The sequence below is a fragment of the Talpa occidentalis genome, unplaced genomic scaffold (genome assembly GCF_014898055.3).
Source record: "Talpa occidentalis isolate TD23 unplaced genomic scaffold, MPIMG_talOcc4v2.1 talOcc4.6, whole genome shotgun sequence".
In the NCBI taxonomy this organism is placed as follows: Eukaryota; Metazoa; Chordata; class Mammalia; order Eulipotyphla; family Talpidae; genus Talpa; species Talpa occidentalis.
In genome coordinates this window covers 112,213,106-112,355,896 of record NW_023604972.1, presented here as the reverse complement: position 1 = coordinate 112,355,896, position 142,791 = coordinate 112,213,106, and the positions used below count along the sequence as shown (strand labels likewise).

General features: G+C 41.5%; 7 protein-coding genes, 1 long non-coding RNA gene, 2 other non-coding genes and 1 pseudogene across 15 annotated transcripts; 9 read left to right on the top strand and 2 right to left on the bottom strand.

Annotated features, from left to right (window-relative positions):
* Positions 1–13,975: 13,975 nt before the first annotated feature.
* LOC119260751 (granzyme A-like) lies at positions 13,976–23,363 on the top strand. Of its 2 annotated transcripts, XM_037529796.2 has the most exons (6): positions 13,976–14,052; positions 16,701–16,848; positions 18,716–18,857; positions 20,334–20,606; positions 21,701–21,878; positions 23,090–23,363. In XM_037529796.2, the coding sequence occupies exons 1-5, from the start codon at positions 13,998–14,000 to the stop codon at positions 21,851–21,853; spliced, it is 771 nt and encodes a 256-aa protein (XP_037385693.1). In that variant the 5' UTR covers positions 13,976–13,997; the 3' UTR covers positions 21,854–21,878; positions 23,090–23,363. The 2 variants fall into 2 exon arrangements, with proteins under 2 accessions (XP_037385693.1, XP_037385692.1); XM_037529795.2 differs by lacking the exon at positions 23,090–23,363 and having other exon boundaries at positions 21,701–22,687.
* A 2,541-nt stretch (positions 23,364–25,904) lies between these two features.
* Positions 25,905–33,681, top strand: LOC119261062 (granzyme A-like). The gene is made up of 5 exons (XM_037530285.2): positions 25,905–25,984; positions 27,725–27,866; positions 29,258–29,399; positions 29,595–29,864; positions 32,450–33,681. The coding sequence occupies exons 1-5, from the start codon at positions 25,915–25,917 to the stop codon at positions 32,609–32,611; spliced, it is 786 nt and encodes a 261-aa protein (XP_037386182.1). The 5' UTR covers positions 25,905–25,914; the 3' UTR covers positions 32,612–33,681.
* A 5,967-nt stretch (positions 33,682–39,648) lies between these two features.
* Positions 39,649–41,432, bottom strand: LOC119261061 (60 kDa heat shock protein, mitochondrial-like; annotated as a pseudogene).
* Positions 41,433–45,241: 3,809 nt separating this feature from the next.
* On the top strand, positions 45,242–55,289 carry LOC119260442 (granzyme A-like). The gene is made up of 4 exons (XM_037529364.1): positions 45,242–45,327; positions 47,141–47,282; positions 47,476–47,730; positions 55,176–55,289. Exons 1-4 carry the CDS (start codon positions 45,242–45,244, stop codon positions 55,287–55,289), a joined length of 597 nt encoding a protein of 198 aa, XP_037385261.1.
* Positions 55,290–59,358: 4,069 nt separating this feature from the next.
* Positions 59,359–72,242, top strand: LOC119260713 (granzyme A-like). Its single transcript, XM_037529746.2, is given in 7 exon segments — positions 59,359–59,447; positions 60,741–60,865; positions 65,946–66,087; positions 68,309–68,450; positions 69,237–69,354; positions 69,357–69,514; positions 72,022–72,242. Coding segments are annotated over 6 exon segments (795 nt in total). The 5' UTR covers positions 59,359–59,447; positions 60,741–60,792; the 3' UTR covers positions 72,184–72,242.
* Positions 72,243–76,052: 3,810 nt separating this feature from the next.
* Positions 76,053–76,164, top strand: LOC119261477 (U6 spliceosomal RNA). Its single transcript, XR_005129022.1, has one exon. It is a non-coding gene; the product is annotated as a U6 spliceosomal RNA (small nuclear RNA).
* Positions 76,165–80,517: 4,353 nt separating this feature from the next.
* Positions 80,518–92,462, top strand: LOC119260590 (granzyme A-like). Of its 2 annotated transcripts, none has more exons than XM_037529559.2 (5): positions 80,518–80,605; positions 86,153–86,294; positions 88,526–88,664; positions 89,449–89,727; positions 92,242–92,462. In XM_037529559.2, exons 1-5 carry the CDS (start codon positions 80,533–80,535, stop codon positions 92,401–92,403), a joined length of 795 nt encoding a protein of 264 aa, XP_037385456.2. In that variant the 5' UTR covers positions 80,518–80,532; the 3' UTR covers positions 92,404–92,462. The 2 variants fall into 2 exon arrangements, with proteins under 2 accessions (XP_037385456.2, XP_054544182.1); XM_054688207.1 differs by lacking the exon at positions 80,518–80,605 and adding an exon at positions 85,442–85,454.
* Positions 92,463–94,307: 1,845 nt separating this feature from the next.
* On the bottom strand, positions 94,308–132,105 carry CDC20B (cell division cycle 20B). Its single transcript, XM_037529780.2, has 12 exons — positions 132,007–132,105; positions 131,676–131,735; positions 116,087–116,312; positions 113,495–113,613; positions 111,242–111,335; positions 107,257–107,373; positions 105,037–105,233; positions 104,690–104,784; positions 103,404–103,629; positions 100,738–100,863; positions 100,131–100,248; positions 94,308–94,542 (listed from the first exon to the last, which is right to left on the bottom strand). Exons 1-12 carry the CDS (start codon positions 132,067–132,069, stop codon positions 94,442–94,444), a joined length of 1,542 nt encoding a protein of 513 aa, XP_037385677.1. The 5' UTR covers positions 132,070–132,105; the 3' UTR covers positions 94,308–94,441.
* Positions 98,670–98,781, top strand: LOC119261475 (U6 spliceosomal RNA). Its single transcript, XR_005129020.1, has one exon. It is a non-coding gene; the product is annotated as a U6 spliceosomal RNA (small nuclear RNA).
* GPX8 (glutathione peroxidase 8 (putative)) lies at positions 123,958–129,782 on the top strand. Of its 4 annotated transcripts, none has more exons than XM_037529782.2 (3): positions 123,958–124,300; positions 124,859–125,120; positions 128,065–129,781. In XM_037529782.2, the coding sequence occupies exons 1-3, from the start codon at positions 124,097–124,099 to the stop codon at positions 128,226–128,228; spliced, it is 630 nt and encodes a 209-aa protein (XP_037385679.1). In that variant the 5' UTR covers positions 123,958–124,096; the 3' UTR covers positions 128,229–129,781. The 4 variants fall into 4 exon arrangements, with proteins under 4 accessions (XP_037385679.1, XP_037385680.1, XP_037385682.1 ...); XM_037529783.2 differs by having other exon boundaries at positions 123,960–124,147; XM_037529785.2 differs by having other exon boundaries at positions 123,961–124,147; positions 124,917–125,120; positions 128,065–129,782.
* Positions 132,106–135,815: 3,710 nt separating the features above from the next.
* LOC129144704 (uncharacterized) lies at positions 135,816–142,250 on the top strand. The gene is made up of 3 exons (XR_008549145.1): positions 135,816–135,893; positions 136,889–136,970; positions 141,575–142,250. It is a non-coding gene; the product is annotated as an uncharacterized LOC129144704 (long non-coding RNA).
* Positions 142,251–142,791: the final 541 nt, after the last annotated feature.

The following is a 142,791-nucleotide window of genomic DNA, read 5'->3' as shown; positions in this document are numbered from 1 at the left end:
TGCCACCCACTGCTCCCCTCAGCTGTGTACTTCGGTCCTTCTGCCTGCTCTGCTCCCTGCTCTGGCTCTGGTGAATTCTCTCACCCTCCCGCGCTTCTGACTGTACCCAGTGCATGTATAAACAAAACAAACAAACAACAAATAAATAAATAAATAACATGCCTCTAAAAAAAAAAAAAGAAAACCCAATTTTCAATAACAAAAAGCATAATTATCCATACTCTTTTTGACAAAATACATAATGACCTCATAATGACAATATGAACACTTTACAAAACATAATTACTGAAAATTGTTTAAGGGTTTTTCATTGTTTGGAGAAGTTTCGCTTGTTTCACAGGGATTATTTCCTTTAACTTACATTCCTTAAGGATTTAGAGACAAACACTCCGGTGTTTACAGTGACCTAAAATGGCACAGTTTCGAGAGGGAAAGGCTGGGGGACTTTGGCTAGAGTACAATTTTCTGTCTTTCTAGGCTGCTTCTTTCCCATCCCTCTGATTTTTAGAGAGCAGGCTTTTGTTTGGTTGTTTGTTTGGTTTTTGTCTGTGCACATTGGTGTTTCCAGGATGCCAATTCCCTCAGCTGTGAGCGAGGGAAAGATGAGACAGAAAGAAAACCTGAAGAAACTCACCACTGAGTTCCTTGGATCCCAGTGCTAGCCAGTTCTTGCTTGGTTCTTGCCAATTTTCTTCTTATATTTCTTCAATATATAATTTTGCTTCTACCTGTTCTAATGTTGGTGTGTCAGATAACATTTTATCACTATGACTCATCATTTTATCCTCATTTATGTGTTCATTCAAATGAATTTATTGAGTTCCTGCCACATTTCCAATATTGAATCAGACTCTGAAGGTACAAAGATCTCACGTTCACAGTCTGTGATACAGATTGTAATAGAGAGTCATACAAAGTATTATAGGAAACCAGTAAGAAAGCAATTCATTGGAATGGGGTGGAGGTAAGGGTAGAGTAGACATAGGGAAGGCTCACAGAGGAAGAGACTGTTGAGCCCCATTATAGAATGAGCAGGAGTTTTCCAGTTGGATAGAATACCATTAAGACGAAATGAACAGGATGAACAAAGGGACAGAGACATGAAAGAGGAGGGAACAGAAGGTAGCTCTGTGTGGGAGGAGTGTGACATAGGAGGAAAAAGTGAGGAGACAAAAGAGAAAAGCAGATGTGAGACAGGTCATGGAAGGCCTGTGTCACCAAGTTTTCCTCAAGTAAAGCTCATGCAGGCTATGGTACATGGATGGCAAAACTATGTACCCCTTCGAATATGGCAGAATGACGTCTCCTCCCATACTTGGTTACTACAAATTACTCTCTTTATCCAGCCAAAGCACATTTCATTTAACAGTTTGTCAATTCCAGGTTCCCCAGGCAGTGCCATAATCATATCCCAAAGAGAAAGGGCTGCTCGGTTCTTTCAACCAATTAGTGGTGCATTTGTGACTGCCAGAAATTTCCCAGAAACAGTTCCCAGGAAGTTTATTTATGTCATTGCTGCCCTGAAAATGATAGAACAAAAGAGGAAGAAGTAAGAAAATTAAGATATTAAGTCTGAAAGGAAGACCTTTAACTATGGCTCTAAACTTAATCTTATCCCAACTGAGAGGCCCACATACAAGGAAGTGGGCTTGAGATTGATGGGCTTTGGCCAGAACAACATGTTCATCTCACAGGCCACAGAAGCATCAACTATAATCAAGGAGAAGATTTGGCCCTCCAATGCCTATCAACATTGCTTTTGGGGACTCTTCTAGACTGGCTGTTCCCTATTGTGGCCTGTTGATGACTGTTTTATCCTGAGGCACCACAAACTCCACTCCTGTTAGATAAAGTTTATTTCCCCTGTTTTCAGGGGGGAAACAAAAGCAAAGGAAAACAGAACCTATAGAATGTTTTCATAATGCTTCAGGCTATACTTCTAACTCTTGATGATAGATATAATATTTATTGCTGAGCATCCAATTTCATAATTTAAAGACTCCAGAAAAGGAAAGTATATTGTATTTATCCATATTTTTTCTTGTCATGATATTCCAAGATCCTTTCTTTTATCAGTTCCTTTCTGTTTAGACAGCTTCCTTGAGCTATTCTTTTAATATGAGTCAACTGACAACAAACTCACTTAGCTTTCCTTCATCTGAAAATGTCTTGATTTTCCCTTCATTCCTAAAAGATTTTTTTCCCTGCATATAGTATTCTGGGTTGTTATGGGTTTTTTCTGTCAGTACTCCAAAAATGTTGTGCCATTTCTTTCTGTCTGCCATGACTCCGGGTGGAAAAATCATCTGTCATTTGTGTTGTTTTTCCCCTAAAGGTAAAGATATCACTTCTTTTTCATTGCTTTCAAGAATTTTACTTTATCATTCGTTTTAGAGGTTTAGCTATAATTTATCTTCCTGTGGATTTCTGTGGATTTATCTGTTCCCCTCAGTCCTGGATTCCAAGAAGGAAAATGGGCCACGAGAAGCCTGGAATGACGTGTGACTCTCACTCACACACATTCACATTTTGTTTAGTAAGAGCAGTTCTGGTTTTCATTCGTTTATCTTTTATTTTTTGTTGTTATCTTTTAATTATGATTATAAATTAATTGTCTTATCTATATAACTACAAAAATTTATTTGAAAAAACTTTTCCAAAAGCAACATGCTTAGAAGTCACAGTGCCTACTAGGTCCTCGTTGTCCTTTGCTGTCATGCAACCTTGCAGATAGAATCAATAGATCTGGTCTGTAAACAAAAATGTCCTAGCCCAGTGTACATTGTCCCCACCCACACTTGTCAATGTCAAATTCCAGATCATGTTCCTCTCCTCAAACTCTTCCCCTTAGCTTTAGAGAACAATGGAATCTTCCCATTCAATATACCTTTTAGTATTCTCCCCAAACCTAAATCTCTAATAACAAAGAAAAACAGATCATAGTTTGGGGCTCAGTTTTACAACCTAAATCACTGCAGGGTTTTTCCTGAACTCTGCCTTTTGTGCCAACTCTATTTGCATAATACAGAGATCCTAATTTTTATAATACAGTACAGACTCATATTTTTCAATAACCACATCTCTCCTCTCCTCTCGCTCTCGCTCTCTCTCTCTCTCTCTTTCTCTCTCTCTCTCTCTCTGTCTCTCTCTCCCTTCTCTAACCGAACTGCCTTTAACCTTTTTTTATTTTTATTTTTTGAGATAACATCGGTTTACAATACCATTTGTATGTTAGGGGTATATGATCTCCCCCTTCAGGTGTTATTACTACACCACACCACCACCAAAGCACCCACAGTCCACCACCATAGAACATTGTGCTCCCTCACTTTTATTTTAGTTTTCCACAGAAAAGGGTAGAGGAATAGACTTTCCCCTTAAAAACTATTTGAAAACACTGATCCAGCCACATGTTACATGTACAATTAGACTATGTGCTCCAAGAAGGCAAGAGCTCTGGATTATTCCACCACCCCCGATACCTGAAGCACTATGCCATCAACTTAATAATGAACTGTCCTGGTGGCATCAGTGACAATAACCTGGATCCTAGTCCAGCTGTAATATGAACCAGTTGGGCAAGTTCCTTCTCTGAGTTTTAGTTTCCAAACAAAAGGATGGATCTAGGAGACTCTAGAATAGAGCTGGCCAATAGAAATTCCTGAGGGAATGATCGTGTCCTCTGTCTGTGCTACCCAATATGAGAGCCACCACCCATACACGGCTAGTGATCTCGGTATAGCTGCTGCGAACTAGGAACTGGATTTTCCATTTTAATTAACTTAAATGTGAATGGCTACATATGGTTAATGGTTATTATATTGGGTAGCAGAGTTCTAGAACAAAATCTCTTAGAACCCTCCAGCTCTGACTAACATTCTAGACTCCTAAATAACACTGTCTCCCACTCTGCCAGGGAGCTGAGATGGGGGGGTGGGAGTCAAGAGAGATCTGAATTCAATGAACTAAAAAGCTGTCTTCCTCAAAATGAACACTAGGGGTCTCCATACACCGAGACATCACTGCCGTAATTGCCTCAGAAGCTCCAGCAATTAAAGCAGACCTTGACTTAACTAGTGTAAAGCTACTCAGCTGTTAGGCCGAAAAATTAAGTCCCTCCTTGGGAAACTCCCCTGAAATTGGGCAACTTGGCACTTTCCCCAAGGGGCAGAAAGTCCTGCTATTCACAAACCGAGACATCTGCACAGCCAGTCACCATGAATGATTCTCCCTGATCCCTTCCACACTTTCTCAGAGATTCTCGCACTTTGCCCAGGACAAAATCACAAAGAAAATATGTATCAGTAAACAATTTCCCAAAACAATGTTCTGCAAATTAATTTTGTAAGGCATCCCCCTAGCCTCTGAGACAGTTGAGGTATTTCATGTCTGACTAGCTTCCTACATAAGAGGCAGGGCCATAGTTGCAAAGTAAAATAAACAGATTAGAGCAGGAGCAATCTCTGGGGCGCTGAGAAGAGTTCTAGAATCCAGATTTTCCTGTGCTTCCCACCCACTGTAAAAACAAGCTGACATGAGTATACCAGCTCCCTCATTTTAGTGAGATCATTTCAGACTTCACTGTGGCACAGACATCACCATCACACAGACCCCACTATTGTGCAGACACCCTCGCAAAGACCGCATGCTGCCTCGTGTTTGAGCACATGGACTGAGGAGTCAGCCTGCATCTGCATTCCAAGCGCATAACTCACTATGTCAAATTACTTAACCTGCCTAATCCTCAATTTCCCCCATGCATAAAGAAAAGAGCTGAGAAAACTGCAAGATATAATCACAGTGGCCAGCTTCTCCATGTACATTTGCTATTATTTGAAAAGAAGGTTCTTTTCTGTTCCTCAGCTATTGTGATAACTGCTGTACCATCTTTACTTCTAAAAATTGGTGCCAGTCTGGAGATATTCCTATTTAGCATCTTAGTAAAACTACTTCATGGTTTTGAGCTTAAAGTTTTTCATTTTAAATAATGACATCTTAATTAAGACTTTGCTTTTATAATTGGTCAGCTTACAACACACACATGCAGGTACATGCAGGTACAGGGCTCTTTCAGCCCACACCATCCCCCTGAACCTCACTCTACAAACCATTCAGTGCCCAAGGCACCCTGGGACTCCACCACATCCTTTGTCAGATACCAGTTAAAAAGATAGAGATCTCATTCTCCATTTACCCTCAAATACCTTCTTGAGAGGTATTCTTCTAATCTAATAAAGTAGTATGGTGGACAAAGCAAAAATTATAACCCAAAATGCCTTGTGCTCACAGGAGTGCCCCAACAACTATTCGCCACAACATAAGATGTGGTTTTCAGCCTCTGAACATTAACTCTAGTAAGATGTGGTGGGTCTAATTCAAGTAACTAGGGAGTCACCACTCCCTGCCCAACAGCTTTGCTTTCAAGTGGTTCAGTACATGGCCACAAAACTGTGTCTGCAATGCTTTCTATGAATGCTAAAAAGACTCAAACATAGATACGCATTTCTTTAAATTTACCCGGACCAGAAAAATCAGCTATCTCCGTGATTATGAGGCTCAAAGAGGTACAAACATAAATAAACAAACAAACAAATAAATAAATAAATAAATGAAATGGCTCGAAGAGGTACAAATAAACACAGAATAGACATTTAAAGTACACTAAAATGGGGCCTCCCCGGTGGCGCAGCGGTTGAGCACTGGGTTGCGAGGCTGCCTGCGGCCTCTGCAGCGTTGGTTCGATCCCCGGCTGCTCCCCAGTCACCAGCGGAGGGTCCCACATGGCGCGCAGACCTCTCCTGCTGCCCACTGCTCCCCTCAGCAGTGTACCTAGGTCCTTCTGCCTGCTCTGCTCCCCGCTCTGGCTCTGGTGAATTCTCTCACCCTCCCGTGCTTCTGACTGTGCCCAGTGCTTGTATAAATAAATAAAAATAAATCATAAAAAAATAAAATAAAGTACACTAAAATGGAGTTCTAAAAAATTTCACATTTTAACTCATTGTCATTAGTCGAATCCCTTTGATGAACTAGTTAAGTTCAGCCTCTCCCTATGAATGTCAAGAATACATGACGAGGTCGCTCTTTCGTCAAGGATACAATTAATAAGATACAGGAAAGCCATCAAGGAATCTATCTTTTAATATCCCAAAGTGGAGGGATTAATATATGGACTTCTGCATACCTATTGCCCAGCCCCAGTCATCAGTTTTTGCCAATTTAAGGACATTTGAAAGGTAGATTTATAAATGTCTTATGTAAAACAGGCACCTGGTTTGGGGGGCAACTATATCGTAAGCAGAAACCATTGGTCTGCTGCCGGAGTGTTATAAGGATCAACTCTCTTATCGAAATCCCCAAGTTGAAAATCCTCAAGTGCTAATGGTTGCACAATACTACGGATGTAATTAATGCCACTGAATTGTACACTTAAAATGGTTAAAATGACAAATTTATGTTATATCTATTTTACACCAATTTTTCAAAGTTATATATCAAAACACATTGAATTGTACATTTTTAGTAGGTGAATTGTGGTGTATGTAAATTACATCTCAATAATATGCTTTCTCAAAAATAGAAAGGAAAAAATGAGGAGGCCTCTCTGAGCAAGCAGATGCAATAGTGAGACTGTGAGAGATCAAGTGGGGTGACCTGAGGGGAAAAGTCTCCGGTTGGGGCATAGCAGCTTCACTACCTAGAAAACTCACCACAGAGAAACTTTGGCCGGACCACATCCAACTGACCAAATTACGGGCAGAAAATCTGGGTGGGATGCTCATAAGTCTCATCTCCTGACAAAGGTCACTCTAAGTCCAAAGGTCAGAAAACCAAAGAAGTTACCATTACCCCTCCCTCCTGCCCCTCTTCTGGGAACTCCTGTTACCACAAGTGTCTCTTTTCACCAGGAGGCAGCAGAGGGGCTGCTCCACCCCTCACCAGAGTACAGGAAAAGCACAGGAGCCCAAGACCTCCTCCACTCTGTCATGTCTGCTGTCTCCTGGCCCTCTCACTTTGTGAAAATACTTATAGGGTAAGTAAAGTATCAGGCTTTTCTGCCCTCCCGCCATTAGGATTGATGATGGATCCTTGCAGTCCTGAATGCATGCCTGATGGCGGGCACCTGAAGTAGGGTATGGGCATACGTAGGTGGATATGTTACAGGGCAGGGAGAGGGGCACCCCAGGCCTTGCAAACCTGCCTGCTCTAAAAGGTTCTGCCATCTGCCGCATCAACACAAAAACATATGAGACTTTAATGAAAAGGAACTTTAATACAATTAATAAACAATATAGGAAAGGCAAAGAATACAGTTTCTAAATCAAGCTCCCAAAGTTACCCATCCCCTCATTGGTAAAAGTCCACCGAAGTGGGATTGGCCCACAGCAAGGCCCCAAAGCCTGCCACAAGTCTAAAGCATCTTCCAGTGGAGACCCACAGAGAAACGTCAGAAACAACCAGACAAGTCTGGGAGGAAAAGAGCAAAATCAAAATCAAGACAAAAAGCACCATTGTTGATGTGATGAAAAAGGAACTCTCCTACATTGCTGGTGGGAGTGCAAACTGGTCCAACCACTATGGAAAGCTGTCTGGAGGTTCCTCAGTCTACTAAAAATGGAGCTACCATATGACCCAGCAATTCCACTCCTGGGATCTACCCAAAGGACACCTGTACACCTATGTTTATTGCAGCACTATTTACAATAGGTAAAACCTGGAAACAACCAAATGTCCAAAAATAAATGACTGGATCAAGAAGATGTGGTATAATAGGAAAGAAAATATCAAAATCAACAAGCAACTATGAACCAGAGACACTCTATGGGGGTGGGGGGCAGGGAAAGGAGGGATTGGGTTCAAAATAAGGGGGTTGCAATTGTATGGGGAATATAAAAATAAAATTTTTTTAAAAAGGAAAAAAAAAAGATGTGATATATATACCCAATGGAATATTATTCAGCAATCAAAAAAGATAAACCCATGCCATTCGCAGCAACATGGATGGAGCTAGAAGGAAATATGCTCAGTGAAATAAGCCAGAAAGAAAAAGAAAAATATCAGATGGTTTCACTTATAACAGGAATATAATAATAACAGCACAAAACACAACAAAGCAAAAACAGACAATTATAAATCAGAGACGTCCTGCAGGGGAGGAGGAGGGACGGGGATCAGAGGGAGGGAGGGAGGAGCACAGGGGACTGTGGTGATGGTGCACGGGTGCCTTGGGGAAGGAAATTCTATAGGGACTACACCTGAGGGGGTGGGGGGAAGCAAGCATTGTTTAAAAAAAATTAAAAATAAAAAAACATCATTGTTATCCTCTCCACGAGTCTCACCCTCATCTGTGTCACCCAGTCCACGACCAAAAGGCAAGCACAGTTTCTTCACGTGTCTCTCGGCTCCATGTGCCTCCTCAGGTCTCCTTCTGGCTCTCCCTCCTGCTTCCTCCTTCGCCAGTCTCCTCTGCAGCTTCTCTCCCTGCTCAACTCCACCCTCCTTTTGGGTTGGGTGGGGCAGGAAACCTGGAACCTCTTTCTTTCCTGGGGACCACCCTGTTACAGATACACCTGGGCTGAGAGACTGGGCTTATAAGGGTGGCATCACGGGGACGCCAGCAGAGCAGAAACCAGAGCAGAGTGAAAGGAGCAGAGAAGCAAAGGCCATGATAGAACGTACAAGAGCCCAGAGAGAGTGAAGATTTTCTGGGGGCTGGGAGGCCTGCCAGCCTTCCAGCCCCCCCAGCACCCCTGCCTGCTGTGTACCTGGTAAATTCGATAAAAGCCTGAAAAACCCACTAAGAGCTTCAGGACTCCTCTGTCCCCCATCGGCTCGAATCATAGAAAACCTGCCCCATGTCATCCTGCCCCTACAATACCTTATCACTAAATAAACTAATTTGTAATCCCTTTGATCTGACTCTCCTTTTCCTTCTATTCCCAGATAATTCCAACCCAGATTATAATTTCCTCACTGGTGACCTATCTCTGGCCTCACTCCCACCTCCATCACAGTAAGCATTCAGCATCACCCTCCTCAAAACATTAGTTTCTGCCAACCTCTTCCCCTGAAGTGCCCCCTCCTCAATAAGCATTCACTCAAGGTGAAAAATTAAGTCTCACTATGCAACCATTGTGCCAAGAGAATTTTCCAATCCCCATCTTGCAACAGCTTTTAATCCTCTCATATGCAGACATTCCAGAGCAGCTACCGCCTCCCCGCTGGTGCCAGAGTGGCTTCTTCCTAAGGAGGACAGAATTCTGGGTCTCACTTGTTTACACCCCTTCACAGCCTCCCCATTGTCTCCTTCAGTGTCTTCTTACCTTATTTGTCATGGCCTCAAAAGATCTCCATTTTGTTCCTATTGTAACAGGGTGGTCCCCAGGAAAGAAGGAGGTTCCAGGTTTCCTGCCCCACCCAAAAGGAGGGTGGAGGTGAGCAGGTAGATAAGGGGCTGCAGAGGAGACTGAGAAGGAAGGAAGCAGGTGGAGAGCCAGAAGGAGACCTGGAGGAGGCACATGGAGCCAAGAGACACGTGAAGAAACTACACTTGCCTTCTGGTTGTGGACTGTGTGAAACAGATGTGGGTGAGACTCGTGGGGAGAATAACAATGGTGCTTTTTGTCTTGATTTTGATTTTGCTCTTTTCCTCCCAGACTTATCTGGTTGTTTCTGACACTTCTCTGTGGATCCCCACTGGAAGATGCTTTAGAGTTGTGGCAGGCTTTGGGGCCTTGCTCTGGGCCAATCCCACTTCGGTGGACTTTTACCCACGAGGGGACAAGTAACTTTGGGTGCTTGATTTAGAAATATATTAAACAAATATATATTCTTTACCTTTCCTGTATTGTTTATTAATTGTATTAAAGTTCCTTTTCATTAAAGTGTCATATGTTTTTGTGTTGATGTGCACATGGCAGAACCTATTTAGAGCAGGCAGGTTTGCAGGGTCTGGAGGGCCCCTCTTCCTTCCCTGTAACACTATCTCTACCCCCCTCTTTCATGCTTCCCACTTAGGTTCCTGAAACATGGAGCTAATTATAATTCCCTAAATAATCCAGGTCATGAGGGCTAGGATTTATCATTCACCTAGCACAATATCCAGCCTGTACAAAGCACTTAAGTGCTGGATGAATATTTATATTGACATCATAGTCTGTCTCAATTCCATGTGTTAAGAAAATGATTCCACATCAGCTTCAAATGTCTAGAAAGCAGCAATTTATCCTATTGTATTGATGAGACATCTATTTCATGCCTATTACAGTTTATGAAACAAGCAGCCCTTCATTAAATACTAAGTGGGTGGATGGATGGGTGGGTAGGTGGGTGGATGTAACTGATAGATGATAAGAGAAGATAAATGACATTAGGAAATGTCTCCCTCTGATGATGAGGTTCTTTGAGTGCAGAGAACATGTCCTAATTCATCTTTGTATTTTTGGTGTTCAGAGCATAGTCAAATGTAGAGTGTTCAACAAAAATGTGAAGAATAAATAAATGTCAATCACATGGATTATATAAATAGTATTTCCTTGTGAACTTTGGTTCAACATTTATTTTTCTAATTTAAAAAATGTTATTGACTTACAATGCAATACATTTGTATTGGAATTTGGGGGGTACACTTCACCCCTCTGTGTGTTTAAGTTTCAACTCACCCACCGCCAAAGTTCTAGTGCCATTTCCACTACCAAGTTGACTTGGCTTAATGTTTAGATACACAGGGCCTCCCCGGTGGTGCAGCGGTTGAGCGCTGGGCTGCAAAGCTGCCTGCAGCCTCTGCAGCACCAGTTCGATCCCCAGTTGCCAGCGAGGGTCCCCCATGGTACACAGACCTCTCCTGCCACCTGCTGCTCCCCTTAGCAGTGTATTTCGTCAGTCTGCCTGTTCTGCTCCCCGCTCTGGCTCTGGTGATTTCTCTCACCCTCCCACGCTTCTGACTGTACTCAGTGCTTGTATAAATAAATAAATAAATCTTTTTAAAAAAGTGTTTAGATACACAGTTTAGATAAATATCTTATGTGAAAGCCAACTAGAAAGATAAATCATGTCTCAGATATAAGGAATGTATATAAAGGTCTAACTACAAAAAGTGTCAATTTTAACAAGAATTTTCAGTAACACAAAATCTAAGCCACAAGTTCAGGTGGGTGTCCTTTGCAGCTTTTTCACCATTACTATCAAATCCTGGGGCTAAGTATCAGATCAATTGGAACTTCAGCTGCAGGTGGTAAGTCTCCCTCAAAGTGGCCATAAAGTTGCCCTGCTGGCACAGCCTGTCCTAAGTTGGCAATTAGTTGCCCTAACCAATTCTTTATTTTCCCAAGGCTCATAAAGCCATTGGCAGAAGCTTGCTTATCCCATAATCTATAAAATCGCCACTGCCTGCACACTGCCACGCTATTCACTGCAGTCGCTGCTGCACACCTCCCTTTCTTCTCCCACATGTGCCTCACCTCAATTGACAGTGGATAAAATCCATAGGAATGTGATGTCCCTGGGTGCTGTTCCTTTATGATATCTGCCTCTGGTATCATATTCAAATTACCTTTGTCCTTTCCTATGCCTTCATTGCATGACGATCCTGTATCTTCATTGAGAGCTTTATAGTTGAATGGTGTGAGTTAAGGATCTAACTTCAGTTTTTCCTCAGGGATTACCCAGAGGTCTCAACAAGGAATGCAGCAAATGTCTAGTCTTTCTCCACTAGTGTAGGGTAAGGAAAAACGTCAGGCTTTTCTGCCCTCCTGCCATCAGGATAGATGATGGATCCTTGAGGTCCTGAATGAATGCCTGATGGTGGGCACCTGGAGTAGGGTGTGGGCAGAGGTAGATGGGATTCACCTGGGCTAAGACTGTGCTTTTTAAGGGTGGCATCACGGGGACGCCAGCAGCAGCAGAAGCCGAAAGAGAAGCCAAGAGAGAAGCAGAAGCAGAAGCAGAAGCAGAAGCAGAAGCAGAAGCAGAAGCAGAAGCAGAGAACACCAGAGAGCCCAGATAGAGTGAGGATTTGCTGGGGGTTGGGAGGACTGCCAGCCTCCCAGACCCCCAGCACCCCTGCCTGCCATATGCCTGGTGAACTCCAATAAAAGACCTTCAAAAACCCATTAAGGACTCTGATTCCTCCTTTACCCAGTCTGCTGGATCAGAAAACTGCACTGGTCCAGTCCTGCCCCTTTAAAATTGGCGTAAGTCAGCAAGATGATCCATGTAGACAGGCATTGGAGCCCTCCGAAGACCTGGAGGGAATAAGGAGTAACAGACTGTGTTTGACTGTGACGATGCTGGAGGTGCCATGGTGGCACAGAAGGTGGACACCGTCCGGGAGCTGCTGGACGAGACCTCAGCTGGAGGAGGAGATATCCGAGAGGACCAGCCAGTGACCCCTGAGGCAGCAGAATCATCAGCGAAAAGAGGACCATGATTCGGAGCTCGCCAGTGCTGATGCAGGGAGAGGCCTGATGGACTTGGACTAATGGAGTTGGACTGACAATCCCGCCAGAAGGCGGAGGAACTTGCAGGTTAATATGTTTTTGGAACCCTGGGGGTGGAACAGTTTCGTTTGTAAACCCCAGGAGATGGGAATCTGGGGGTGGCCAGTAGGCCTTGGTGGCCAAAAGCAGCCTGTGTATGCCCAGCAGTCAGGCAGAGGAGAAAAGCCAACTGAGAAGGCAAAAGCTGGTGCTGATGCTAAGTTTGGGAAGCCTTGAGCGGCTGTTAAGCAGCCTGTGAGTCTCGTAAAATCACCTGTGGGGGATGTCCTGCTGGTTGTCGAGAGAGGGTGAGGAGCTGAGGAACCCGTCCTTGGGGGACGGGTGGGGAACGTGTCTTGGGGTGGGGCCCAAGCCGCATGTAGAGTTTGGATCCCCGACCCATGTGCTTGTGCAGTGGGTTGGCCTGAGTGCAGGGGTCTGCGAGTCGCATGGGTGGCCACGAAGGCCGAGTGTTGGAGCGACTGCAGACAGAAACCCTGAGGGTTGGCGGTTACCCCCAACAGAATAGAATCGCCAGTCCCAGAGCTAGAGCATCCTGGGGGTGGATGCTGTGTGTGGCTTGTAGCCGAGACTACAGCTAGAGAAGGCCAGGAAGCCTGACAGCTCCTGGTGTGATACAGTAGATGCCGTGAGTGATTCCCCTCCCTCGTATGAGCAGTGCCTTCGGCAGCAGATTTGGTGGCTCATCTGCTGGTACCAATAATAGTCTTTTGCACTAGGTTAGGGCCCTGCCTGGACTTATTTGTGTCCTGTTGTATTTTGTTATATTGTGATGTATTTGCTTTTGTGGGCCACGGCTGCATTGTTTATGTTTGCTAAATTATATATATGTAGATTATATGGCAGAAAACCCTGAGGGGGTGGGCTGTAGGGTAAGGAAAAATGTCAGGCTTTTCTGCCCTCCTGCCATCAGGATAGATGATGGATCCTTGAGGTCCTGAATGCATGCCTGATGGCGGGCACCTGGAGTAGGGTGTGGGCAGAGGTAGATGGGATTCACCTGGGCTAAGACTGTGCTTTTAAGGGCGGCGTCATGAGGATGCCAGTAGAAGCCAAGAACGAACAGAAGTCGAAGAGAAGCCAAGAAGCCGAGAAAGAAGTAGCAGAAGCTGAGAGAGAAGCAGAGAACGCCGGAGAGTCCAGATAGAGTGAAGACTTGCTGGGGGCTGGGAGGCCTGCCAGCCTCCCGGCCCCCCAGCACCCCTGCCTGCCATATGCCTGGTGAACCCCAATAAAAGACCTGCAAAAAGCCACTGAGGCCTCTGACTTCTCCTTTACCCGGTCTGCTGGATCAGAAAACCTGCACTGTGGTCTATTCCTGACCCTACACAAGTAACCAGACTGTAGTTAAAATACAGCTGTGTCTTCTAGCAATAAAACCAAAACCTTTAGCAGCTCAGTAAAGAAAGGAAAAAAAAAGAAAAACCCACATCCTTTGTGTTTTATTATATATTTCTAATGCCAGTTATGAAAATAACTGTTCTTGCGTGGGGGAGAGGAACCATGAACATTCTTTTTCCTTTCTCGTTCCCTACTGCGTTTCTCCTGTTTGCTGGAGGTAAGGCATAGTTCTATACGTTTGTTTTGCTCATGAGAAAATGGGATATTCTAAAATGGTGTAATTTATGTTTGATATTAAATAAAGAAGGAAAAAGAAAACATAACTTAATTTCCAATAATTTAAAATGTTATCATTTGTCTTTGCTTTCCAAAGGGCATATTGGCTTTTGACGATGAAAACATACCTTATATGTCTATGGCAATACTATGAAAGTGTCGATCTTAAAAAGAATTTTTAGTAATGGTGATTCTCATAAATTCAGGCAAGATTTACAGAGCAAAACCATCACGTGAAAAACTGACAAGGCAATTAAATACAATTGAATAGTGATAACTCTCAAATATTAGAACTTTTGGTTTCAGAATGTGTTTGTATCTATTTCTGGTGGTAGGGGTGATGAAGAAAGCAATAACATCAGTGTAGTAATCCAAGGGAGATATATATAAACATATGTCAACATTTAATAAAACATAAGCATAGCAATATTTTAAGTGTTATACATATATTAACTCATTGTTATCAGCCTCATTTTACATATGAGAAAACTAACACAGATTTAAGTAAACTTATAAAGTCATCAGCTAGTGAATAGTCGGGCTAGGATTTGAACCCAGAGTTTATATTCTTAACATAAACAACAAGATATTATGATTTCTGGTCTCTCAAAGATAACTTCATAGCTATGATTCTTTTTTTTTTTTTTTCAACTTTATTTTTTTATTTTTTTTTACTGTTTTAACCACTTTTTTTTTTAATAATAAATTTTATTTTTATATTCCCCATACATTTGCAACCCCCCCATTCTGACCCCAATCCCTCCCCTCCTGCCCCCCACTCCCGAAAAACTGTCTCTGGTTCATAGTTTTTTGTTGATTTTGATTTTCACTTTCTTATAGTTATTCATTTTCCTGGTCCCTTATTTAAGTTCTCTAGATTCCTGCTATGAGTGATAGCTATGATTCTTAAACCGAAAACTATGCGTTCCTCCAAGGCCATGGATGGGCATCAAGAAGTTTGTGAATCTCCAAAAAGTATATGCAAATATATATGTACATATGTATCTATATTTTATCAGATCATCAAATGACCCTATATTTAAAAAATTAAAAAGGTAGAAAACCAGTACTTTGGAAAAATAGAGCTTCACAATGGAAAGGATGTGGTTTTTAAATGATGTGAAATTGGGGTAGAACACTCTTTTGTCACTTATTAGTTGTGTGAACTTGGACAGGGTCATTGCACTGTCTAAAGTTCTAACTTGCACTGTAATGAATATCACTTTCTGGAACTAATCATAGATATTTTTGTTCTGCTTATTACTATAGTTTTACTATATTTTAACATAACTTAGTAAACTATCATTCAAATAATAATCTCCCCATGGAATTGTGAGACTTTTTTTTAAAAAAGATTTATTTATTCATTTATACAAGCACTGGGTACAGTCAGAAGCGCGGGAGGGTGAGAGAATTCACCAGAGCCAGAGCGGAGAACAGAATAAGCAGACCGTCGAAGTACACTGCTGAGGGGAGCAGCGGGTGGCAGGAGAGGTCCCTTGCCCGGCAGCCGGGGATCAAACCGGTGCTGCAGAGGCTGGGAGTGACAGACAAGAGAAGGGATTTCTCCCCATTCTGCTCTTAGGTGTGATATTGGATAAATCTTTAATCTTTGTGTTTCTTGAGAGACTATTCCTTGACAATTTCTACCTCAGAATACCTTGGATAGAACCAACTGTACCAAGGAAAGAAATTATTTCAGGTATTAATGCAAAGGTACCTTTATTTACACAGGAACATATATATAAACTAAAAAGGAATTTTTCATCTAGAAAATCTAAGTAGGCTCTCACTATACTGGCCTCTGACTCATAGGGTGGAGAATAGTCCTCATGCAAACTGAAGAACAGAAAGTTTGGGTACCAGAATCAAATCATGAGTCTCCTGCTGAGACATTGCAGCCCTGGCCATGCCCTCTAGACTGCTCACACAGTGCCTCTGGCCATCTAGTCACGTCTCTGGTGGAATGACTAGATTGTCAAGTGCCTTCTGCTAGTCATGCCTGCCCAAGTAGGTAAAAATAGATAACTCACTGCTTTTCCAGACTTGGCCCAGGCCTCATAAATCCCAGAACTGCTCTGAGAACAACCTGCATTAGAATCACATGGGGTGTTTATTTGGAATGCAGGTTCCCAGGTTCCCCTCCAGGATTCTGAACCAGAGTTTCTGCAGGTTCACCCAGAGAAATGGCACATTAAGTTCTGTGACTGATTATTAGGACACTAAAATTATATGTCACTGACATCATTTTTGCCCTACCAATTTCAAAGGGAGAAATTAATTTAGACATGACAGGCAGGGAAAAATAACAAAAGTCTAATATAATAGAAATATCTATTTACAGTAGAACTTGCCCTGACAGTGAGTACTCAATTCATCATGAAGAAACGCTATCACATGAGTGAGTGTTGCAGGGAACATAGACAAGAGAGCTGCAGGTCAACAGCACCAACCGGGGCACCATCTGGGTTGCTTTGATCTGCTCTTCCCTGCAGACTGAGTGTCTACATACTCGTGCTAAATCTGCTCAGCTTTCTCAGCGTGAAATGTGACTAGATAAAATTTGATTTCACTCTGGATCACTCTTAGTTTTTCCAGATTCCTGCGAGGGAATTATTGGAGGAAATGCAGTACAGCCTCATACCAGACCCTACATGGCTCTCATCAAAGGGCTGAAAATCTGTGCAGGGACTTTGATCGATGAGCACTGGGTGCTGACAGCTGCCCACTGTGACATGTAAGTAATTCTGAGCTCCCCTGATTCTCAAGGTGGTTTGACTCAGAGAGGGGGGTGAAAATGACTCTGAAGTCCAAAAGCAAATTAAGGAGACAAAATGAGCAAGCACAGTCAATGTCATGTTCTGTTACAATATTTCCTCTATAAGCAAAGGCCAGATCCTATAGAATAAGATTGACATGCATAGCCGTTTTCTCGTGTGTTTTAAAAGGCTTTCACTCTAAATTGGGATATTATTAAAATTTTTAAAAATGGGAAAGGTGAAAAATAGCAGTCATAATCTCATTAACCTCAGAGCAACCACTGTTAATATTTTGCTATATTCTGTTGCAAAAATTTTAAGTATATTTTACATAGTCAAACAAAGTGGCTACTAGGATTACAAGCAAATTACTAGCTACTATAGAAGTAGTGTTATCCTACATTATTACATATTACATTGAACCACAAGAAATTATTGGTATTTGATTGTCAGACTTCAAAAAATAGCTATTTCCTATGGTCCAAACTAATATTTTCCTAACTGTGGTTTGACTGTTATACGTCCATAATATTTATCATGTGAATATGATGCTATTTTCTCAGTCAATACCTCTCATTGGGAACCATTACCTGTTATTTCCCTCTTCCTTTTCCCCTAATTGAAAGAAAAAAAAAAAAAGATTTAAAAACTATCTTCTCACAGAGAAGATTCAAATAATAGTGTTGTATAAACTGAGAACTTGTCAAGTAGAAACTTCAGCATAATGAATACTGGAAATAAAGCTAGCCATTAGCACGCTTGATTAATAGGCCCACTTGGTGCTAACTCTAGCCAGCAAATTAAAAGAAGCTGAGACCACTTCTCCCAGATTAGCTATCAAGTTCACAGACTAGATGTGGGGTCAACCCTACTTTGTTTGCTTCTGTATGAGTGTGAGTGTGTATGTGTGTGTGCGTGTGTGCGTATACATGCTCACACGTTTAGATTCTGTTTTAAAATTCAAGATTCAGGAGCTAGACGGAATTATGCTCAGTGAAATAAGACAGAAGGAAAAAGAAAAATATCGAATGGTTTCACCTACATATAGGGGAACCAAATAAGACGTCAGTGTAAAAAAATAATAACAGTACAAAACACAACAAAGCAAAAACAGACAATAATAAACCAGAGACATCCTGCAGGGGAGGAGCAGGGAGAGGGATCAGAGGGAAGGAGGAAGGAGAACAGGGGACTGAGGTGATGGTGCCCAGGTGCCTTGGTGTAGAAAACTCTATGGATACTACACCTGAGGGGGTAGGGGGAAGCAAATATTGTTTAAAAATTAACAATGACATAAAAAATTTTTAAAAATTTAAAAAAAATAAAATTTAAGATTCGTTTTTTTCATCCTACCTAATTAAAAATCTGTCTCATCCATCTTTGTCATCTTTGAAGATTTAAGCAAGCCACACTATTTCGTTGCAGCACAGTAAACCTGCTAATTTTGCTGTATTATTGGTGTTGGGTGTTGAATTCCGTAAACCCAAAGCAGGTGGAGAAACTGGCAGCTCTTCTTTTAGCAGCAGCAGCCCTCTCTGGTCAGCCCCCAAACATACCTCCCTGGGCCTTTGCAATCCAGTGTTCCTGCATGGGCCTGCCTTCCTGTTGCTTCTTTTTTCTAAAGATGGGATAAAGTTGAAGCTGTTTTGGAAAAACACATATTGGGAGTTTTACATTAAAGTCATTAAAATAAAAATAAAAAAAACATAAATATTCCCTGCCTTGCTGTTCTTGTTTATAAATAGGAAGCCATTTGAAAGAACTAATCTGAATTAAATAAGTTAAGTTCCTCGCTAATTCATCCATTTTCTTGCATAAACTATATGTCATCCTTGTTTTTTCCAGGAAGGGAGAACCCCAAGTTATTCTTGGGTCCCACTCTACAACCCATAAAGAGAAATATGACCAAGTATTTTCCATTAAAAAGGCCATCCCCTTTCCATGTTATGATCCACAGTCATTTCAAGGGGATATTCAACTCCTTCAGGTAAATGTGTTTCTTTCAATATTTATTTTGAAATAGTAAAATTTTGAAATTTTTTCAGATTGACCTGAAAGTAGTTTTACATCCTGGATCTCATAGCCAAAGTTGGCAAATGCCAGGGCATGGGAAAAGAAGAAGAGCTGGGACCCAGCACTATTGCCACAGATGTTTCCCCTCTTGGAATTCAGTTCAACAGATATTGACAAAAGCACATGTCAATCCAAAGTGGTGATAGGAGTTTGCTTAGAACTGGTGTTGTCAAGAAGTGGGATAATTCTATAACTGAGCATTTTTAATGACTCTTAGTTATTGAGGAGGTGGGAAGACTGGAGAGAAGCTAAAACTGTGATCGACAAAGAAGCAGCAGTCACTCATCTTAGCTAATAGGGGGTGTTTGGTCATTTTTGTGATGTGCACGATGACCCTGCTTGTGACTCAACTCAAACATGTCTGCAGAGCGGCCTGGGTTTTGCTCACATCCTTAGGATCACCTTGTCTGATACTGATGATCTGTGAGAGTGTTTATTTCCAACAGGAAAACTTTTGGCCCAGCTGCGTGTGCCAGGCTGGTTTTCTTTTCCTCAGAAGAAAAATAATGATCAGGTCCTCTTGAAAGACACTCGCCGTTTAGTGGGAGGAGACAAATGAATCAATTGCTCTGATCTGAGTCACTCCTCAGTGACAGATAACTGAGAAAGGGGGTCTGAGGAAGCATGTGGAGGGTCAAGGAGGTCAAGTATAGTCATCAACAGGGAATAATGGGGTGTTTTGGAAAACGTATTTGAAAGAAGTGAGAGAAAAATAAAGAGTTATCATGAGATTTGATATAAAAGGGCACCAGCCAGAGGACCATGGGCAGGCATTGCAGACCATGGCAAGAAGGTAGAACTTTATGAGAAAGTGTTTCAAGCAGAACAGTGACATGAGCAGGCTTGTTCTTAGAATGATTAAGGCAGCAGGACTGGAAGGAAGAGTGTGAACAGGATGTTCACACTAGAGCAAAGGGAGACTGATGAGGAACCTCCCCAGCAAGAGTTAAAAAAAAAATCTCAGGAGGGTCTCCCTGGTGGCACAAGGGGTTAAGCACCTCACTATGAAGCAATCTGCGAGTTCGATCCCCGGCCAGCCAGGGAGCAACCCACACAGCGCAGCAGACCTCTCCTGTCTCGCCCACTGTTCTCAGCAGTGTGTTTCAGTCAGTCTGCCTGTTTTGTTCCCCGCTCTGTCTCTGGTGAATCCTCTCACCCCCTGTATCTCTGGCCTGTGCCCCAGCTCTTGTATGCATGGATGGATAAGTCTTTAAAAAAAAAAAAAAAAGATGTGCTGGGACTTTTTAAAAATCAATTACTTGTTAATTAGGTTTGGAACATGACGTCAGCCATGTCCTTTGTAAAAACAAGCTAAATCAGCAAGAATATAATCCATTTCTGGGTGTTGCTACTGCTCTTTTGGCATAAAACTGTATGATCTCTTTTCTAGCTGTCAGGTAAAGCGAAATTGAACAAGGCTATACAAATACTTCGGCTACCAAAAAAAGGAGATGATGTCAAATCCTACACCAAGTGTCATGTAGCAGGATGGGGAAGCACCAAGAGCAAATCATGCGGATTTTCAAATACCTTGAGAGAAGTCAATCTCACTGTAATAGACCGGGGAACATGCAATAATGAACAGCACTACAATTTTAAGCCAGTTATTGACAACAGCATGATCTGTGCTGGTGGAAAAAATGGTGAAGATGATTCATGTGAGGTAAGTAAATTAAATATTTTAACCATTTGTTGGCAATAAGAAATACAGTTAAATAGAATGCACAGGAAGAACAAGGTGGACAACCTCTATTACTTCTCATGTCCAGAGCCTGCTATTTATACTGGTATGGTGCATGCACCTTTTTCTCAGGTGAAACCTTCTGTTCAAGAAACAGTCCCTTATTACTAGTGGTAATTTACAAGATACCATTTCACTGCCAAACCTCTCAAAAGTAACCATGACAGCTGGCATTTATCAGGGACCAGGAATAATATCAAGTTCTATATACTATGCTATTTACCCCTCAAGTAGCCCCATGAGATAGATATTATGAATTATCAACTCTATTTTATAGATGAGGAAAGTAAGGCATAGAAAGTTGCTCAAATTCTCCAAGTAAAATAAGCTGCATATCAGTGGGATGGACCTGGACTTGGACAGACCCCATCTGACTCCCAAACCCTGCACTGTTCTGACTCCTAATGTGCCAAGAACAGACTTGAGCAGCTTTGACTCTATTTGGAACTCATGATGCCTATGGGGTCACAAAGTCAGAATATTAAATGTGGGCTGATAAAGTCTAAAAATTGTTTGCTATTTTACAAGTGCTCCTTGGTCTGGGACAACTTCGTGTCCCTCCTCAGAGCAGGGAGTAGTTGAGATCCACCTCAAAACTTCTAGTAATCCTACATTCAGTATCTTCCCATAACATCTATTGACCTAGAATTGGGGAAACAGGTAGACTGAAGGAAACAATTATTGTTCACAGGTGAAGCCTCCTTTGTTACTCTTTCTTTGCTTTGCTGGGGAAAATGAGTTGCATATCTTCTCCAGAATTGCCTTTTTTTGAAAGGAAAATGATTGAAATTTAATCTATGTTAACTGATTCTGAGGCTGGACAATAAAAGAGATACTATCTAAAACCTATATAATGTTATAAAGCTATGTTACTTCAATAAAAAATATTAAGATATTAAATTAGCCTTTAAGTAAGAAGAGTGTGTGAGTGAATGAGTGAATGAACGAATAAGATGATGATGAATAAATATCTTTGGCAAGCATGCATATTTAAAACATAAAACCTTCTATTTCAGGGAGATTCTGGAAGTCCTCTGATATGTAACAACATTTTCAAAGGTGTCACTTCCTTTGGGGAGTGTGGAAACCGCAGGAAGCCTGGCATCTACACTCTCCTTACAAAAAGATACCTCAAGTGGATCAAGGAAACCATTGCAGGAGTCGTGTGATACCACTTCAAAGCAGCAAACTGAGGTAACCACCTGAAATGTCAAGCAAGGGAGGTTTTAATTTGACCTATCAGAAGAAGCCCCTCAGTCTAACCTTGTGTATAAGACAGCCTTTCTGAAACAAAATCAGCAAAGAAAGAAACAACTTCCTGCTAAGACTACATCCTGCGCATTCTGTCTGCCTGCAAGAGATGTCCCTTGAGAAAAAGTTCTGCTGTTCAGGAACTCTTGGCTTTATTCAGAATTTGTGCACTGACAATTTTGAGTTTGCCCTTAAAAAGAAGTCAATCCCAGGAAAATTTAGAATATCCTCTGCTCTTCAAAAGGAAGCTCAAATTATCTATAAGCCTTGAAACTTAGAGCCTGATATTCCATTCAATGTGGGAGTAAGGAGAGATATGGGGGCAGGGGAGGGAGCAGGAGTTCACTTCTTACTATGTACTGCTATTTTTATGTTTTGTAAAAATATTTGATTGTAAGACAAGAAAGAAGATTCAGTGTGTGTTTAAGAAATTTGGAGAGTTTAGAATTTAAGATTAGGGATAGCTCAGAGAGAAATTGTTAATGATGCAAGTTATGTATTCCAATCAGAGCTGTGTTTTGGTGTTTGTTGCCGTAATGTTCTTGCTAAAATCTGCACTTCCTGTCTCTTCTAACTGAAGCTGAAGGAAGTATCAAGTAAAAGCATCGCTTTTTTATCTAACAAAAACATCTGTCTAGTAGATTGAGGTTTCATGTACCAATAGCCCTCATTCCAGGCAGTATCTTGGTATGTATTTTGCCTTCCCTAATCAAAAGATACATGTCAGATACAAAGTTTAATTCTTTGTTATTCTTAATAAATTGTGATGTATAATGGAAGGGAAAGTGACTTTTTTTTACCCCCTACCATTTATATCTTATCTTTTTGTTGTGCTAGTTCTCCAAAGAGCTGATTTATAATGAACACATTCTCTAATAACCTGACTTACTTATCCAATTTAATTCCTCAAACATTTCTTGAAGACCCACGATGTCCAGGCATTATGTCTGGCACAAGTGTCATCACTGATCATGAGTGATAATCACAAATGATCACTACCTTCAAAAGTACTTAGAGTCTAGTGGAAGACAAGTAGAGATCTATAAATAAAAGGACATATACTTCAGGTTCTGAAGAATAGATGACAAAGCAGTACTGTCTCCTGTATTAAGAAGGTAACAGGAAGAAAGATAAATAATATTTTTCACCTTCAGCTGCTGTCACATGTAGCTTCCAGAGTCTTCCTCCTGAGGGGCCTCCCTGATGGCACGAGTGATTAAGACGCAACCTATGAAGCTATCTGCAGCCTCTGCCGCACAAGTTCGATCCCCGGCCAGGAAGCAGCCCACATGTCACAGCAGACCTCTCCTGACTTTCCCACTGCTCCCTTGATCAGTGTACTTCAGTCAATCTGCCTGTTCTGTTCCCCACTCTGTCTCTGGTGAATCCTCTCACTGCCCCCCCCCACACCTCTGGCTTGTACCCCAGTTCTTGTATGCATAAATATTCTTTTAAAAAAAAAAGAGTCTTCTTCCTGATATCTGTCCTGCATTTAGACAAACCTATACAAACTCTGAATCCTTGATGGAATTCTACACACCACATAACAACATGATGGAAAAATCTTTGGTCTACAGGTCAGAGCCCAGTTCCATCACTGGAGTTTAAGGCTTTGATCAGGGAATTAGTCTGTGTCTCCATTTTCACATCTATAAACTAGAAATGGTAACACAAAAGGTGTAAAGTAGATGCCCTAGAATTTGAAGGTCAGAGTTGTCCATCATCAGAGTTCACACCCCCCTAGGATGCCTGTGGTAAAAAACAAACAACTATAAGTGTTGATGATGATGTGAAGAAACTGGAGTTAAGGTCGGTTCCTCTGGCAAGACACCAATAAGTTAGCAAGGAGCATATCACTGAAAATAATATGACTTCAGCATGGAATTACATATTCCTGTCCAACCACGGAAACTTCTTCCTTTAAGTTGAAGTGCCTTGAGAAGAAAGTGGATGTTTCCTGCACAAATTAAAAAAAAAAGCCACTTATTCTGTCAGAAAATAGTGTAATAAATCTGATTTCCATTTTGGACATTAGTATTCTCTGAATTTGGATACATGTTAGGTCTCCAGATTTTCAGCAAGGAGCACACTGCTACATCAGGTCTCAGGAGTCCCTCTGACCTGCTCAAAGACATGCTCTAGCAAATTTTGCAATCCCATCATGTCTTCAATGTCTTCCATCCCCATAAACATATAAACATGGTTTATCCTGCCCCCTCTTAAAAAAGAAAATAAGACTTCCTGTTTAGGCATTTCCCCAGGTCTTTTCTTTATTTTACATCACAGCTCCTCAGGTGAGAAGTCTATGCTGCAATTTTTCCCCTTATATTCTCTTTTAACTCCAATATGGCTCTTTCCCCATACTCTACAGAATAGCAATTTTCAGAAAATAAATAAATATGTACTAGCAATGATTTAGACATAGGAACTTGTAATTACTTTGTTGATGGGAATGAAAAGTGAAAAGGCCACTTTGGAAAGCAATTTAGAAGTTCATCAAAATGGTAATCACAGAGTTTCCATAGAGTTTCCAGTAACCACATTTCTAGCTAAATGTCCAAGAAAAATGAAAACATGTCCACACACAAAAAATGAACATTAATGTTAACAGTGGCATTGCTCACAATATATAAAATGTAGAAACAGTCCCGGTGTCTGTTAAATGATGAAAGGCTAAATAAAAACTTGGTGTATGCATATGATGAAATATTAAATAGCAACAAAAAGGGATAAAATACTGATAAGCTCTAATATGAAACAACCTCAAAAACATTAGCTAATTGAAAGAAGTCAGTCATAACAGATTATATATTGTATACTTCCATTTATATGAAATGTACAGAATAGACAAATCTCTGGAAACAGAAAATAGATTAGTAGTTGTCTAAAACAGGAAAACAGGGGAAAGAGGTCAATGGAGAGTGACTGCTAATGGGTACAAGGCTTCTTTGGAAATGATAACAATGAATTAATGATGATGATGATGCCCAATTTTATAGATATACTAAAAACCTAAAGCTCAACTTTTAATTTTTTAAAGCTTTATTTATGCATACAAGAGCTGGGGTACAGGCCAGAGGTATGGGGGATAAGAGGATTCACCGGAGACAGAGTGGTGAGCAGGACAGGCAGACTGACTGAAATACACTTCTGAGGCGAGCAGTGGGGGAGACAGGAGAGATCTGCTGCACCATGTGGGTAGCTCCCTGGCTCGCCGGGGGATCAAACTCAAGCTGCAGAAGCTGCGGGTTTCTTCATAGTACAGTGCTCAACCCCTTGTGCCACCAGTGAGTCTCCTAAAGCTCAACTTTTAAATTAGAAAAAAAGGGGGGCCTCATCAGTGGCGCAGCGGGTTGAGCGCAGCACTATGAAGCTGTCCACAGCCTCTGCAGTGCAGGTTCGATCTCCGGCCATCCAGGGAGATTCCCTCATGACGCAGCAGACCTCTACTGGCGCGCCCACTGCTCCCCTCAGCAGTGTTTTTCATCAGTCTGCCTGTTCTGCTCTCCTCTCTGTCTCTGGTAAATTCTCTCTCCCTCCCATGCCTCTGGCCTGTACCCCAGTGCTTGTATAAATAAATGCATAAATAAATTTTTTTATGAAATAAATTTTTTATTTATGTATTTATTTATACAAGCACTGGCTACAGTCAGAAGCACGGGAGGGTGAGAGAATTCACCAAAACCAAAGCGGGGAACAGAACAGGCAGACTGACTAAATACACTGCTGAGGGGAGCAGCGGGCATGGCAGGAGAGGTCTGTGCACCATGTGGGACCCTCGCAGGTGGCTAGGGATGAACCGGCACTGCAGAGACTGCAGGCACCTTCGGAGTCCAACACTCAACCACCAAGGGAGGCCCATAAATACATAAATGAAGCTTTAAAAAAAAAGAAAACCACATCCTTTGTACACTCAGTATATAGACTCAGTCAAGAACTGAAAACAGGTTTCCTCCTTGATGTGGGGACACCTGCCACGATGAGAAACTCCTGCACAGTTCTGGCATTCTCTCTCTGGGCTGCCATTTTTCTCCTGCTAATTCCAGAAGGTAAGAAATGATGCTCGTCATTTCTCTTATAACCATGGAGCAAACAGCAGACTTTCAATGGCCTTTTAGCAATGTTAGCTAAGTGTGTTAAGATGAGATTTCTTCCCCCAAGTCTTTCTTGGATTACATATATATACATATATATATACCTTTATTTCAAAGGAAAAACATCCTTCTTTTTCCTTTATCATATCTTTATAAAAGATAACAGAACCACCAGTGAATATGTTGTCAATCGGTAGGTTAAAAACTGCCAGAAAGGAAAAACAAACAAATAAACAAACAGTTATTAAGATAGGAGAACAAATAGTGTCTTTCAAGAAAGGAAGAGTGGTGCCTCAGTGCTACTTGCTACAGCAACACTTGATGCTTTAACCCAACACTTTTGCTTATCAGAATAATCTGGAGGACTTTTTAAAAAAATACTGCCATCCCACATCCTGTCCTGGAAATTTCAATTTTTTTGTTTCTGGATGGAAACCAAGAATTGTTAGTTTTTAATGTCTAAACCTTGACCCCTGACCCCTCTAAGAGTGGTTGATTGGAGGAATTATGGACTTTTTTCTCTGAGGCTGGTATATGTATATAGTCATTCACAGAACACTTTGCAAAAAAATATTCTATTGAGTATCATTTCTGTAGCCCAGATCATGTAAAGCTGCACCTTTAGAGTCTATCTTATATATATACTTCTTCCCAGGAAAAAAATATGATGTGTGTAACATTCTCTTAATTTACCTAATTTTTCACCCTTTTATTTCTAGAGTTTAGAATTCCCTCCTCTCAATCTCCCAGTGAAAATTAGAACCTCTATGGCCACTCTCCTCCCCTTCCACTCACCTTCAGCAGTTTATGAAAGGCTTCTGTATCATTTATACCATCTTATAAATTTGTGAATTGGCTTTAATAACGGTAGCAGGACTGAGCCCTATTTAAGGTACCCTGAGTCTCAGCCAATGTACAGGAAAAATATTTCAGGAGGATCCAAGAACATCTGGTGCAGGAAAGGTAGAAACTGAGAGCATATCCAAAAGCTCAAGATCCTCTCAGCCAGCATGGATGGTGTGCCAGCGTTAGATCTCATTACTCTCTAACTGTGAATCTATACTCTTGGTCTAGCATAGAAAATATGACTCCTCATAGTGAGTCAAATGGCTCCTTCTTCCCCTACCTCATCAGAGAAGACTTTTTATTAAACTAGGGTACTGGGCCTGGAGAAAAACCAAAGAATTCATGGGTAGGATTACAGCTAAAAGGAGTAATAACAGTTTTTAAACTGTGTTTTTATTGTAGAAGGACCTGGGGTGAAAACAGCAGCTCAGGCATCTAAAAGTGCCTCTGCTTTCCCAGATGATTAGACTACTAGAAATGGGTGGGAAGATACCCTAGAGTGTCATCATCACAAGCATCCCCTGTAGCAATTGTTGCTGGTGTAGAGCAATGCACAGCTCTCTGCTCTTTGCAAGACTTGAAGCTTGTCATTGGTTTCCAGCCTGATAATCCCTGGAACTGCCAATTCACAGCATCTGTGAGTGGAAGAGCAGAGCCTTCTCAGACAATGCAACAGGAGTGGGATTTACATTCAGATAGCTAAACATCTTGGTGGAGAGGAGGGATCAGAAGTGTCCTGATCAATGCTTCCTTTCTAATCTGGAAAAGTATGTCTGGCCTTAGAAACATGGCTTTAATGGAGCTCTATGGGGCAGGCACTGAGAGGATTTGCCTTTTTCTTTTTAACAGATTTCTGTGAAAAAATCATTGGAGGACATGATGTGCAACCTCATTCAAGACCCTACATGGTTCTACTTCAAACAAAAAATAGTCTTTGTGCTGGGGCTTTGATTAAAGAGGACTGGGTATTGACTGCGGCTCACTGTGTCCTGTAAGTGTTTGAATTTGAAAACATTTTTGAGACATTCTATTTTGGGGGAATAGTAACAAAAAGTAGATCCCTGTAAAGTCACAGGAAGCTCATGTATCTTCACATCACTGAAGTCTTTGGAAACCTGCTATATACCAGCAGGGTAATCACAGGCTTGGCCCCAGTAAATCAGACCAATCAGACCACAATGAGCCTCCACCAGTTCTTCCTGTGTCTTCCAGAGCCACCTGATTCAGGTGCTGAAAGGTTTTGTTTCTGGTCCTGACTCTTGACTGGGAAGAAGTGGCCACAGAGGCAGAAAACTTTCCTTGTCCCTCAGGTGCCTGTGCACAACTGTCAGGGAGCAAAACTTGATTCATATGCCTTTCCATTTCCCTGAGTAAACACCTCTCACACCTTCAGGCCTGTCTTAACCCCAATCAACCACTATCTTCAACTCCTCCCAAGCCTGGTCTTTCCTCTACTCCCTAAATCAAGCCTCCAAACCTGGACTGTTACCATGACAGCCACTATCACACTGGCTATGTAAACTCACACATTACTATATAAACTTAGAGTTAAATGAAACTACCAATTTAGTTGCTAGTCACACTTGTCACACTAGATATACGTGTCTAGTGACTTCCAGATAAGACAATATGGATTTTTGGAACATTTCATCATGAAAATGTGCTCTGCTACAGGCACTGTTCTACCATCTAAAGTGAAACTAACATCCACTGGTGTAATGGAAAATAGTGGTGTGAATAGCTGGTTTGTGTGGTTTATACGAGATTGTGAATGATGAAGTCTTAATCAATTATACATCAGAGAGTATTTGCATTTTATTAAACAAAATAAATATTTAGCATGTAATAAAAAAAAGGAAAGCACCCTGGACCCCTTCTTCAAGTCACCATGCCCCCAATATCCACACACTCAAGGCCATGCAAATTTTGGGAATCTATTTCTAAAAGTTTTTCTATTTAAGTTAAGCTGGCTATTCTCTTACAAAGATCCCTTCAGTACTTTACAATATCAAGTGCCTTTTGCTTTTGTCTCTAGCCCATTGAAATCTTTGTTTTGCTGTAATCTATAACCTGATTCTCTATCAGAGGTAATGGAAGCTTAGGTATACACCACCGTAATCCTAACAGACTTGCTTAGGTATCTTGGAATTCTCTTATTTATTTTTCAATGTACCCAGTTCAGCTTGTTACAAATAAGCAGGTGATGATGATGACCATGAAGATGATGATGATGATAAATTCATAAACATATCACTTTTTATTCTCTAAAGGACTTGCATAGTAGCCATATTTACATATGGGACAGTAAAACTAATCTGTACATAACATGCTCAGCTCCTGTTTATAACAGTAAATACAGTTAATAGTGTTGTGACTTTTCAGGAACAAGAAGTCCCAGATCATTCTTGGGGTTCATTCAAGAACCAAGAGTAAGACAGAAACACAGACAATGTCCCTTAAGAAAGAGTTTCCCTATCCATGCTATGATCCAGAAACATATGAGAATGATCTTCAACTTGTACAGGTACGTACCTTTGTCTGTCTTCTTCAAATTCAGAGAAGCTAGTACAATCTGACACTGAAATCTTTCCTCAGTTGCCCCTGTCATAAAGACTGTAGTTATGTAGGGAGACACTGAGGGTTGAACTAAAATTTAAGCAAATATGTGAATATTTTAATTCTCTCATTCAGTTAACTTTTCATTCTTATCTTCCAACAGCTGAGCAAAAAGGCAACAATTAATAAAAACGTGGCTATCCTTTCTTTACCTAGAAAGGAGGAGGATGTGAAACCAAATAGCACGTGTCGAGTTGCAGGCTGGGGGAAGGTTGGTAACAAAGGGTCTTCATCAGACACTCTGAAAGAAGTCAATGTCACCGTCATTGACAGAAAAACCTGCAATGGAAAAAAATACTATAATTATAATCCTGTGATTGGACTGAATATGATTTGTGCTGGAAACATCAAGGGTGGAAAGGACTCATGTGACGTAAGTACAATAAGATCTCATGTTTTAGCTGTTGGATTAAGTCATGCAGACATAAAAAATGTAATATCACACTTTGTCATGGCATGTCTTCCATAGAGTTCTAATGCTTTGTGGAAAGAGTTTGATAAAAGCCCAGTGAAATAAATTCATAGTCTCAGCTCAAGTAAGTTCATAAAAAAATAACAAGTTTGCTTCTAGTGCTATGGCTTGTTTTATATCAAAGACTACTTAGAAGTAATTTTTCTCATTTTCCCATATTGATATATGGAAATCAAAACTTACAGATATGTAGCACTTAAAAGGGCTGACGTCAGGGTCCCCTAGAGTCTTCAGTAACCTTTCCCATCTCAGCACCTCGCAACTATCCTTCTGCCATGTGACGGGGCAATTGCTTGTCATTCCCAGGTACTGGATTAGACCCCATCACTTTGTAGAGCCACATTCAATCCCAGGAGACAACTTCCAAGCATGGCCCATGCCAGAGAAGGTGCACACCCTCACACCCGAGCCCTCTGAGAAGGGAGGGCCGGACCCTACTTAAGATGAGAGTAGAAGAAACACTCCCCATGTCTAAGCTCTGAGTATTGGCTTTGATCCCTCCTCAAAAACTCCTCAGAGCCTCCTCTGAAAAGATATGCAGTGTGCACAGATTCAGGCTCACCAGAGATTTAGGGACCAGAGGCCTCTGCCCTCCGCAGGAGCTTGCCTATGAACTTTGGTGAATTTTAATGACTCTTTTCAGTAGGAAGGACAGACAAATCCAGGACAAGATGGCATTTGTCTTTGTACTGCTCTAGTTTTTTCTCTTTTGCCCTCCCTCACCCTTCCCTCCCCTCATCCACTACTCTGAGTGATGGGGTTCAGATGATGGGTTCAGTGAATGAGGTTCCTGGGTTACCCCTGAGAAAAGTTTCAGCAGAATTTCCCACTCGGCAGCACACAGCAAGTTTTACTAAGGACAAAGACATAGACACAAACAGGCAAAGGCCGCATTTTTTTTTTTGGGGGGGGGGTGGAAGCTGCATTTTAAAAAGATAAGTTTATCAGGAAAAAAGAGAAAGGAGGAGAGAGGGAAAGAGGTGCCTGCATAGACACAAGTGGGTGGAGAGCTGCATTTGAAAGAGGAAGGTTTGTTAAAGAGATGGCTGTGTAGGCACAGGCAGGCAGTCTTAGGACAAGACCTGCATTTTGCCAAGGCAGGAGATGTTCTTACATAGTGTTCTTTGGGAGGGGAGAGGTGGGAGGCAGGGAGAATTTGTTCCTTTGTGGAATTTCATCTATCACTTCTAATGTCTGGTTGGGTTAATCTGAAATAACTGTTGTTCCTTTGTATGACTAACAAGACTCCATATCCACACCTCTGGTCTGTGCCTTTAGATTTCCATAGCCAGTTTAGAGACTCTTTAATCATCTCTACCCCCACCTCTAGTTTTGTTCCTTGTGAAGCTTCCATCACACATTTTCTACTCTGAGCTCCCATCGTGAGCATCCAAGGACCCCGACACTCAGGCCTTTGCAGCCCACACACAGCATCCCGAGGCCTGCACAGCATGCCAAGATGTCTGTCCTCTCCCCACCAGCCTCCCTTGCCATCCAAACCTAGCTGTCCTGCCCATTCTCTCAACGCCCAAGACTCCTCTGAATTGGCTCTTGATGAAATTAGACCTAAGGACTGATTCTGAGAGTGTCAGGCACTGTATTAGACAAGGGAAAGAAATACACCTGTCTGAGTGGACCAGGGTTCTCACATGGCTCTTGAGATCATACACATATAAGGCCAACTTTTGCCTGCAAAGGGAGCGTCCCACAGCCCTCACATCACCAGGAAGGGGGTAAATGGGCAGATTTACACTGCACAGCTCTGCACACAGGCCTCAGCGGCCCTCCATCCAGCTCCACCCGCCTTCCCCAAAGCAGGGGCACTGAGGGACCAAGCCAGACTCGAGTTCTCACATACAGTTAGAGATGCAATTCTAGAGTTCTTTGACAGAATACGCGGTCACACATGAGGTGGCACGGTCTGGTAGAAAAAGGCAGCAACTTACAGATAACTGAAGCTTATCTGCTCTGGAGTCAGCTCTGATGTGTAATCACTGATTTCTGGGTGTTTCCACCCAGCATGAGCTGGGAGGGGTGCTGTGCGTTGGAGATGGTGAAAGCAGTTTGCATTGGTCTTGGGTCTTTGGGCAGATAATTATATGCTGGAAATGCTTGAAAATATGGTTTTTACTCTTTGCCTTTTGCCCTATCTGCATCTGACCATTTTACCCTTTGAGTTCTAAGTAGTCTGAAAAATGACAAACAGGCAGGTTTTCTTTCTAAAATAGAGGATCAACCTCAAAATCAGTTTATAAGGTAAACAGTACATATTTTATTTCCATTTTCACTGGTTTGATAATGCATAAAGGAAGCTAATATTTAAATATCCCCAAGCATTTTAGTTTTTTAAGCAGTGATTTTCAATTAGTCAAGTTGTCTATTAAGTTTCAACTAAGTTTTAACTTCACATTTAATGAAATTTCTGCCATCCTGCTAATGGTCATGTTCCATGCTAATTCCCCATCACCCCTCTTGTGTTTCCCCAGGGAGACTCTGGCAGTCCTTTGATATGTAACAATAGTCTCACAGGCATCACTTCCTTTGGCCGCAAAGGGAAATGTGGAGATCCTCGCTTCCCTGGCATCTATACTCGTCTCGCAAAGAAGCACATCAACTGGATAAAAAAGACTATGAACGGAGCAGTTTAGAATTGTATTTCATTTCATTTACTGTTACTTTTTGATCTTATATATGAAATCAATTTGCGTGACTGTGCCTGTTTCTTTACTCTCACTGTAATGGGGGCAGGTCTCCACCAGCAACATGGGGCAGAGTCATACAGTCACCTGGAGGATAATGCAAGGGAGCGATTAGGGGAACAATGTCATGGTGTCATTCAGGAGTTATGTAACTAACAGTGTTACTTATCTCGAGGAATCCCAGCAGGAAAGATCAGGTGTCTAGTAACAAACACAGTAAGAACTCAGCATTTCTGCAAGAACCACAAACCACCAGTCTAGAGCATGCAATTTAAAGAAAATGAGTTGACCCTTCCAAAGCCATTGTTCTACATCAACACCTGCTATTCATACTTAACATGCAAGACCCTGAGTCTGTGTGAAATACAGGGACAGGAAATCCTTGCAGCAATTTCTAAAGGCAAGAGAAAAGTAGACATTAAAATTTAAGGGCCTATAAAGGATGCACGTGATGAGACAAGAAAATGATGCCCCAGAAAGTCAACCTCCCTTCTCAGCCATTCTCATTTAAACCCTGGATTATCTGTGGATGGCGTGGGCAGAGGTCGCTGTAGTCACTGATGCTGAGAGTGGCGCTTGTGGACCCTGCAGTATGTTCCACACTACTCAAGACTGCACTTAATGGTGCCTCGAAGTCTTGGGTCAGTAGGATATGATCCTAATGAAAAGTGTTGACACCACTTGGGAGACTTGCCCTTCACTTTGTTGGACTTGAAATTCTGCCTTTAGGGATCTTTGCTGTCTTGTAGCCATTCGTTACATGGATTCTTATCTGAACTTGCCTCTACAGTGACTCCATCAAGTCAAAATTAAACCAGGTATCCACAGCCACTGCAGCATGAGTTCGATCCCTGGCCAGGCCAGGTAGTAACCCACATGGCACAGTAGACCTCTCCTGACTCACCTGCTGCTCCCCTCATCAGTGTACTTTGGTCAATCTGCCTGTTCTGTTCCCCACTGTCTCTGGTGAATCCTCTCACCCCCCCTCCACCTCTGGCTTGTACCCCAGCTCTTGTATACATAAGTAAATAAATCTTTAAAAAAAATAAAAATAATAATAATAAAAAAAAACCCTGGATTATCTGCCTGTTTTCCTGGTTCTCCTTGTCGCTGAGCCTGGGCAGCCAACAAGGTTAGAGTGGCTTCTATGCCATACTAGGAAGTGGGTGTTGAATTGTGGCCTGAAAGCTTATTTTGAAAAAAGTCCTGTGAGGAAGAGGGGTGATTTTACCTTACCTTATACGTTCTTCTAGAATGACAAATAATTAATTTTAAGATCAGACAGATAGGGCCTCCCCGGTGGCGCAGGGGTTGAGCGCTGGGCTGCGAAGCTACCCGCAACCTCTGCAGCACCGGTTCAATCCCTGGCCACCGGTGAGAGTCCCACATGGCGTGCAGACCTCTCCTGCCATGCCTGCTGCTCCCCTCAGCAGTGTACTTCGGTCCTTCTGCCTGTTCTGTTCCCTGCTCTGGCTCTGGTGAATTCTCTCACCCTCCCGCGGTTCTGACTGTACCCAATGCTTGTATAAATAAATAAATAAATCTTAAAAAAAAAAAAAGATCAGACAGACAAAAGAAAAAAAATTAATTTAATAATAATATGTGTACCTCCTGAATTCTCAGAAAAACCCCACAGAACTTAAAGTTCCTGCTTAACTCAGAATTTCTAAATGTATCTGCCCACATGACCTGTGTTTATACAGCATCTGTTCTCTAAACTCTTTTGGGAATTTTTTTTTTAAGATTGATTTATTTATTTATGAATACAAGAACTGGGGCACCAGCCAGAGGTGCAGGTGGTGAGAGGACTCACCAGAGACAGAGTGGGGAACAGAACAGGCAGACTGACTGAAATACACTGCTGAGGAGAGCAGTGGGCGAGACAGGAGAGGTCTGTTGTGCTGTGTGGGTTGCTCCCTGGCCTGCCAGGGATCGAACTCGTACTGCAGAGTCTGCAGATTGCTTCATAGTGAGGTGCTTAACCCCTTGTGCCCAGAGAGGCCCTTGGGAAATATAGAGAAAAGAAACTACTGGATTAAAGGCAAAAACTGGTTCCTGAGAACTCAAAAGTAACTGCAATTCTAACCTTGTTGGTAGAGGAAAATGACTATTACCTTTCCTGTGGTAAGCTGGAGAACAGAACATGGATCCAAGCAGATTTTAGAAGTTCAAAAATGGAAATTGGAAAAGAATCTGGTGTCAATATTCACAGCCTAATAAGCAATAATTCTTATCACTTGTGCTCAAATACTAACTTAGAGGCATTTAGAGAACTTCAAATTTTCATCATCCATTATTGGTACACATGAATTTCATCTAACAGATCACTAAAATTAATAGCACATAATTTTTATGGGGACATTCTCAGACTTAGGATATCCATGTGGAAGAGTCTACCATCATTTTGAACCAAAACAGTCACCAATTACAGTATATTGAGAAAGGATGGTCAATGACTTACTTATGATACCTAAAAATACTCACCAATATTCTTTAGCTAACACTGTAAGAACTCTTTGACTGGTAAGAGAAACCACATTTGTATGACTGCATATTAAATGCACCCTATCTTCTTTCTTATAAAAACTCCTGTCCTGATTGACACATATCAGCACAGCATTATGAAGACACAGTGGCATTACAGGGGTCTAAGCTCCCTACAACTCATTTCTCTCACTGATGACAAACTATAGATTTTGAACAAAGTATAAAAAAAAACACATGTGAACTCTGGAAAATAAGCAAAATCTGATAAAATAAGCATGGGAATCAAAACTTGAAGAATCACTGAATGTAACTAAAACTAGTTGTGGTGATACTTCACAATGTATATATTATAGTTACATTGAACTCCTGAAGCCAATATAATGTGATATCAATTATACCTCAATAAAATTTTTCTTTATAAAATACTTGGAGAAACAAGCAGCTGAGTTTTGCTCTGAGGGTAGAACCTTGTCTTGGAGTAGCACTGTTACAGAGCAACCCCAATATGAAACGGGTTGCGTGACTGTGGGCCCTCACCCACACACTTAAAAGGGACTTATTAATGCTAAATTGTAGGTACAAACAACAGGTTAATATAAGGTTTATTTACAAAGGAAGGGGAAATGAAGAAATGAATAACACAGGGAGATAAATTCGTAAATGCATCCTGCCCATTCCGCTAATCTGGAACCCCAATGACCTGACAAGAGCTGGTGTAAAGCCAGGCCCAAGGGACCACAAAGGCCAATCCCAGCTCACATGGCTGGTTATATACCCACAGAAAAAGCATGACTGCTCAACTCTGCCCCCAGGTCCTCACAACCCTCCCTTTGGTGATCATGGGATTTTTAGTTCTCAGTGGCCAATCAAGTGGGGGTGGAGTCCACAAAGCCTGTATGGAGTTTGCTCAGGACATCCTTTCCCCCTAACAGCACCAGCAATGAAAGTCTTATAGATCCGAAAGATGTCCTGAAGAAGGCATCTTCCTGGTTAGAGGAACCAGGAAAAGGTGGCCGAGGTGGTCAAAGTTCAAGAGTAAAGAAAGCCAGAGAAAGCTATCATCTGTTGTGAGTGTATGAACCCTCACACATCTCAGCCTGATTCCTAAATCATGTAAGCAGGGTATGAAATCAGCTTAGCAAAGACTGCGAATTGAACTGAGATTTGAAACAGCAATATAATTCCAACCTAGACTATGGTCCAAATATATCATTAATTGACTAATATCCTACCTCTATTAACATCACTGAAATGTTCTGTCTTCTCTCTAACCCTTATAAGTCCCACCCTTACAGAGCTGTCTGAACAGCTCTATGAAGTCTCTCTGGACAATTCCAAAGCTAATTGAGCTCCTTATTGTCCTATAGTTCCTTAGAGCCCAGAATTTATTATTGAAATTATATATTGGCAAAATGGTGGTTCCATGTGGGAGAGTACTGTCTTCCCTACTAGATTATAGACAAATAGCAAGATGACCTGATGTGATAGTTTTAGTGATTCGATTTACAGATGTTTCGATTCTGCCTACGAACATGCCATCATTTTGTACACATAATTCTTACACAGTAAAACAAAATGTATATTCCTCACATCCCACCAGCAACAGTACCTAACACGAAAAGTGCACACAAGAAAAACAACTATAGTAACCACTTGGGTGGTTCACCATTTGAAGAGAAAACACAAGACATATTGGTTTTCCCAGAATCAAATTTCAAGTTGAGTACAGAAAGCGTTTTGTCATTCAGTTTTCGATTCACAATCTAAACAATAACTTAGTCATTTTGAAGCCCAATAAGACGAATCTTCACATCTGGTTGGAGTATGGAGTAGCTTATATCACTGCACCTTTTAAGATGGAAGGATTCATCTCTGCCTCATCTTTACAACCTATAAGAAATAAACAGCTCTTGGGTCTCCCTGGTGGCGCAAGGGGTTAAGCACTGCACTATGAAGCAATCCACAGCCTCTGCAGTGCAGGTTCGATCCCCGGCCAGCCAGGGAGAAACCCACATGCCTGTTCTGTTTCCCACTCTGTCTCTGGTGAATCCTCTCACCCCCTGAATCTCTGGCCTGAACCCCCTCTCTTGTATGCAAAAATAAATAAATAAATCTTTAAAAAAAAATGAACAGCTCTATAGATCGCTATGATCCTGAAAACATAATTTCTACTTGTAGGCATTAAGAGAACATGGAGTGTGGGCCTCCCGTGGTGGTGCAGCGGTTGAGCGCTGGGCTGAGGGGCTGCCCGCATCCTCTGCAGCACCAGCTCGTTCCCCAGCCGCCGGTGAGGGTCCCACAAAAAAAAAAAAAAAAAGAGAACATGAAGTGAAAAGGGAAGCAGTCATTGGGATAAAACTGAAATATAAGTTGCAGAAGGAAGGAAGGGAAAAATGAAGATGTAAGTATAAAACAAATATATTTTTATATTTATAAAAATACAAATGGCATTTTCCAATAAAAAGCAATTCAGTGTCAGGCCAAAATGTAGATGACAAATTGTGGGAGCTCATGGCAATGCTGCTATATCATGTTTTGAATATTTATGATCATTTGAGATTTTCAAATTAAAGTAATTTGTGCATAACAATATACCTATCAATTCAGCAATTAAGATAAATTTAACCCCTATTTAATCTTTGTCAATAAATATTTGTTGATTCATTGATTCTGTTTCTCTCACTCTTTCTACACCAGAGACACAGAGGCACTTTTTCCTTGTCTTACCCATGACTATCTCAGGTCAAGGTTATAGATTGAGCTTGGCTTTAATTCTCATCAAAAGACCCCAATAAGTCTAAACCACAAGCCGCTGTCTTTTCATCTCTCTAACCACTCTGCTTCTAATCAACTGAAAATGACATGATCAACAGGAAGGGAGCCCACCCAAAGGACTAGTGTGGTCTCTGTGACCAGATGGCTCTAAAAAGAGCACGCTAGGGCCTCCCGGGTGGCGCAGCGGGTTGATCGCTGCACTGTGAAGCTGTCCGCACCCTCTGCAGCGCGGGTTCGATCCCTGGCCAGCCAGGGAGAAATCCACATGGCGAGACAGACCTCTCCTGTCTTGCCCACTGCTCCCCTCAGCAGTGTCTTCCGTCTGATTGCCTGTTCTGCTCCCTGCTCTCTCTGGTGAATTCTCTCACCCTCCCCTGACTCTGACCTGTACCCCAGTTCTTGTATAAATACATAAATCTTTAAAAAAAAAAAAAAAAAACAAAAACCTCCATCTTTAAAAAAAAAAAAGCACGCTAGCATCACAGTCTACAGCAAGTAGTCAGGTTGTCACTCAGGGCCTCAGTGTTGGCAGTGAAAACCTGCAGTTGTGGCAGAACTGAAAAGTAACTAAAAATACTCCAGCGCTGCTAATAAAGAAACAGTAATAGTATTTAAAAAATCAATACCTAAAGAATAAAAAAAAGATCCAGGAAATAATGAGTCATTATTACAAGGTAACAGGATCCAAGATTAATATATGAAAGTCAATTGCTTTCTTATATATACAGCAATAAATAACTGGAATAGAAAACTAAAAGCACAACACCATTTACATTAGTACTTGCCAAAATTAAATACTTAGATGTAAATCTAGCAAAATATGTACAAGAGGTATATGGAGAAAACTGCAAAACTCGAATCAAAGAAAACCTAAAGAGACAGAGGTCCAGGTGTCAGTATTATTAAGCTTCCATTCTGCCAACTTGACTGATAGTCAATCAATTGCAGTTAAAATTCCAGCAAGTTATTTTGTTTTGTTTTGTTTTTCTCAAAATACATTTATTTTTTATGTGGAAAACTTCATCTTTTTCTGCCATCTTTTTCCTATTATAAACTAAGACTCACTAATGCTACTGTTGCTGCTGGTAGAATATTTTAAAATTCAGTCAATGAGACTTGTTACTGCTGAGACATTTTCCTCAAATACCTACATACATTGAAAAATATGCACAATATTTGGGACCAAGATTATTTAAATAAATAACCTTTGTACCTGTATAAAATACAATGAGCCATACAGGGGCAAGGGTTGATAAGTTTGTGCAAAATGTTTATCATATATTGGGGTTTTGTTTTTTTTTTAACTTTAAACAAATTTTTATTACACAAAGTTTGTCACATAATTGGATATTTCTCTACTTTGTACACAATTATTTTTCTCTCCACAGAAAGGCTGCATCTTAACTTCTCATCTGGTGATGGCAAGCACTAAAATCCTGATTTTAACAGAATAGTAGTAAAAATGCCTCGGTGACTTAAGTTTAAAGCAGTACATTGGTACATGGCTCTTGCACTCAGTCATCAGGAATGTACAAATGTCTTTTTATTCAAAAATACAAAATAAATTATCTGTAGGCATGGACAATGACAGCAGTAAACCATTATGTTTTCAACTGAAACCAGTAACTGATGATTATAGTGATTTTCTTAAACATCAGCCAGCCTTTTCTTCAGTCATTTCCTTCAACTGACTTCTCTGAAGTTATAGATGAGGAACTCTGCTTTGAGCTTCCTCTCACAGTTCATCAATAATGGTAAATCACTATTCTAGGAATTAGAACATGCCACCTCCCATACCTACTCCCATTCCTACTCCCATTCCACCCATTCCACCCAGTGCAGGGTCCTTCTCTTCTTTAGGAATTTCTGTAACTACAACTTCTGCTGTAGTTAACAGAGAGGCTACTCCAGCAGCATCCAATAAGGCTGTTCTTACAACCTTGGTTGGATCAGTGACTCCTTTTTCCACAATATTCACAAAATCTCCCACCGTAGCATCATAACCAACTTCTGAGGAACTCTGCAAAATTTTCTCAACTATCAATGATCCTTCAACACCTGCATTCTTAGCAATAGTCATTGCAGGAATTTTGAGTGTTCTTTTAATAATCTCTATACCAATTTTCTGATCTTCATTAGCTGGAGTTAATGAGTCCAAGGGTGGAATGCACCGAAGCAGAGCACAACCTCCTCCCAGAACAATGCCTTCTTCAACAGCAGCTCATGTAGCACTGAGGGCATCGGTTACTCTGTCTTTCTTTTCATTCACTTCAACATCACTTGTCCCACCAACCTTCAGCACAGCTACTCCATCTGAGAGTTTTGCTAGACGTTCATTTAGTTTTTCTTTTTCATATTCACTAGTTATGACATCTAACTGCTCAATGATTTCTTGAATACGTTTTTCAATTTGAGCCTTGTCACCTTTTCCTTTCAAGAGCATGGCATCATCTTTGGTCACAATGACCTCTCCAACTTTTCCTAAGTCATGAGGTTGAACATCTTCAAGATTTAAAGTTAATCCCTCTTCTCCAAATACTGCACCACCAGTAGCAATAGCCATATCTTTCAGCTGATTCTTTCTATTGTCACCGAAACCTGGAGCTTTGACTGCTACAACTTGAAGACCAACTTTTAGCCCATTCAAAACAAGTGTACTCAGAGCTTCTCCATCGACATCTTCTGCAATTATGACCAAAGGCTTACGGTGAGCACTGGCAATTTCAAGAGCAGGTACAATGGACTGGACGCTAGAAATTTTCTTTTCACTCAATAGAACATAGGCATCTTGGAATTCACATTTCTGACCTTTTGATGTATTAATAAAGTATGGAGAAATATAACCTCAATCAAACTTCATATCTTCAATAATTTCTAATTCATCACTCAGTGTTTTTCCATCCTTTACTGTGATGACCCCCTTTCTTCCAACCTTTTTCATTGCATCAGAAATGATGTTTCCAATTTCTTTGTCTCCATTTGCAGAAATCGTAGCAACCTGAGAAATTTCTTCAGGGGTTGTCACTGGTTTTGACTGCTTCTTAAGTTCAGCAATTACAGCATCAAGAGCCAGCATCACACCTCTCCTTATTTCCACTGGATTAGCACCTTTGCTAATCTTCTCGAAGCCTTCCTTGGCAATAGAGCGGGCCAGTACAGTGGCAGTAGTAGTACCATCCCCGGCCTCTTCATTTGTGTTATTGGCAGCATCTTGAACAAGTTTGGCGCCAATATTTTTATATTTATCTTTTAAGTCAATGGACTTTGCAACAGTCACACCATCTTTTGTTACTTTGGGACTTCCCCAACTTTGTTCAATAATCACTGTTCTTCCCTTTGGCCCCATAGTAACCGCCACAGCATCAACTAAAAGGTCTACACCTTGAAGCATTAAGGCTCGGGCATCTGCACCAAATTTTACATCTTTGGCATAAGCCCGAGTGAGATGAGGAGCCAGGGTCCTGGACACCGGCTTAATCTGGCGAAGGACTGAGAGTAATCGAAGCATTTCTGCAGTGCAGCGGCAGGGCGTGCGGGCCACGACTCGGACCGTCGGTGGCGAGTGAGGGTATTGGGTTTTTTTTTTTTTAGCCAGAATATCAAAGTATAGGAAAGTACAATACAAGAAAAACAGCTTTAGAATTTTTTTTCTTTAATGAAGTAACATTGGTTTACAACATTGCATATTATTTAAGGGGACAGGTTCACTTCTCCTCAGATGTATGTTACCACACCACACCCACCACCAAGGCACCCAGAGTTCTCCACCATAATCCATTGTGCCCCCTCCACTAATACCTCCCCTTCCTGCCCGCCCCATCCAGTAGCCTCAATTCTACATCCTGTTTCAAGGGTTTGGTTTGGTTTTGTCTGACCCTTTGTTTTGTCTCTCTGTAATTCACATATGAGTGAAACCATCCAGTATTTATCTTCATTTTTCTGGCTTATTTCATTTAGCATGATCTCCTCCAGTTCCATCCATATTCTTACAAATGGCAAGATTTGATTTTTTTTTTTATCATCAAGCTGAGCATTTTAGAGGTTCTTCTCATGTACTGTGTTCTGTTGGCCACAGGTCTCCCCAGCCCCAACCACCTACTAGAGTTACTGTCCTCTCCTCAGCATCCCAGCCAGGGAGAGCACACCCGCTGGGATGAGCAGTAGTCACTGTTCTCACATGCTTATGTTTTGTTTCCCAAAGCTCAACTTTGAAATTAGAAAGAGGAAAAAAATATATAAGGAAACCACATCCTTTGTACACTCTGTATATAGAGTCAGTCAAGAATTGAAAACAGGTTTCTTCCTTGATGTGGGGACACCTGCCACGATGAGGAACTCCTGCACTGTTCCAGCATTCTTTCTCTGGGCTGCCATTTTTCTCCTGTTAATTCCTGAAGGTAAGACTGATGCTCGTCATTTCTGTTATAACCATTGGGCAAACAGAGCAGACTTTCAATAACCTTTTGGCAATGTTAGCTAAGTGTGCTAAGATGAGATTTCTTTTTTTTTTAAGATTTATTTATTTATGCTTACAAGAACTGGGGTACAAGCCAGAGGTGGGGGTGGGGGATGAGAGGATTCACCAGAGATAGAGTGGGGAATAGAACAGGCAGACTGACTGAAATACACTGCTGAGGGGAGTAGCAGGTGAGACAGGAGAGGTCTGCTGCACCATGTGGGTTGCTCCCTGGCTGGCTGGGATTCAAACTCATGCTACAGTGGCTGCGGACTGCCCCATCTGTTATGTCCTAACCCTTGCACCACCAGAGAGGCTGCTGAGATTTCTTCCCCCAAGTCTTTCTTGGATTTAATATATATACATAGCGCATATATATATATATATATATGTATACTATAATTCTTGGATTTTATATATATATATATCTTTATTTCAGAAGGAAAGACATCCTTCTTTGTTCTTTATCATATCTTCACAAATGATAACAGAACCACCAGTGCATATGCTGTCAAGCTATAGGTTAAAAACTGCCAGAAAGGAAAAACAAGCAAACATAAAGCTCTCAAGGTAGGAGAACAAACAGTACCTTTCAAGGAAGGAATAGTGGTGCCTCAGCCCTATTTGCTGCAAAAAGGCATAGATAGTTTTAACAACAAATTTGACCCAGACACCCAAAACAAATCAGGGATGATTCAAATCTTTATCAGTATTTCTCCAGGCTAGTGTATCCTTGGAAATACACTAGGGCATTTGGAATGCCACACGTCAATTCTCTGAAAGTGCTGTGGTATTTTATATTAAACCTACTCCTTGGTGTCCTAAGCAGTGACCAGCTTGTCTGGTTCTGTGAAGCACATGCATCAGTACTAAAGGCTGCAAAACACCTGTCATTGTCACCAGAAGGCAAATGGCCCTGGGGAGCTCTATATTTCCTTTAAAACCTTCTAGGAAGTAAAGACTACTCTGAGGCTGCACAAAAGTGTAGAGCAGTCAAGGGCTTTCCCCAGGGTCGGGAGATGGGAGTGGAGGACAAGGGCTCATACAACAACCTGTCTTCATTGGAATTCCCAGCGAAGAATTGCCTAGTTTATCTCACACTTAAAATGAGAACATTTTTAAATAACTTAAAGTTAAAATAATATAAGTTTTCAGGACATTCAGCACAAAAGGGTGGACATATTAGAAGCATGACATGTTCAGTCACTGTCAGTCTCCACCTGCGTAAAGACAGAGGATTCTAAAATCCAGTCATATTTCTTTTTCAAAAGAAAAACTAAAGCTTCACTTTGTTTTCTGTGTCAGACTGGGCAATGTGGATCCAGAAAGGGAAAAGTCACAACAGAGCAACATTGTTGCTTTCACCCAACCCTTCTGCATATCAGAAGACGCTAGGATTTTTGAAAAATACTGCCATCCCACACCCTGTCCTGGAAATTCTAATTTATCTTGATTCTGGATGGAAACCAAGAATTGTTAGTTTTTAATGACTACACCTTGACCCCTGGCCCTCCTAAGAGTGGTTGACTGTAAGAAATATGGACTTATTTTCTGAAGTTAGTATATGTATGAATTCACCTAATACAAGACTTTCCAAAAGAGAGTTTATAATTCTATTGAGTTTGTAATTTTTGTATCCCAGACTATGTAAAGATGCACCTTTGGAATCTGTCTTATAACTCAACCCAGGAGAATATGTGATGTGGGTGAAGTTCTCTTGGTTTATATAAATAAATCTTACCCCTCTATTTCTTAAGATAGATCCAAGTTTCTTCTGGAAATTAGAGTCCCTGTGGCCACTCTCATCCCCTTCCCCTCACCTGAGTAAGTCTTATAAAAGACTTCTGTATCATTTACACCTCCTTGTGAATTTGTGAATTGCTTTAAACAGAATAACAATACATGTGCCCTAGTTAAGGGAGCATGAGTCTCAGTCAATGCACAGGAGAAATATTTTAGGAGGATCCAAGAACATCTGGTGCAGGAAAGGTGGAAGCTGAGAGCATATCCAAAAGGCACAAGATCCTCTCAGCCAATGTGGAGGGTGTGGCCGGTGGTAGGAATCATTACTCTCTTACAATGAGTCAATACTCCTGGTCTATCATCAAGGAAATTTGAGTCAAGCAACATTTTCTCCTTATAGCATCATCCATCCTCTTGCCCCTACTTCATCGAAAAAGGCCTTCGGTTAAACCAAGAGACTGGATCTGGAGAAGCCTGGTGAACCTCAGGTGAAATTCTCCAACGTAGGCTACTACTCTCTTAAAATAAGAATGAAAAGAGTGAAAATTTTCAATGACAGAATTATAATAATGACCACAGATAAAAGATGCTAATACCAGTTGTAAACTGTGTTTTTATACGAGGTTGGGGGAAAGAGCAGTTCTCAGGCATCTGACAGTGCCTCTGCTTTCCCAGATTAACACTCAACCGAAAATGGGTGAGTGGATGCCCAAGGGTGTCATCATCTCAAGCATCTTCTGTAGCAGTTGTTGCTGATGTAGAGCAATGCACAGCTTTCTGCTCTTTGCAAGCCTTAGGTTCTGAGGTCAGTGTTTTCCAGTCTGATAATCCCTGGATGCCAATACATGGCTTCGCTGAGCAGAAGAGGAATGCCTTCTGAGAAGTCAGGTAGGAATGGGACTTACATTCAAGATATATGAGCATCTTGGTGGAGAGGAGAGAGAAGTGTCCTCATCAATGCTTTCCCTCCAATCTGGAAAAGCCAGTCTGGTCTTAGAAACATGGCTTTAATGGAGCTCTTTGGGGTAGGCACTGATAGATTTGTCTTTTTCTTTTTAACAGATTTCTGTGAAAAAGTCATTGGAGGACATGATGTGAAACCTTATTCAAGACCCTACATGGTTCTATTTAAAACGGAAAATAAGCTTTGTGCTGGGGCTTTGATTAAAGAGGACTGGGTATTGACTGCAGCTCACTGTGCCCTGTAAGTGCTTGGGTTTTAAAAACATTTTTAGAGACATTCTAGTTTTGGGGAATGTAACAAAAAGTATAGGTCCCTGTAAAGTCACGGGAGGCTCATGTATCTTCACATCACTGAAGTCTTTGGGAACCTGCCGTACACCAGCAGGGTAAACACAGGCTTGGCCCCAGTGAATCAGACCAATGAGGACCCACAAGGAGCCTCCCCCAGTTCTTTCTAGGGCCCTCTGGTCCAGGTGCTGCAAGGTTTTGTTTCTGGTCCTGACTCTTGCCTGGGAAGAATTGGCCACAGAGGCAGAAAACCTTCCTTGTCCCTCAGGTGCCTGTGCACAACTGTCAGGGAGCAAAACTTGATTCAAATGCCTTTCTGTTTCTTGAATGAACACCTCTCACCATCCCCCTGTACTACTACTTTCGAACTCCTTCCAAACCTGGTCTTTTCTCCACTCCCAAAACAAAGCCTCCAATCCTGGACTGTTCAACATGACAACCACTATCACACTGGCTATGTAAACATACACATTATCTATAAATTTAAATTAAAGTTAAATGAAATTACAGATTTAGTTTCTCAGTCACATTAGTCACATCTCAAGTCCTCAGTAGCCATATTGGCTGGTGGCTTTGTAGGGTAAGTAAAGTATCAGGCCTTTCCACCCTCCCACCATTAGGAGTAATGATGGATTCCTGCGGTCCTGATTGCATGCCTGATGGCGGGCACCTGGAGTAGGGTGTGGGCATGCGTAGGTGGGTACACCTGGGCTGAGGCTGGGGTTATAAGGGCGGCGTCAGCGGGACGCCAAGAGAGCAAATGGAGCAGGGAAGCTAAGGCCGGGAGAGAATGCTGGAGAGCCCAGGAAGAGTGAAGATTCGCCAGGGGCTAGGAGGCCTGCCAGCCTCCCAGCCTACCTCCTGGCCACCCAGCACTCCTGCCGGCCTTGTACCTGGTAAACTCAATAAAACCCTGAAAAAGCCACCAGAGGCTCCAGGACTCTCCTTCACCCATCTGCTAGGATCATAGAGATCCTGCTCTGGCCCTTCCTGCCACTACAGGCTTCCACATAAGAGTGTGCAGATTTTTTGGAGCACTTCATCATGAAATTGTGCTCTGCTGAAATCGCTGTTTTAATGCCATAAGTGAACCAATTTCAGCTAGTGAAATGGAAGAATAGCAGTATCATTGTCAGGTTGATATAGTTTATACTAGATTGTGAATAACTGCCTTAATCATTTTTACATCATAGAGTATTCTGGTTTTATTAGCCAAAATGAACCTTAAGTGTAGAGTTAAATAAAAGAAGCATCATGCCCCTGCTTTAGCACACCAGCCCTCAATAAACACACTCACACTCAATGTCATGCAAATTTGACAACCTATTTCTAAGTATTTTCCTGTGTAAGTTAAGCTTGTTTTCTTACAAAGATCCTTTCAGTGCTTTACAGTCATTGAGTGCCTTTTGCTTCTGTTTCTCGCCTACTGAGATCTTTGCTTTCCTGTAATCTGTAATTCTCTATCACAGCTAAAGGAAGGTTAGTGGTACAGCAGTAAAACCCCAAGAGATATCCCAAGACATGTCTTAGTTGTCATGGAATTCTCTTCTTATTTGTTTTTCAATGAACCTAGTTTAGCTTGTCACAAATAAGCAGGTGATGATAAAGATGACAATGATGAAAAGTTCATAAACATTTTAGGTTTTGTTTTCTAAGGTATTTCCATAAGAACTGTACTTACAAGAGGGACTCAGACTATCAATATATAAAGTGCTTAGCTCTTGCTTATAGGAGTAAATCCAGTTAATAATGTTGTCTGTTTTCAGGAACAATAGGTCCCAGGTCATTCTTGGGACTGACACAAAAACCAAGGATGAGCTAACAGAACAGAAAATATTCTGTAAGAAACATATTCCCTATCCACGCTATGTACGGGAAACACATGAGAATGATCTTCAACTTGTACAGGTACATAGCTTAGACTGTCTACTTCAAATTCGTAGAACCTCGTGGAATTTGACATGGAAATCTTTCCTCAGTGGCCCCTATCATACAGACTATAGTTATGTAGGGGGACACTAGGGGTTGAACTAGAATTTAAGCAAAAATGACTATTTTAATTCTCTCATTCAGTTAACTCTTTATTCTTATCTTCTAAAAGCTGAACAAAAAATCATCAATTAATAAAAAAGTGACTGCCTATGGAGTGGGCAATGTTGTGACCCCAAACACCATCTGTCGAGTCACAGAGTGGGGAAAGGTTAACAATAAGACACCAAAAATCCTAAAAGAAGTCAAGGTCAAAATCATGGACAGAAAAACCTGCAATGATAAATATCAATATAATTATGAAACTGAAATTGGACAGAATATGATTTGTGCCAGAAATCTCAAAGGTGGAAAGGACCCATGTGATGTAAGTAAAATAAGATACCATGTTCTAGCTGTTGGATTAAGACATGAAGACATAGAAAATGTAATATCAGGCTTTACCTTGTCGTGGCGTGTCTTCCATAGAGTTCTGGTGCTTTATGGGAGAAGTTTGATAAAAGCCCAGACAAATAATTAATAGTCTGAGTTCAAGTGAGTTCATAAAAAATAGCAAGTTGACATTTAATGCTTATGTCTTCTTTATTTTATATCAAAGACTACTTAGAAGTAATTTTTTCTCATTTTCTCACATTATTCTATAGAAATCAAAACTTGCAAATATGTAGCACTTAGAAGGCTGAAGTCAGGGTTCTCACATGGCTCTTGATTTCACACATGTGTAAGACTAACTTTTTCCTGCAAAGGGAGCTTCCCACAGCCTTCACATCACCAGGAAGGGGTAAGTGGGCAGATTTACACTGCACAGCTCTGCACACAGGCCTCAGCGGCCCTCCATCCAGCTCCACCCGCCTTCCCCAAGGCCGGGACACTGAGGGACCAAGCCAGACTCGAGTTCTCACATACAGTTAGAGATGCGATTCTAGAGTTCCCTGACAGAATACACGATTACACAAGAGGTGGCACGTTCTGGGAGAAAAAAGCCAACTTACGAATAACTGAAGCCTCTGTGCTGTGGAGTCAGCTCTGATGTGTAATCACTGATTTCTGGGCATTTCCATCCAGCATCAGTCGCTCAAAGAGACTTAGGGAGTAGGTTCTAGGTATTGGAGATGGTGAAGGCAAAGTTTACTGGGTGTTGGTGCTGGGGGTTTTGGAAGATAACTACCTGCTGGGGTTGCTTGAAAATACGGTTTTTACTCTTTGCCTTTTGCCCCATCTACATTTGGCCATTTTACCCCTTGAGTTACTAAGCATTTTGAGAAATGACAAACAGGTGGGTCATCTTTCTAAAATGGAGGATCAATATCAAAATCAGTGGCTAGTGTAAACAATAAATGCTTTATTTCTCTTTTCACTAGTTTATGAATGAATCAAGTTTATTCCCAAACAATAAGCTGTAATTTTCAATTGGTCAAGGTGTCTATTAAGTTTCAACTAAGTTTTAACTTCACATTTAATGAAATTTCTGCCATCCTGCTAATGGTCATGCTCCATGCTAATTCCCCATCACCCCTCTTGTGTTTCCCCAGGGAGACTCTGGCAGTCCTTTGATATGCAAGGGTGAGCTCAGAGGCATATTTTCCTTTCACCATGGGAAATGTGGAGATCGTCACTTCCCTGGCATCTATACTCTTCTCTCACAGAAGCACATCAACTGGATAAAAAGGACTATGAAAAGACCAATTTAGATCATTCTATTTCATTTCATTTACTGTCACTTTTTGATCTTATATATAAAGTCAGTTCCTATCACCGTGCCTGTCTCTTTGCTCTAACTGTAGTGGGCAGGTCTCACCTGCAATTTGGGGTAGGGTCATGCAGTCACCTGGAGGATAATGCAAGGGTGTGATTATGGGACCAATGTCATGGGAGTCATTCAGGAGATATGTGACTTGCAAATGTTGCTTACCTATGAATCCCAGCAGGAGTGACACTAGGTAAGTCTGTCTAGTAACAAACACAGTAAGAACTCAGCATTTCTGCAAGAAACAAAAACAGCCATTCTGAGCATTTGGGTTAAAGGTAAGGAGGTTGTCCTTCTGAGGCCACTGTTCTATCAATACATCAACACCTGCTATTCATATTTACATGCAAGAACCTAAGTCTATGTGAGAAACAGGCATAGGAAATGCCTTGCAGCATTTTCTAAAGGCAAGTGAAGAGTAGGCATTAAAATGAAAGGCGAGGGGCCTCCCTGGTGGCGCAAGGGTTAAGCACTTCACTATGAAGCAATCCGCAGCCTCTGCAGCATGAGTTTGATCCCCAGCCGGCCAGGGAGCAACCCACATGGCACAGCAGACCTCTCCTGACTTGCCTGCTGCCCCCCTCAGCAGTGTACTTCAGTCAGTCTGCCTGTTCTGTTCCCCACTCTGTCTCTGGTGAATCCTCTCACCCCCCTCCACATCTCTGGCCTGTACCCCAGCTCTTGTATGCATAAATAAATAAATCTTTAAAAAAAATTAAGATGATATAAAGGATGCACGTGGCCAAATAGGAAAATTATGCAGCAGAATGTCAGCCTCTTTTCTCAGTTGTTTCTGTTTAAGCCTGGATTATCTGAATGATTTCTTAGCTCTCCTTGTCCCTGAGCAGGTCCCACTTTCCTGGTTAAAAAAGAAGCAGTTAGATTAAACCAGTAGTTTTCAAAATGATGCAGAATCAGCATGATTTGGGAAATTAGAAATGCAAATTATCAGCACACCTTCAGCCCTACTGAATCAGAAATTCCTGGAGTGAGGCCAGCTACCTCTTCTAAGGACCCCTCCAGGTGACTCTGATGCTTCTCCAGTTTGAGAATCTCTAAACTGCAGGTCAAGACCAAACTGCAAACTACAAGACCTCTGTGGGTCTCTGAACTGGGAATGTATCCAGAAAGTTTAGCGTATTCCAAATTATTGATATTGATAGTAATAAATACTTGATTTCAGCTGAATGTATCTCTAGTAGGTATGACTTTCTACAGATAAATTATTTGCTTAAACTTAAGTTTTACATTTTATCTGAACAAGTTAGTGAATCTTGACCTCACACTCCAGTACTGCACACACTGTAGGCACATAGACATCTAGGCCATGTGACCCCTGGACCATGAACATCCCCAGAAAATCTGTGTACCTCTGTGGGTAAGATCATAGCTGACACTAAGTAATGCCCTGCTTTACTTTTGTTTGTGGTTTGTTTTTTTTTTAATTTTGAAGGGGTAGGTTTATTAGGAAAAAGCCGTGCCTGATTAGACATAGGCAAGCAGTCTGGAAGAAGACCTGCCTTTAGTTTGGTTTTGGTTTGCTTTTAAATGTTATAGTTCTGTTCACTCAGCCCCTATAGTCAACTGGTGACACAAATAATTGGCTCCAATAAGATGCTTCTTACCCGCTAAGGATACAGTGATTCCGGCTCAGAGCCCTGTAAAGGCAGGAACGGACACGGGGCAGGTTTTCTGATCCCATGCAGACCGGGTAAAGGAGGAGTCAGAGTCCTCAGTAGTTTTGCAGGTTTTTTATTTGGGGGTCACCAGGCATATGGCAGGCAGGGTGCTGGCTGGGGGGCTGGGAGGCTGGCAGGCCTCCCAGCCCCCAGCAAGTCTTCACTCTATCTGGGCTCTCTAGCGTTCTTCTGCTGCTTCTCGGCTTCTCTTTCGGCCTCGGCTTCGGCTTCTACTGCTGCTACTGGTGCTGCTGCTGGCGTTCCTGTGACGCCGCCCTTAAAAGCACAGTCTTAACTCAGCTGAATCCCATCTACCTCTGCCCACACCCTATTCCAGGTGCCCGCCATCAGGCATGCATTCAGGACAAGGATCCATCATTTATCTGATGGCGGAAGGGCAGAAAAGCCTGATATTTTCTTTACCCTACAGTCCACCCCCTCAGGGTTTTCTGCCATACAGTCTATACATATATATACAATTTTCTAAGCAAACAACAATGCAGCCATGGCCCACAAAAGCAAATACATCACAACAAAATACAACAGAATACAAAAGCCCAGGCAGGGCCCCAACCTAGTGCAAAAGACAATTATTGGACCAGCAGATAACCACCAAATCTGCTGCCGAAGGCACTGCTCATACGAGGGAGGGGAATCACTCACGCATCTACTATATCACACCAGGAGCCGTCAGGCTTCCTGGCCTTCTCTGGCTGTAGTCTCGGCTACAAGGCACACACAGCATCCACCCCCAGGATGCACTAGCTCTGGGATTGGCAATTTTATTCTGTTGGGGGTAATCGCCAACCCTCAGGGTTTCTGTCTGCAGTCGCTCCAACACTCGGCCTTCATAGCCACCCATGCGACTCGCAGACCCCTGCACTCAGGCCAACCCACTGCACAAGCACATGGTTGGGGATCAAAACTTACATGTGGCTTGGGCTCCACCCCAAGCCACGTTCCCCACCCGTCCCCCAAGGACAGGTTCCTCAGCTCCTCACCCTCACTCAGGAATGAGCAGGGCATCACCCACAGGTGATTTTACGAGACTCACAGGGCTTCAGCATACCCAGGCTGCTTAACAGCCGCTTAGGGCTTCTCAACTTAGCATCAGTACCAGCTTTTGCCTTCTTAGTTGGCTCTTCTCCTCCACCTGGCTGCTGGGCATGCACAGGCTGCTTTTGGCCATCAAGCCCACTTGCCACCCCCAGATTCTCAAAAAAAAAAAATAACCTGCCAAGGTCCTCCGCCTTCTGGCGGGATTGTCAGTCCAAGTCCATCAGTCCATCAGTTCAAGTCCATTGGCCTCTCCCTGCGTCAGCAATGGCCTGCTGCCTCAGGGGTCATTGGCTGGTCCTTTCCGGTGTTGGTGGCTGGTCCTTTCCGGTGTCGTTGGCTGGTCCTTTTGGGCGTCTCCTTCACGCCAGGTCTCGTCCTGTAGCTCGTGGGTGTTGTCCACCTTCTGTGCCGCCATGGCGCCTCCAGCATCATCACAGGCAAACAGTCTGTTCTCCTTAGTCCCTCCAGGTCTTCGGAGGGCTACAATACCCGTCTGCATGGATCTTGCCGACTTACGCCAATTGTAAAGGCAGAACGGACACGGGGCAGGTTTCTGATCCCATGCAGACGGGTAAGGAGGAGTCAGAGTCCTCAGTAGTTTTGCAGGTTTTTATTTGGGGTTCACCAGGCATATGGCAGGCAGGGGTGCTGGCTGGGGGGCTGGGAGGCTGGCAGGCCTCCCAGCCCCCAGCAAGTCTTCACTCTATCTGGGCTCTCTAGCGTTCTTCTGCTGCTTCTCGGCTTCTCTTTCGGCTTCGGCTTCGGCTTCTACTGCTGCTACTGTGCTGCTGCTGGCGTTCCTGTGACGCCGCCCTTAAAAGCACAGTCTTAACTCAGCTGAATCCCATCTACCTCTGCCCACACCCTATTCCAGGTGCCCGCCATCAGGCATGCATTCAGGACAAGGATCCATCATTTATCCTGATGGCGGAAGGGCAGAAAAGCCTGATATTTTCTTTACCCTACAAGCCCCAACTATGGACAAGTGAACCAGCATATATCTCAGCCACTTTTTAGTGACCACATCACTACCAGTGAACAGGCAGAGATACTTAGCAAAGACATTTTCACAGCTACATGTTTTCTCCAAGGTCTAATAGTCAATTAATGGTGCTACACTCAGTCCTTTCTACGAAGTAAAAACTCAGCACCTTTCACCCTAGTTAGCAGTTCTCAATTCTGTTTATATATTAGGATCAACTAGAGCACATGCTGTGGGTTCTTGCATTCTGATTTAACGGCAGGAGTAGAGCCTTGAGGAGATGGGGTTTATGTTGAAGGTCACCAGATGAATTCAATGTATAGCAAAAGGTTTAGAATCACTATCACACTCCTAATTCCTTCTGAGATGTGGGAATTCCAAACCCAAAAATGCATCTACAGGCACCACAAATAAAATTTGGGTGCCTGGATACTTCCTAGAGTCAGGAATTCCATTTATTTCTAAAAGCCTCTTCCTCTGCCCATTTCAAATGAGCAGAGGTATGAGATGCGCATGAGGTCTGAGAATGTTGGTGAGAAGAAATCATGACACAAATTTCATAGAATCCAGCATCACTGCAGAGATGAGATGGCAGTGAGAGTCAACTTCCTCCAGAGGCATGAAACACATAAGCAAGATTGTTTGCATTGCTAATAAACAGTAATCATAATAATGATATGTGAAAAATTAGATTAATGAACATTTGGTTAATCCCTAATGCAGAGAGCCTATCAGGAAAAAGTTCACTCCTTTTAAGTAACTCTGATCATGCGCTGAGGTGAGGAAGGAGAACTGACAAATTACCTTGAGAAAAAAGACTAAAAAAGAAAGAAATATGACAGAAAGAAAATGTGGAAAAACTAAGAAGAAATTCCTAAATCATCATTAAATGCCATTCAGAAAAGAACCAGATTGGAATGTTGCCCTACCAAATAGCTACAAGTATACTTCACTTCATATAGAGTCTCTATATTAGCATGCTGCTAAAAGTCAGTTTTAGTTATCTAGCAATTATACAGAGCACATCATTAGATATTTTAAAAAGCTATCCAGTAGTTGCACTTCTCCCTGGTGCCAACAGCCAAACATATTCTCTCTTTAATCCAGGATACAGAAGATACATAGTTACAAGTGAGACTGAAGTCTGTATTTTTCAATCCTATTGTGGTTTTCTCCATTCCAGATGTGTACAGAATATGCAAGGGTTAAAGCAATAAGATTTTTAAAATTCCAATCTAGAATATTCAGATCTGTAAGAAAAGTGTTTCAAATTAGGGTGATTATATAATCAAATAAAATGTTTTCAGATAAACAGTTTATTGGTAAAGGAAAATGATTAATGCCTTTCCTGCAGTAAATTGGAAAACAAAATCATCAATCCAAGCAAATCATTAGAAGTTCAAAAATAGAAACTGGAATAAAATCTGATGTCGACATTCACAGTCTAATAAGCAGTAACACTTATCATTTGTGCTCAAATACTTATTTAGAAGCATTTAGAGAACTTCAAAATCTCATCATCCATTATTAGTATACATGGGTTTCAGATAAAAGATCACTAAAATTAAAAACACATAACTCTTTTTATTTATTTTTTTTATTTTCTTACATTGTTCATTTTTATACAATATTTGATTTCTCCCCTCAGGTGCAGTCCCCATAATTCTCCCACCAACATAGCACCTGGGTCCATCACCACAGTCCTGTGTAAAAGCACATCATCCTTATGGAAACATGCTCAGACTTAGGATATCCACATGGGAGAGTCTACCATCATCTCTAACCTGAATACTACCCATTACAGTATATCTAGAAATGGTGGTCAATGACTTGCTTATGATACCTAAATGTTCTCACTAGTATTCTCTAGCTCACACCATAAGAACTCTTTGACTGCTAAGCAAAGCTGTATTTGCATAACCACATATTAAATGCACACTATCTTATACCTTTAAGAAACTCCAGTCCTGATTGACACCTGTCATACAACATCATTAGGAACACCTGTTCTATTACAGGGGACTAAGGCTACTCAAACTCATTTCTCTCACTGATGACAATTACAGATTCTGAACAAAATATCAAAAACAAACACTTGAGAACTCTGCAAAATAAGCAAAAACAGATAAACTAAGTATGGCAACCAAAATTTGGAGAAACATTGAATGGTAACTAGACCTAATTGTGGTGATCATTTCACAGTGTGTACAGGTATCAAATCATTATGTTCTACCCCTAAATCCAAATTAATGTGATATTTCAATTGCACATTTATAACAAGTTTTATTTATAAAACACTTGGAGAAATAGCTAGTTGAGAGATAAGTTTTCCTCTTTTTTCTCAGATGACTTTACCATCTGAGGGTGAAATCCAGCCATGGAGTGGCAACAGCAGTAGAAACTCTGATAGATCTGAAATATATCCTGAAGAAGGCATCATCCTGTGGGCAAATACCTAGGAGTGGAATTGCTGGATCATATGGAAGCTCTATCTTTAGTAGGTTGAGGAATCTCCACCCAGCTTCCATAGTGGTTGGACCAGTTTGCACTCCCACCAGCAGTGCAGGAGAGTTCCATTCTCTCCACATCTTCGCCAACATTTGTTGTTGCTAGTTTTTTTAATATGTGCCATTCTCACTGGTGTGACCCAAGGACACAGAAACATTAATTCCAAAGAGCACCTGCACCCCTATGTTTATAGCAGCACAATTTACGATAGCTAAGCTTTGGGAAACCCAAATGCCCAAATTGGGACTGGATCAAGAAGATGTGGTACATATAACAATGGAATATTACTCAGCATTCAAAAAAGATAAACACAATCAATTTGCAGCAACATGGGAGCTGGAGCTCATTGCTCAGCGAAATAAGCCAGAAAGAAAAAGAAAAATACCGGATGGTCTCACTCATAGCAGGAATCTAGAAAACCTAGATAAGGGACCAAGAAAAAGAATAACTATAAGAAAGAAAAAATCAAAATCAACAAACAACTGTGAACCAGAGACACACTTTGGCGGGGGGGAGGGCGGGGGAAGGAGGGGTCAAAATCAGGGGGTTGTCATTGTATGGGGAATATAAAAATAAAAAAATTAATTTAAAAAAATAAATAAATAAATAAAATGCTGATATAAGTCCCCCCAAAAAATAAATTAAAATAAAATAAAAAAGAAGGCATCATCCTGGTTAAAGGAACCAGGAAAAGGTAGCTGCAGTGGCAAAAGACCAAGAGTGAAGAGAACCAGATATGCATCTTGTATTGTGAGTGTATGAACCACACTCACCTCAGCTTGACTCCGAAATCATGTAAGTAGGATGTAAACGCAAATCAGCTTAGCAAAGGCTTTGTGAAATGAACTGAGATTTGAAAAAACAACACAAGTTTTAACCTACACGATGGCCCAAATACATCATTAATTAACCAATATGCTGCCTTCGTCCATGCTATTAACATTACTGAAATGTTCTCTATACTGCGCTCCAACCCTTACAAGTCCCACCCATCTTGAAGACCACATTCAAGACTCAATAATTCTATGAAGCCTTTCTAGAAAATTCCAAACACCATTGAGCTCCCCCAAAACTATAGCTCCTTCGACCCCACGCTAACTATTGAAATTCTACATTGGCAAAATATTGGTTCCATTTGATAGATAGAATAGTACTATCTTCCAAACTAGATTATAAGCTAGACACATAACAAGATGACCTGATATGATTGAGCAATTGGATTTAACCGTGCATAATATCCGAATAAGAACAGGCCAACTATTTGTACAGTTCATTTTTATAAAGTAAGACAAAATGCCTTTTTCTCACATCCCCCCAGCAACAAGAAGACCCTAACATGAGAACTACCCATGAGAAAACCAACTACAGTAACCATATTTGGGTGGTTCACCATTTGAACAGAAAGAACAAGACTCATTGATTTTTCCAGAGTCAAATTTCAAGCTTATGGCTGAGACAAAAAGAATTTTGCACTCAATTTTGAAATTCATGATCTAAGCAATAAGTTGCATTTCAAAGACCTCCACCTCTGGTTGGAGGATAAAGTAGTTTGTATCACTGAATCTTTTAAGACGGCAGCACTCATTCTGCCTCATCTCTACAGCCTATGTGAAATGAAATTATAAAAATATAATTTATTCTTGCAGGCATTAAGAGAAAATGGAGTGAAAAAGGAAACAGTCATTGGGATAAAACTAAATTAGAAGTTTAGGGGAGGAAAGGGAAAAAAGAAGATAGGTATTAAACAAATATATTTTTATATTTATAAAAATACAATTGCAATTTTCTAATAAAAAGCAATTCAGGGGCCTCCCCCGTGGCACAGTGGTTGAGCACTGGGTTGCGAAGCTGCCCGCAGCCTCTGCAGCGCCGGTTCGATCCCTGGCTGCTCCCCGGCCACCGAAGGCGGGTCCCACATGGTGCGCAGACCTCTCCTGCCGCCCGCTGCTCCCCTCAGCAGTGTACTTCGGTCCTTCTGCCTGCTCTGCTCCCCGCTCTGGCTCTGGTGAATTCTCTCACCCTCCCGCGCTTCTGACTGTACCCAGTGCTTGTATAAATAAATAAATAAATCTTTAAAAAAAAAAAAAAAAAAAAAAGCAATTCAGTGTCAGGCCGAAATGTAGATGACAAATTGTGGAAGCTCATGGCGATGCTGCTATATCATGTTTTGAATATTTATGATCATTTGAGATTTTCAAATTAAAGTAATTTGTGCATAACAATATACCTATCAATTCAGCAATTAAGATAAATTTAACCCCTATTTAATCTTTGTCAATAAATATTTGTTAATTCACTGATTCTGGCTCTCTCACTCTTTCTATACAAGAGCACACAGAGGCAATTTTTGCTTGTCTTACCCCTGACTGGCTCAGGTCAAGGTTATAGCTTGAGCTTGGCTTTAATTCTCATCAAAAGACCCCAATTAGTCTAAACCACAAGCCACTGTCTTTTCATCTCTCCAACCACTCTGCTTCTAATCAACTGAGAATGACATTCTCAACAGGAAGGGAGTCCACCCAAGGACTTGTGTGGTCTCTGTGACCAGATGGCTTCTGACGAAAGTACACTATCATCACACAGTGCTACAGCACGTAGTCAGGTTGTCACTCAGAGCCTCAGTGTTAGCAGTGAAAACCTGCAGTTGTGCCAGAACTGCAAAGTTACTAGATATACTCAGGCACTGCTAATAAAGAAACAGCAATAATTAAAATAATACCTGAAGAATCAAGAAATAAGAGTCATTATAACAAGGTTACAGGATCCAAGAGTAATATATGAAAGTCAATTGCTTTCTTATATATACCAGCAGTTAGCAACTGGAATTGAAAACTAAAAGCCCAATACCATTTACATTTGTACTTACCAAAATCAAATACTTAGATGCAAATATAATAAAACATGTACAAGAAGTATGTAGATAACATTACAAAACTCAAATAAAAGAAAACCTAAAGAGATGGAGATTCAGGTGTCAATATTATTAAGCTGCCATTCTTGCCAACTTGATTGATAGATTCAATCAATTGCAGTTAAAATTCCAGCAAGTTATTTTGTTTTTCAAAACACATTTATTTTTTTTAATTTTTTTATTTATATATTTTTTATATCATTGGTTATTTTTAAACAATGTTTGCTTCCCCACTCCAGGTGTCGTCCCCATAGAATTTCCTTCACCAATGCACTGTGCACCATCACCTCAGTCCCCTGTGCTCCTCCCTCCCTCCCTCTGATCCCTCTTCTTCCTCCTCCCCTGCAGGATGTCTCTGATTTATAATTGTCTGTGTTTTTTTTGTTGTGTTTTGTACAGTTATTATTTTTTTCCCCTGATGTCTTGTTTGGTTCCCTATATTCCTCCTATAAGTGAAACCATCCGATATTTTTCTTTTTCCTTCTGGCTTATTTCACTGAGCATAATTCCTACTAGCTCCATCCATGTTGCTGCAGGTGGCATGAGTTTGTCTTTTTTGATTGCTGAATAATATTCTATTGTGTATATACACCACATCTACTTGATCCAGTCATCTATTTTTGGGCATTTGGGTTGTTTCCAGGTTTTACCTATTATAAATAGTACTGCAATAAACATATGGGTAAAGGAATTTTTTTGAATCAATGTTTTTGTGTCTTTGGGTAGATTCCTAGGAGTGGAATTGCTGGGTTATATGGTAGCTCCATTTTTAGTAGACTGAGGAACCTCCAGACAGCTCTCCATAGTAGTTGGACCAGTTTGCACTCCCGCCAGCAATGTAAGAGAGTTCCTTTTTTACCATATCCTTGCCAACATTTGCTATTGCTAGTTTTTTTGATAAAAACATTTATTTTTTTATGTGGAAAATGGACAGTCATCTTTTCCTGCCAGTTCACATATAAACTAAAGATTCACTAATGCTACTGTTGCTGCTGGTGTAACAGGGTGGTCCCCAGGAAAGGGGGAGGTTCCCTGCCCCTCCAAGGGAGGGTGGAGCTGAGCAGGAAGAGGAGAAGCTGCAGAAGAGACTGAGGAAGGAAGCAGGATGGAGCCAGGAGACCTGGAGGAGGCGCATGGAGCCTAGAGACACGCAAAGAAACTGCGCTTGTCTTTTGGTCGTGGACTAGGTGACACAGATGTGGGTGAGACCCGTGGGGAGGTGACAATGGCAGCTTTTATCTTGATGTTGATTTTGCTCTTTTCCTTCCGGGCTTGTCCGGTTGTTTCTGACCCTTTTCTGTGGGTCCCCACTGGAAGATGCTTTAGACTTGTGGTAGACTGGGCCTTGTTCTGGGCCGATCCCATATGGATGGACTTTTACCCACGAGGGGATGGGTAACTTTGGGTGCTTCATTTAGAAACTAGACTCTTTGCCTTACCTGTATTGTTTCCTAGTTTAATTAAAGTTCCTTCCCATTAAAGTCTCCTATGTTTTGTGTTGATGCGGCGGATGGCAGAACCCATGTAGAATAGGCAGTTTTGCGGGGTTTGGGCTGCCCCTCTCCCTGTCCTATAACACTGGTAGAATATTTTAAAATTCAGTCAGTGAGACTTACTACTGCTGAGACATTTCCTCAAATATCTACCTACATCAAAAAATATGCACAAGATTTGGGACCAAGCTTATTTAAATAAGTCATCTTTGTACCTGTATAAAATGCAATGAGCCATACAAGGGGGAGGGCTGATAAATTTGTCATATTTGTTATATTTTATTTGGTTTTTTAGCCAGAATATCACAGTATAGGAAAATACAATATAAGAAACACGTTTTTAGAATTTTTTTTCTTTAATGAAGTAACATTGGTTTACAACACTCCATATCATTTAAGGGGACAGGTTCACTTCTCCTCAGATGTATGTTACCACACCACACACGCCACCAAGGCACCCAGAGTTCTCCACCATAGTCCATTGTGCCCCCTCCAGTAATACCTCCCCGTCCTGCCCACCCCATCCAGTAGCCTCAATTCTACATCCTGTTTCAAGGGTTTGGTTTGGTTTTGTCTGACCCTTTGTTTTGTCTCTCTATAATTCACATATGAGTGAAACCATCCAGTATTTATCTTCGTTTTTCTGGCTTATTTCTGGCTTATTTTCTGGCTTATTTCATTTAGTATAATCCCTCCAGTTCCATCCATACTGTCACAACTGGCAAGGTTTGATTTTTTTATCATCAAGCTGAGCATTTTAGAGTTTCTTCTCATGTACTATGTTCTGTTGGCCACAGGTCTCCCCACCCCCAACCACCTGCTAGAGTTACTGTCCTCTCCTCAGCATCCCAGCCAGGGAGAGCACACCCACTGGGAATGAGCAGTAGTCACTGTTCTCAAGTGCTTGTGCTTTGTTTCCCAAAGTTCAACTTTGAAATTAGAAAGAGGAAAAAAAATATATAAGGAAACCACATCCTTTGTACACTCTGTATATATAGAGTCAGTGACGAACTGAAAACAGGTTTCCTCCTTGATGTGGGGACCCCTGCCATGATGAGGAACTCCTGCACTGTTCCAGCATTCTCTCTCTGGGCTGCCATTTTTCTCCTGTTAATTCCAGAAGGTAAGACTAATGCTCGTCATTTCTGTTATAAACCATTGAGCAAACAGCAAACTTTCATGACCTTTTGTCAATGTTAGCTAAATGTTCTAAGAGGAGAGTTTTTACCCTGGTCTTTCTTGGATTATATGTATATATTTTAGAAGAGAATATATATATAATTATATATATATATATATATAATTTTAGAAGGGAAAACATCCTTATTCCTTTTTTTATCGTATCTTTACAAAAGATAACAGAACCACCAGTGCATATGCTGTCAAGCTATAGGTTAAAAACTGCCAGAAAGGAAAAACAAGCAAACATAAAGCTCTCAAGGTAGGAGAACAAACAGTACCTTTCAAGGAAGGAATAGTGGTGCCTCACCCCTATTTGCTGCAAAAAGGCATAGATAGTTTTAAAGACAAAACAAATTTGACCCAGGCACCCAAAACAAATCAGGGATGATTCAAATCTTTATAAGTGTTTCTCCCGGCTAGTGTGTCCTTGGAAATACACTAGGGCATTTGGAATGTCCCACGTCAATTCTCTGGAAGTGCTGTGGTATTTTATATTAAGCCTATTCCTTGGTGTCCTAAGCAGTGACCGGCATGTCTGGTTCTGTGATATACATGCGTCAGTATGAAAGGCTGCAAAACACCTGTCATTGTCACTAGAAGGAAAATGAGGATTTTTAAAAACCTTCTAAGAAGTGAGGACTACTCTGAGGGTGGACTGACAAGTGTGGAGCAGTCAAGGGCTTTCCTCAAGGATCCGGAGGTGGGAGGGACAGACAAGTGCTGATATCACAGATTCTTAGATAGGAATTGCCTCATTTATCTCAACCTAAAAAGGAGAATATTTTTAAGTAACTTTAACATTAAAAAAATATATGGTTTCAGGACATTCAGTGAAGAAAGGGTGGGCGTATTAGAAGTATGACATAGTGATACTGGAATTGTCAGGCCTAGTCTCCCAGCCAGGAACGGATCCCAGGCTGCAGGGCAGCGCTGAGTCCCAGCCGCTAGACCCCCACGGGTTGGTGTCTCACGAAGCCGCAGCAGGAACTTCGCAGACGCTCAGGCAAGCAAGCGAGAAGAGGCAGTTTGTTTAGAAAAATGAAAAAGTTTATTGAGGAGAAAAAGAACAGAAATAAAGTGGGACTCCCAGGCCAGGGAACCAGGCCTGGGAGGGGCAAGGAAGCCAAAGTGGAATTGTGTTTCAGGGAATATATACCTTTTTTCCCTCATTATTCTAAAGCTCCACCAGTCTCTTTGTGATTGGTTAGTTCTCGGCTGTCTCACTTAATTTGTTACTGAGTGGGGATCTTCACATTCCTTATCTAACAGCCCTTTCCTTTCCCATTTGTTGCATCTTTAAATTTATGGCCCAGTCTTCTGGATGGGCATCCCTGCATTGAAGTTAAACAGCTGCCCTTCTAATGTGACCATAAATTAAACCACTCTCCATTTCTCCAATCTCCGCCTCCCTTTACCACCTGAAGGAAACCAGGACCAGCATTAACAATGTTGTCCTTGGTCCTGGCATGTTTGTTTTTCCTAATGGAATTGGTTATATTTCTTTGGTTGTCCTTATCTCTGAAGCCTCCCTAAATTCTTCAGAGGTCCCCTCCTGCACTGTCCCTAAAACTGCCTAATAACCCTAGCTTGCCCTGTCTCAATAGTACGACTATTATTGTCATGGTAAATCCTCCAAAAGGTAAAAACAGAGGATTCTAAAGTCCAATCAGATTTCTTCTTCAAAGGAAACAACAAAAGCAACTTGTCCTGCTTCACTTGGTTTTCTGTGGTCATGCAGAGCAAAATGGACCCAGAAAGTGTATAGACACAACAGGGCAACATTTGTTGCTTTGACCCAAGCCTGCTGCACATCAGAATAATCTGGAGGATTTTTTTTAAATACTAGCCCCTGTCCTGGAAATCCAATTTATTTTCATACTGCATGGAAACCAAGAGTTGTTAGTTTTAATATCTAAACCTTGATCCCTGGCCCATTTAAGAGTGGTTGATTGTGGGAAATATAGCTGGTGAATACATATATACATGTATGTATTCACCAAACACAGGACTTTGCATAAAGGAGTATTCTATTGAATTTATAGTTTCTGCAGCCCAGAACATCTAAAATGCACCTTTAGAATCTATCTCACAGAATTCACCTCAAGAGAAAATGTGAGGCGGGTGAAGTTCTCTTGGTTTATCTGTTCTCACCCCTCTATTTCTGAGCCTAGAATTCTAATTTCTTTCTGGAAATTAGAGCCGCTGTAGCCACTCTCACACTCAGCAAGTTTTATTTGACTTCTGCATCATTTACATCTTATTATGAATTTGTGAGTTGGCTCTAATAATGGAGTAGCAGGACTGTGCCCTATTTAATGGACCGGGAGTCTCAGTCAATATACAGGCAGATACAATACACAATATACATGTTTTAGGAGAATCCCAGAACATCTGGTACAGGAAAGGTTGAAGCTGAGAGCATATCCAAAAGGCACACATTCCTTTCAGCCAGCGTGGATGCTGTGCCCTGTTTAGGGCTTATGACCCTCTAAAAATGAATCAATACTTCTGGTCTATCATCACGATCTAACATCTAATTTCAGTCAGGCAACTGTAGGGTAAGGTAACAGTATCAGGCTTTTCTGCACTCCCCCCATTAGGATAGATGAGGGAACTCTTTGGTCCTGAATGCATGCCTGATGGTGGGCACCTGAAGTGGGTACACCTGAGAGACTGAGTTTATAAGGGCGGCATCACGGGGATGCCAGCAGAAGCCAAGAAGAATGGAATCAGGAAAGCAGAGAAGCAGACAGAACACAAGTGAAGGCCAGAAAGCCCAGACAGAGTGAAGACTCGCTGGGGGCTGGGAGGCCTGCCATCCTCCTGGCCCCCCAGCACCCCTGCCTGCCATGTGCCTGGTAAATCTAAATAAAAAGCCTGCAAAAGCCACTGAAGGCTCCAGGACTCTCTCCTCTTTTACCCGGTCCACATGGGATCATAGAAGGTCCTGCTGCGTGTCATTCCTTCCCCTACAGTGACATTCTCTCCTTATAGCATCATTCTGCCTCCCTCCCATTACCTCATCAGAAAGGCCCTAAATCCAGTCATCAAGAGGTGGCTGGATCTGGAGAACGGAGGTGAACCTCAGGTGGAGTTCTCCCAATATAGCATGCTACTCTCTAATGCCAAAGTTCTCATGAGTAGGGTCACAGTAAAAGGTGCTAAGAACAGTTTGTAAACTGTGTTTTTATAAGAGCTTGAGGGAAAACGCCAGCTCTCGGACATCTAAAGCCTCTGCTTCCCCAGATTAATACTCAACCAGAAATGGGTGGAAGGGACTCAAGGGTGTCACTGCTGTGGTTTGAGTTAGTGCGGGGTCCTTCGGTTCACTCTGGGTAGCTTTCACCAGAGCTTCCCTTTCACTGTCCCGCGGTGAGTTTTCCGGCGAGTTTCTCCACGAGACAGAGACGGTAGTTATATTTAAAAGGCAGGTTTATTAGGGAAAGGGACTGAAAAGTAAAGTACTTGCTTAGACACAAGCAGGTAAAGTACTTGCTTAGACACAAGCTGGCAGGAAGAGCCGCCCCTCTGTGGGGGTAGTGTTAGGTTTTATGGGCTTCTTTTGGTAGGGAGGGGTTCATCTTTGTGAGTCTTCAGATGGTTGCTAATTTTGGGTAACTATGTAGAATTTGAAAGGGATGGGAGATTCTGCAATGGGCTCAATCTCCATATCTTCACCTTTGGGGGTATGTTGGGCTCAATCTCCATATCTTTACCCCTGGGCATGTGCTCTAGACACTCCCTACAGCAGTCCACCTAAGGATTATAGTCTGCACCTATGGATACTAGGGTCCTCTGGGCCTAAGGATAACAGTTTCTGCAACTTTGTCAATGGTTATGCTAATCTCTTCTACCCCCACCTACTTGTGTGAGCCAGGTTTCTGATCCTGTGGGCCTTTTTTTATTTTTTCTTAAAGATTTATTTATTTATTTATTTATACAAGCACTGAGTACAGTCAGAAGTGCAGGAGGGTGAGAGAATTCACCGGAGCGAGAGCAGGGAACAGAACAGGCAGACTGACAAAGTACACTGCTGAGGGGAGCAGCGGGCGTGGCAGGAGAGGACTGTGCGCCATGTGGGATCCTCTTCGGCAGCCAGGGATCCAACTGGCGCTGCAGAGGCTGCGGGCAGCTTCGAAGCCCAGTGCTCAACTGCTGCACCACCAGGGGAGGCCCTGGTGCCTCCTTTTTTTAGTTTTTTTTTTCTATTCCTGTCCTCCATCATCATCATCACCAGGATCTCCTGTAGCAGTTGTTGCTGGTGTAGAGCAAGGCACAGCTCTTTGTCCTTTGCAAGTCTTGGGGTCTGAGGTCAGTTGTTGTGATGTTGTAGGGTAAGGAAAAATGCCAGGCTTTCTGCCTCCCCGCCATCAGGATAGATGATGGGTCCTTGCGGTCCTGAATGCATGCCTGATGGCGGGCACCTGGAGTAGGGTGTGGGCATAGGTAGATGGGATTCACCTGGGCTAAGACTGTGCTTTTAAGGGCGGCATCACGGGGACGCTAGTAGAAGTTGAAAGAGAAGCCAAGAACGAATGGAAGCAGAGAGAGAAGCAAGAGAAGCAGAAGCCAAGAGAAGGCCGGAGAGCCCAGAGTGAAGACCTGCTGGGGGCTGGGAGGCCTGCCAGCCTCCGGGCCCCCCAGCACCCCTGCCTGCCATGTACCTGGTAATCCCAATAAAAAGCCTGCAAAACCACTGAGGACTCTGACTCCTCCTTTACCCGGTCTGCTGGATCATAGAAAACCTGCACTGTGGTCCATTCCTTTCCCTACAGATGTATTTCCAGACTGCTCATATACGGCTTCTGTGAGCAGAAGGGGGTGCCTTCTCACACAGCCAAGTAAGAGTAGGATTTGTACTCAGATATCTGAGCAGCTACTTGGCAGGGAGGACAGGAGAGAAGTTTTCTAATCAATCCTTCCCTTCCAACCTGGAAAAGCAAGTCTGGCCTTAGAAACATGGCTTTAACGGAGCTCTTTGGGGCAGGCACTGATAGAATTTGCCGTATTCTTTTTAACAGATTTCTGTGAAAAAATCATTGGAGGACATGATGTGAAATCTCATTCAAGACCCTACATGGTTCTGCTTAAAGGAGAGAAAAGCTTTTGTGCTGGGGCTTTGGTCGGAAAAAGCTGGGTATTGACTGCTGCTCACTGTAATGAGTAAGTGTTTGAGTTTTAAAAAGAATTTGAGACATTCTGAATTGGGTGAATACTAATAAAAAGTGTAAATCCTTGTAAAGTGTCAGGAGGTTTATGTGTATCTTCACAACACTGAACTCTTTAGGAGCTTGCTTCATTCACCCCAGCAGGCTTGGCCCCAATGAATAGACTGATGAGGACCCACAATGAGCCCCCACCTGTTCCTCCTCTAGGTCTCCTTTAGAACCACCTGGTCTAGGTGCTGCAAGGCTTTGCTTCTTGTCCTGACTCTTAATTGAGTAGAATTAGCAGGGAAGTGTAAATTTTCTATGTCCCCTCAGGCAATTGAGCACAACAGTCACATAGAGAAAACTTGATTCAAATGCTTTGCTGTTTCCCTGAGTAAACACCTCTCACATCTTTAGCCTTCTCTTAACCCCTGTCAACCACTGCCTTCAAATTCCTTCCAAGTATGGTCTTTTCCCATTACCTAAATCAAGTTTCCTGGACTGTTCAATAGGGTAGTCACTATTGTTGCATTGCCAACACCACATTGACAAAAGGGAGTCAAGGAGCAAGCTGCACAGTGCAGGATGCTGTAGAAAGCAAGATCCTGACTTTTTATTGATAGGCTAATCATAAAGCATCAATTATGCTGGGTAGGAGAACAAAGAGAAGGAGGGGGTGAAAACTGAGAACGTGTTTATCTTATCCAGGGTTTCAGGGGGCTGTGAGTCTGCTGACCATGTATTGATAATCCATATTGTGTTGGAAATCATACTCCAGGTTCCCATCCATGGCTCCAGTCTTATTAACAAGGCGTTCCATTTATCGGTCTCCAGGATAGAAGGCCAAACATCAGTCAATAGACCCTACGGCATTCCCAGTTGTACTTCATTATGCATATCCTTGGTCCAAAGGGTGAAAGGCTTTCTGCTCTTGATGTTTTGAAAGGCATCTTATAGAGTCTGGTATACTACATTCCTTTGGGTCAGATAAATAAATGACCAGGCCGTTCTCACCTTTTATTGGAGGGCATAATTACTGGGTACTAAAATGATGGCTGAGCAGGCTGTTTAAATCTAGCAGGCCCACAAATATGTAAACTTACATGTTTCTATGTAAATTTACATTAATTAAAGTTAAATAAAATTGCAAATTTACTTCCTCGGTCACATTAGTCACATTTCAAATCCTCAGTAGCCATATGTGGCTAGTGGATACCACACAGGACAGTGTAGGTTTTTTGGGACATTTCATCATGAAAGTGTGCTCTGCTGAAAACACTGTTCCACTGTCTTAAGTGAAACTAATATCAGCTGGTATATGGAAAAGTATCCATGTGAATGATAACAGCCTTCATTAGTTCATCAGAGAGTATGTTGATTTTGTTAAGCAAAATGAACCTTTCAGCATGGAGTTAAAAAAAACAAAGCATCCTGGGCCCCTTCTTCAGGCCACCACTCCCCCAATATACATACATTCTATGTCATGCAAATTGGGTGCCACCCCTCCACTCAGTAATCTATTTCTCAAAGTTTTCCTATCTAAGATAAACATGTTATTCTCTTACAGAGTTCCCTTCTTTGCTTTTTTTTTTCTTAAGTTTTATTTATTTATGCATACAAGAGCTGTGGTACAGGTCAGAGATGCAGGGAGTGAGAGGATTCACCAGAGACAGAGTGGGGAACAGAACAGGCAGACTGACTGAAATACACTGCTGAGGGGAGCAGCAGGTGAGACAGGAGAGGTCTGCTGCACCACATGGGTTTCTCCCTGGCCAGCCAGGAATTGAACTTGTGCTGCAGAGCCTGCAGATTGCTTCATAGTGTGGTGCTTAACCCTTGCACCACCAGGAGGCCCCCTTCTTTGCTTTACTCTAAACTATCAAGTACCTTTTGCTTCTATCTCTAGTCTATTGAGAACTTTTCCTGTGCTCTGGACTTGATTCTCTTATCAGTGCTAAAACTCCATCAGAGATCTCAAGGCTTGGCTTAGCTTCTTGGAGAGTTCCCTTAACATTTGTTTTTCAGTGAGCCTGGTTTAGCTTGTAAAAATAAGCAGGTGATGAAGATGACAGCAAGTATGATATGGTGAAAATTCATAAGCATCTTACTTTTTATTCTCTAACGTACTTTATAGCTGGTATATTTACATATGGGACAACGGAGATCAATATATAACATGTTCAGCTCCTGATTAAAAGAGTAAATACAATTAATAGTGTTGTGACTGTTTTCAGGATGAAATACGATGTCATTCTTGGGGCTCACTCAATAAGCAATACAGAAAAAGAAAATCAACAGATAATACAAATTAAAAAAATGTTTCCCTATTCATGTTATGATGAAATAACATTTGAGAATGATCTTCAACTTGTACAAGTATGTACCTTTGACTGTCTTCTCTTTTTTTGGTTTGTTTTGTTTTTTAAAGATGTATTTAGTTATACATACAAGAACTGGGGTACAGGCCAGATGCAGGGGGTGAAAGGATTCACCAGAGACAGAGTGGGGAGTAGAACAGGCAGACTGATGAAACACACTGCTGAGGGGAGCAGTGGGCGAGCAAGAGAGGTCTGCTGCACATTGTTTGTTGCTCCCTGGCTAGCTGGGGATCGAACTTGTGCTTCAGAGGCTGCGGATTGCTTCATAGTGTGGTGCTTAACCCTTGCACCACCAGGGAGGCCCTGACTGTCTTCTTTAAAGTCATAGAACCCCCCACAATCTGACATGGGAACTTTTCCTCGGTTGTGATATTGTTATGACAGGAGTTTGTCAGGTAACCAGACAGCACTCAGAGAGGGAGAGGGAAGTTATTTACTCCAGAGGGCTTTACACCGGCAGGCCCAGAGATCTCTCCAAAGTCTGAGCTCCGAACAATTAGGTAACAGAGTATTTATTGCCTAAAGCAAGGGATACTGTCAGCTGGGATACATGAATCAGGCGTGTGGCCTTGAGAGTGTTTATCAGTTGTTCCCTGAAACTTTCAGTCTACAGCCTGTGTCCCAACTTCAGCTCATCAACAGGTCAGCCTGACATTTTCCACTTCAGTATCATACAGACCACAGCTACAAAGGGAAACCCTGAGGGTTGGACTAGCATTTAAGCAAATATGTGAATATTTTAATTATCTCGTTCTGTTAACTCTTTCTTCTAATCATCCAACAGTTGAGGAAAAGCGCAACAATTAATGAAAACGTTACTACCCTTCCATTACCCAGTTTAACTAAAAATGGGAATGATGTGAAACCAAACACCCAGTGCCAAGTTGCAGGCTGGGGGAGGTTGGTAACGAAGGGTCTTCATCAGACACTCTGAAAGAAGTCAATGTCACCATCATTGACAGAAAAATCTGCAGTGATAAATGTCACTATAATAATGATCCTGTGATTGGACGGAATATGATTTGTGCTGGAAACAGCGAGGGTGGAAAGGACTCATGTGAGGTAAGTACAATAAGATCTCATGTTTTAGCTGCTGGAGTAAGTCATGCAGACAGAGAAAATGTAATATCATGCTTTACCTTGTGGCGTGTCTTCTGTAGACTTCTAGTGCTTCTATAGAGTTCTAGTGGAAAATGTTTGATAAAACCCAAGTCAAATAAATTCATATTCTCAACTCAGGTGAGTTCATGAAAAAAAACAAGTTTACCTCTAGTGCTAGGTCTTCTATGTTTTATATCAAAAACTACTTAGAAGTGACTTTTTCTTCTTTTCTCATATTAATATATGGAGATCAAAACTTGCAAATATGTAGCACTCAGAAGGGTTGAAGTCAGGGTTCCATTAGACCCTTTGGTACCCTTTTCTTAACTCAGCACCTCCCAATAATCCCTCTGCCATGTGACAGGGCAATTGCTTTTCATTCCTAGGTACTGGGCTAGACCCCATCACTTTGTAGAGCCAAACTCAATGCCAGGAGACAACTTCCAAGCATGGCCCATGCCAGAGAACGTGCACGCCTTCACACCCCAGTCCCCCGAGAAAGGAGGGCAGGACCCTACTTAAGATGAGAGTAGAAGAAACACTCCCATCTCTAAGCTCAGTACTGACTTTGCTCCATTGTCAAAAACTCCTTAGAGTGTCCTCTGAAAAGGATTTGCAGTGTGCACAGCATTGGGGTCACCAGAGAGTGGAAGAGCCAGAGGCCTCTGACATCCCCAGGAGCTTATCTATAAGCTTCAGCAGAATTTTAATGACTTTTTTCTTAGGAAGGACAGACAAATCCCAGGAAAAGATGGCATTTGTCTTCCGTACCCTTCCATTTTCTCTCCTTTGCCCTCCCTCATCTGTTTTTGCCCTTCAAACACCACTCTGAGTGAGGGACTCAAAGGATGGGGTTCCCTGAGTGAGGCCCTTGGTTTATCACGGAGAAAAATTTTTATTGAATTTCCCATTCAGCAAACACAGCAAGTTTTAATAAAGAAAAAGACATAAACAAAAACAGTCAAAGGCTGCATTTTTAAAGGATAGGTCCATTAGGGAAAAGAGAAGGGGGTGGAAGAAAGGCCCTGCATAGACACAGGAGGGCAGTCATAGGACAAGACCTGCATTTTGCCAGGTCTGGGGTAGTTTTATATAGTGTTCCTTGAGGTTTCGGGAAGTGGTAGAAAAGGGGGTAGAGTCATTCCTTTGTGGAATTTCACCTATCATGTCTAAGTCCTGGTTGGGTTCATCTGTAAGGACTGGTGTTTCTTTGTATATGAACAAGACTGCATATCCACACCTCTGGTCTGTGCCTTCAGATTTCCATAGCCAGTTTAGAGACTCTTTAATCATCTGAACCCCCACCTCTAGTTTTGTTCCTTGTGAAGCTTCCATCACACATTTTCTACTCTGAGCTCCCATCGTGAGCACCCAAGGACCCCGACACTCGGGCCTTTTGCCCACACACGCAGCATCCCGAGGCCTCCACAGCATGCCAAGATGTCTGTCCGCTCCCCCCAGCCTCCCTTGCCATCCAAACCTAGCTGTCCTGCCCATTCTCAATGCCCCAGACACCTCTGAATTGGCTCTTGATGAAATTAGATCTAAGGACTGATTCTGAGAGTGTCAGGCACTGCATTAGACAGGGGAAAGAAATACACTGTTCAAGTGGACCCAGGGTTCTCACATGGCTCTTGATTTCACACACGTGTAAGACTAACTTTTGCCTGCAAAGGGAGCTTCCCACAGCCCTCACATCACCAGGAAGGGGGAAAATGGGTAGATTTACACTGCACAGCTCTGCACACAGGCCTCAGAGGCCCTCCATCCAGCTCCACCCGCCTTCCCCAAAGCTGGGGCACTGAGGGACAAAGCCAGACTTGAGTTCTCACATACAGTTAGAGATGCGATTCTAGAGTTCCCTGACAGAATATGCGGTCACACAAGAGGAGGCACGTTCTGGGAGAAAAAAGCCAACTTATGAATAACTGAAGCCTCTAGTGTGTGGAGTCAGCTCTGATGTGTAATCACTGATTTCTGAGCCTTTCCATCCAGCATCAGCTGCTCAAAGAGACTTAGGGAGTAGGTTCTAGGTATTGGAGATGGTGAAGGCAAAGTTTACGCTGGTACTGGGGGTTTTGGAAGATAACTACCTGCTGGGGATACTTGAAATTATGGTTTTTACTCTTTGCCTTTTGCCCCATCTATATTTGGCCATTTTGCCCCTTGAGTTACTAAGCATTTTAAGAAATGACAAACAGGTGGGTCATCTTTCTAAAATGGAGGATCAATATCAAAATCAGTGGCTAGTGTAAACAATAAATATTTTATTTCTCTTTTCACTAGTTTATAAATGAATCAAGTTTATTCCCAAACATTTCTGTTTTTTTAAGCTGTAATTTTCAATTGGTCAAGGTGTCTATTAAGTTTCAACTAAGTTTTAACTTCACATTTAATGAAATTTCTGCCATCCTGCTAATGGTCATGTTCCATGCTAATTCCCCATCACCCCTCTTGTGTTTCCCCAGGGAGACTCTGGCAGTCCTTTGATATGCAAGGGTGAGCTCAGAGGCATCACTTCCCATGGCGCCAAAGGGAAATGTGGAGATCCTCGCTTCCCTGGCATCTATACTCTTCTCTCACAGAAGCACATCGACTGGATAAACACGACTATGGAAAGATCAGTTTAGATCATTCTGTTTCATTTCATTTACTGTCACTTTTTGATCTTATATATAAAGTCACTTCCTATGACCATGCCTGTCTCTTTGCACTCACTATAGTAGGCAGGTACCACCTACAATATGGGGCAGAATAATACAGTCACCTGGAGGATAATGCAAGGAAGCAATTAAGGGACTGATGTCATGGGTTATGTGACTTACAATGTTACGAATCCACAAATTCCAGAAGGAGTGACACTAAGGTCAGGTCTGTCTAGTAACAAACACAGTTAGAACTCATCATTTCTGTGGGAAACACAAACAGCCAGTCTGGAGCATGCGGGTTAAAGAAAATGAGGTGACACTTCCAAAGCCATTGTTCCACATCAACACCTGCTATTCATACTTACATGCAAGACCCTGAGTCTATGTGAGAAATAGGAACAGGAAATGCCTTGAGCATTTTCTAAAGGCAAGTAAGTGAATAGTAGGTATTAAAATTTAAGGGGCTATAAACGATGCACATGGCCAGACAAGAAAATGATGCACCAGAAAGTCAGCCTCTTATCTCAGTTGTTCCTATTTAAGCCCTGGATTATCTGGATGATTTCTTGGTTCTCCTTGTTGCTGAGCCTGGGCAGGTCCAACACGGTTACAGTGGCTGCCATCCCATACTAAGAAGTGGGTATTGAATAGTGGCTGAAACTTGTTTTGAAAAAAGTCCTGTGAAGAAGTGGGGTGATTCTGATAGAGTTCAGATGATGGGATTCAGTGCATAGGATTCTTGGATCCTTTTGAGAAAGATTTCAGCAGATGTCCCCATTCATCAGCACATGGCAAGTTTATTGAGGTATGGTGAACAAGGAAGGAGAGACGTCTGCACAGACACTCCGGGGCAGTTGTGAAGAACAAGAGCTGCATTTTACCAGGGCAAGGGAAAAACATTATTTTATAATGTTCTTTGATAAAATTATTGTGGAAATTATGGCCTGGGGTCAGGTTGGGTTGGTCTTCTAAGATTGATAATCATCTCTGCCCCCACCTCTGGCTGATAATCTTTCTGATCCCACCTTTGATTCCTGGAAACTTCCATAGCCAGGTTTAGTCTGAGATTTATTAATCATCCTTACCCTCACCTCTGGTGTCTGGGGAAGTGGCAGATTGTGTCCCCTACAACACAGACCAGGGGTACCCTGGGACAGGCAAACTTGCAGGCTCTAAAAGGGTCCTGCCATCCGTGTACACAAATACAATGGAGACTCTTAGCTTAAAAATATTTTAATATGGTTAGTGTGCACAGAAAGAGAAGAAGAAACAGTATTCCAAGTAAACACCCAAAATTACCCATCCCCTCATAGGCAAATGACCAGCCATTTAGGGGTGGTCCAAAGTGAGATACTGAGGACTGAAAGGTCGAGCAAGTCTTAGGCAAGTCTTGGTGGGGGATCATAGGAAAGGGACAGAAGGGGCCAGGCAAGTCTGGGAGGAGAGAAGCAAAAAAGCAAAGTACAAATCAAGATAAAGGCTGCCACTGCCAGCCTCCCCATGTGTCTGTCACCCACGTGTCTCTTCCAAGTGTCTCTTCCATGTCTCTCCCCCTGTGTCTCCTCCCAGTTCCCCAAGTCCGTGGTGCAAGTCCAAAGTGAATGTGTTTTTACTGTATTGAAAGCATATTAGAGCCAAAGTTGAAAGAGAGGAAAGGATCTCAAATATGCAGAGGCCAATAGAAATATGGGGCGAGAGCTTGGGAGAAAAGTTAAGAAATCTCTGCTACAGATAGTACATGACTATAGCAGGGAAAACACAGCTCTAGCAAGAAAGAGTGGAGTGGGAAGGAGGAGGAGGAAGAGCAAAGAGGAGGTGGGGAGTGTCAAAGACAGCCTCTGGGAAATACAATGAGAGCAGAGCAAACAAAATCACCTAAGGAAGAACAGGCTCTCAAGTCAGGAAAAGCACTTCATCTCATTAGATACTCAACAACCCCATGAAAAAGACAAGGTCAGTGCGGTGACTCTCACTGAGCAAGGAGGAAGCTGGAGCTCAGAGGGACAGAGGCTAGCAGCAGTTCCAAATATAGGCTGTGCCATCCGCGGCAGCAGAACACACTCGGGTCTTATCTGGACTCAAAGCCAAGTGCAGCACTCTGCCTCTGTGGCCTGGAGGAAGAAGGAGAAACAGTTCATGATGCCCGTTATGAAGGCCATGGTTGAGGAGGAGCAAACTAAAGTGCGATCAGAAATCACATCCCAGGATTAGGGATTTTGGGGAAACCTGCCACCTTCAGAGCTGGTGCCCCTACTGTGCCTCTGCTGAGGTAACAGCAGTCAGGGCTGACTCGGAAAGATCCTGAATGGCTGAGGTTTTGTTTCAATGTCTCCTTTCTAGACTATTTCTCTTGGCTGCCAACAAATTACCACAAACTCTGTGAGTTGGAACAATGAAAATATCTTCTCTCTCACTTCAGGAGACCAGAAGTCCCAAATCAAGGAGCGCCAGCTACAGCTCCCTATGGAGATTCGTTCCTTGTCTCATCTAGACAGCCACTGGCAGTCTTGACTTGCGGCCACATTACCCCTGTCTCGGCCTCTGTGGTCACAGCACCTCTTTTTCTTTGTGTCTGTTCTCTTCTGTGTGTCTCTTATAAGAGTTTGTGACCCACCTGGATAATCCAGGATAATCTCATTTCAAGTTCCTTAATTAATCAGCAAAGTCCCTTTTTCCAAATAAGGTCACATTCACAGGATCCAGGGGATTGACATGGATCACTTTAGGAAAACTTTCCTAGCCCATGACATGCCATGTAGTCCATACTATTATTATTCTATCTTCCCTAATTTATCCAGGAATTGCCATTTTTCTGTTCCTACCACTCACCCCATTCTTCATATTAGCCCCCAAAAGACATCCCCTTTGGACCTAGGTTTCAAGAAACAAATCAAATAAATAGATGTATCTTAGCAGGACACACCCACAAAGCATACATGAATTCTTACTTTTGGAATTCTAGAGGCAACACTCCTTTCTTTTATACAACTAATCACTTTCCAAAGAACATTCTGTGAAACAGTTGTTCTATATGAGATGAATGGGTGTGAAAAATAAAGTGTTTAATGTTCTCATTAATTTGGGAGCTCCAGGTTAAGAAAATTAAGCAGGATTCCTTATGTCAGAGTTATTTCTAGACTGCTATGTGCATTATAAATATGTGGGATAAGAAGCTATAATAGGTAGCATTTCTGAAACCAGTTTGACCAGAGTCCTTCTGACCTAAGTATCTCAAGCAATTACAAGTTTTTGGTGGGACAAAGTGACAATTGTAAATTATCTTTCTGCTGCAGTCAGAAAACTGGAATTTTACCCAGAGAATCATTACTGTAAAACTTAGAAAAGATGTGACTATGATCTAGAATAATTTTTTCAAACTTTTGCCACTACCCAGTATCAAATACAAGAGCTACCTGTATTTTATTGTAGCAACACCATACACAGGCACATATGTGTGTTGATGACCATAACAAAGCTTCACAAAATAGTACTAAAGTTCTCGTTTATTCCATTCTATTTCGTTTTTTAAGGCTGATCTTGATTCATTACATCCAGGACCAAATGGGTCAAACCCCGTTTTTAAAGATTTATTTATTTATACAAGAACTGGGGTACAGCCAGAGGTGCAGGAGAGTGAGAGAATTCACCAGAGATAGAATGGGGAGCAGAAACAGGCAGCCTGACCGAAGACACTGCTGAGGGGAGCAGCAGGCGAGGCAGGAGAGGTGGGCTGTGCCATGTGGGTTTCCCCCTGGCTGGCCAGGAATTGAACCTGCGCTGCAGAGACTGTGGACAGCTTCACAGTGCGGTGCTCAACACGCTGTGCCACCAGGGAGGCCCTGGAGTCATAATTTTATGAAGAACAGGGTTTTAAGACTTGATGTGATTGGAACGATACAGAGAAGATTAGCACGGCCCCTGTGCAAGAATGACATGCAAATTCGTGAAGCGTTCCATATTTTTTAGCTAAGCTTTGGAAACAACCCAAATGCCCAAAAATAGATGACTGGATCAAGACGATGTGGTACATATACACAATGGAATATTACTCAGCATTCAAAAAAGATAAACACATGCAATTTGCAGCAACATGGATGGGCTGGAAGGGATCATGCTCAGCGAAATAAGCCAGAAAGAAAAAGAAAAATACCGGATGGTCTCACTCATAGCAGGAATCTAGAAAACTTAAATAAGGGACCAGGAAAAAGAATAACTGTAAGAAAGAAAAAAATCAAAATCAACAAACAACTGTGAACCAGAGACACACTTTGGGTGGGGGGCGGGGCGGGGAAAGGAGGGATTGGGGCCAAAATCAGGGGGTTGTAATTGCATGGGGAATATAAAAATAAAAAAATTAATTTAAAAAATAAATTCATAAAATGCTGATATAAGCCCCTCCCAAAAATAAATTAAAATAAAATAAAATAAAAAAAGAAGGCATCATCCTGGTTAAAGGAACCAGGAAAAGGTAGCTGCAGTGGCAAAAGACCAAGAGTGAAGAGAACCAGATATGCATCTTGTATTGTGAGTGTATGAACCCACACTCACCTCAGCTTGACTCCGAAATCATGTAAGTAGGATGTAAACGCAAATCAGCTTAGCAAAGGCTTTGTGAAATGAACTGAGATTTGAAAAAACAACACAAGTTTTAACCTACACGATGGCCCAAATACATCATTAATTAACCAATATGCTGCCTTCGTCCATGCTATTAACATTACTGAAATGTTCTCTATACTGCGCTCCAACCCTTACAAGTCCCACCCATCTTGAAGACCACATTCAAGACTCAATAATTCTATGAAGCCTTTCTAGAAAATTCCAAACACCATTGAGCTCCCCCAAAACTATAGCTCCTTCGACCCCACGCTAACTATTGAAATTCTACATTGGCAAAATATTGGTTCCATTTGATAGATAGAATAGTACTATCTTCCAAACTAGATTATAAGCTAGACACATAACAAGATGACCTGATATGATTGAGCAATTGGATTTAACTGTGCTTAATATACGAATAAGAACAGGCCAACTATTTGTACAGTTCATTTTTATAAAGTAAGACAAAATGCCTTTTTCTCACATCCCCCCAGCAACAAGAAGACCCTAACATGAGAACTACCCATGAGAAAACCAACTACAGTAACCATATTTGGGTGGTTCACCATTTGAACAGAAAGAACAAGACTCATTGATTTTTCCAGAGTCAAATTTCAAGCTTATGGCTGAGACAAAAAGAATTTTGCACTCAATTTTGAAATTCATGATCTAAGCAATAAGTTGCATTTCAAAGACCTCCACCTCTGGTTGGAGGATAAAGTAGTTTGTATCACTGAATCTTTTAAGATGGCAGCACTCATTCTGCCTCATCTCTACAGTTCTGTGAAATGAAATTATAAAAATATAATTTATTCTTGCAGGCATTAAGAGAAAATGGACTGAAAAAGGAAGCAGTCATTGGGATAAAACTAAATTAGAAGTTTCAGGGGGAGAAAAGGAAAAAAGAAGACAGGTATTAAACAAATATATTTTTATATTTATAAAAATAAAAATGGCATTTTTCTAATAAAAAGCAATTCAGTGTCAGGCCAAAATGTAGATGACAAATTGTGGAAGCTCATGGCGATGCTGCTATATCATGTTTTAAATATTTATGATCATTTGAGATTTTCAAATTAAAGTAATTTTTGCATAACAATATACCTATCAATTCAGCAATTAAGATAAATTTAACCCCGATTTAATCTTTGTCAATAAATATTTGTTGATTCACTGATTCTGGCTTTCTCACTCTTTCTATACAGAGCACACAGAGGCAATTTTTGCTTGTCTTACCCATGACTGGCTCAGGTCAAGGTTATAGACTAAGCTTGGCTTTATTTCTCATCAAAAGACCCCAATTAGTCTAAACCACAAGCCGCTGTCTTTTCATCTCTCCAACCACTCTGCTTCTAATCAACTGAAAATGACATTCTCAACAGGAGGGAGTCCACCCAAAGGACTTGTGTGGTCTCTGTGACCAGATGGCTTCTGACAAAAGCACTCGATCATCACACAGTGCTACAGCAAGTAGTCAGGTGGCCACTCAGAGCCTCAGTGTTAGCAGTGAAAACCTGCAGTTGTGCCAGAACTGCAAAGTTACTAGATATACTCAGGCACTGCTAATAAAGAAACAGCAATAATTAAAAATAATACCTGAAGAATCAAGAAATAAGAGTCATTATAACAAGGTTACAGGATCCAAGAGTAATATATGAAAGTCAATTGCTTTCTTATATATACCAGCAGTTAGCAACTGGAATTGAAAACTAAAAGCCCAATACCATTTACATTTGCACTTACCAAAATCAAATACTTAGATGCAAATATAATAAAACATGTACAAGAAGTATGTAGATAACATTACAAAACTCAAATAAAAGAAAACCTAAAGAGATGGAGATTCAGGTGTCAATATTATTAAGCTGCCATTCTTGCCAACTTGATTGATAGATTCAATCAATTGCAGTTAAAATTCCAGCAAGTTATTTTGTTTTTCAAAACACATTTATTTTTTTTAATTTTTTTATTTATATATTTTTTATATCATTGGTTATTTTTAAACAATGTTTGCTTCCCCACTCCAGGTGTCGTCCCCATAGAATTTCCTTCACCAATGCACTGTGCACCATCACCTCAGTCCCCTGTGCTCCTCCCTCCCTCCCTCTGATCCCTCTTCTTCCTCCTCCCCTGCAGGATGTCTCTGATTTATAATTGTCTGTGTATTTTTTTTTGTTGTGTTTTGTACAGTTATTATTTTTTTCCCCTGATGTCTTGTTTGGTTCCCTATATTCCTCCTATAAGTGAAACCATCCGATATTTTTCTTTTTCCTTCTGGCTTATTTCACTGAGCATAATTCCTACTAGCTCCATCCATGTTGCTGCAGGTGGCATGAGTTTGTCTTTTTTGATTGCTGAATAATATTCCATTGTGTATATACACCACATCTTCTTGATCCAGTCATCTATTTTTGGACATTTGGGTTGTTTCCAGGTTTTACCTATTGTAAATAGTACTGCAATAAACATATGGGTACAGGAAATTTTTGGAATCAATGTTTTTGTGTCTTTGGGTAGATCCCTAGGAGTGGAATTGCTGGGTATATGGTAGCTCCATTTTTAGTAGACTGAGGAACCTCCAGACAGCTTTCCATAGTAGTTGGACCAGTTTGCACTCCCACCAGCAATGTAGGAGAGTTCCTTTTTCACCACATCCTCGCCAACATTCGCTATTGCTAGTTTTTTTGATAAAAACACATTTATTTTTTATGTGGAAAATAGACAGTCATCTTTTCCTGCCAGTTCACATGTAAACTAAAGATTCACTAATGCTACTGTTGCTGCTGGTAGAATATTTTAAAATTCAGTCAGTGAGACTTATTATTGCTGAGACGTTTTCCTCAAATATCTATCTACATTGAAAAATATGCACAAGATTTGGGACCAAGATTATTTAAATAAGTCATCTTCATACCTGTATAAAATGCAGTGAGCCATACAAGGGGGAGGGCTGATAAATTTGTGCAAAATATTTGTCATATTTTGTTTGTTTTTTTAGCCAGAATATCACAGTATAGGAAAATACAATATAAGAAACACATTTTTAGAATTTTTTTTCTTTAATGAAGTAACATTGGTTTACAACACTCCATATCATTTAAGGGGATAGGTTCACTTCTCCTCAGATGTATGTTACCACACCACACACGCCACCAAGGCACCCAGAGTTCTCCACCATAGTCCACTGTGCCCCCTCCACTAATACCTCCCTGTCCTGCCCACCCCATCCAATAGCCTCAATTCTACATCCTGTTTCAAGGGTTTGGTTTGGTTTTGTCTGACCCTTTGTTTTGTCTCTCTGTAATTCACATATGAGTGAAACCATCCAGTATTTATCTTCGTTTTTCTGGCTTATTTCGTTTAGTATAATCCCCTCCAGTTCCATCCATACTGTCACAAATGGCAAGGTTTGATTTTTTTTTATCATCAAGCTGAGCATTTTAGAGTTTCTTCTCATGTACTGTGTTCTGTTGGCCACAGGTCTCCCCACCCCCAACCACCTGCTAGAGTTACTGTCCTCTCCTCAGCATCCCAGCCAGGGAGAGCACTCCCGCTGGGATGAGCAGTAGTCACTTTTCTCACGTGCTTGTGCTTTGTTTCCCAAAGTTCAACTTTGAAATTAGAAAGAGGAAAAAAAATCATATAAGGAAACCACATCCTTTGTACACTCTGTATATATAGAGTCAGTCAAGAACTGAAAACAGGTTTCCTCCTTGATGTGGGGACCCTGCCATGATGAGGAACTCCTGCACTGTTCCAGCATTCTCTCTCTGGGCTGCCATTTTTCTCCTGTTAATTCCTGAAGGTAAGACTGATGCTCGTCATTTCTGTTATAAACCATTGAGCAAACAGCAAACTTTCATGACCTTTTGTCAATGTTAGCTAAATGTTCTAAGAGGAGAGTTTTTACCCTGGTCTTTCTTGGATTATATGTATATATTTTAGAAGAGAATATATATATATATATTTTTAGAAGGGAAATATATATATAATTTTAGAAGGGAAAACATCCTTATTCCTTTTTTTTATCATATCTTTACAAAAGATAATAGAACCACCAGTGCATATGCTGTCAAGCTATAGGTTAAAAACTGCCAGAAAGGAAAAACAAGCAAACATAAAGCTCTCAAGGTAGGAGAACAAACAGTACCTTTCAAGGAAGGAATAGTGGTGCCTCACCCCTATTTGCTGCAAAAAGGCATAGATAGTTTTAAAGACAAAACAAATTTGACCCAGGCACCCAAAACAAATCAGGGATGATTCAAATCTTTATAAGTGTTTCTCCCGGCTAGTGTGTCCTTGGAAATACACTAGGGCATTTGGAATGTCCCACGTCAATTCTCTGGAAGTGCTGTGGTATTTTATATTAAGCCTATTCCTTGGTGTCCTAAGCAGTGACCGGCATGTCTGGTTCTGTGATATACATGCGTCAGTATGAAAGGCTGCAAAACACCTGTCATTGTCACTAGAAGGAAAATGAGGATTTTTAAAAACCTTCTAAGAAGTGAGGACTACTCTGAGGGTGGACTGACAAGTGTGGAGCAGTCAAGGGCTTTCCTCAAGGATCCGGAGGTGGGAGGGACAGACAAGTGCTGATATCACAGATTCTTAGATAGGAATTGCCTCATTTATCTCAAACCTAAAAAGGAGAATATTTTTAAGTAACTTTAACGTTAAAAAAATATATGGTTGCAGGACATTCAGTGAAAAAAGGGTGGGCGTATTAGAAGTATGACATAGTATGACTATTATTGTCATGGTAAATCCTCCAAAAGGTAAAAACAGAGGATTCTAAAATCCAATCAGATTTCTTCTTCAAAGGAAACAACAAAAGCAACTTGTCCTGCTTCACTTGGTTTTCTGTGGTCATGCAGAGCAAAATGGACCCAGAAAGAGTATAGACACAACAGGGCAACATTTGTTGCTTTGACCCAAGCCTGCTGCACATCAGAATAATCTGGAGGATTTTTTTTAAATACTAGCCCCTGTCCTGGAAATCCAATTTATTTTGATACTGCATGGAAACCAAGAGTTGTTAGTTTTAATATCTAAACCTTGATCCCTGGCCCATTTAAGAGTGGTTGATTGTGGGAAATATAGCTGGTGAATACATATATACATGTATGTATTCACCAAACACAGGACTTTGCATAAAGGAGTATTCTATTGAATTTATAGTTTCTGCAGCCCAGAACATCTAAAGATGCACCTTTAGAATCTATCTCACAGAATTCACCTCAAGAAAAAATGTGAGGCGGGTGAAGTTCTCTTGGTTTATCTGTTCTCACCCCTCTATTTCTGAGCCTAGAATTCTAATTCCTTTCTGGAAATTAGAGCCGCTGTAGCCACTCTCACACTCAGCAAGTTTTATTAAGACTTCTGCATCATTTACATCTTATTATGAATTTGTGAGTTGGCTCTAATAATGGAGTAGCAGGACCTGTGCCCTATTTAATGGACCGGGAGTCTCAGTCAACATACAGGCGGATGGATACAATACACAATATACATGTTTTAGGAGTGATGCCGGCGTGTGTAACAACTGCCGCTGCTTTACCACAAGATCTTGTCTCGTGAAACCGTAGAAAGGAATTCACAGACCCTTTGAAGTAAGTAAGCAGAGAGAGACAAATCTTGTCTTTAGAAGAAGAGTTTATTTAGGAAGAAAAGAGACAAAGAAGAAAGACTCCCAGGTATAAAGTACCTGGGAGGGGCCAAGATGAGCCGGTACGGGATATTACGTTGGCAATATATACTTTTTCTCCCCCATTATGTTCAAATTTCACTCTCTCTCCCTGATTGGTTAACTCCCAGAGGGTCTCACACTAAGTAAGTGGAGAAATTTCACATTCCTTATCTAACAGCTTTCTCTTTCCCCATTTGTTGCATCTTTATCTTTCTGGCCCAGTCCTCTGGATGGGCATCCCTGCTTTGAAGTTAAACAGCTGTCCTTCTAAGTTGTCCATAAATTAAACCACTCTCCATTTCTCCAATCTCTGCCTCCCTTTACCACCTGAAGAAAACCAGGACTAGCATTAACAATGTTGTCCTTGGTACTGGGATGTTTGTTTTTCCTCGTGGAATTGGTTACTTTCCCTTGGTTGTCCTTATATCTGAAGCCTCCCTAAATTCTTCAAAGGTCCCCTTCTACACTGTCCCTGAAACTGCCTAATAACCCTTGCCCTGTGTCTCAGGAGGATCCCAGAACATCTGGTACAGGAAAGGTGGAAGCTGAGAGCATATTCAAAAGGCACATATTCCTTTCAGCCAGCGTGGATGCTGTGCCCTGTTTAGGGCTTATGAGCCTCTAAAAATGAATCAGTACTTCTGGTCTATCATCACGATCTAACATCTAATTTCAGTCAGGCTGTTATAGAGCAACCCCGATATTAAACGGGTTCCTGGCTGTGGGTCCTCACCCGCGCGCTTTAAAAGGACTTATGAATACTCTACTACAGACACACGCAAAAGGGTTAATAAAAGGTTTATTTACAAGAGAAAAAGAAATAAGGAAAATGTACAACTCAGGGAGAAAATAGGGAAATAAAGTCTTTAATGTGTCCTACCCGATCCGATGACCTGGAAACCCAAAGTCACTCTCAGAGCTTCCCGGACGCTGCGAGCTGGCGGAGAGCCAAAATGGGGCATCCCCAAAGCCCACGTGTCTGCCTTTTGTATCCACCTGGCTGCTTAACCCCACCCTCCAGTCCCAGCCACCTTCCCTTTGGTGGTGATGGGATTTGGAGTTCCCAGTGTCTTTGGCTTTGACCTGGGGTGGGGGTGGAGTCCACAAAGCCTGTATGGAATTTGCTTTGGGACATCCTTTTCCCCCTAACAAGGCGACTATAGGGTAAGGTAAAAGTATCAGGCTTTTCTGCCCTCCCCCCATTAGGATAGATGAGGGAACCCTGTGGTCCTGAATGCACGCCTGATGGTGGGCACCTGGAGTGGGTACACCTGGGCTGAGAGACTGAGTTTATAAGGGCGGCATCACGGGGATGCCAGCAGAAGCCAAGAAGGAATGGAAGCAGGAAAGCAGAGAAGCAGACAGAACACAAGAGAAGGCCAGAAAGCCCAGATAGAGTGAAGACTTGCTGGGGGCTGGGAGGCCTGCCATCCTCCTGGCCCCCCAGCACCCCTGCCTGCCATGTGCCTGGTTAATCTAAATAAAAAGCCTGCAAAAGCCACTGAAGGCTCCAGGACTCTCTCCTCTTTTACCCGGTCTGCATGGGATCATAAAAGGTCCTGCTCCGTGTCATTCCTTCCCCTACAGTGACATTCTCTCCTTATAGCATCATTCTGCCTCCCTCCCATTACCTCATCAGAAAGGCCCTAAATCCAGGTCCCTAGAAGTGGCTGGATCTGGAGAACGGAGGTGAACATCAGGTGGAGTTCTCCCAATATAGCATGCTACTCTCTAATGCCAAAGTTCTCATGAGTAGGGTCACAGTAAAAGGTGCTAAGAACAGTTTGTAAACTGTTTTTATAAGAGCTTGAGGGAAAACGCCAGCTCTCGGACATCTAAAGCCTCTGCTTCCCCAGATTAATACTCAACCAGAAATGGGTGGAAGGGACTCAAGGGTGTCACTGTTGTGGTTTGAGTTAGTGCGGGGTCCTTCGGTTCACTCTGGGAAGCTTTCACCAGAGCTTTCCTTTCAGTGTCACGCAGTGAGTTTTCCAGCGAGTTTCTCCACGAGACAGAGACGGTAGTTATATTTAAAGGGCAGGTTTATTAGGGAAAGGGACTGAAAAGTAAAGTACTTGCTTAGACACAAGCTGGTAAAGTACTTGCTTAGACACAAGCGGGTAAAGCACTTGCTTAGACACAAGCCAGCAGGAAGCGCCGCCCCTCTGTGGGGGTAGCCTTAGGTTTTATCAGCTTCTTTTGGTAGGGAGGGGTTCAGCTTTGTGAGTCTTCAGATGGTTGCTAATTTTGGGTAACTATGTTGAATTTGAAAGGGATGGGAGATTCTTCAATGGGCTCAATCTCCATATCTTCACCTTTGGGGGTCTGTTGGGCTCAATCTCCATATCTTTACCCTTGGGCATGTGCTCTAGACACTCCCTACAGCAGTCAGCCTAAGGATTAGAGTCTGCACCTATGGATACTAGGGTCCTCTGGGCCTAAGGATAACAGTTTCTGCAACTTTGTCAATGGTTATGCTAATCTCTTCTACCCCCACCTCCTTGTGTGAGCCAGGTTTCTGATCCTGTGGCACCTCCTTTTTTTATTTTTTCTTAAAGATTTATTTATTTATTTATTTATTTATTTATTTATACAAGCACTGAGCACAGTCAGAAGTGCGGGAGGGTGAGAGAATTCACCAGAGCCAGAGCAGGGAACAAAAAAGGCAGACTGACGAAGTACACTGCTGAGGGGAGCAGCGGGCACAGCAGGAGAGGTCTGCACATCATGTGGGCTCCTCATCAGCAGCCGGGGATCCAACCAGCGCTGCAGAGGCTGCGGGCAGCTTCGAAGCCCAGCGCTCAACCACTGCACCACCAGGGGAGGACCTGGTGCCTCCTTTTTTTAGTTTGTTTTTTTTTTCTATTCCTGTCCTCCATCATCATCATCACCAGGATCTCCTGTAGCAGTTGTTGCTGGTATAGAGCAAGGCACAGCTCTCTGTCCTTTGCAAATCTTGGGGTCTGAGGTCAGTTGTTGTGATGTTGTAGGGTAAGGAAAAATGCCAGGCTTTTCTGCCCTCCCGCCATCAGGATAGATGATGGGTCCTTGCGGTCCTGAGTGCATGCCTGATGGCGGGCACCTGGAATAGGGTATGGGCAGAAGTAGATGGGATTCACCTGGGCTAAGACTGTGCTTTTAAGGGCGGCGTCACGGGGACGCTAGTAGAAGTTGAAAGAGAAGCCAAGAACGAATGGAAGCAGAGAGAGAAGCAAGAGAAGCAGAAGCCAAGAGAAGGCCGGAGAGCCCAGAGTGAAGACCTGCTGGGGGCTGGGAGGCCTGCCAGCCTCCTGGACCCCCAGCGCCCCTGCCTGCCGTGTACCTGGTAATCCCAATAAAAAGCCTGCAAAACCACTGAGGACTCTGACTCCTCCTTTACCCGGTCTGCTGGATCATAGAAAACCTGCACTGTGTCCATTCCTGTCCCTACAGATATATTTCCAGCCTGTTAATATACCGCTTCTGTGAGCAGAACGGGGTGCCTTCTCACACAGCCAAGCAAGAGTAGGATTTGTACTCAGATATCTTGGCGGGGAGGATAGGAGAGAAGTTTTCTCATCAATCTTTCCCTTCAACCTGGAAAAGTAGGTCTGGCCTTAGAAACATGGCTTTAATGGAGCTCTTTGGGGCAGGCACTGATAGAATTTGCCATTTTCTTTTTAACAGATTTCTGTGAAAAAATCATTGGAGGACGTGATGTGAAACCTCATTCAAGACCCTACATGGTTCTACTTAAAAGAAATAAAAGGATTTGTGCTGGGGCCTTGATCGAAAAAGAATGGGTATTGACTGCAGCTCACTGTAACAAGTAAGTGCTTGAGTTTTAAAAAGAATTTGAGACATTCTGAATTAGGTGAATACTAATAAAAAGTGTAAATCCTTGTAAAGTGTCAGGAGGCTTATGTGTATCTTCACAACACTGAAATCTTTGGGAGCTTGCTTCATTCACCCCAGCAGGGTTGGCCCCAATGAATAGACTGATGAGGACCCACAATGAGCCCCCACCAGTTCCTCCTCTAGGTCTCCTTTAGAACCACCTGGTCTAGGTGCTGCAAGGCTTTGCCTCTTGTCCTGACTCTTAATTGAGTAGAATTAGCAGGGAAGTGTAAAATTTTCTATGTCCCCTCAGGCAATTGAGCACAACAGTCACATAGAGAAAACTTGATTCAAATGCTTTGCTGTTTCCCTGAGTAAACACCTCTCACATCTTTAGCCTTCTCTTAACCCCTGTCAACCACTACCTTCAAATTCCTTCCAAGTATGGTCTTTTCCCATTACCTAAATCAAGTTTCCTGGACTGTTCAATAGGGTAGTCACTATTGTTGCATTGCCAACACCACATTGACAAAAGGGAGTCAAGGAGCAAGCTGCACAGTGCAGGATGCTGTAGAAAGCAAGATCCTGACTTTTTATTGATAGGCTAATCATAAAGCATCAATTATGCTGGGTGGGAGAACAAAGAGAAGGAGGGGGTAAAAACTGAGAACGTGCTTATCTCATCCAGGGTTTCAGGGGGCTGTGAGTCTGCTGACCATGTATTGATAATCCATATTGTATTGGAAATCATACTCCAGGTTCCCATCCATGGCTCCAGTCTTATTAACAAGGCGTTCCATTTATCAGTCTCCAGGATATAAGGCCAAACATCAGTCAGTAGCCTCTATGGCATTCCCAGTTGTACCTCATTATGCATATCCTTGGTCCCAGGGTGAACAAGCTTTCTGCTCTTGATTGTTTTGAAAGGCATCTTATAGAGTCTGGTATACTACATTCCTTTGGGTCAGATAAATAAATGACCAAGCCGTTCTCGCCTTTTATTGGAGGGCATAATACTGGGTACTAAAATCATGGCTGAGCAGGCTGTTTAAATCTAGCAGGCCCACAATTATGTAAACTTACATGTTTCTATGTAAATTTACATTAATTAAAGTTAAATAAAATTGCAAGTTTACTTCCTCAGTCACATTAGTCACATTTCAAATCCTCAGTAGGCATATGTGGCTAGTGGATACCATACAGGACAGTGTAGTTTTTTTGGGACATTTCATCATGAAAGTGTGCTGTGCTGAAAACACTGTTCTACTGTCTTAAGTGAAACTAATATCAGCTGGTATATGGAAAAGTATCCATGTGAATGATAACAGCCTTCATTAGTTCATCAGAGAGTATGTTGATTTTGTTAAGCAAAATGAACCTTTCAGCATGGAGTTAAAAAAAAGAAGGCATCCTGGGCCCCTTCTTCAGGCCACCACTCCCCCAACATACATACATTCTATGTCATGCAAATTGGGTGCCACCCCTCCACTCAGTAATCTATTTCTCAAAGTTTTCCTATCTATCTAAGATAAACATGTTATTCTCTCACACAGTTCCCTTCTTTGCTTTATTTTTTCTTAAGTTTTTTTTATTTATGCTTACAAGAGCTGTGGTACAGGTCAGAGATGCAAGGGGTGAGAGGATTCACCAGAGACAGAGTGGGGAACAGAACAGGCAGACTGACTGAAATACACTGCTGAGGGGAGCAGCAGGTGAGACAGGAGAGGTCTGCTGCACCACATGGGTTTCTCCCTGGCCAGCCAGGGATTGAACTTGTGCTGCAGAGCCTGCAGATTGCTTCATAGTGTGGTGCTTAACCCCTTGCACCACCAGGAAGGCCCCCTTCTTTGCTTTACTCTAAAACTATCATGTACGTTTTGCTTCTATCTCTAGTCTATTGAGAACTTTTCCTGTACTCTGCGACTTGATTCTCTTATCAGTGCTAAAACTCCATCAGAGATCTCAAGACTTGGCTTAGCTGTCTTGGAGAGTTCTCTTAACATTTGTTTTTCAGTGAACCTGGTTTAGCTTGTAAAAGTAAGCAGGTGATGATGATGACAACAACTATGATATGGTGAAAATATATAAGCATCTTACTTTTTATTCTCTAATATACTTCATAGCTGGTATATTTACATATGGGACAACGGAGATCAATATATAACATGTTCAGCTCCTGATTAAAAGAGTAAACACAATTAATAGTGTTGTGACTGTTTTCAGGATGAAGTACGTCATTCTTGGGGTTCACTCAATAAAAAATACAAAAAAAGAAAATCAACAGATAATACAAATTAAAAAAATGTTTCCCTATTCACGTTATGATGGAAAAACACTTGAGAATGATATTCAACTTGTACAAGTATGTACCTTTGACTGTCTTCTTTTTTTTTGTTTTTTGTTTTGTTTTTTAAAGATGTATTTAGTTATACATACAAGAACTGGGGTACAGGCCAGATGCGCGGGGTGAGAGGATTCACCAGAGACAGAGTGGAGAACAGAACAGGCAGACTGAAACACACTGCTGAGGGGAGCAGTGGGCGAGCAAGAGAGGTCTGCTGCACATTGTTTGTTGCTCCCTGGCTAGCTGGGGATCGAACTTGTGCTTCAGAGGCTGCGGATTGCTTCATAGTGTGGTGCTTAACCCCTTGCACCACCAGGGAGGCCCTGACTGTCTTCTTTAAAGTCATAGAACCCCCCACAATCTGACATGGGAACCTTTCCTCGGTTGTGATATTGTTATGACAGGAGTTTGTCAGGTAACCAGACAGCACTCAGAGAGGGAGAGGGAAGTTATTTACTTCGGAGGGCTTTACACCGGCAGGCCCAGAGATCTCTCTCCAAAGTCTGAGCTCCCAGCAATTAGGTAACAGAGTATTTATTGCCTAAAGCAAGGGGTACAGTCAGCTGGGATGCATGAATCAGGCGTGTGGCCTTGAGAGTGTTTATCAGTTGTTCCCTGAAACTTTCAGTCTACAGCCTATGTCCCAACTTCAGCTCATCAACAGGTCAGCCTGACATTTTCCACTTCAGTATCATACAGACCACAACTACAAAGGGAAACCCTGAGGGTTGGACTAGCATTTAAGCAAATATGTGAATATTTTAATTCATTCTGTTAACTCTTTCTTCTAATCATCCAACAGTTGAGGAAAAGGGCAACAATAAATGAAAACGTTACTACCCTTCCATTACCCAGTTTAACTAAAAATGGGAATGATGTGAAACCAAACACCCAGTGCCAAGTTGCAGGCTGGGGGAAGATTAGTAACGAAGGGTCTTCATCAGACACTCTGAAAGAAGTCAGTGTCACCATCATTGACAGAAAAATCTGCAGTAATAAAGATCACTATAATAATGATCCTGTGATTGGACGGAATATGATTTGTGCTGGAAACAGGAAGGGTGGAAAGGACTCATGTGAGGTAAGTACAATAAGATCTCATGTTTCAGCTGCTGGAGTAAGTCATGCAGACAGAGAAAAAGTACGATCCTGCTTTACCTTGTTGTGGCGTGTCTTCTGTAGAGTTCTAGTGCTTCCATAGAGTTCTAGTGGAAAATGTTTGATAAAACCCAAGTCAAATAAATTCATATTCTCAACTCAGGTGAGTTCATGAAAAATAACAAGTTTACCTCTAGTGCTAGGTCTTCTATGTTTTATATCAAAAACCACTTAGAAGTGACTTTTTCTTCTTTTCTCATATTAATGTATGGAGATCAAAACTTGCAAATATGTAGCACTCAGAAGAGTTGAAGTCAGGGTTCCATTAGACCCTTTGGTACCCTTTTCTTATCACAGCACCTCCCAATAATCCCTCTGCCATGTGACTGGGCAATTGCTTTTCATTCCTAGGTACTGGGCTAGACCCCATCACTTTGTAGAGCCAAACTCAATGCCAGGAGACAACTTCCAAGCATGGCCCATGCCAGAAAACGTGCACGCCCTCACACCCCAGTCCCCCGAGAAGGGAGGGCAGGACCCTACTTAAGATGAGAGTAGAAGAAACACTCCCATCTCTAAGCTCAGTACTGACTTTGCTCCATTGTCAAAAACTCCTTAGAGTGTCCTCTGAAAAGGATTTGCAGTGTGCACAGCATTGGGGTCACCAGAGATTGGGAGATTCAGAGGCCTCTGACTTCGCCGGGAGCTTATCGATAAGCTTCAGCAGAATTTTAATGACTTTTTTCTTAGGAAGGACAGACAAATCCCAGGAAAAGATGGCATTTGTCTTCCGTACCCTTCCATTTTCTCTCCTTTGCCCTCCCTCATCTGTTTTTGCCCTTCTAACACCACTCTGAGTGAGGGATTCAAAGGATGGGGATCCCTGAGTGAGGCCCTTGGTTTATCACGGAGAAAAATTTTTATTGAATTTCCCATTCAGCAAACACAGCAAGTTTTAATAAAGAAAAAGACATAAACAAAAACAGTCAAAGGCTGCATTTTTAAAGGATAGGTCCATTAGGGAAAAGAGAAGGGGGTGGAAGAAAGGCCCTGCATAGACACAGGAGGGCAGTCATAGGACAAGACCTGCGTTTTGCCAGGTCTGGGGTAGTTTTATATAGTGTTCCTTGAGGTTTCGGGAAGTGGTAGAAAAGGGGGGTAGAGTCATTCCTTTGTGGAATTTCACCTATCATGTCTAAGTCCTGGTTGGGTTCATCTGTAAGGACTGGTGTTTCTTTGTATAATGAACAAGACTGCATATCCACACCTCTGGTCTGTGCCTTCAGATTTCCATAGCCAGTTTAGAGACTCTTTAATCATCTGAACCCCCACCTCTAGTTTTGTTCCTTGTGAAGCTTCCATCACACATTTTCTACTCTGAGCTCCCATCGTGAGCACCCAAGGACCCCGACACTCGGGCCTTTGCAGCCCACACGCAGCATCCCGAGGCCTCCACAGCATGCCAAGATGTCTGTCCGCTCCCCACCAGCCTCCCTTGCCATCCAAACCTAGCTGTCCTGCCCATTCTCTCAATGCCCAAGACACCTCTGAATTGGCTCTTGATGAAATTAGATCTAAGGACTGATTCTGAGAGTGTCAGGCACTGCATTAGACAGGGGAAAGAAATACACCTGTTCAAGTGGACCCAGGGTTCTCACATGGCTCTTGATTTCACACACGTGTAAGACTAACTTTTGCCTGCAAAGGGAGCTTCCCACAGCCCTCACATCACCAGGAAGGGGAAGATGGGTAGATTTACACTGCACAGCTCTGCACACAGGCCTCGGAGGCCCTCCATCCAGCTCCACCCGCCTTCCCCAAAGCTGGGGCACTGAGGGACAAAGCCAGACTTGAGTTCTCACATACAGTTAGAGATGCGATTCTAGAGTTCCCTGACAGAATATGCGGTCACACAAGAGGTGGCACGTTCTGGGAGAAAAAAGCCAACTTATGAATAACTGAAGCCTCTAGGTGTGGAGTCAGCTCTGATGTGTAATCACTGATTTCTGAGCCTTTCCATCCAGCATCAGCTGCTCAAAGAAACTTAGGGAGTAGGTTCTAGGTATTGGAGATGGTGAAGGCAAAGTTTACGCTGGTGCTGGGGGTTTTGGAAGATAACTACCTGCTGGGGATGCTTGAAAATATGGTTTTTACTCTTTGCCTTTTGCCCCATCTACATTTGGCCATTTTACCCCTTGAGTTACTAAGCATTTTAAGAAATGACAAACAGGTGGGTCATCTTTCTAAAATGGAGGATCAATATCAAAATCAGTGGCTAGTGTAAACAATAAATATTTTATTTCTCTTTTCACTAGTTTATAAATGAATCAAGTTTATTCCCAAACATTTCTGTTTTTTTAAGCTGTAATTTTCAATTGGTCAAGGTGTCTATTAAGTTTCAACTAAGTTTTAACTTCACATTTAATGAAATTTCTGCCATCCTGCTAATGGTCATGTTCCATGCTAATTCCCCATCACCCCTCTTGTGTTTCCCCAGGGAGACTCTGGCAGTCCTTTGATATGCAAGGGTGAGCTCAGAGGCATCACTTCCCATGGCGCCAAAGGGAAATGTGGAGATCCTCGCTTCCCTGGCATCTATACTCTTCTCTCACAGAAGCACATCGACTGGATAAACACGACTATGGAAAGATCAGTTTAGATCATTCTGTTTCATTTCATTTACTGTCACTTTTTGATCTTATATATAAAGTCACTTCCTATGACCATGCCTGTCTCTTTGCACTCACTGTAGTAGGCAGGTACCACCTGCAATATGGGGCAGGATAATACAGTCACCTGGAGGATAACGCAAGGGAGCAATTAAGGGACCGATGTCATGGATGTCGTTCCGGAGTTATGTGACTTACAAAGTTACTTATCCACAAATTCCAGAAGGAGTGACACTAAGGTCAGGTCTGTCTAGTAACAAACACAGTTAGAACTCATCATTTCTGTGGAAACACAGCCAGTCTGGAGCATGCGGGTTAAAGAAAATGAGGTGACACTTCCAAGGCCATTGTTCCACATCAACACCTGCTATTCATACTTACATGCAAGACCCTGAGTCTATGTGAGAAATAGGAACAGGAAATGCCTTGAGCATTTTCTAAAGGCAAGTAAGTGAATAGTAGGTATTAAAATTTAAGGGGCTATAAAAGATGCACATGGCCAGACAAGAAAATGATGCACCAAAAAGTCAGCCTCTTATCTCAGTTGTTCCTATTTAAGCCCTGGATTATCTGGATGATTCCTTGGTTCTCCTTGTTGCTGAGCCTGGGCAGGTCCAACACGGTTACAGTGGCTGCCATCCCATACTAAGAAGTGGGTATTGAATAGTGGCTGAAAGCTTGTTTTGAAAAAAGTCCTGTGAAGAAGTGGGGTGATTCTGATAGAGTTCAGATGATGGGATTCAGTGCATAGGATTCTTGGATCCTTTTCAGAAAGATTTCAGCAGATGTCCCCATTCATCAGCACATGGCAAGTTTATTGAGGTATGGTGAACAAGGAAGGAGAGACGTCTGCACAGACACTCCGGGGCAGTTGTGAAGAACAAGAGCTGCATTTTACCAGGGCAAGGGAAAAACATTATTTTATAATGTTCTTTGATAGAATTATTGTGGAAATTATGGCCTGGGGTCAGGTTGGGTTGGTCTTCTAAGATTGATAATCATCTCTGCCCCACCTCTGGCTGATAATCTTTTCTGATCCCACCTTTGATTCCTGGAAACTTCCATAGCCAGGTTTAGTCTGAGATTTATTAATCATCCTTACCCTCACCTCTGGTGTCTGGGGAAGTGGCAGATTGTGTCCCCTACAACACAGACCAAGGGGTACCCTGGGACAGGCAAACTTGCAGGCTCTAAAAGGTCCTGCCATCTGTGTGCACAAATACAATGGAGACTCTTAGCTTAAAAATATTTTAATATGGTTAGTGTGCACAGAAAGAAAAGAAGAAACAGTATTCCAAGTAAAACACCCAAAATTACCCATCCCCTCATAGGCAAATGACCAGCCATTTAGGGGTGGTCCAAAGTGAGATACTGAGGACTGAAAGGTCGAGCAAGTCTTAGGCAAGTCTTGGTAGGGAATCATAGGAAAGGGACAGAAGGGGCCAGGCAAGTCTGGGAGGAGAGAAGCAAAAAAGCAAAGTACAAATCAAGATAAAGGCTGCCACTGCCAGCCTCCCCATGTGTCTGTCACCCACGTGTCTCTTCCAAGTGTCTCTTCCATGTCTCTCCCCCTGTGTCTCCTCCCAGTTCCCCAAGTCCGTGGTGCAAGTCCAAAGTGAATGTGTTTTTACTGTATTGAAAGCATATTAGAGCCAAAGTTGAAAGAGAGGAAAGGATCTCAAATATGCAGAGGCCAATAGAAATATGGGGCGAGAGCTTGGGAGAAAAGTTAAGAAATCTCTGCTACAGATAGTACATGACTATAGCAGGGAAAACACAGCTCTAGCAAGAAAGAGTGGAGTGGGAAGGAGGAGGAGGAAGAGCAAAGAGGAGGTGGGGAGTGTCAAAGACAGCCTCTGGGAAATACAATGAGAGCAGAGCAAACAAAATCACCTAAGGAAGAACAGGCTCTCAAGTCAGGAAAAGCACTTCATCTCATTAGATACTCAACAACCCCATGAAAAAGACAAGGTCAGTGCGGTGACTCTCACTGAGCAAGGAGGAAGCTGGAGCTCAGAGGGACAGAGGCTAGCAGCAGTTCCAAATATAGGCTGTGCCATCCGCGGCAGCAGAACACACTCGGGTCTTATCTGGACTCAAAGCCAAGTGCAGCACTCTGCCTCTGTGGCCTGGAGGAAGAAGGAGAAACAGTTCATGATGCCCGTTATGAGGGCCATGGTTGAGGAGGAGCAAACTAAAGTGTGATCAGAAATCACATCCCAGGATTAGGGATTTTGGGGAAACCTGCCACCTTCAGAGCTGGTGCCCCTACTGTGCCTCTGCTGAGGTAACAGCAGTCAGGGCTGACTGGGAAAGATCCTGAATGGCTGAGGTTTTTTTTTAATGTCTCCTTTTTTTTTTTTTTTTCTCTTTTTTTTTTTTTTTTTTTATAAATTTTATTGTTATATTCCCCATACAATTGCAGCCCCCCCATTCTGACCCCAATCCCTCCCCTCCCGCCCCCACCCCCCTAAAAGTGTCTCTGGTTCATAGTTTTTGTTGATTTTGATTTTCACTTTCTTATAGTTATTCATTTTCCTGGTCCCTTATTTAAGTTTTCTAGATTCCTGCTATGAGTGAGACCATCCGGTATTTTTCTTTTTCTTTTTGGCTTATTTCGCTGAGCATGATCCCTTCCAGCGCCATCCATGTTGCTGCAAATTGCATGTGTTTATCTTTTTTGAATGCTGAGTAATATTCCATGGTATATATGTACCACATCTTCTTGATCCAGTCATCTATTTTTGGGCATTTGGGTTGTTTCCAAAGCTTAGCTATTGTAAACAGTGCTGCTATAAACATAGGGGTGCAGGTGTTCTTTGGAATTGATGTTTCTGTGTCCTTTGGGTAAATACCTAGGAGTGGAATTGCTGGATCATATGGAAGCTCTATGTTTAGTAGGTCCAGAAATCTCCACACAGCTCTCCACAGTGGTTGGACCAGTTTGCACTCCCACCAACAGTGCAGAAGAGTTCCTTTTTCTCCACACCCTCGCCAGCATTTGTTGTTGCTAGTTTTTTTAATATGTGCCATTCTCACTGGTGTAAGATGGTATCTCATGGTAGTTTTGATTTGCATTTCCCTGATGGCAAGTGATGTTGAACATTTTTTCATATGCCTGTTGGCCATTTGCATTTCCTCTTCAGAGAAGTTTCTTTTTAGCTCTTCTGCCCATTTTTGACTGGATTATTTTCTTTGTTGTTGCTGAGTCTCATCAGCTCTTTGCAGATTTTTGTGATCAGTCCTTTATCATTAGTGTTGGGTGCAAAAATGTTCTCCCAGTTGGTGGGGTTTCTCTTTGTTTTTGTTATTGTCTCTTTTGCTGTGCAGAAGCTCTTTAATTTGATGTAGTCCCAGCTGTTTATCTTTGCCTTCACTATCACTGCTTTGGGTGATGTGTCTGTAAAGATGTCTTTGATGTGCAGATCACGTAGTGTTTCGCCTATATTTCCTTCTATATATTTTATGGTTTCAGGTCTTATGTCTAGTTCTTTAATCCATTTTGAGTTGATTTTTGTGTATGGTGTGAGGTAGTGGTCAAGCTTCATTCTTTTGCATGTAGCGACCCAGTTTTCCCAGCACCATTTATTGAACAAACTTTCTTTGCTCCAATGCATAGTCTTTGCTCCTTTGTCAAAGATTAGTTGACCATAAATCTGTGGATTTATTTCTGGATTTTCTATTCGATTCCATTGGTCTGTATGTCTGTTCTTGTTCCAATACCATGCAGTTTTGATGATTATGGCTTTGTAGTATAGTTTGAAGTCTGGGAGTGTAATGCCTCCATTCCCTTCTTTTTTTTTCAGGAGAGCTTTGGCTATTCGGGGTTTTTTGTGATTCCATATGAATTTCATCAATAATTTTTCTATTTCTTTGAAGAATGACATTGAAATTTTGATTGGAATAGCATTGAATCTGTATATTGCTTTTGGAAGGATGGCCATTTTAATAATGTTTATTCTTCCAATCCACGAGCAGGGGATGTCTCTCCATTTCTTTGTGTCTTCTTCTATTTCTTTTAACAGTGTTTTATAGTTTTCTTTGTATAGGTCCTTTATCTCTTTTGTTAGATTTATTCCCAAATATTTGATTTTTTTTGTTTCAATAACAAAAGGGATGGTTTTTTTGATTTCTTCTTCTTCAGATTTATTGTTTGTGTATAGGAAGGCTACTGACTTTTGCATGTTGATTTTGTATCCTGCCACTTTACTGAACTGATTGATGAGTTGAATTAGCTTTTCTGTGGAGTTTTTGGGGTTCTCTATGTATAATATCAATTCGTCTGCAAATAGTGATAGTTTGACTTCTTCTTTTCCTATTTGGATTCCTTGGATGTCTTTCTCTTGTCTTATTGCCCTGGCTAGGACTTCCAGTATTATATTGAAAAGCAGTGGTGAGAGTGGACATCCTTGTCTTGTTCCAGATCTTAATGGAATTGCTTTCAGCTTTTCACCATTGAGAATGATGCTGGCTGTTGGCTTGTCATAGATGGCCTTTATGATGTTGAGGTATGTTCCTTGTATCCCAAGAATTTCAAGGGATTTTATCATGAATGGGTGTTGCACTTTGTCGAAAGCTTTCTCAGCATCTATTGATATTATCATATGGTTTTTATATTTCTTTTTGTTGATGTGTTGGATAACGTTGATTGATTTTCGGATGTTAAACCATCCTTGTGCCCCTGGAATGAATCCTACTTGGTTGTGGTGAATTATCTTATGGATACTCAATGTCTCCTTTCTAGACTATTTCTCTTGGCTGCCAACCAATTACCACAAACTCTGTGAGTTGGAACAATGAAAATGTCTTCTCTCTCTGTTCAGGAGACCAGAAGCCCCAAATCAAGGAGCGCCAGCTACAGCTCCCTCTGGAGATTCGTTCCTTGTCTCATCTAGGCAGCCACTGGCAGTCTTGACTTGCGGCCACATTACCCCTGTCTCGGCCTCTGTGGTCACATCACCTCTTTTTCTGCGTGTCTGTTCTCTTCTGTATGTCTCTTATAAGAGTTTGTGACCCACCTGGATAATCCCGGATAATCTCATTTCAAGTTCCTTAATTAATCAGCAAAGTCCCTTTTTCCAAATAAGGTCACATTCACAGGATCCAGGGGATTGACATGGATCACTTTAGGGAAACTTTCCTAGCCCATGACATGCCATGTAGCCCATACTATTATTATTCTATCTTCCCTAATTTACCCAGGAATTGCCATTTTTCTGTTCCTACCACTCACCCCATTCTTCATATTAGCCCCCAAAAGTCATCCCCTTTGGACCTAGGTTTCAAGAAACAAATCAAATAAATAGATGTATCTTAGCAGGACACACCCACAAAGCATACATGAATTCTTACTTTTGGAATTCTAGAAGCAACACTCCTTTCTTTTATACAACTAATCACTTCCCAAAGAACATTCTGTGAAACAGTTGTTCTATATGAGTTGAATGGGTGTGAAAAATAAAGTGTTTAATGTTCACATTAATTTGGGAGGTCCAGGTTAAGAAAATTAAGCAGGATTCCTTATGTCAGAGTTATTTCTAGACTGCTATGTGCATTATAAATATTTGGGATAAGAAGCTATAATAGGCAGCATTTCTGAAACCAATTTGACCAGAGTCCTTCTGACCTAAGTATCTCAAGCAATTTCAAGTTTTTGGTGGGACAAAGGTGACAATTGTAAATTATCTCTCTGCTGCAGTCAGAAAACTGGAATTTTCCCCAGAGAATCATCACTGTAAAACTTAGCAAAGATGTGACTATGATCTAGAATAATTTTTCAAACTGTTGCCACTACCCAGTATCAAATACAAGAGCTACCTGTATTTTATTGTAGCAACACCATACACAGACACATATGTGTGTTGATGACCATAACAAAGCTTCACAAAATAGTACCAACGTTCTCATTTATTCCATTTTATTTCATTTTTTTAAGGCTGATCTTGATTCATTACATCCAGGACCAAATAGGTCAAACCCAGTTTTTTAAAGATTTATTTATTTATCCAAGAACTGGGGTACAGTCAGAGTTGCAGGAGAGTGAGAGAATTCACCAGAGATAGAATGGGGAGCAGAACAGGCAGACTGACCGAAGACACTGCTGAGGGGAGCAGCAGATGAAGCAGGAGAGGTCTGCTGTGCCATGTGGGTTTCTCCCTGGCTGGCCAGGAATTGAACCTGCACTGCAGAGACTGTGGACAGCTTCACAGTGCAGTGCTCAACATGCTGCCCCACCAGGGAGGCCCTGGAGTCATAATTTTATGAAGAACAGGGTTTTAAGACTTGATTTAATTGGAATGTTACAGAGAAGATTAGCATGGCCCCTGCGCAAGGATGACACGCAAACTCGTGAAGCGTTCCATATTTTTTAGCCAAGCTTTGGAAACAACCCAAATGCCCAAAAATAGATGACTGGATCAAGAAGATGTGGTACATATACACCATGGACTATTACTCAGCATTCAAAAAAGATAAACACATGCAATTTGCAGCAACATGGATGGCGCTGGAAGGGATCATGCTCAGCGAAATAAGCCAGAAAGAAAAAGAAAAATACCAGATGGTCTCACTCATAACAGGAATCTAGAAAACTTAAATAAGGGACCAGAAAAAAGAATAACTGTAAGAAAGTAAAAATCAAGATCAACAAAAAACTATGAACCAGAGACACTCTATGGGGGGTGGGCGGAGGGGAAAGGAGGGATTGGGGTCAAAATAAGGGGGTTGCAATTGTATGGGGAATATAAAAATAAAATTTATAAAAAAAAGACTTGATTTAAACTATTTCTCTAATCTTAGAAGGTCCTCTAATTGAATATATTAGGATTAAAAATATGCAAATGATCAATTCTCATTGCTCCTATGCTCATGCCTGAACCACCAAAGTGGCTTTTCAAGAGCTGCCTGTATTTTATTTACCAAATCACACAGTGTAACAGCTAATGGATATAAAAGCCAAACAGAGGCCCAGCCAGCTTGACAGCAGAAGCTGTACGTCTGTGTTGGTTTTTTTTTTTTTTTTTTTTTTTTTTTTAATTTTTTTTTTTTTTTTTTTTTATAGAGACATGCTTTATTTATTTGTTTGCTGGTTTGTTTTGTTTTGTTTTGTTTTATACATGCACTGGGTACAGTCAGAAGCGCGGGAGGGTGAGAGAATTCACCAGAGCCAGAGCGGGGAGCAGAGCAGGCAGAAGGACTGAAGTACACTGCTGAGGGGAGCAGCGGGCGGCAGGAGAGGTCTGCACGCCATGTGGGACCCTCCTCTGGTGGCCGGGGAGCAGCCGGGGATCGAACCGGCGCCGCAGAGGCCGCGGGCAGCTTCGCAACCCAGCGCTCAACCTCTGCGCCACCGGGGAGGCCCTGTGTTGGTTTTTTTAGTTTTGGTTTTCTGTCTGTCTCCTCTCACATAAGAATAGGCTCCATGAGGACAGGAATATTGTCTGTCTTACTCACCTGTCTATACACCCAGTACTCCAAAAAAGTGCCTGCCACATCATCCATGCACTATCAATTTTAAATGATGAAGAATCTTAGTCCAATTCAGAAGCACTCCATCCATACACCTAAGGTATGGTGGGTATAGGTCTTTTTCTTCAGAAGATATATATGCTTCAGATAACCAGAAGGAGAAACTCTTCCATTCCAGGCATTTCCTGCCAATCACAGGTCATTTTATTATCAGTATATGTCATTTATTCACTCACTTATCAATACTGACCAAAAAATCCACCCGATCTGGCCAAAGCAGGACAGGCCCACATAGTCACGTCACTCTGAGGAGTGCCTTGACCAGTTGCAATCTCCCTTGTCTTTGGTAGCCAAATTAGGGAACAAATCTGTAATAATGACCAAAAAAAAAAAAAATACCAGAATCATGTCCATTTCTGATTCATTATAAATGCGTTTTAAACTTAGTCTAAGTCTGTCTCCACCCATCCTCTAGAGCACAGCCGGGGTTAAGATGAAAGAATAATTACATTAATTCTAGCAACAAAGAACTAAATGTATAAATAGGCTGAAGTGCAATTAAGGTATAAACTTAAATGGACTAATGTCATTGGCCATGGGTAGCCAGACTGCTCTCAAGTTTCACAGTCAAAGCAGTGCCAAGAAAGAAAGGAAATGTGAAAAAAAGAAAACAAATTAAATTCACTTTTCATTTGTACACAAAGAGGTCTTACCAAAAAGTGGCTCAGCTTTTAAGAACTGAAACTCCTGTGGATTCAGGAGATAGACTGAGACATGTTTGGGTCCTGTGCTCTCTCATTAATTATCTTCACAAGATTCTGATCAAAATAAAGGTGAACTTCAGAAGAGACATTTACCTGTGAGTTGGTGGTTGGGGTCTGGATGCTTTTTCCAGTATTTATGTCCAAGATGTGTAAACGTCCATCCTTCAATCCTCCTCCAATAGCAAGAACTGCAGACTGCCAGGGGCACCAATCCATGGCCTTGAAAGTTGCAAATCGTCACATAGGCAGGTCAACTTAGAGAAGGTGAAGTTGCGACTGAGCTGCTCTGTGGTAACTGAAATCCCAGATGTCTGCACCCAGCATAGCTCTCTCTCCTGGGTCTCCAACCAAAGACAGAAGCAACTGCCTCTTCAGAAATTACTTCTTGGAGACTAAATCACTTCTGAAGGAGAAGGCACCTCAACAGGGCTCTTCCTCAAATTATGGTAACAATTCCAAATGTTTTCAACACAGAAAATCCATATAACCAATATAGATGAAAAACTACATTCAACACATTCTAAACAAATGGTGTCGAGAAACTGAATTTCCACATGCGAAAGAATGAAACAATACCACTATCTAACACAAACACAAAAATGAATCTAAAATGGATTAAAGGCTAGATGACGAACTGAACCATAAAAGCCCCAAAACTGGAGAAGCTTAAGAGGGAAAAATGCCTGACTGGCCAACAGCTGCTATCGCCCCAGCAAATTTAGCTTCAGTCGCTGTCTGACTACACTAAAATTATTAGTAATCACGTTCTTAAATACCTGACTTCTAAATTACCTTTTGCCCAAGCTGTCTGGACAAAACTAGAAGCTCCATCATGAGCAGAAGTATACAGAAGTCAAACTCTAAAGGCCATTCCTGCTTTATCAGTTGGTTAGTGGGTGGGGATTGTGAAGAGACTCACACTAGTGATAGTCCTTGCAATTCTCAGGTATTAACTGCCATAAGGCTTGGAGAGAGGTCCCAGGAAATCTCTCTTAGTTCAATACATTGTATTTCTGTCAACAAGGTTCTAAGACAAGTTTGTTTGACTTGGGTTTTTCATATTAGTTACTGATTTTGCTTTACTTTGCTATTTAGTATTTTCTTTGCAGGCAGCATGTTTTACATATATTTTTCCTAGATTTTTTTCAAGTCATTAGTAATGGGAATTTTGATCTAAAATCATTCTCAATGTTTTATAGACATTAAAAACTACATACCAGAGTTATTGGGCCAGCACTCTACAGTAGCAGCAAGAACTATACATTCCATATTATATTAGGAAACTCCAAATAACTTTTTTTTTTTTTAAAGATTTATTTATTTATTTATACAAGCACTGGGTACAGTCAGAAGCGCGGGAGGGTGAGAGATTTCACCAGAGCCAGAGCAGGGAGCAGAGCAGGCAGAAGGACCGAAGTACACTGCTGAGGGGAGCAGCGGGCGGCAGGGGAGGTCTGCCGCCATGTGGGACCCTCCTCTGGTGGCCGGGGAGCAGCCGGGGATCGAACTGGCGCTGCAGAGGCAGCGGGGAGCTTCGCAACCCAGCGCTCAACTGCTGCGCCACCAGGGAGGCCCCAAATAACTTTTAATCTCTCATTCTAATAAATGTGCTTATAGTTATTAAAGTAGAATCATTAGTTATACGAATGATAAATATTCTGGGACTGCTTTGAGGCCAAGAAATCTGTGACACCAAATCATCCAGGAATAAAAGCATGAATTTGTTGGCTAGAATTAAAAAGTTTAAATACAGAGAAATAAGAAATGATTGTACGAGTATGGGAGAGTGTTGATTTAACTCTACAGTCTGCTTTGTCTCCACCTGGTCATGGGTCTCCTTTCGGGTGTGAGCTCATGACCCAGGCCTGACAGGTCAACGTGCCCATCTCTCTGGCAGCAACTATCAACTGAGAAATGAGAACGTGAGCAAAGCAAGCCCAGAGTCCTCACTGGGACTTTTCTACCAGCTAAGAGGAAAGACGGTTTCTTAAGCAGATACCATGTGGGAGAATCGGCATCTGCAGTAGCCAAGAGCCATTAGGCCCACGAAACAGAGTCTGACTGAAGAACGAAACTAAACAAAGACAGGCAGAGCCAAGTGTCAGAGACAGGACTCTACAGATGTTATTTAAGGCCCTAGTCCCAGCCAATATTTGCAACAGTTGAATATACCTAACTCCTCAAATGATAAGGAAAAATATATATGTGTGTGTGTGTGTGTGTGTGTGTGAGTTGTTGTTGTTATTTTTCCTTAAGCTCAAGCTTAACTTTGCTTTCAATCACCTTCTACCAAAATACCTGACACTCGGGCTGTCTTCCAGGAATGTGATGGCAAAATCCAAAACAAACTCTAAGAAAGAAAATCTCAAACTCTAGGGCCTCCCCTTGTGGCGCAGGCAGTTGAGCGCAGCGCTGTGAAGCTGTCCACAACCTTTGCAGCGCTAGTTCAATCCTGGCCAGCTGGCGAGGGTCTCACATGGCGAAGCAGACCTCTCCTGTCTCGCCTACTGCTCCCCTCAGCAGTGCATTTCGTCAGTCTGCCTGTTCTGTTCCCCGCTCTGTCTCTGATGAATCCTCTCACCCTCCCGCACATTTGGCCTGTACCCTGGCTCTTGTATGCATAAATAAATAAATCTTTTTTTTAAAAAATGTTAACAAGAAAATCTCAAACTCTAGGTTTAAAGGCTTTGTTTTCATGTGTGGAGGACAGCCGGTGCTCTCTGATAGAGGGAAATCAGGCAAGTTGTTGGACTTCTTACCTTGACTGCTGTAGGCTGGGTTATAACTTTCAGCGGCTGACGCTGTGGGTTCGCCCCTGGATCATGGGGCCAGAGAGTCAACAATCCATCACTACAGCCACTGGCGAGCAGCCCCCCATCCAGGGACCACTTCAGGGCACACACCGCCTGCTTGTGGCCAAGCGACCCAACAAGGTGCTGGGCTGCCCGAACATCGTGATGATACACACGGCCCAGTCTCGATCCACTGCCCAAGGATAAAAGGGCAGGTTTAAAACTGAAAATTTAACTTTTCTGGTTAAAAAGAAGCAATTAGATTATAACTGCAGTTTTCAAAATGATACAGTTTTAGCATCATTTGGGAAATTAGAAATGCAAATTATCAGCACACCTTCAGCCCTACTGATTCAGAAATTCCTGGAGTGAGGCCAGCAACCTCTTCTAAGGACCCCTCCAGGTGACTCTGATGCTTCTCCAGTTTGAGAATCTCTAAACTGCAGGAGCTACAAGACCTCTGTGGGTCTCTGAACTGGGAATGTATCCAGAAAGTTTAGCCTATTCCAAATTATTGATATAGATAGTAATAAATACTTGATTTCAGCTGAATATCTCTCTAGTAGGTATGACTTTCTACAGATAAATTATTTGCTTAAACTTAAATTTTACATTTTATCTGAACAAGTTAGTGAATCTTGACCTCACACTCCAGTACTGCACACACTGTAGGCACATAGCCACCATGTGACCCCTGGACCATGAACATCCCCAGAAAATCTGAATACTTCTGTGTGTCAGATCATAGCTGACACTAAGTAATGCCCTGCCTTATTTTGGTAGGTGTTTTTTTGCATCTTGAAAGGGTAGGTTTAGGGGGCCTCCCTGGTGGCACAAGGGGTTAAGGCGCAACACTATGAAGCTATCAGCAGCCACTGCAACACAAGTTTGATCCCCAGCCAGGGAGGTGACCCACATGGCGCAGCAGACCTCTCCTGTCTCGCCTGCTGCTCCCCTCAGCAGTGTATTTCATAGATCCACCTGTTCTATTCCCCACTCTTTCTCTGGTGAATCCTCTCACCGCCCCCCCCACCAACCTATGGTCTGTACCCCCATCCTTATATGTATAAATAAATAAATCTTTTAAAAAATGGCAGGTTTATTAGGAAAAAGAGGTGCCTGATTAAACATAGGCAAGCCCCTGTCTTTCTTTCAGTTTTGATTTTGGTTTTAAGTGTTATAGCTCTATTCACTCAGGCCCCACAGTCAACTGTTGACACAAATACAATTGATTCTAATAAGATGCTTCTTACCTGCTGAGGATACAGTGATTCCAGCTCAGAGCTCCAACTACAGACAAGTGGCCCAGCATATTTCTCAGGCGCTTTTTTGTGACCACATCCCATAGCTGAAACAGTGAACAGGCAGTTACTTAGCATTGTCCTCTCCGTAACAACAGCTTCAAGTATATCTCAATACAAAGACTCTCCTTTATATTAGCATGCTGTTAAAAGGGAAGGGATTGGGGTCCAAATGGGGGGGTTGCAATTGTATGGGGAATATAAAAATAAAATTTATTATTTTAAAAAAAAAGTCAATTTTAGTTATCTAGCAATTATACAGAGCACATCATCAGAAATTTTAAAAAGGTATCCAGTACTTGCACTTCTCCCTCGCTGGTGCCAACAGCCAGACAGTTTCCCTCTTTAATCCAGGACACGGAAGATACATAGTTACAAGTGAGACTGAAGTCTATATTTTCAATCCCATTGTGGCTTTCCCCATTCCAGATGCGTACAGAAGATCCAAGGGCTACAGCAACAAGATTTTCAAAATTCCAATCTAGTATATTCAGATCTATAAGAAAAGTGTTTCAAATTAGGGTGATTATATAACCAAATAAAGTGTTTTCAGATAAACAATTTATTCTATTGGTAAAGGAAAATGCTTAATACCTTCCCTGCGGTAAATTGGAAAACAAAATCATCGATTCAAGCAGATCATTAGAAGTTCAAAATGGAAACTAGAATAGAATCTGCTGACAACATTCACAGTCTACTAAGCAATGACACTTACCACTCGTGCTCAGATACTTATTAAGAGGCATTTAGAGAACGTTAAAGTCTCATCATTCATTATTAGTATACATGGATTTCATCTAACAGATCACTAAAATTAAATGCACATTATTCTTATGGAGACATGCTCAGACTTAGGATACCCACATGGGAGATTCTACCATCATTTCTTTTTTTTTTTTAATTTAAATAATAAATTTTATTTTTATATTCCCCCATACAATTGCAAACCCCCCATTCTGACCCCAATCCTTCCCCTCCCGCCCCCCACCCCCAAAAAGTGTCTCTGGTTCATAGTTTTTTGTTGATTTTGATTTTCACTTTCTTATATTCATTTTCCTGGTCCCTTATTTAAGTTTTCTAGATTCCTGCTATGAGTGAGACCATCCGGTATTTTTCTTTTTCTTTTTGGCTAATTTCGCTGAGCATGATCCCTTCCAGCGCCATCCATGTTGCTGCAAATTGCATGTGTTTATCTTTTTTGAATGCTGAGTAATATTCCATGTCTACTATCATTTCTAATGTAAAAAGCCACCAATTACAGTATATCTAGAAATGGTACTCACTGACTTCTGATACCTAAAAGTTCTTACCAGTATTCTTTAGCTCATACTATATGAACTCTTTGATTGCTAAGGCCACATGTTAAGTACACCCTATTATCTCACTTCTTATAAGAAGCTCCTATTCTGACCGACACCTATCAGTGTAACATTATAAGGCACACTATTTCAATTAAAGGTCTAAGCCCCCTAAAATTATCTCACTAATAATACTACATACTCTGAATAAAATATAAAAAAACAAATACTTGACACTCTGGAAAATAAGTAAAATCAGATAAAATAAGTTTGTGAATCAAAACTTGGAGATACTGAATGATAACTAGACTTATCATGGTGATTGTTTCACAGTATATACAGATACCAAATCATTATGCTGCATACCTGAAACCAATACGTGATATGTCAATTATACCTCAGTAAAAAGTTTTCTTTAAAAAATACTTGGCGAAACAACCAGCATAAGGATGAGTTTCCCACTTTTTTTCTCAGACAGTTTTGCCCTGAGGGTAAAAACCAGCAATGAAAACTGATAGATCTGAAATATCTATAAGGCATCTTCCTGATTAGAGGAACCAGAAAAAGGGAGCTTGGTGGTCAAAGTCCAAGAATGAAGAGAGCCAGAGAAAGGCACCATGTATTGTGAGTGTATGAACCACATACACTGCAATCTGACTTCTGAATCATGTAAGCAGGGTTTGAACTCAAATCAGCTTAGCAAAGCCTTTGTGAATTGAACTGAGATTTGAAACAGCAACACAATAACTCTGTGAAGTCTCTCTGGACAATGCCAAAGATCATTGAGCATCTTATAGACCTATAGTTTCTTAGATTCCATAAGTTATTATTGAAATAATGCATTGGTAAAATGGTGGTTCCATGTGGATAGTACTGTCTTCCCAACTATTTAGATTATAGGATAGACATGTAATGAGTAGAAGCAATGAGATTTACCCATGTTTGGTATCTACATAAGAATAGGCCACGATTTGTACAGTTCATTCTTATACAGTAAAGCAAAATGCATATTCTTCACATCCCGCCAGCAACAAGAAGACCCTAACATGAAAACTGCATAAAGGAAAAACAACTATAGTAATCATATTTGGGTGGTTCACTGTTTGAACAGAAAGTACTAGACCCATTGGTTCTCCCAGAATCAAATTTCAAGTTTATGGCTGAGTACAGAAAGCATTTTGTCACTCAGTATTTAAATTCACAATCTAAACAATAACTTACAGTAATCATTTCGAAGACCAGTAAGATGAATCTTCACCTCTGGTTGGAGTGTGGAGTAGTTTATATCATTGAACCTTTTAAGATGGAAGGATTCAGCTCTGCCTCCATCTCTACAGCCTATAAGAAACAAACAGTTCTATACATTGCTATGATCCGGCAGACATATTTATCCTTGCAGGCATTAAAAGAAAATGGAGTGAAAAAAGATGCTGTCATCATAATAAAACTGAATTTGAAGTCGTAGGGGGAGGAAAGGGAAAAAAAAGACATAAGTATTAAACAAATATATTTTTATATTTATAAAAATACAAATGGCATTTTCTAATAAAAAGCAATTGTTATGGTTAAACACAGATGACAAGTATTGAGGAAGCTCATGGAGATACTAATACATCATGTTCTGAATATTTATGATCATTTGAGATTTTCAAATGAAACTAATTTTTGCTTATCAATGTATCTATCAATTCAACAATTACAATAAATGTAACCCCCATTTGAGTCTTTTGTTGATTCATTGATTCTGGCTCTCTCACTCTTTCCATACCGGAGCACACAGAGATACATTTTGCTTATCTTACCCATGACTCACTGAGTTCAAGGTTATCGCTTGAGCTTGGCTTTAATTCTCATCAAAAGACCCCAATAAGTCTAAACCACAAGCCACCGTTTTCCTCTCTCCAACCACTTTGCTTATGATCAACTGAGAATGACACTATCGACAGGAAATGAGTCTACCCAAAGGACTTGTGAGCCCACCCAAAGAACTTGTGGGCTCTGAGACCAGATGGCTTCTGACAAAAGCTAGCAAGTAGTCAGGTTGTCACTCAGTGCCTCGGTGTTTGCTGTGAAAACCTGCAGTTGTGGCCGAACTGTGGTCACTAGAAATGAAAGAGGAAGTGAGGCTGGGCAGGCAGTTGTCAGGGTCAGGGTGTCCCAACTCAGTGGAAAAACTGTATGTTCAGAAAATCAACACAATTTTGAAGCAATGCCCAAAAGTTCATTCTGAGAAAACAGAATAACCAAAAAAGGACACCTGGGCCTCCCTGGTGGCGCAAGGGGTTGAGACACAACCTATGAAGCTAGCCACAGCCTCTACAGCATGAGTTCAATCCCCGGCCAGGGAGCTACCCACATGGTGCAGCAGACCTCTCCTGACTTGCCCACTGCTCCCCTCAGCACTATATTTCAGTCTGCCTGTTCTGCTCTCCACTCTGTCTCTGGTGAATCCTCTCACCCCCTCACCTCTGGCCTGTACCCCAGTTCTTGTATGAATAAATAAATAAATCTTTAAAAAAAAAAAAAAAAGGAAACCCAGTGGGTTTACACAAATCAAGGGGACACAAGGCTGAGGCACCTCAGCCCCAGTCCTCTCTCCACGCTCATATAAACTCCTGTTTCTTGGTTCTTTAGCAGCTACCCACTGGGGACCCCTCCCTGTTTAGAGAGCTTTCCTGTCCTTTTCTTATCTGATAATCAATCTCTTGCTTTTCGGCCTAACTCTGCTCTCAATACTGAATTATTTCCTCACTGAGAAAAGAACCAAGCTCCTTGGAGTTTGCCTCCCAGACTCTGGAAAAGTCCGAGTCTGATTTAATGCCATTTACATTAATACTTCCCAAAATTAAATACCTAGGTATAAATCTAACATATATGTACAAGAGCTATATGGAGAAAACTAAAAAACTCAAAACTCGAATCAAAGAAAACCTAAAGAGACAAAGAGATCCAGGTGTCAGTATTATTAAGATTCCATTCTTTCCAACTTGACTGAGAGAGTCAATCAATTGCAGTTAAAATTCCAGCAAGTTATCTTGTTTTGTTTTGTTTTTCTCAAACACATTTATTTTTTATATGGAAAACAGACAGTCATATTTTTCTGCAGTCCATATTATAAATTAAAGATTCACTAATGCTACTATTGTTGCTAGTAGAATACTTTAAAATTCAGTCAGTGAGACATATTACTGCTAAGACATTTTCCTCAAGTACCTATATACATTGAAAAATATGCACAAGATTTGGAATCAGGATTGTTTAAATAAATAACCTTTGTATCTATATAAAATACAATGAGCCATGGGGGATAGGGATGATAAGTCTGTGCACAATATTTGCCATAAACTGTATTTTTTTTTAGCCAGATTTTCAAAGCAGAGGCAAAGACAATGTAACAATGACAGCTTTTGGAATTTTTTTAATTGAAATAATATTGGTTTACAGCACTGTATCTCATCTAAGGGAATAGCTCCATATCTCCTCAGATGTCCACCACACTTACCACCAAAACACCCATAGTCCTTTACCCTAAGCTATTGGATCCCCTCTCTCTTTTTTTTCCACCACCACTTTCCCTCCCCCTTAACAACCTTAACTCTGCAGCCATTTTTTTAGAGTTTGTTTTGGTTTAGTTTTAACAGTTTCTGGGTTTTTTTCTATATATTCCACATATGAGTGGAATCATCAGGATATTTGCCCTCCCTTGTTCACTGTAGCACTATTTATAATGATGGAGGAAAGGAGATACAAGGTCAAGAACCTAACTCACACAAGGAGGTAGGGGTAGAGGGGATTAGCATAATCCATTAACCCAGTTATAGAAACCAAGACCCTTAGACATCAATGCCCAGATCAGGAGGCGCAACACCCAGAAACTATCAGACCGCTACAGGAAATGTCAGGGACAAGGGACACAAACCATCCACCCACAAAGATGAGCCCCTCCCTGAAGATGATAAAAACCTAATGCAACCCTCACAACGGGGCAGCACTCCCATTGCCTACCTGTGACTATGCAGGTGCCTCTTTTCACCAACTCTCTCCCTCCAGGGCAGCAGCTTCTTGCCTGCCCAAGATTTGTCAAAGCTGCCTGCCTGCAACCATGCAGGTCTCTCTTAGCACACATGGGGCAGCTCTTCCTGCCCACTTGTGTCTCTGCAAGTGTCTAGCTATTTTATCCTTCCCTAATAAACCTGCCCTTTAAATATAACTAATGTCTGTGTCTCATGGAGAAACTTGCCTGGGGAACTCGCTGCATGTCGCTGAAATGGGAGCTCTGCTGAAACATTTCCCAGAGTGAACCCAAGGACCCCGCACTCCTAACTCCAAGAAAACCTCATCAACAATAGCCAAGCTATGGAAACAACCTAAGTGCCCAACGAAGAGGAATAGATTAGGAAGATGTGGTGTATATACACCATGGAATACTACTCAGCCATAAATAAAGATGAACTATTGACTTTTGTGACAACACGGATGGAACTGGAGGGGATCATGGTAAGAGAAATAAGTCGGAAGGAGAAAGATAAATACTAAATCATGTCACTTAAATGTGGATTATAAAGAAAAAACAAGGTTCAAAACCAAACCAATAATAAACTCTTCCTGTAGAATTGAGGCTACCAGAGCAGGAGGGAGCTGAGGGGAGAACAAAGTGGGGAGCAGGCACAGTGGACTATGGTGGAGGCCTTCATGGTGGGTTAAATGCCTTGATAGTGGGTACAATGTGGTAACACACACCTAAAAGGTATGATCCTATGTCCTGTACCTCTAAATCAATACAATGTTGTAAACCAATCTATCTCAAAAAATTAAAAATAAATAAAAAGTGTGATATAAGTAGACTGAAGGAGATCTATGAGGTAGGAAAAGAACTAAGTTTTTACATACTATGCTAAAAAGTCATAATAAAATAAAAAAAATGTAAAAAAAAATGGCAGTTCACAAATAGTATTTAGAAAATAGGTGGAAAAACAGGGAGTGAAGAGGGTAGCTGGAAGAGCTAAGAATGGTCGCCTCTAGAAAAATCACACTTGGGAGTAGAGATGGTTAAGGCAGAGAATCAGGATAATTATCTAAATTTTACATTATGTTGATTTAATCAAATAAATGTAAAAATAATATATTTTAAGATGAAGAAGAAATGAAGGAGACAGGGAGAAAGAAGGATAGGGAAGGAACCAAGCAGAAAAGATTTGGTCCATACCTCTCCAGATACATTGGGATTTAGCACAAAACTGCAGGTTCCCATTCTCCTGATGAGCCACCTTCTGGGTTGAAAATAACTGGTTTAGGCATTTCTGAAAGCAAGCACATGAAGAGAATACTTCTTTAGAACCATGTATGTACATCTCAGATGATGCCTGATATAAAGATAAAATTGATAATTCATCCAAAGATCCCATATTATCAAAACCTGCACCATAATAATTAGTACTATTGATTAACTAACCATTATGTAATAAACACAGTCTGAGTGTTACAGAGCAACCCCGATATAAAATGGGTTGCCTGACATGGGTCCTGACCCGCGGGCTTGAAAGGGACTTATTAATACTCAACTGCAGGCACATACAAAAGGTTAATAAAAGATTTATTTACAAAAGAAAGGGAAAATGAAGAAATGAATAACTCAGGGAGGAAAAAAAGGGAGATAAACTCATGAATGCGTCCTACCCATTCCGCTGACCTGGAATCCCAATGGCACGCTGAGAGCTGGTGAAGAGGCAAGAGCCGTGAGGCCAAGAGAGAGACCCAAGGCCCATGTGTCTGGTGTTATACCAAAGCTGGCTACCCCACCCTCAGATCCCAGCAACCCTCCCTTTAGTGATGATATTGTCATTTCCAGTGTCTTGATGGCTTTGGTCTGAAGTGGGGGTGGAGTCCGCAAAACCTATTTGGAGTTTGCTCAGGACATTCTTTCCCCCTAACATGAGCATTTCATACATATTATTTTAATTTTACCAACATATCCATAGGACAGGTATTACAACTGGAATAAAATCTTCTTTTATTCTACTAGCCTAAAATTCCTTTTACTCAACAATCCAACCATAAGTCAGTGATATCATCAGTCTTCAAGAACTAAAATTATATTTCTAGCACTTTCTGAACTTAAAAAACCTCCCCCAAATAATAAAGTTGAGCATTAGCAGGCTGCTTTTCACAAGAAAAAATTCTCTTAGGGGTTGACTCTCAGCATTCAACCCAAAAGTGTTTTCTCAGCCTGAGTTTTCTTTAGACCTCAAATTTGTTCATCTGGATTATGTTGAAATTAAACTAATCATCTTAAAATTTATTTTCTAATAATGCTTTACCCATTAGAGATGGCGCGATCTCAAGTAACTGACCTGAATTTCCATGAAGACAAAAACGATTGCACTGGTTTTCAATTGCATTTGCATTAAAATAAATAAGGTTTATAGTCACAATATTGTATTGTTCCTCTAGCAAGGTACATATGCCAAATACAGAAGGAGGCATAGAGTAAGTGAGTAGTTTTGCCTAAATTGAGAATGTATGACTTTCCTAGTTCAAAGATTTCTAAATGACACATTGATTCCCTGAGAGGTTGTCTGTTGAACTTTATAAACCTGAAAACATGCATTTAATATGACCAAAGGATTTAGGGAAGAGTCTTAAAATCTTAAAGCCATAATAAATAAAGGATAGGGCCTCCCCGTTGGCACAGCGGTTGAGTGCCGGTCTGTGAAGCTGCCCGCAGCCTCTGCAATGCCGGTTCCATCCCTGGCCGCCAGCTAGGGTCCCACATGGCGCGCAGATCTCTCCTGCCGCCCACTGCTCCCCTCAGCAGTGTACTTCATCTGTCTGCCTATTCTGTTCCCCGCTCTGGTGAATTCTCTCACCCTCCCGCGCTTCTAACTGTACCCAGTGCTTGTATAAATAAATAAAAAATTAAAAAATAAAAGAAATAAAACCAACTATGAAAGAAAGAGAGAAAGAGAGGAAGAGAAAAAGATAGAAAAAAATGGATATCTAAAAGAACTAAAGAAACTTGGTCAAGAAATAAACAACAGACTTAGGGAAATATTAAAAAGACCATCTTATAGATGAAGAATTGAACTTATCCTGAGAAACCCAAATGGCAGACCAAGTCACTCACTGAATAGTTAAAAATGACTGCAAGAGATCTTTCAGCTGAGAGGGAACATAGCATAGTATGCATAATTTCATTCTATTTTCAAACTGTAGCTTTTTGATGATTCTCATTTTTACTTTTTTTGATTGATATTAAACACATTCTTGTATATTTGTCAGAAATTTTGCCTCTTATACAAAATTCCTCTATTTATGTCCTTCACTTACATTTTTTTTTTCTCTCAGGAACCCATGATTTTCTCATGAATTTGTAAGAGCAGTTAAACCAGCTTTTCCTCACATTTGGACTCAGTGTTCTGAGCTTACGAAGACATGAGCTCAATTTTCTCCCTTTACCTACCTGACCTTTTGAGGCAATGATTCCATTCCAGCCTCTGTCCTGTGTGTGAGGTCCATTATGAAATGCGAAGGCAGAGTTATCTGTATCAAAACTTCCTTTGATGGGGGTCTTTGGTGGTTCTTTGTAGGATTTTGGGGGAAAAAAAAATTAGCCTTATTTGATTTCTAAAACAAGAATCACTTTGATTGGAAGTCAGCCATTTTGTCTCTCGCATGGACAGAATGTGAAAACGTGGGCCCTGTGTCTCCAAAATCCTGGGGGAATGACAGAGCAGGGTCTGGTTCAAAGTATTGGGTTCGTGAATTCCTTCACTGGCCTCAAAAGCCAGAAAGAAAAGCCAAGATTAAAGATCTTGCCTCCCAACTGCAACAACAATAGACATACTTTATCCCTGCACGGAGAGAACAAGTCCTCACATTTCACATTTGAAGAATAGAAACAAACCATTTAATAGAAAAAAACATGGCTCAAAGAGTACCTGGCTTGCCCCAGCTATGATCGTCCTACCTGCTTGATATTCGGATTATTTATTTACTACATGTTCATTAGCAAACCATTTTGCCTCTCCCTCTTCCTCTTGCAGAAAGGTAAGAGTAGTCTGAGATGATGTCAGTGAAATACTTTTTCAGTTAAAGTAATAGAAAAGCCAGTATTCTTTGCAGCATCATTATTCATCTCTGTTCTCTTCTTAAGCTTAAGAGAAGGCCCTTTAACAGAACTTCAACTTTCCTGAAAACCTTGTCATCCTCTAAAACTACAGAGCTACCGATTCGCTTGTTGATCTTGTTTCAGGGGCCACTGGAAAACCTTGGCCTTTTGCCATGTGCAGTCATTCTTCATTTGGACAAACATGGCTTGGTAAACTGTCACTAGTGTTCTTGGAGTCCAACACCTCGAGTCTTGGGTTATCCAAAATCTAAGAAACATACGTGACATCAAGGGGAAAAGAAGGAGGGAAACATGAAATGTTCTGTTATTCTGTAGAGTTTTAGATTTCTGTTTGTCCTGGGAAAGTATGCATACTTGTCTTACTGTGTTAATGGTAAACAAGCATAGAGAAGAAGCCAGCTTTGACTTCAAAAAAGTCGCAGTCTGATACTAGTGCTGACAATCATCCCAGTTATCAACACAGGCCCACCAGCCCGCAGCAGCAGGGACCTCTCAGGTCTTGTCCACAGAGCAAGGCTGCATATGAGCCTCTGCACATGGAGGACCTTCGGCGTTCACTCTTCTGAAACAAAAACAAAGACAGCCTCCGGCAAAGCACTGAGAAATCTATGTACCTGATTAATACTAAGCATTAATATTCACCTTAGTGGGAAATAAACTTTCCTGTAAAATTCACTAACAGATCATTTCTTATGCAATGCTTACTTTTTAAAAACCAATAAATTAATTTAGAGCCTAGAAAGAAAAAGGGAAGCCTTAGTCTTAGTCAGAAATTTCTCTAAAGCCATCAGCATGGCTTCCTCAATTATAATGAGATACAAAAGTTTTCTTTCACAAGAGACTGGGATCTTTCCTACATCCCTGTATCTCCTCTGCTTCGTGCAGCCACCCTCGGTGTTGATACTACTACTTGGTGATTTCGTTGGTTTAAAATTGACTTGGGCTTCCTCTTAATCTGCAAGATCATGGTGCCTCCTTGTGTCCAATGTCATCAATGTTATTAAGAAAAGAATCGGCACCACTGCTGACTTTTGTCTGCAACAAGCTGATAAGACAGTAAATTATGATGCAAAGGATTTTTAAGGAGAACAGAAACTAAATCACTAGATGATATGTAGTAAGCTTTGCAGATGAAGGATGGGAATTAAAAAGGCTGTACCCACATGAGAATTATATACTTAGTTAAGAGAGCGAGTGCTTCAGGGCCCTAACCGGTTGATCCTGGACCCCTGCCCACCAGGTCAGAACTGGTGCCCATTCTCCAACCCTACCCAGGCAGGGATCAAATTCTCTCACTGTCATCTTTCCTTCCATTGTTTTTCCCCTCCCCTCTCGCTCTCATAGCCTCTCCCCTTCCTTCCATTCACATTTTCTTCTCATACTCTCTTACTTTCCTATTTTTCTTCTCCTATTTCATACTTGATTCTTTCATCATCATTTTCCTGACTATCATAAACTAGGAATCTTAATCTTTCCTGACTATCATAAACTAGTCATTAAAACTCTATACTTTGGGTCTCCCCAGTGGCGCAGCAGTTGAGCGCTGGGTTGTGAAGCTGCCCTCAGCCTCTGCAGCGCCGGTTCGATCCCCGGCCGCCGGGTGAGGGGCCCACATGGCGCGCAGACCTCTCCTGCTGCCCACTGCTCCCCTCAGCAGTGTACTTCGTCAGTCTGCCTGTTCTGCTCTCCGCTCTGGCTCTGGTGAATTCTCTCACCCTCCCGTGCTTCTGACAGTCCCCAGAGCTTGTATAAATAAATAAATAAATCTTTAAAAAAAAACAAAACAAAACAAAACTCTACTTTGCTGAGAGAAAAGCAGTTGACCAAATGTGACAATGAATATTCGTATCAGACAAACATCTCCGGAATATACCCTTTTTTTTTAACATTTCAAACTGGCCAATGGCATTTCTACAGCCTTACCTAGAATCAAGGTGTCTTTCTCAGGTGATATCTTCAGCACAGAGGTAGAAGCTTCTGGGAGGTCAGTTGTTGAATACTCTTCCCCAGAATAGGCTGCCAAATCCTTTGTTTGGTTTTGCCGCCATCTTGTGGTAATTGGACTGCTGGCTAGGGGAACCTCAGCTGACAGCCTCTTCACAAAGTTGCTCTTAAAGTTAGAATATGTAGTCATAGCTGAATCAAATGCCTATTTAACAATGAAAAGAGCTATAACTACAGTGGCCTTAATAATGCAAAAGTAAAAATGCCTTAAAGAGAATTATGAACCACTCTTTTAGTCCAATATGAGAGATAGATGGATGGATGGATGGATGGATGAGGAACTAACTATAGTTATGGTTATTACTATTACGTATCAATATAAAATATGAAGTTAAAATAACCCTATATACTGAACATGCAAGGTGTCTAGATAAAATTATAAAAATTCAAATCTGGAAATAAACAATGATTTGTTAATCCAACCCCTTCACTTCACAGATGGGAAAACTGAGACATAACTTGCTCAAAAACTATCCACACCCTCTGAGAAACCCCAGGAGTTTGATAAGTTCATATGTTACACTGGTGAGCCATGCTGTGCAGCATATGACAGTAAAATGCAAGTGACAAATAGGAAATGAATATTTTTTTGCATGATTACTTTTGTTATTCCTCACCACAAATGTATGAAGGTGAAATGAAATATTTTTTAACTAAATGACAGGCATGTTCAGTTAATATTTCTTATAGAAATTTAGATTAGTTTACCAATCCAGTAGAAAAATGTACACAGGACATAAAAAAGCAGTTCACAAGAGATATATAAATGCCCCCAAAATATTCACCCTCACCGGTAATTATAAAATACATAAATTTAAGAATATAATGAGATGTTAGCAATGATTTTTTTAATGACAATCCCCAATATTGAAGATTCTGAAAACAAACACTGGTATACACTGCTGGTGGGTGTAAATTGGTTTTTGGAAAGGACAACTTGGAAATGTTCATAAAAGCCTTCAAATGTGTGCATAACCTTTACTGACCCAGCAAATCAAAGATGTGTGTGGAGATGAACAGAACCATCCAGTATTACTGAGGCCTTACCACATCCAAGTATGTGTGTTAAGGGCCTTACACATATTGATATTTAATCCTAGAAAACACTTTGTGAAGCAAATCTGTTATTTATTCCTATTTTACCAGTGAAGAAAGTGGGATTTAGAGGTTAAGTGAATTACCTAAGAACACACAGTGATTACTTAGTGATGCTATATCCTAACATCTGTCTGACTTCACGTTCATGTACTCAGTTGAGAACATGAGAGTACACTGCAGGATATGTTTGTAGGAGCAAAAATTATGGGGGGCGGGGTGGAGGGTCAGTATTTATCAATGGAGAATTAACTAGATAAACTATATTCAATAAAAGGGAATAGTTGGCAGTCATTAGAAATGATGACATATATTAGGGAAATGCAAATCAATAACAAGTGTTGGCAAGTATATGGAAAAATGGGAACCTTTGTACATTGCTGGTAGGAATGTAAAATGGCATGGCTGCTATAGGAAACAGTTTGGCAGTCCCTCAAAAATTTAAAATTGAAGTTACCATATGACCCCAAAGTTGTACTGTAAGGTGCCCAAGAGAAATGAGAAGAGGTGGGCAAATTCGAACAACACAGGTACATGAATGTTCACAGCAGCACTTATCACAATAGCCAGAATGTCTGTCAACAGAAAAATGGACAAATCGTGAGGGATATCTGAAAGTTAACAGCTTGAGATGGATATAGAACTATAAGCAGTGGATCCAGGATTCAGGCCACTGCATTCCATTGTTCACATCGTAGTGTTTATGAATGGCACCCCTGAAGCATGCAGCCCACAACCGCAGTGCAACCCTGTTGTGTTTAAGCCTGTTTGAACTCACAAATTGATCCAGTCCCTGTGCTTTTAAACACCTCTGTTCATGCTGTGGGCTGACTGTGCTCCCTCAAAATTCATGTTGAAATCCTAACCCCAAAAGTGATGGAACTGGGGCAGGGGGTACTTTGAGAGGTGATGAGTTCATGAAGGCAGATCCACCAAGAATGAAATGAGTGCTCTTACAAAAGAGATCGCACAGAACTCCCTAAACCCTTCAGTCTGTGAGGATACAATGAGAAGTTGAACCCCAAAAGAGGACCGTCAGGTGACCATTCTGGCCCTGATCTCAGATTTTAGCTCCAGAACCGAGGACAATAAAAGTCTACAGTTTATAAATTACCCAGTCTGTGTTATATTGCTACAGCAGCCCAAATGGACTAAGTTCACATTCCACATTTCTAATTGTCATTACTTCTCTCCTGCTATGTTCTACTATTTTATAAATGGCTTAAGAGCAGGGACTTTGTCTTTTATCTGACTGTCCCCAGAGAATAAGACATTTATTGGCATTCAGCAGCTTTGTAATGAATGACCCTCTTCCCCTGGAGGCAATTAGTTCTAAAAAGGCACAAATTTATATCCCCAGGCAGTGCTGGCCACACACTGCTGAGGCTCCCACTTGCCAGCTGGACCTTAGCCTCACTGTGGAGCCTCCAGTCGCCCTTGTTAGAGGTTGTTTGTTTGTTTGTTTGTTTGTTTGTTTGTTTGTTTGTTTGCAGTAGCTAAGGTGTTGCTGATGCTGAAATAAACTAGGGTTCTGACCTGAAAATAATTTTTAAAAAAAGGTAGAAAGGATTTAAGAGAGACACAAGGAAATAAGCTATTTTCTTTCTTTCTCCTCCATTAAGAAGAATGATTGTCAAATTCGACAGGTTATAATCAACGTTTCTGAGGAAACAGAACAGTGATGTAAGTTCACAATACTGATGTATCTGTGCATTTAAAATATGTTCAAGTCGGGCCTCCCCGGTGGCGCAACGGTTGAGCGCTGGGTTGCGAAGCTGCCTGCAGCCTCTGCAGCCGGTTCGATCCCCGGCTGCTCCCCGGCCACCAGAGGAAGGTCCCGCATGGCGCGCAGACCTCTCCTGCCGCCCGCTGCTCCCCTCAGCAGTGTACCTTGGTCCTTCTGCCTGCTCTGCTCCCTGCTCTGGCTCTGGTGAATTCTCTCACCCTCCCGCGCTTCTGACTGTACCCAGTGCTTGTATAAATAAATAAATAAATCTTTAAAAAATAAAAATAAAATAAAATATGTTCAAGTCTCTACCGCCAAGTAACTGAAACCTCAGAGTACTGACAACACTTCCAGACCCATACTGGTTAGTGAGCAACGGAAAAAACATGACAGGTAAGAAAAACCACCCCCCAAATTTAGATAAGCAAATGATTCCCCTTGCTTGTGACAAAAAAAAATAAAAAAACCTAGGAGACAAATTTCTATTCTACACAAAAAACTTTAGAGTTAGAGCACAAAGAGTTCAACATTTTGAACACCAAGTACAGTTCTCAGTCAGCCCCTCCACTAAGGGCTTGTGGTTTGCAAGGATACAGATGAGCCTTTTTGCAATAGTTATGCATTTTAATGCATATTTTTAAATGTTCTCTAAATTGTCAGTGTTGTCATAATGTTTTCTCTTATAAAAACTATTTTGAGTACAATAAATGAGTCCATTTGCACATAAAAATGTTAAGGAACTAACAAATGGTGTGCAGATGTGGCAAAACAGAGGAGGTGTTTGCATACCAAGTGACTACAGCTTAGGAAATACTGCCATAGATCGCGCTATTTCATCTTCGATGTTTTTGAACTTTTGTTCCAAGACCTATCTCCTGCTGAGGAAATGCCTGTCGCATACTTTTAAATGACTCAAGTATTTATTAATAGAAAGGAAGAGGAAGATAGGAAAAATAAGACAAAGAAGGGGAAAAGGATGAATGACTCGATCCTCTAAGCACATCAGTTTGGCTTGTTTACCTTTAAAGTTCACATCATATTCACACTAAACCGGGAGGAATTCAGAGTACCAGGGCCAAAAAATAAATAGAAAGGAACCTAGAGGATTTAAAAATAGATCAGGAAGTAACAAAATGAAACAACTGGGACAAGAGAAACAAACATATATCTAGTGATAAATAATCTGACACACAAATATTCATTCCATGGGTGGGAAAAACCTCGACATTCCAGAAAAGACAAGCTGATGACCCCAGGGTATTTCTAGAACAGACCCTTATGTTAGAGACAAAAGCAACAAAGTGGCCCATAATGCCAAGCACATCCTCTCCAGTCCCCTTCTTTAGTCTCTAAAGTCTGCCGATACCCACCAGCTCAATGCAGCAGCCTTTGGTCCACCAGATAGTTCAAATTTAGGATCTCAATATTATTTCGAATTAACCAGGAAGATCAAAATTGTCATCTTTACCCTTTTTGACCCTCCAGCACCTCATCATCATCCTAGTGGGCAATATAGTCAAGTAAAATCCACTAAGATCATTTTCAGGTAGATGTTTCAGGAGACCTTATTTATTCTCCATTGCCAATGCCTGCCACTGGAGAGCATCTTTAGCATCTATCCCACCCCTTCTATGGAGATGACCAAAGCTCCTTCATTAAGAAACTACCATCTCCTGGCTTGGATTTGGATTGTTATTCTGCAGACTTCCTGTGACTGCTTCCAATAAATGAATAAATATAAATTATATATATATATCACTTAACTAGTTAAAAATAATGAAATATTATTCTGCCATAGAATGGAATAAATCTTGCCATTTTCAACAACATGGATGAAACTTAAGGGCAATATACTAAATAAGTGAGTCAGAGAAAGGCAAATTTTGTAAATGAAAACAACAGGGAAAAAAAAAAATGGGGAGATTTATACCTAAGTTTAAATAGTGTTGTGAGAGATAGGAAAAGGGAAATTTTATTTTTTTATTTAAATTTTATTTTTATATTCCCCATACAATTACAAACCCCTTATTTTGACCCCAATCCCTTGAAGGAAATTTTATTTTACTCCTCTTACATCCTCTGTATTCTTCACATCCCCTCTTTACATAATTAATGTACTTTTGGCATACACAAAAATACTTAAAATTTGAAAATGAAAACAAGACAACTTCAGTGTTCTCTAAATTCATTTATATGAAGAATGTAATAAAAATGGAGCTCACAGTAACAGAGAACAAATGGAGGATGAGGGCCTCCCTGGTGGCGCAAGGGGTTAAGCACCACACCGTGAAGCAATCCGCAGCCTCTGAAACACAAGTTTGACCCCAGCCAGACAGGGAGCAACCCACATGGCACAGCAGACCTCTCCTGACTTGCCCGCTGCTCCCTTCAGCAGAGTACTTCGGTCAATCTGCCTGTTCTGTTTCCCACTCTGTCTCTGGTGAATCCTCTCAACCCCCGCATCTCTAGCCTGTGCCCCAGGTCTTGTATGCATAAATAAATAAATCTTTTTAAAAAAATAAAATGGAGTATGAGTTTAAAATGGGATGTATGTACACATGGGGACTATAGTTAATAATACTATAATGGATATTTGAAAATTGCTACAAGAATAGATCTTAAGGGCTTCCCTGGTGGCGCAAGGGGTTAAGCACCACATTATGAAGCAATCCTCAGCCTCTGCAGCAGGAGTTCGATCCCCAGAGAGCAACCCATATGTCTCACCCACTGCTCCCCTCAGCAGTGTATCTCAGTCAGTCTGCCTGTTCTGTTCCCCACTCTGTCTGGTAATCCTCTCACCTCACCCGCCCCCACCCTCACCCCGCCCCGGGCATCTCTGGCCTGTATCCCAGCTCTCATATGCATAAATAAAAAAATCTTGGGCCTCCCCAGTGGCGCAGCGGTTGAGCGCTGGGTTGCGATGCTGCCCGCGGCCTCTGCAGCGCTGGTTCGATCCCCGGCTGCTCCCCGGCCACCAGAGGAGGGTCCCACATGGCACGCAGACCTCTCCTGCCACCCGCTGCTCCCCTCAGCAGTGTACTTCGGTCCTTCTGCCTGCTCTGCTCCCCGCTCTGGCTCTGGTGAATTCTCTCACCCTCCCGCGCTTCTGACTGTACCCAGTGCATGTATAAACAAAACAAAACAAACAAACAAATAAATAAATAAAAACATGCCTCTAAAAAAAAAAAAAATCTTAAAAAAAAAAAATAGATCTTAAAAGTTTCATCATAAGAAAAAAAAGCTGTAACTATGGTGATGGATGGTAACTATTTTTGTAATGATCATTTCCCAATATATTTAAATCTTAATTATATTGTACACCTGAAACAAATATATGTCAATTATATCTAAATTTTTTTAAGTGAAAAAAGAAACAATACAACCCATGACATGAACTTTTTTGTTCTTTACTAGAAATAAGGTTTGGAAGAGAATAGTTTCTACATAATCTTTTTTTTCCTATTGTATCCATTCTTATCAGACCTCAGGAACAGGAATAAACTGCTTTATCCATCTCTTGACAGGTTTTATGTGCCTAAGTTTTAGGTTTTGCTCAACTGCCTCCAAATACACACAACAGAAGCAGTCACCAGAAATCATGGCCAGAGTCCTTAGCACATCTTCTAAAGCTCCAAAAATCTAATATTACTAGGCAGGGCACTCCCACAAGCTCCTCAGATCATTCCAAGCACTTCTGGAAACACACCACAACATCATCAGTCAGGTGCAAGCAGAACAAAACACCTTGATTCAAAACTTGCTGTGTCTGAAACAGGGAAAATTCTACGGCGACTAAAAGAAGGCTGGATTTAGGGATCTACAGCCCTTAATTTCTTCTCCAATTTGAAATTCCCTAAAATTTTCAGTGGTGAAGTAAGCCTCCAGAGGAAACATAAAGATAAAAAGTGAAGCAACTACATGATACACTCAAGCAGTGTGGCTTTGAGAAATTTTAGTTTGTTTCTGCTCTTTTGGTTGAATTTTCTGGTTAAATTACTGCTTTATTATAGAGTTCAGTAATTTTTCCTCAACAGGTTGCCGCCGATCAGTAAATCTTTAATTTCATGGGTCAAAACAAAACTGATTTAGGGCCTCCCTGGTGGCGCAAGGGTTAAGACACAACCTATGAAGCTGTCAGCAGCCACTGAAGCACGAGTTCAATTCCCGGACAGCCAGGGAGCAACCCACATGGTGCAGCAGACCTCTCCTGCCTCGCCCGCTGCTCCCCTTAGCAGTGTACTTTGGTCAATCTGCCTGTTCTGTTCCCCACTCTGTCTCTTGTGGAATCCTCTCACCCCCCCACCCAACATCTCTGGCCTGTACCCCAGCTATCATATGCATAAATAAATAAATATTTTTTAAAAACTGATTTAAAATTGGGGTGCATCGCAGTTCAAAAGGGAATACAGTTAAATGAAACTTCTTGGTTATATGTTTCTGAGTCTGCATGTATTGAGTTGCATTGTGAAGTGTGGGTCATGATCAAAAATTTGAAAAATACTGGATAAAAGAAGATTTTTAAAGCATTTGTTGTTTTTATTTATTTTTACTGTCTCCATCTGGCTTTACCTTAGTAGATGAAGTCAGAGTAAATAGCCTTTTCAAATATTTCATTGCTCTTTTCACTATAAATTCCTTAAAGTCATATAGCCTGTTTAATTCATACACATAACATTAATTCCATCAGGTCCTATATCATACCCATACATCATACTTGATCTGTACTCTGAGCTATTCCTGGTTATTACTTACATACTCCTCTACTGTCAACCAATTGCTGAACTCACTTCACGGCTTTCAAATTACAAGGGCACCATCTTCTGGTGAAATATTTTCTTTGTTTGGAGGGTGTTAAAGAGTTACCAGAAATGCCTTGAATTTTGCAGCAAAAATCTCAATTGACATCATAAATACTCTGGAATTTTTTAGAGCTGCTTACTTCATTCAGGACTTTTACTCTATTCCTCACCTAAGAAGGAGTTTTCTATTCCTTAGCAGTGAAAAGAGCTTGTATGTCCTTCCTGGTTTTCCGTTAAACTGAGCTAGTTTCAAGTTTCAGCTCCTCCTCAAATTCCAGCCTGCTGAGACTTCCCCCAGAATCATCCAAAATGGAGCCTCTTACAACTCACCCTTTAAGATGTTCAGGGCCCAAAGCAAAGGTATTTGCAGTTTTGCTGTCTATGGTTCTCTGCACAGTAATGTTATTTCTTTTACAATTAAAATTCCTAAAACCTAAAATCAAAAGCTTTTATACCTTTGAAGTGAAAGATACAAAAGGAAGAACGGTTTCTCTGGAAAAGTTCAAAGGCAGAGTAAGTTGCATCTTCTGATTTTTATGTCTATTGTTTGTCCATGTTCTCTGTTTATTCTTTTAATAGAATCAAGATTTTACTGTTTAATGATCATGTTATAATTTAGTTTTTCAAGTTAATAGTCGTGTACCACTTAGCCATAAGAGGTCTTATACTCAGTATATATCTGATAAACTGATAATTTTCTTTAAAATGTTTAATCAATCTACTGAACTCATACTTTGTTTAGAAATTTCCTATAGTTAGTAATGTGAATAGGGGGACACTTATTAATAAAAGTACTAGCATTTAATGTTTAATCTAATATTAAAAAGCACTCTCGGTGATCATATTATGATCTTTTACTTAAAAATAAACTTTTGTGAGTATTTGATGCTTTGTCTTAACTCAAGGGTTATGATTTTCAGTAAACTTGGGTATGTCTGAAACTATGAAATAACCAACTATATCAAGGTTTGTATTTCCCCGAAGTGGTTTAGCAATTTAACTACTTGCAGGATTTCTTTTACTCTTTTATTTACTTCACTTTCCGGTTGGGTTTTTTTCTTTTTCCGGGAGGTTTCACTAGTTGTAAACGTGGCTAGTGACTGCCAACTCACAGACAGAAATTACTTAGCACTGCAGGAGCTGCACAAAGAGTTTGGACCATTCCACTTCAGCGTCCTGGCTTTTCCGTGCAACCAGTTTGGAGACTCGGAGCCCCGCCCAAGCAAGGAAATAGAATCTTTTGCAAGAAATAACTACGGAGTAACATTCCCCATCTTCCACAAGATTAAGATTCTAGGATCTGAAGCAGAACCTGCCTTTAGATTTCTTGTTGGTAAATATCTCCCTTGCCTCACCAATTTAATGTTTTTGGTTGTTTTGGTTTTTTAAAACAAATATGCCAGAACCATGGTTTATGTGATTTCAAACGTTTTAGTGGAAAAACAAAATGTTTTAGTGGGAAGTTTTTATAAAACTGTCTTAAAGCCAGAACATCATCCTTTGTAACTTTCTAAAATGTATGCTTTCCTGAAACCAGTGTCTTAATTCCTTGGATGACAAAATAAATCTACTCCGGTGAATTTTTTTTATGATCACTTTCCTCAGAATTTAACTAGCACTTGGAGAAATGCCCCTCTTTGTTATTAAAACTATATATTGTTCATGAATATTGCTGAGCATTATTAAGCAAATCTTTGCGATTAGTTTTATGTGACCTTACTTATAGGAGATATTATCTTCAAGGATGAATAATATCTTAATTGACCAGACTTTTATGCTAAAATTCAAACATAACTTGGGTTTTTTTTTTTTGGGAGGAACGCAGCATTAGACTATTTTTACTTTTAGGCTTGTTACAGAAATCTAAATATTTTCCAACATCACTTAGGAGAAAAGTAGTGAGCATAGTGCCTAAGAGCGCAGGCTGGGCCCTGTCTCCCTGCATTCAGACCTCTCCTTTGTTGCTTTTTCTGTGTGGATTCGGGTGTATGACAATTTCTCTGAGCCGTTTTCTTCATTTGAAAAATATGACTATCAGCAGCATCTACCTCCTATGATTATTTGGAGAATTAAACATGTTAATAACAAAGTACTTATGCTCTAACGCTGTGACAGGCACTATCCTAAAGGATGTTCAGTTAATGTCTTCTCCTCTCACTTACACAGATAATATCCTCAGTCCCAGCTTCAACATATTGAAGTTTGATATAACTGTGACATCCATCAGACATCAAACTTCCAACCCAACAAACCAGCTAATGATGTTCTATGATAGTTAAAAGTGAAGATAGAATCTTCTAAAAGTATTAAAATGGGGGCCGGTGTCACAGCTCTGTGAAGCTGTCCACGGTCTCTGCAGCACGGGTTCGATTCCCAGCCGGCCAGGGAGAAACCCACATGGTGTGGCAGACCTCTCCTGCCTCTGACCTGTACCACAGTTCTTGAATAAATACATTTTTTAAAAAATAAAAGTATTAAACTGTTCAACACCATAAATAGCAACTAGAGAGTAGTATTTATTCTTTTATTTCTAGGCTACCCTAGGGAAAGAAAAGCTAGCACACATACCCTTCAACTAATCAGTCCTCTATTTTTGCAGCCAATGCTTGCCATAGTAATGTTTAAGTTCTTCCCCTCTGTCACTACCAAGACTCCTGAAACTCCACTTACTTTGTGCACAATCAAAAAAATAACAGGGGTTTAAGATTTCACTGAATTAAACGAAGCTCCAGATACACAGACTACGTAAAAACTAGACCTTTTTAATACTGGCCAAAGTGAACAGTAGTTGACTATGTGATCACAAACAGAAGCGCTGTGTCTAGGTGTATACAGGTTGTTGACTAAAGCAAGCAGTTGGGTGAAATGGTGAGTGGCGGCTGAAACCCAGGCCAGTGGCAAGGCATGTGCTGAGGGACTGTGCCCACCCGGCAGCTTTTCTCTTTTTCTAATCCACACAAAGATATTACTTCAGCCAGAGAGCCCTGCTCTGACAGTCATGGTCACTCTAGAAAATGGCATAAAGCACATGCAAGTTAATGTTAAGCTACTTTTTGTTATCTTTGTACTCCCTCACTGGACTTTTCCTCACATAAAGCAAAGTATTCCCCACATTTAAAAACTCTAGGCAGTGTGCTCCTTCAGTCTACTTCATCCCTGATTTTGAAATAGTTCACTCTGGCTCTCTCGGATTCTCATGTCAATCTCCCATCACTCTATCCAGCTTCTTGCTCTGTGTGTCTCCTAAACCTGGCAGGAAACACTACCAGTGACTTCTGCTCTGGCCCTTCTCTTTCTCCTATGCAGGATCCTCTTTTTCAACTACCTTAACCCCGCTGATAGTCAGGACTCTGCTGCCATCCACTTGGGTTCTTCTTATTCTACCGCGATTCCCCGAGTGAACTAAGATCCAACACATATATCCAGCTGCTTCCTCTGACTGGATGCCCCCACACACCTGAATTCCCCCCATGCACAAAAATGAATGTCATCCTCCTCCTAAAATCTTGCTTTGTTGTCTCCCCTGAGCTCTGGTATAGGAAGGACAGGATATCCATCCCAATTCTACCGCTCACAAGCAGGTCATCTTATGTCTAGGCTGCCATTTTTCTCATCTCCAAAATAGGGACAATAATAATACCCACCTCATTTTGGTTGCTGTAAAGATTAAATGAGAGATTCCATTTGAAGCACTGAGCATACATTATAGGTACTCGACAAATCTTTTATTTTTCGGTTAGTCAATAATATGCACATAAATCTTGGTGCTATAAATGGGCCAGGGGATCTGCATTTCCCATGTATCAAAATAATACCATAATTTCTCAATTAAGGTTAGAATTCCTTACTATTTTCAGCTATGTGATAATGTAACAATATTAAAAATATAGATACATTTATATGAAAAGCAATCATGTTCTTATTATCAAGGATCTTTAGATCATCATTTTATTTCTAAAAAGGCTAATAAACCCAAAGTTTTTCATTAGTGACAAGGTAAATTTTCTCTTTAGATCAAAAAATCTCAAATACACCAGTTAGATTTCATGACTCCAGATCAGTAGAATCATCAATGAAGTCACCAAGGATATAGAAATCTGGTTTCTTAAATCTTGAGTTTTGATTTATTTTGCTGTTTTGCTCTTTGGTTTTTGTTTTTGACATTTTAACCATTGTACAACTTGGTTCTTAAGTTGTCACTTATGCAGATACTATTAAATTAAAAATCTTGACAAAAAATTACACTATGCTCATGAAAATATATTCTTATATTTCAGATTCTTCAAAGAAGGAGCCAAGATGGAATTTTTGGAAGTATTTGGTCAACCCTGAGGGTCAAGTTGTGAAGTACTGGAGGCCAGAAGAGTCCATTGAAGTCATCAGGCCTGAGATAGCAGCTCTGGTTAGACAAATGATCATAAAAAAGAAAGAGGATCTATGAGAATGTTCTTGAGTCATTCTAATGTGGCTCTATTTTTATAATCCTCTATTTTTCAGAATACAGAAATGTCTCCATGAGGGTGTAGTCCCATTAAGCACTCTGACAAAGGATGATTTTTTTCTTGTTATCTTCCTAGTAAGTGTAATGAATGTCCCCAGGATATAGATGGGGCTAGTCACAGAATCAAAATGAAATATATTAAAAACCTCATCTGACCATACTGAATCTGAATACTGGGTCCCCAAAGGGTTTCAGTAGCCTCTTGTTTGACTTGCCATTTTTTAAGATTGTGTTTCTGGAAATACCAACACACTTGACAACTGTTGGGTTCATGATCATTGTGTGTAATTGAAATTTGTGGAGCAGCTAACTGCAAATGGGTATTTTGCTGTGATAAAACACAAAATAAATGTTGAAAAAGTAAACTTTCCCATCTCATTCTTATAGAAACATTTTCTTTTTGAATTTATATATTGATTTTCACCTTACCCATTAATCTCCTTATTTTGCCCTTACCTCATGCCATTCTCTCTCTCAATATGGACCAGAAGAATGGCTTTGAAGAGGTATCCCGTATTGAGTGTAAATGTTGGCCTTTTATGTTATTTTAGTTTAAAATAATTAAAACACAAAAGCCAAGTCTTCTAAATTTAGTAGGTTTTATTGGTATCAACAAGTGTCTTTCTAGAGAAGATAACATGTTGAAATTTAACCTTAAAAAACAAAATGAGGGGCCTCCCTGGTGGCGCAGGCGGTTGAGCACAGCGCTGTGAAGCTGTCCGCAGCCTCTGCAGCGCTGATTAGATCCCCGTTGGCATCGGAACAACCCAATGGCAAGGCAGACCTCTCCTGTCTCACCTGCTGCTCCCCTCAGCAGTGTATTTCGTCAGTCTGCCTGTCCTGTTCCCTGCTCTGTCCCTGGTGAATCCTCTTACCCTCCCGCACATCTGGCCTGTACCCAGGTTCTTGTATAAATAAAATAAATCTTAAAAAAAAAATGAAAACAGTATTTACCTGGAAGAGATACTTAAAATCATAAACACAAATATGCTGAAATGGAATGGTATTGGGGAATAACAAAAAGCGGATGAGATTTGAAAAGTAGCAAAATGCCTGAGAATTAAATTTAAATTAAGAAGGCATCTATTTAACCCACTATTCTAAAAATGTTTAAATTTAAATAAACTCAGAATAGAAATCATTTCACAATAACTTATAATTCAATAGTGTAATACATTCCTCCTATCTCATTTAGAGTGTAACTAAGTGACCAGACCAACAGAGGCTTGTTACAAATGCCCATATCTGTGCCCTGCATGTTGGGCCCCACTACATTTGACACTGCTCCATGGGTCAAAATGGCCTCTGAGAGAATAAGAAAATAAAGTCATATTGATTAAATCATATACTTTCCAACTCACAAGCTAAATCTCATGTTTTCTACCAAATATAAGTGTCTATGGGTGCTTTGGTGGTGGGTGTGGGGTGTGACATATATCTATTCCCCTAGCCCACTTACAGTGTTACAAACCAATGTTACCTCAATAAAACAATTAACTTAAAAATACATTGTATGACTGTGATTTTATAGAAAATGAAATGAGGAATTAAAACAAATCTTCCAAACAATTCAACCCCCACTCCCCAAAAATCTTAATATTTTGACATTTTAAGTAAAAATTTTTTACTTGGCTGACTCATCTGGAAAGTTACTTTACTTGTCCCTTTGGCTGATATACACATAAGGTTAGAGAGTCCTACTCTAATGTTGTATTAAACTGGTCATCCAGAAAGGATAGTAAAGATTTGGTTGAAAATTTGGGGAACATTTTAAGCTTTCCATTCCACCCCAAAGTGTCATTATATTCTAAGTTTTATATAAAATATATATACAGTTCTACAAAACTTTAATGCTGCCTCCAAGTATTAAAGACTCCAAAATATTCAAAATAGAAATTTTTTTAAATCTAATAGTTTTTTTAACCACTTTATAAAGCTGTCTATTGCATTATAATTGAGTAACTGAGTTGCAATAATAAGTATTGTGATAAATGGGGGCCCTACTTCATAACAAAAAGTACACATACACACACATAGATTACTTACGGATTTAAATGCACACTGATGTTCATTGTATATGCAATAAGACAGCAGTTGCATGTTAGCTGATGCCACTCACAGTCGACCAGCTAACAATACACTGCCAACTCATCACACACAAGTCGTCAATGCACGTCACTAACAAGAAGAATTTATCCAGAAGCAAGTGGCAGGGTAGTCGTGGCTGCCGAATTAACCCAAAGCAGCCAGCTAACAATACACTGCCTACCTGACTCAGGTACTGCTGCTTTTCCAGGCCCAGGAAGTCTCTGAGACTAAATATTATAAAAAAATAAAACCAGTATTTTGTTTAACCTAGTCAAAAATTATAAAGAACTTTCAGAATACTTACACTTGAGTTTTCCAAAATAGAGGATTGAATATGAAAATGTTATTATAGTACCAATGAAGTAACAAAGTTGTACATAGTTTTTTTCTTATTACTTCTACTCCAATTACTGTTTGCTGATCAAAGAACCAGGTGTCAGTAGAAGGCATTAAAATAGCTAGGATTGATAGTGATACATAAGCTGGGCATAAGACAGAGCTGCAGCTAAGGGAGGGAAAAACTTAAAATTTTTAGGAAATTGGGGGACTTAAATGTCATTTGGTTTTGCCCACTATAAAAGACACCAACCATCTCATTCTGTATTCAATTTATTCCACCACCACTTAAATACAGAAATTCTTAAAGATATAGAAAAATCTTTAAAAATGGTGATGGATTTGAAACTATAGAGTCTGTGAGGTTAAAGGATTCTAAACCATGTAAGCATAGAGAGAAGCAAGGTGAATGGTGACAAAGAGAAATTAAAGTTGATGAGGGCTGTGGAAGTGGAAAAAGTGAGAAAATATTTGTTTGCTTTATTTTTACACTGACCACAAGAAAAATTTGTAGCCTTTGGACTCAGACTTTCAAGAAGAAAAAGTACCAATGGCCATGGACTGTGCCAGCTCTCATTGTCCACAAGATGGCGCCATCTCCCCTTTTTGGCATTGTGCATGCACCAGCGGGCGTGCAACTGTCCAAATGAAATCTTATAAGTCAGCTAGCAATGCTCGATCTACCTGACACATGCACGCATCTTCCTTTCCTGTTGAGGTAAAAACTAGAAAGCACCATTCAGAAACAAATGATTACCAATCCTTGTCAAGGATCTTCAGTTCCTTGCAGAATATTTTTTAGCATTATCATTTACTCTGCAGTCAGTGGTAAGCGACTTTTTTTATTTTCATACTTTCAAACCGGCCCATACTTCCCATAGATAGCTTCTTTAGCAAGAATTGATTTGTTCAAGATCAGAATTAAGATCAGACAGAGAACGAGAGCAAGCAGTAGACACTCACCTTAGGAGAAACTTGACTTTTCTTCTTCATATCTTTGGCGAGAGCCCGCATGACATTCTCCTTTGAAAATACAGATAACACAGAGAGATAAACGACTTAGCAAAATCATGTTAGGTGTGGAAAGTTTCTAGGTCCTCAGCTTGTCAAAGCTGTCGCTTTTTTTTTTTTTTTTTTTTTTAAGCAATCAAACATCTCCAGAGTATAACTAACGGCAGAACTCAACATTTGGACCAGGGTTTAGAGTTTCACACTACGTCTTGGTCCTAAACAGGTGTTAAATCGGCGCCTTCGACGAGCTGCCCCGGGGAGTCGGGGCGAGGGTGTGACTCACCCACAGGAGCTGCTCCTCGGTGCGCACCCTGCGCGGGGCCGCGCGCTGCAGCTTCCACTCCATCCCCCAGCCCGGCCCCGCCGGGAGTATGGCCCAGGCAACTGGACGCCCCAGGACCATTACCTTTCCACCCCAACCCACACTTCCCCCGCTTCTCCCACCGCTCCTGGAAGCGGTCCCCGGGGTCCTGTTTTAAAAGCCGGGGGGCGGCAGCGGGAGCGGGAATCCCCCGCCGGGCTCCTCATTGGCGGGGCCTCGGTGACGCCCGGGGCCGGGAGGGGTCCCCCCGCCGCGCCGCGCCCCGCCCCTGCTCCCCGGCTCCCGCGGCGCCCCGACGCCCGCGGGCCTCACCAGCCGCGGCGGGCCCGGGGGCGCCAAGCTTTGCCGCGAGCCGGGGCGGGCTGAGCTCGGCCCCGCGCCCCCGCGCGCCCCGCGCGGCAAGGCCGGGTTGGCGGACGCAGAAGCGGGTTTCGGGAGTTAACGTTTTTCCTGGTGCTCAGACAAGTGCTTCGTAACAACGCGTCCTGACCCTCTTTGCTCCGTGGCTAACCGCCTTGTCCCCAACCCCTCTCTGCCCGCGAGGGGTCGGAGGGGGCAGCGGCCCTCGGGCCTGTGTTAGCTGCGGATGTCGACGTGTCCCCAGCGGGCTCGGCGCTTCTTGCTCCGTCTTCAACAGGCAGCGGGCGCGGCGAGGCTGTGCTGACAGAAAGGGGCGCGTGGACACAGTTATTCCGAAAGTCCCCTCGGCTCTCGCCGCTCGGGAGGGGTCAGGTCCCCACGCGAGCTCCGCGCGCTCTGCCCCACCAGGACGCTGGTGAGAAGGTGGAAGAGCCAGTGCCAGGAGGGCTGATTAGAATCAGCAAGAAAACGGGACAGACCCCGGGCCAAGTAATAAAGGAGGAGAGGATGATATCGGGGGAGGCTGGGTGAAATGGCGGAGCCATCTGGGCTGTGCCGCCTCAGCTGCCCACCTGGACTGCCGAGAGGTGACCGGTGCCATATGGCAGGAGGGGAAACTGCCTGGGAAGCCCCTGAGAGCTGGCAGCAGACTTTTCCTCCCCCATCACCTCCCCCCTCACACCCCCATTTGACATTGGATTGCTTTCGCTCTAACGCCCGCAATCCGTGGGGTTGCCAATTTTCCTAGGGAAAAGTTTCATAGGGATCAGGTACTCAAAAAGGGGCAGTGATTTAATTTTTTTTTGAAGCGCTAAACCTACTCTCCTTCTTAATATTGAAAGCAAGAAAAATTAACATCAAGACTAAGACTAACCTTAGGCCAGTTTTCCATCTACAGTGATAGGAGTTAGGGGAAATGCTGCACAATGCAACTTAATCGTCAGAAGAGACTTATCAAAATGCTTGATAGTCAAATAACCCTTGGATTAAAAGATCTCTAAGCTTCACCCACAAAAATTCTGCTTTCCTTGTAATGCATTCAATGCAGTAGCCATTCCAACTTCCAGTAAATCCGTTCAGCAAACACTGAGACTAAATCAAGTGAAATATCATTGGATGAGAGTCAGCTGTATTGTTAAATGACCAGCCTTGCAAATACCAACTGAAATTAGCAATGCATTGGAAATAACATTAAAAACTTTATCTTTGCTCTATTTTTAAATACCATTTTACACTTATGGTAATAACAGATACAAATATCAGAGTAATAAAATCCAATTCAGTTAATGAGCTCATAAACTCATGTAAATTGGGATTTTAAGATTCAAGTTCTTAGATATACTAAGGACAGTGGTTTATTATTTTTGGAATGCATCTATCTGTAAATAACACTCTCATAATTCATAAAAGCCACTAATTCCATAGTCTGTCACACAAACTCTAAATGCCTTTTCCCTCTACTGTGAAGTAGAAAAATATCTTCCTTTAAAAAGAGAATGTACACTTCAATATTCAGGCCTGAGAACTCATCCTCAGATGACGGAAACAGAAAAATCACATTTTGGCAAACACCACAGTACTAACTGTTGCAACCACGATGCAAAGAATGACAAGATGAGTGTGCCATGAGGCTATTTGCCTCCCTTAACCGAAAATAAAAGAAAAATCACAACTTTTCTTTGGACAAACCACCCTAACCTGATTAGTAGTCAGCTAATGTTATCATTAATGACACATTGACATCATGTGCCTCCTGACATGAGGCATTGAGAAGGGCACATCACTTTTTGTGGCAAATTTGTTAAAAAAAAAACATAACCTGAATATAATAATGAGAAAAGGACATTTAACAAAAGTTGGCCCACAGTACTCTTCAAAATTGTCAGTCACGAAGAAAAAGAACAGAAACTGTCACTGATCAAAAGAAACTGAGCAGTTGTGACAAATGTGAGATCCTGGATTGAATCCTGGATCAAAAAAAAAAAAAGTGTTAGCTAAATGTGGAAATTTTAATAATATCTGCAGATTAGTTAAGAGACTAGTAGTGATGTTAATTTCCTGGTTAGGATCATTGATTATGTTATGGTCATGCTAGATCAGCTGAACATTTAGCTTCAGGCATCATTAAAGTTTGGGGAAGGTGGGTGAAAGAGATGAAATTCTTTGTACCATTCTCATAATTTTGTACAAATCATTTCAAAATCAAAATTTAACAATGAAAAATATTTAACGTCATGGATCTATATTGATAGAAACACTATGGAGCCTCTTTCTAGGAGAAAATAAACACCCTGTAAATATTTTATCTTAATTTTTATCAAATATGTTTTAGAAATAATGTCTAATTCCAATTTTCCAGCATTTATGCAAAATTTACTCATCTTCAGTGTTTGAGAGTGAGTTTTGCAGATAGATTTGAGAAGGGCTGTGAGGAAGACTTCTCTGCAGAGGCGGGTAGGAAAGATCTCCAACAAGAGGGCAAGGCCAGGGTTAAGACACAACCTAGGAAGCTGTCCACAGCCTCTGCAGCATGAGTTCGATCCCCGCCAGCCAGGGAGCTACCCACATGGCACAGCAGACCTCTCCTGTCTCACCTGCTGCTCCCCTCAGCAGTGTATTTCAGTCAAGCTGCCTGTTCTGTTCCCCACCCTGTCTCTGGTGAATCCTCTCACCCCCTCACACACACACACACACACACACACACACACACCATTCCCTGCACCTCTGGCCTGTGCCCCAGCTCTTGCATGCATAAACAAATCTTTAAAAAAAATAAAAATAAAAAGAGGGCGAGAGGAAAGGCAAAACGGCTAATGTGAAATAACTTTTCATGACTCTCGTATCTTGCAGTGTCTCTTGTAAGAGGAACAGTGAGAAAAGTGCAAGCAGGTCCCTAGTGAAGGGAAGGAGGTGGATAGCCAAGCTCCCCAAGAGCAGGTTTTTTCAATTGCATTTTTCTATGATATTGTTACATAACTCAGAAATATACTCTGTACAAAGGTGGTTCCCTTCATTCTCTCTCCCAACACGAAGTCTCCTCGGACCTTTGCCAGTGCATTTACCTCCATACATACGTGTGCACTTAAGGATAGCTTGTTGAGAATCTCCCCACAGAAATGGGATCTTATACTTATCGCTTTGCAAGTTGCTTTTTCTATGTCTCTCTATTCCGTTGCTTTTCCAAAACCACGAACCGCCGAGCTAGCTCCCTAGACCCAACTCCAACCGTCGGTTCGCTCGCCCCCTGGGGCGCGGCTGCTCCCGCGGGGCTCGAGGTTTGTCCAGAGCCCCCAGCCTCGGGTTCCCGCGCGCCCCCCGCGCCACCCCGCGGCCGCACCTCTCCCGGCCAGCGCGCCCGGGTTCGCGCCCCGCCTCTCCCGCGCCAGCGCGCCCGGCTCGCGCCCCAACTCCAACCGCCCCTGCGCTCGCTTACTGGACAAAAGGGGCCGTTGGTGTTTTCAACGGTCCCCGGGGCACTGTCCCCCCAGGTGGGGGTTCGGGGGAAGCTCCGCGCTGGCGGGAATTAATTACAAGCCTACGCGGGACCCAGGGGACCACAGGACCAAGGAAGGCGTTTAGGCTTCTACTCTGTTGGGGGGTGGGAGGGTGAGGACATTAGCAGTAAAGGGGGTGGGAAAGGAAGAAAAGCCGCGGAGCATGTACTGGGCCTAAAAGACTCCCTGAGCTTGTCTGCTCCCCAAAGTAAATAGCTCAGAACAAGTATGGGAAGGAAGAAATGGAACTCAGATTATGAGGGCTCTAAAAAATTGTAAGCTTCTAGCAAAGGCCTGCATCAGAGGAATCCTCAATAAAGTAGTCAAAGTCAGGGCTGGTCGCATGACTTCTTATTGATTCAATTACAAGTAGTTTGTGTATATGCATATTTTTTTGTTGCTGCTTCATTTCTAAGTACAGACTCTGTTCTTTAAAATGGATTTATGGGGGTCTCCTTGGTGGCGCAAGGGGTTAAGCATCGCACTATGAAGCAATCTGCAGCCTCTGCAGCTCCAGTTCAATCCCCAGGGAACAACCCACTTGGTGCAGCTGACCACTCCTGTCTCACCTGTCTCGCCCGCTGCTCCCCTCAGCAACGTATTTCAGTCAGTCTGCCTGTTCTGTTCCCCCGCTCTGTCTCTGGTGAATCCTCTTCCCCTCATTCACCCCACTCCCTACATCTCTGGCCTGTACCCCAGCTTTTGTATGCATAAATAAATAAATCTTTTAAAAAATAAATAAATAATAAAATGGATTTATCTATAATGAGTGAAGATGTGAAACAGATGGAGGGTAAAATTAGCCCAGATAAGGCTTGAAAATCAGATCACCTCCAACCAACCACTTATTTTCTTTAACGCATTTTTTTCCTTTCTGGGAATATTCCTAGGGTAGTTCACATAGAGTAGTAGTATCTAAATAATGTACTTCCCCACAATTTTAAGGCAATATAAAGAAAATATCAAACTGAATTTTCATCATTTTTCAGGTGCACCAAAGAATTATGTAGCATCCAAAAGGGGACATCAAAACAGAAACAGAATGTGTATACTGTGCTCCATTATGCCCAGGTACTTAAGAATTTATTCTAGTGGGCAGACAGTTTCAACATTGTGCTAAAGTGATAACTTCTCTTCATCATGTTTCTCTAATTTCCCTTCAAGTTGAAAATGTTAGTGTGATATCCTTTTAATTGCATTTTAATGGAGCACCTTTCTAAGAAAAATATTCTTCAGAGGTTCTCACAAACCTTAACTTCCTTTTCATTTCCTAACCAAGGATGAATTGTCTTCCTCTAACTCTTTGTGTTATCTTCATCTTCATATTGAATTCATCTGCTCAATGACCAAAATGTACTTAGTAATGCACCAAATATAAAAGTTATATAACCCACATGCTGACTTAGCTCAGCACAATGGGAAAGGAGCATAATTCAAGTCCCAGGTCTTGCCTTATGACCTGAGGCAAGTTTCCTCCTCTGGAGAGATTAAGTGACCCATCTAGCTCTGAAGTTCTGTGATTAACAATCAAATAAGGGATGCGTGGCAAGAGGGATCGTCAAGGATCTCAACATGAATCTCAAAAACTAAAATAAGTCAGAGTTAAATAGTGTTCAGATTTCTGAGGTACAAAAGAAGCTTCATTAGATTTAGTCCCACATTTACTTTTTCCCATTTTTTCTTCTTATTGAATCTTTTAAGAAAAATTGCGAGACTATTTGGGATTCCCATGGGCCAGTTACAATAATATTGTCAGCTTCTACAGATGAACAAAGTGGTGTCATTTATTGCAAGTAGTATGAAGTTAATTTAAATAACACATTTTATTTACATAATATATACAAAACATCATTTCCACATGTAATCCATACGAAATATTGAAATATTTTGATTTCTTTTTGCATTACACCTTCAATTGCTGTGTGTATTCCACACTTATAGCACATCTCATTTCATACTATCTGCTACTCAAGTGATCAGAAGCCACATGTGCAGCCTACATATCCATCAGCAGATAATTGGATCAAGAAGATGTAGTATATGCACACCATGAAATATTATATAGCCATGAGAAAATGGAAATATGGTCATTTTCAACAAAATAAAGGGAATTTGACAGAATGTTGGGCAGCAAAGTGAGTCAGAACAATAACATTCTGGAAATTTACATAGTTGACAATTCAATGATATAAAATATTTTCAAAAACCAATAGACAACAATAACATCCCGAGGGCTCTGAGATTAAGAGGAGAGGGGAGGGAAAGGATCAAGGATGAAAAAAAATTATTAAATTCCACATTTCTTACCCTTTTACTCACAAGCCCTAAATGAGAGAGTCACACAAACACAGAATACTTTAAACAATGTACTCAGGCCTCCCTGGTGGCGAAAGGGGTTAAGCATCAGCACTATGAAGCAATCCACAGCCACTGCAGCACAAGCTCGATCCCCGGCCAGGGAGGTGACCCACATGGCACATCAGACCTCTTCTGACTCACCCGCTGCTCCCCTTAGCAGTGTATTTCAGTAGATCTGCCTATTCTGCTCCCCACTCTGTCTCTGGTGAATCCTATAGCTTGACAGCATGGTGGTTCTGTTATCGTTTGTGAAGATATGATAAAGAACAAAGAAGGATGTCTTTCCTTCTGAAATAAAGATATATATATATATGTGTATATAATCCAAGAATTATATTATATATATAATTATACATATTATATATATATATGCTATGTACATATATATCAAATCCAAGAAGGACTCTGGGGAAGAAATCTCATCTTAGGACCCTCCCTGGTGGCACAAGGGTTAGGACGCAACCTATGAGGCAGTCTGCAGCCACTGTAGCACGAGTTCGATTCCCAGCCAGCCAGGGAGCTACCCACATGGTGCAGCAGACCTCTCCTGACTCTTCCGCTGCTCCCCTCAGCAGTGTATTTCAGTCAATCTGCCTGTTCTGTTCCCCACTCTCTCTGGTGAATCCTCTCACCACCCCCACCTCTGGCCTGTACCCCAGTTCTTGTATGCATAAATAAATAAATCTTTAAAAAAATACAAAGTAATTCTGAAAATAATACCCTAAAAATGACCAAAAAAAAAAAAAAGATATAGGGGTTAAATCTTAGCACTATCAAGCTATTGATCCCCAACCAGGGAACTAATCCACATGGCACGGCAGATGCATCTCTTGTCTCACCTGCTGCTCCCCCCAGCAGTGTGTTTCAGTAGACCAGCTTGTTCTGCTCTCCGCTCTGTCTCTGGTGAATCCTCCCACCCCACCCGACCCCTGCATCTCTGGCTTACATGCCAGTTCTTGTATGCATAAATAAATAAAAATAAATCGTGAAAAAAAAAAGATATAGGACATAGTCACCATTCCAAAGCCTTCCTTACACACTTTTTTTTTTTCCCCGTTTCAAACACCAATTTAATGTGTCCTGGCATAGACATTTTAACTAAACAATCCATTTCAGACTGTCTCCTCCAGGCGGAGAAAGAGTGTCCAGATGCCTCCACGCCCCAGGGCCCCGCAGGTAGAACAGGTCACCTGGAGGTGCCCCTGCAGTGGGAACCAGTGTGTCCACTGCGGCCGCCCCCTCGCGCCCTCTGGGACCATGGAAGTCATTCCCAGACAGCGCCAGTCAGCCTGAAGAGCTCCTGCATCGTCTGCGCCGTCCGGGTGCCCAGGGGCTGCCAACAGGGCCCTCACGGGATAGAACCTGCTCTTGGGACTGCTGTGCTTGCGGACATCTGTGCTCCACGCCTATGTTCTCATGCTGCTCCTGGCCCCTCTGGCTGGAGTGCTCTCTCCAGGGCCTCGGCCTCCGCTGGTGTGCTCCTTTCACCATGGCCACTGGGTGGCTGCCTTCAGTCATGCGTGCACTGCAGGGCCTCCGGTCACCTCCAGCAGGTGCTTAGTAAACGCAATTCCTTTCTCCTTCCTGAGGAGCCCAACTTCTCATAACAGGGGTGCCGTCCCCGCCGCACCAGGTCTCATCACCGCCGCTGCCAGGCGGCCCCTGCGCTCAGGCCAGCCCTGGGCCCGCGGGCTTCCTTACACACTTTTGCAGTCATGTCATCCTATCTCTGTGTCTAGGCAATTAAAAAAAAAAAATAAGCCCCTGTGGCTAATGGCTTCCATATCAGACAATGAAACCCCAGAGTTCTAGTAGTATTCCCCCTTTTCCTCCCTCAGGTAATTTAATCTGACCTACTACTGGGGCTTCCTCAACCAATTATTCATCCACGAGGTCCTATTTTAAGTGTCAGAAGTAAGTGCTTAAGTCCATTTTTTATTTATTATAATGGAAAATTTCCTTACGAGAATGGTTAAAGAAACTAACAAGAAACACTGTTAAATCTGTTGGAGATAATGCAAAAATTGCATCATTTATATAACTATGATCTAAGTATGATGTTCCAAAATAAAATAAAGAAGTACATTTTATTTCTAATCCATTTTTTCAATGCCTTGCTTCTAAATTTAAAAATTCACAGTTCAGTCATCTGCATTGTGATATTCTCATAATAATCATTAAACTAAAACTAACGTTGTCTTTGTGGTGCCTGACCTTTAGATATTTGACCTCCAATGATGCATTTGCACTAAATTAAATTAAATTTCTCTTTCCAGAAGGTGGCACTATAAACAAAGGAAAGCTGTTAGCTCCATTCACTCACTCAGGAACTATAGGACTATTTTTTTTCTTAAAGATTTATTTATTTATGCGTACAAGAGCTGTGGTACAGGCCAGAGATGCAGGGGGTGAGAGGATTCACCAGAGACAGAGTGGGGAACAGAACAGGCAGAATGACTGAAATACACAGCTGAGGGGAGCACCAGGCGAGACAGGAGAGGTCTGTTGCACCATATGGATTTCTCCCCTGGCCAGGCGGGGATCGAACTTGTGCTGCAGAGGCTGCAGATTGTTTCATAGTGCTGTGTTTAACCCCTTGAGCCATGAGGGAGGCTCCAGAAACAAGCAATTCTTACCTGAATTGTGCCCAGTTTAGAAAGGCATAAGCCATTAATTATTTTGTTTATAGATACCTTACTGCTCAAAAGGCTAGCAAAATTGGACAGTCCTCCAACTTTAACAGAGCAAAATTTAAATACACAGATTGGCTATGTGCCACAGTTGCTGCCTTTCTTAATGTTTCTCTAAAGAGTCCACAGCTTTATCTCCTACATTTAGCTCCAAAAATGCCCGGAAACTTGAATTGCATCACTCTTCTAGAAAACTTGCCCTTCAGCTGCACCACAAGACTGTCAGATCATCACACTTAAATGAAACACTTCCAACTATGCTTATCTGGTGAGCAAACATACCTGTGTAAATACAGAACCGTTTAGTTAACATTTCATACAGTTCAAATTAGTAAGTGGGTCAAAATTTCAACACAATTATATTCACATTTCAGTAATACTATACACAAGGACCTGATTTACTACAGGAAGGCAGTAGGGAAAAGCCCTGAAATTCTTCTCCAAGGGAATAGGAAACACAGTAACATACTGGCAATATTTACAGTCATAGGAAACCCAGTATCATACTAGCAATATTTACAGTCACCTGGCTGGCAATTTCTTTGGAAGTATAGTAAAATTTAGCATAGACACTCCAGACAGGGCTAACATGTCAATGATATATTATGTTCTGCTTCCACTTAACAGACATTTACTCTTCAAACAACACAGATTATGTGTGTGAAATGAGATCATTTCTGGCTTGGGAGCACGCAGCCTCGACCTGGAGACATATGCTCATTCAAAGACTGACTGACTGTGAGGCCACACAGTGGAAATGCAAGGTGCTCTGGGATATTCTTTTTATAAATATATAATCATTTGTAAACTTTCTCTTCTTAAGATCAAATCATTCCAATTCCTGTTTCTCAATACTTTGTTTACTGTCCTCCTCCGAATCCTCAGGTTTCAATATTTATCTTAGATTATTCAACTTGAAACTGCACCAGCATTATAAAAGCCCAAAAGACTGGATTTTGGGAGAAAGGCCTTACTTCCCTTGATTTTCAAACATTTTTTTCACTTCTGGAAATATTTTACAAATCTTTATAATTTCATGCAGATTTGTTAAATATTTAGTCACAGGATATAGCTTATTCCACACCTGTATAATGAAATAGTCATTAAAATATTTCAGAAATAAAAATCATAAAAGAACATAAGCACTGAGGAGAAAAATAGGTACACAATGAGGTTTATTCCTATTCTAAGAATTTGTGTGTGTGTGGTGTGTGTGTGCTCAAAAATGTCTCTCAATCCCCAAGTGAGGGAATATGGTTGTTTTGTTATTCATTTTGCTTCTAGTCATTGATTTTGTAACAAAGGAAAAAATGTTTCATTTTGTAATAAAATTCTCAGAATAAAAGCAAATTTTAAGTAAATCCTTATTTATTAGTGAAGTCTAATAAACGCAAAAAAAAAAAGGTACCAATTGTGTATCTGAAAGAATGCTTACATTTTAGAACTGCAAAGCTAATTTTAAAATAGACAAAGTTTTGTCCTCCCTGGTGTCTTTGGTTTTAAAGACAGCTATCAAGCTATCCCCAGCCACTGCAGCACAAGTTTGATCCTCAGCTGGCCAGACCTCTCCTGCTTCACCCACTGCTTCCCTCAGCAGTGTCTATCGGTAGATCTGTTTGTTCTGCTCCCCAACTCTGTCTCTGGTGAATCCTCTCATCCCCCTCACCACTGGCCTGTACTCTGGTTCTTGTATGCGTAAATAAATCTTTAAAAAATATATAAAAATAGGGCCTCCCCTGGTGGCACAGCGGTTGAGCACCCACATGGTGCACAGAACTCTCCTGCTGTGTCCGCTGCTCCCCTCAGCAGTGTACTTTGGTCCTTCTGCCTGCTCTGCTCCCCGC

Bases quoted from the DNA above. Each gene is read 5' to 3' on its own strand.
- LOC119260751 (XM_037529796.2), top strand. From the start codon at position 13,998: ATGAACATTCTTTTTCCTTTCTCGTTCCCTACTGCGTTTCTCCTGTTT. The intron at 14,053-16,700 runs GTAAGGCATAGT...GATCACTCTTAG, and splicing joins GTTTCTCCTGTTTGCTGGAG to TTTTTCCAGATTCCTGCGAG. The intron at 20,607-21,700 runs GTAAGTAAATTA...CTTCTATTTCAG, and splicing joins GTGAAGATGATTCATGTGAG to GGAGATTCTGGAAGTCCTCT.
- LOC119261062 (XM_037530285.2), top strand. From the start codon at position 25,915: ATGAGAAACTCCTGCACAGTTCTGGCATTCTCTCTCTGGGCTGCCATT. The intron at 25,985-27,724 runs GTAAGAAATGAT...TCTTTTTAACAG, and splicing joins TCTCCTGCTAATTCCAGAAG to ATTTCTGTGAAAAAATCATT. The intron at 27,867-29,257 runs GTAAGTGTTTGA...GTGACTTTTCAG, and splicing joins ACTGCGGCTCACTGTGTCCT to GAACAAGAAGTCCCAGATCA.
- LOC119260442 (XM_037529364.1), top strand. From the start codon at position 45,242: ATGGTTCTATTTAAAACGGAAAATAAGCTTTGTGCTGGGGCTTTGATT. The intron at 47,283-47,475 runs GTACATAGCTTA...ATCTTCTAAAAG, and splicing joins ATGATCTTCAACTTGTACAG to CTGAACAAAAAATCATCAAT. The intron at 47,731-55,175 runs GTAAGTAAAATA...CTTTTTTCTCAG, and splicing joins GTGGAAAGGACCCATGTGAT to ATGACTTTACCATCTGAGGG.
- LOC119260590 (XM_037529559.2), top strand. From the start codon at position 80,533: ATGATGAGGAACTCCTGCACTGTTCCAGCATTCTCTCTCTGGGCTGCC. The intron at 80,606-86,152 runs GTAAGACTGATG...TCTTTTTAACAG, and splicing joins TCTCCTGTTAATTCCTGAAG to ATTTCTGTGAAAAAATCATT. The intron at 88,665-89,448 runs GTATGTACCTTT...ATCATCCAACAG, and splicing joins ATGATATTCAACTTGTACAA to TTGAGGAAAAGGGCAACAAT.
- GPX8 (XM_037529782.2), top strand. From the start codon at position 124,097: ATGGAGCCTCTTACAACTCACCCTTTAAGATGTTCAGGGCCCAAAGCA. The intron at 124,301-124,858 runs GTAAGTTGCATC...TTTTTCCGGGAG, and splicing joins TGGAAAAGTTCAAAGGCAGA to GTTTCACTAGTTGTAAACGT. The intron at 125,121-128,064 runs GTAAATATCTCC...CTTATATTTCAG, and splicing joins TGCCTTTAGATTTCTTGTTG to ATTCTTCAAAGAAGGAGCCA.
- CDC20B (XM_037529780.2), bottom strand. From the start codon at position 132,069: ATGGAGTGGAAGCTGCAGCGCGCGGCCCCGCGCAGGGTGCGCACCGAG. The intron at 131,736-132,006 runs GTGAGTCACACC...GTATTTTCAAAG, and splicing joins CCGAGGAGCAGCTCCTGTGG to GAGAATGTCATGCGGGCTCT. The intron at 107,374-111,241 runs GTATGGACCAAA...TGTTTCTTATAG, and splicing joins ATCCCAATGTATCTGGAGAG to GCTGTAGAGATGGAGGCAGA.